The sequence below is a fragment of the Carassius auratus genome, unplaced genomic scaffold, assembly GCF_003368295.1.
Source record: "Carassius auratus strain Wakin unplaced genomic scaffold, ASM336829v1 scaf_tig00215406, whole genome shotgun sequence".
Taxonomy (NCBI): Eukaryota; Metazoa; Chordata; class Actinopteri; order Cypriniformes; family Cyprinidae; genus Carassius; species Carassius auratus.
In genome coordinates this window covers 60,030-204,208 of record NW_020528072.1, presented here as the reverse complement: position 1 = coordinate 204,208, position 144,179 = coordinate 60,030, and the positions used below count along the sequence as shown (strand labels likewise).

At 35.9% G+C, this 144,179-nt stretch overlaps 1 long non-coding RNA gene and 1 pseudogene across 2 annotated transcripts in view; both read left to right on the top strand.

The window, feature by feature from the left end:
* The window catches only part of LOC113094530 (uncharacterized), a 25,228-nt gene extending 7,134 nt beyond the window's left edge, over positions 1-18,094 (top strand). Inside the window, exons 3-5 of one of the 2 annotated variants that reach the window (XR_003288115.1) lie at positions 11,128-11,321; positions 16,266-16,467; positions 17,526-18,094. This is a non-coding gene — a long non-coding RNA (uncharacterized LOC113094530). Of the gene's footprint in view, positions 1-11,127; positions 11,322-16,265; positions 16,807-17,525 lie in introns of those variants that run through there. The other variant, XR_003288114.1, reaches the window with a different exon arrangement.
* A 15,795-nt stretch (positions 18,095-33,889) lies between these two features.
* On the top strand, positions 33,890-129,502 carry LOC113094541 (neurexin-3a-like; annotated as a pseudogene).
* The last annotated feature ends 14,677 nt before the right edge of the window (positions 129,503-144,179 follow it).

Below are 144,179 nucleotides of genomic sequence, written 5' to 3'. Positions count from 1 at the left end.
ACTCTGTGTCCAGTGCAGTGTGTTTCCTATCCACAGCTAGCCTGCTTTGTACAGGACTATCAATATTAATGCTGTTGTCTCTGCAGAAACCAGCAGTAGCATCAGAGAAGCTCCTGACTGTCATTCTAACACTGAAAAGAGATGGACTTGCATTAAATTTCCAATCAGCATTCAGCTTTACACATGGTCATTAAACGCTGAAATATGAATGCACTAGGAATATTTTTGCTTAAGAATCCAGCTTGCTGTCAATTAATCAAATTCATTGCGCTGATGCATACAGTACATGCAGTTTGTGTACCTTTCTTGTTACAATTCTTTGTCCAATTCTAGTTCATTTTGACGAATTAGATTTGGTGTGCCTTAGCATTTTCTTGTTTATTTTTATATTTATTTGTTAAACGCATTTTTTAATAATATTCTATAATAAATATATTATTAGTAGTACAATTATTGTTATTACTTTTAGTTTTATAGATGGATAGATCTTCTTTTTAATTCTATATATTAATTCTATAATATATATATATTATTCTAATGTATTATATTTTATTTTAATATTCATAATATAATTAAAATAAATTTATATTTCAGCACAAACTTGTTGGCTGTTTTATTTAAAAAATAAATTTATGTGTAGGCGCTATTTATATTTGACAGCAATGCTAATTTCAAGCTTTTAAGTATTAAATTCTTCAGATAGAAGAGTTTTTAAGATCACGAGAAACTTAAATTCAGCCAAGTATGTCTAGGCTTTTTTGTATATGAGCGCAAAAATAAGATCAATATCAAAATCATCCCTTCTGTTGTTCAGCTTTGTTGTTTCCCTCTTGACAACAACATTCATTCCGACAGTCCACATGAAAAAGAGAGAGAAAGAAAAAAAACACCACACACAAATGCACAAAAACTCAACTGGAGCTACAGGTTTCTGTATTTGAAGTGCAGTAAAGGCAAAACCACTCAAACATTTTGATAAAAACACACCATTAGTGTTGCGAGTGAAGTGGAGTGCTGGTCAATATGAACCTGCCCCCTCATTAGAGAACACGCACTCCTTGTCTACCAGACCTACACAGATAAAAAGCTTCTCTCTCTCTGTCTCTCCATCAGCCTCTCATAGGTCTGCCTCAGCAATTACCTGCCACCCAGCACCGCCACTGCCCACAGAAACCACAGCCCTATTAGCTCTCTGTACAACTACAGATATGTGGTACCTACAATATGTGGTTATCCATTCACCATCTTTATTTGACTGCCTGTAAGTCCTTGTTTATATATGGACATTTCAGCTTTTGCACCTCAGGGCACTACTTCCCCAGTGTTACCATTCTACCTTTTTTTCTCAGAGTGTAAATAGGGTGGTTTTTGAAATATGCAATGGTTTTAGATATTGATGTGATCTTGCGGTTATATAAACCCAAATGTCTGGACACATTTGACTGAATTTAAGTTTCACATGATCTTGAAACCTTTTGATTTGAAGACTAATCCTTAAATTCTTGAAATGAGTATTGTTGACGAAAACAACTTGAGCCTACATATGAATTCATTTCTAAAACTAAATAGTTATTTAGTAATTTGTTATTATTATTATATTACATTATGATTATTATATGATCTGTATGAACAGATTTTATATTCTTCTATGAAGACACTTTTATGAACATTATCAACATGAACAGCTTCTTAAACTTAAAATTATATATGGACTACTTTACAGATGTACAGTTGTTTACAAATCAACTGTAATTGTTCCTAGAATATTACATTCTTAGATTTTATTGTATTTTTAATATAATGTATAAAATGGCTACCAAAATGTGACCCTGGACCACAAAACCAGTCATAAGTAGCGCAATTTTTATTTGTAAAAATAGCTAAAAATACATTTTATGGGTCAAAATGATAGAATTTTCTATAGTAAAGATCATGTTCCATGATTACGGTAACCTCTGAGTCAGGTGGGAGGGTAACATTCTATGAAGGGCTGTTGTAATCTCTTTGAAAGAGATTTTATGTTCCATGAAGATATTTTGTTTTTTGTAATTTCCTACCATAAAGATATCAAAAATCTATTATCATTAGTAAAATACATTACTAAGGACTTCATGTGGACAACTTTAAAGTCGATTTTCTCTATTTTCTATTTACTTTTCTGTTTTTTTTTTTTTTTTTTTTTTTGCATCCTCTGATTCCAGATTTTCAAATAGTTGTATCTCGGCCAAATATTGTCAGATCCTAATAAACCATACTTCTATGGAAAGCTTATTATTATCTAAATTGATTACCTATCAAAATTTTGGGGTTTTATTTTTATTTATTTATTTATTTATTTTTTTGTGTGCTCCAGGGTCACAAATCATTTAATTTATAGCAACTAATTTCTTAATTTAACTTTACAACTGCCTCTGATCTTTTTAATTTATGAACAAAGTGTTCGTATATAGAGATTTTACTTATCAATGTCTATACAAAGATAAAGAAATGTGTGGGTGCTAGAATTGATGTGTGATATACAGCAATGCAAAGAACTTTTTAAGAATACATCTCAGCTAAAAACAGAAAGTTAAACAGAATATAGCATAACACTATTTTAATGCTGGGATCATGTTCATATATGACACTGACATGCATTTTTTTTATGTCATTCTTTTCATCATTTTTTATAATTTTTTTACTTGTTGCTGTCTAATTACATGCCTGATTAGACAGAACATAATCATATATCAGACCGCAGCCAAATGAACTAGAGTTTCTCTCAGGGATGGCAGAGTGACTTGGCTGCAAAATATGCTCTAAATCCTAATTTTGCAATCCACCAAACGGAACTGTATTCCATTTGGTTTGTTTTGCTGTGAAACAGGAACAAACATCAAGAACATTAGTGCTGAAATTGAAATGAGTGCAATTTACATTCATTGTGCTGGAGAAAAGCTCGCTTTGTGGATGAATTGAGAGCTGCAATCATTTCTGTAAAAAGGCGATGAGGAGGGGGCGATGAGACGGCAAAGACTGGGAGGAAGTGAGAGCTAGAGACGTAACCTGTCTGTAGATCATAGATATGGGTAGAATAGAGCCTAAGGAAGATGGATGAGTGAGAGGAAACTGAGAGTTAAGCCAAGGTAGATCAAGTGAAACAGAGTTTCTATAGTCCACCAAAACAGACGATCAATACCATGCAAAACATGAGCAGGGAATGACTTTTTACATAGACACTTTGTGACAAGTCAAGCATTTGTCTGTACGTAAACATGAAGTTTATCGCGTGAATGCAGTAGGGATGACTTACGGTATTACTTGGTGAGGCGAAACAAAGAAAATCTCCTTTGGATCGATCTCCTCCAACAGATGAGGAGAGGCCTCCTTTGCAAACACCACCGTCTCCAGAGGTTTCTCCTCAGTCCTAATCAAAGTTTTTTGTTGGCTTTGGGTCCGTTATCTGAAATTGGGTTTATGCTAAAAAGAAAAAGTTACTACTGAGCTTTGAACCAGAGCATGCTAAGTGAAAACAGAGACCCAGGGGGTGTCTAGAGCAGTGAATGTGAGTGCACTACCTGTCTGCCTGGCATTACACTACTTGCCTGTCTGTATTACTCTAATGGGAGTTTATTATTACTACACATTTAGATTTTCAATTATAATGATGATAATAATAATTTGGTAACACTTTATTTTGATAGTCCACTTTAGACATTCTACTAGCAGTAAGTAACTTTGCAACTACATGTCAACTAGCAGTTAGTAGTGTATTAGTAGACTGTCTGCTTAATATCTTCTAACACTTTCTTTGTAAACTTATTGTCAACTTATACTAAGCCCAAACCTACCCCTAACAGTAACTCTAAACCTACCCTAACCGTCTACTCTGAGAGATGGTAGGCATGTAGTTGCAAATGTCTGAGATTTAGTTGATATGTAGTTGACATATAGTTACAAAGTTACTTATAGTCAGTAGAATGTCTAAAGTGGACTAATGAAATAAAGTGTAACCAATAATTTAAATAATAATTTATTATAGTAATAATTAACATCATTACCTCTTTTCTAATATCCAAGACAGGGATTTTATTCTATTTATTTCATTATTTTTTTGCCAGTCATTTTGTAGAATGAGCGATGAGTTCTGCGTGATGGAAAATGTGTCTGACAAAGCTGACCCTCTTAGATGTTGCTGAGAACATGGAATTGAACATAATAGCTTTGCCCTTTAAACTTCCCAGAAATTATACGACGGCCTAAATGCAAGTTCCTAGAGCACTGCATTGTTCATACAGTATGTGCTAAAGTCTTTTCTGTCATTCTTTCCAATCTTTAAATGGATTGTTTTGTCTGACTGTGTTTTTTTTAGTCCTTGACGGTGGAGAAAAGTGCCATTTTCTTGCAAAATAAAGCTGTTTCCTTGAAATCTGCAGGTAGAAGTGTGTGACTGAGTCTAGAATATATACAAATGTATAACTTTATTGAGCCATAGTCTTGTGGAGCGAATATTTATGCATATATAGAAAAATATATATACTAAACAATTTCTAAAAAATGTAATAAAAAATGACATTATGTATGAGTGTGCGTGTGTGTTTTTGTATTTATTAGTAGTTAGTTAGGTAGCTCTTTTGGTAAGCGTGGCCTCTTACCCCCTGCTAAGCTTACTCGGTTAACACAGAGCCCTGAAAAGCCTACGTATTTGTGAATAATGAATTGTGGTGTCAGGCATGACGAATAGCCTCGCTCCTGTGTAATTGCTTTTGTGTTTGTCCCAGGGGAGAGCTTTTTTTGGCTGTTCATGGCGTTGTCCTTGCTGATCAGCCCCATGTTTCATAATGTCTGCCCCGCAGCGGCATATAGTTAAGGGAGAGACTGTCCGACCTGTCTGCTATATAAACCTATATGCTAGCATGTCTAGGTCTCCTGTGGTCAGCAGTTTTTGTCTGTCCATCAGAGAAGAGCCGATTCAGAGATTCAGTATGTTTACAGAAGGCTGAGTTTTGAAAGCCTATCCCTACATGACTTCACACCTGTCAGACTCACCTTTCTTTCCCTGCTTGAGAAGGAGCAGGGAAAAAAATAACAACCAAAAATAACAAAACAAAAACCGAGTGTGTTTGTTTCATTCTGGGCCTCGATTTTTGAAGTACCATTCAGTATCTAATGTTGAGCCTCCGGCTTTGTGACAGGGCACACACTCAGCTGAAAGAAAGAACTTAAGCTCTCTTCTGAGTGGCTCTGGCCTTTTTATTTGGCGGAGAGCTGTAAAAAGTTGGGTTGTCCTGGTGTGGCTTACTGTCAGAAAGCTGAGCTCTAAATATTCCTCCGTCCAGTGAGCTTGAATTAAGCAGTTAAACCAATTTCTGTGTGCAAAGAATTTAATAGTTACTGTCCCAGTCCCCTCCCATCACTTACGCAGTCTCATAAATCTCGATTATTACTAAACCAGCTGACGTTATTACCAACCGCAGCTCTCGTAAACATCCATTAAAAGCCCCGTGCTTGCATGCTTTCTCAGTGGATGAGTAAAGACATGACATTTTAATTCCGTTTACAGTAGATGTTTCGTCTTGCGTCTGTGCAGTCGGATGGCCACAGTAAAATCGAATCATAACCCAGACATTTTCTATAGTGCTTTCCTTGGTGTTAACGCTTGAAATGTCTCAGGCATATTGTCTTAATGTGGAACAAATTCAATTCAAGGTCTGATGGTTTAGCCAAGTCAAGTTAGCTTTTGTTTTGATATTCGTTTGCTCTTATCAACATTTGGCCACAAGAAACCAGTGTCACATTTGCCAAGTCAGCTTGATATTTATGGTACCTCCAGGGCCATTTTTCAAAACATAGAAAAGTACCTCCACCTCATCTCTCTTCAAACTTTCAAGTTATTTCAGATTTTTTCAATCCTGTAAAGCATTCAGAAAAAAAAATGCTTTTGTTTGCATCATCCAGTTCTTTTAGAATATGTTTAATGGCCCATTATTTATGTAGTTTTGCATTTTGCCCTTTTCACTTGTAAATGTCTCAAGGTGTATTGTCTTAATGTGGAATAAATTCACACTAAACAAATTCACATTTTTATATAATATATATCCATGAAATATATATTTCATAAGTAAAGTTTTTTTTTCTTTCTTTTTTTTTTGTGTGGCATATTTGTTACATTTGTTCAATAAACAGTTCTGGTACTATGTTGATTTAGTTGATGTAAACACATTAGTGTATAAAATATATGCAAAAGTTCTGACTTTTAAGATTTTCTCCATGCTCTAAAATAGTTTTGATGCCTAGATCAATTAACTAATAATCCTAATATCACATTATTCTCATTATAAAGACCCACAGAGATACATTCTTTTAAAGTTTTTTTAGTTTTTTTTTTTTTTTTAGTTTCTTGCTTATTTGTACCACATATAGGCCTTTACTCAGATCAGAAGGTGGCTTCTACTATGCTTCTCCAAATCTCCCAGCGGACCTCCACTCGTTTGATCAGATCGACCCATTTGCTTAGTGCCTTGATACAGAAAGCTGCAGAGCAGAGAGCGTTAAGCGGTTAATCCTTTTATGTAGTGACTTTGACTCCTCACGGGGATGAAATGGAATGTCTATTTGGAGCATTTATGAATATGCAGAAGGACTGTCACATTGTTATTTAAACGTCCTCTTCCTTATTTTTTTCCTAGGGCAAGCTGTGCATTTTTCTTCATTAAGTATTCGACTAAGGACTGACTATCAATCTCAATGCTCCTGAATGCTGACTGATTTGATGGGTAACACTCTGTTGGCCGGTTAGTTATGTGCAGTCCTGGCCTTCTCTGGCTGTTCACCAAGATCCCCAGAGGGAGGGCCGCTAGGACATGACCATATTCTCATCTTCGGCTGTACCGAACAGGCAGAGATAAGAGAGAGGCATGGCTAATCAGGACTGTCTCTCTCTCCAGCTGTCGGAGCTGGTAGCACGACCCAGTCAGTCTGTCTCTGATTTTGTCCAATTCACATCCACACAGAGCGATTGACCCTTTTATGCAGCGCACCGCGTCCACCCAAGAGTCATCAGGGCACAATGGCGTATGAACGGAGCAGCGGGGTGACTTACCTCATGATTACCCCTCGTCTTTAAAGTGGAGAGATGCCTTGTAGTTGAACTTTGAAGTGCCGGCTAACTTCAAAAGCAGAAGGCGAAAGCTGAGAGTTGGGGCTCGGTTGCTGAAAGGCAGAATGCATCATGAGGCATGTAAAAAAAATAGCATATAACGAAGAGAAATAATAACGTGCAAAGTTAATTAAACCTATAAAAATAAAAACTGAAGATTAGCCTGGATGACAAACTTTTTTAGGTGTTTTCCAGGCATGCAGAAGTAAAAAGAAAAAAAACAAAGTTTATATATATATATATATATATATATATATATATATATATATATATATATATATTCATTCTACATGTTTATTTGGCTAGATATTGCTTTTGCATAGAGTAAAAATTACTTGCAAGCCAGTATGTTAAACATAAATAAATAAATTATTACTTAACCTTCTGGAGTCTAAGGGTATTTTGGGGGCCTGGAGAAGTTTTGTCATGCCCTGACATTTGTGCTTTTTTCAGTTTCTTAAAAATATCTAAATTAATTAATTACTCAATAAATTTTGCATGCGTGTATATAGTCCATAGAACTCTCTAGGGTCTGGGCTTACATTCGTCCAAAAAATGAGAGGTGGAAATCTCTTAGTGGGCTTTTAATCCAGACAGACTCAGTCCAGAGATGGGGGACATTGGAACAAGCCCAAAGTCAGTTTTGGACTATAACCAGCTATGCAGCACCACAGGAAACAAGGCAGTGAGCCTGTCAAGTTAGTCTTTCTTTAAAGAGAACGTGTGCACATAGATGGAGCGCATGTGTCACTGTCTTACTGTTGCTGCAAGTGGCAGGATATATATGCAAAGAGATGTGAGGGCATATGAGTTGGATGTTGGAGCAGTAGCTTGTGGTCATAGACCAAGTGTTCAGTGTCCTATTTTAATCCGAACCCCTCACTTTTGCTCGCTGCTGCTGCCGGCGCCTGTAAATCCCACCCAAGCGATAGCAAATTTAAATCCACTTAATTTAGCACCTTATCCCCCCACCCACCCACCCCCCGACGGAATTTTAGAGATTGAGATTTAAGGATTAGCAGATAAATGGACAGGAAAATAGAGCTTGCACAAGTTTTTCAAGCTCAAGTCACAGCAGAGCAATCAGTTATTAAAAACTGTTGCTGCTGGAGTGCACTTCAATGACCAGACGTGTTATCCTGCCATTCTGCAATTTCTGGGACCTCACTTTTGGGATATTGTCTTTGCATTGTATTCCCTTTTATAACAGAACCTGTTTGGGATTTTGACATCCTGACCCGCTTTGCTGCTTACTTTAGGTGATTAGCAATGTTTGACCAATGACCAATGGCTGTATATCTAGTCAGTGTCTAGCCGATACTGAATCTACAACATGTAGATTAAACATGTTGCCTAGTGTAGTCAGACTTTCTGAAGTCTTTGGACTCTTTTGAGATTGCATTTGGTAAATCAAAACCATAAAGTACATGTAATGTTATCAAAATGATTCCAAAACGAATGACTTCTATAGGAACCTGTTCTTTTTAGTGTGACCAGTGCATTTCTATTCCTAAACAAGTGACTGTTTGTGCACTGTACTGTATGTGTTATCTGTTATTTAATATATCTGGATCATTCTGTTCCTCTGGGCCTGTTTTCTCATCTCGGTGGTACAAATTGTATGGCCAGCCTTATTCCAGAGACATGTGTTTGGCATTGAGGCAGCTCTACACCTATACTGGCTGTTGCAGCAGCTTGTGGTGGGCCCTGGGCTGCTGGGGGTCTTCATGGGTCTCTGCAGGCCCCAGACATGTCTCTTGGCTCCAGGCCCTCTCAGGATAGATTAGCCCTGGGGTAATATTGAGCCAGACACAACCAGGATGATGCCAACTGTTGGAGCCATGCCCAAGTGATACCATCAGGGGCTGTTTGCATGAACAGTCGGACCTTAATATAATACTATTATCATTTTATTTTGGTAGTAAGATCTAATTTTGAAGACAGGCTGTGTATATAGAAAGATTTCATAAGAAGAGATTCCACTCTGGTTGCCGGCCCCCCGTCCTAATGTTTCTTCTGAGGATGTACATACCCTGTAAAATTGGGTTATTTCAGGACAGGACACAGGGTGTCTGTAATGTTCGGCAGAATCCACCTACTGTCACATTCACCTCACCTGCTCTTCGCACCACAATCCAGCATAGCCAAGAGCTGATAATACTGCAGTGCCATCACAGCTCATATGTATGTGTAAACCTATCATTATGGTTTATAGAGACTTAAAACATGTTTCAAAAGAACATTATCCAGAACAACCCCAGGTTCTTGTGGAGTTTTTACATGCAGCCTTTTAGTTACTAGTCCAGATCTTTAACCACTAGGCTACTTTTTCATACAATGTAGGATCTCTTTAGATTTTTACACATAGGCTCTTAAAGTTAATTGGAATGTATAGCAGTGGTTAAAATTGAATCACATTTTGTATTCTGAGTAAATAAGTCAAAATGTGCAGTTGTACAGCTCTTTGTACCTTGTCTCCTACAATGTTGTCATTTTATGGTACTATCGGCTTATGTTTTTGCAAGGACTACATTAAGTTTAATTACCTTAATCGAGGTTTGTGATTGTTAATTGTGAACTGTGATTTTAATCACTTGGTCTACTGGTCAGTGGAATTAATAGCTGTTGAATCAAATTGCTGCTGTTGTCAAACCGAGACCACAAAATTTCATAACGGTAAGTGTTTTTGTCTGTACTGTCAGTGTCTGTGTTGAGTTGTTCATTATTGTCTATTTTATTCAGATAAATAAATACAGTAAAAACAACAATATTGTTAAATATTATTATATATAATAAAAAACAGTTTTCATAGCTTTATATTAATTATATTTAATTAGATACAATATAATTATAACCCATTCCTCTGGTGTTCAAGAAACATTTATTATTATTATTATTATTAATTTTAAAATTATTATAGTTGAAAACAGTGTGCTGCTTTATATTTTTGTGAAAGCAGTTATACAGGATTCTTTTTACAGAATATTTAAAAACAACATTTGTATTGAAATGGAAATCTAGATAACATCAATTGTTCATAAACAGTGGTTAAAGTGCTTTACATTTAGAGATTGATCTGAGATGTGAATACAGAATTAAAATGGTTATACATAGTAAGGAATTAACATGCTTATGAACTGCTTCCCATATGTTTTTGTTGTTGATGTCAGTCAAACCCAAAGCTGAATATATAGACGTTAAAAAATGAATAAATAAGAAGTAAATCTTAAGTAATAAATCTAATGAATAGAATAAAGAATGAATGAAGGAATAATATATAAGGAAAAAAAAGTGAAATAATTCGGCAAATAAGGTAAGTTAGAGCATACTGCTTAGTGAAAGAATGCACAGGTATAAAGATCTGCTTATAGCCTGGACTTGAATGTGCCCAGTGAAACCACGATTTTTTTTTTTTTTTTTTTCAGTCAGGCAGGGGGAGGAATGGAGGTTTTCATGCATGGTTATTAATAAAAAATTAGCTGGGAGTATCAACTCGGGAGGCTGATGTTGCTGAAGTGACTGAGCCAAAACAGCTAATCTTCACAGTCGCAGTTTCAAGCACTTAGTTTTTCAGTTGTCTGTGAAATAAGCTATTCCATTTCCCTGCACCCTGCTCTCTCTCTTTCTCTCTCTCTCTCTCTCTCTCTCTCTCTCTCTCTCTCTCTCTCTTTCCTCTCTTCTCTCTCTCTCATGCACACTCTTCTCTGCACTCTGCCCCCTAATTCTGAATATTTTAATAACTTATTTAGGTGGATGTGCCTTTAGAAAGGCAAGGCTATCATCTCTAATGTAGTCTACTTAAAAGAGTAGCCCCAAAATTACATTTCTCTCATTATATATTTAAACCCATATGAATGACTTTCCTTTATCTGTGTAACACAAAAGGCACATTTTTGAAGAATATACCAATTATTCTGTTCATTATAATCATATTAATATACGCTTAATAATGCAATCTTCTAGCAGCACTGTTTTGTTTTACCCCTCAGGATGTGGAGATCTGAACGAATGCGACGCTGTACATCCCTCAGATCAGTGAGCTGCTGAACCGGGTTCCCTGACAGATGCTGCTGCTTCTGAAAACCAACGACCTGCTGAGAGGCGTCGAGACTATCCTGCAGACTAGAGCCAGCTCCAGCTCCTTCATCAGGATGTCCCGCTGCTGTACTCATGCCATCGCCAGGTGAGACATCAGCCACAGCAAAGTGGTTGCATTTTAATATCTTTTTTTTGGTCCATAAGTTTATTTGTTTGGCAAGGGTTGTAAATGGATAAATAGAGTAAAAGAGTAAAGACTATACTGTTAAACAAAAACAAAAACAAAAAAATCTGTCACGTAAATGTGTTTCATTAAAGAATCCTGAAAAACTATTTTAATGGTTTCCACTAAAATGTTAAGCGGCACAACTGTTTGCAACATTTTTAAAAATAAGAAATGTTTCTTGAGAACCCAAATCAGCATATTATAATGATTTCTGAATTATCATGTGACACAGAAGACTGGAGTAATGATACTGAAAATTCAGCTTTTGGATCACAGGAATAAATTCTATTTCTCAAATATAATTTTAAAATTAATAATATTTCCCAATACTGCTGTTTTTACTGCGCCCCCCAACATCACCCCCGAACCCCCACCCCAATGGCACCTTGGTGAGCATAAGAGGCTTTTTTTCAGAAACATTTCAAAATCTTACTGACCTCAAACTTTTGAACGGAACTGTATATTTAATTTATTTATTAAAAATATGTATTTCTATTTAATAATATTTAATACTGACTTAAAGTAGCAGTAAAATCAATTTATTTTACACAGATTTAGTCTTTATTTTTTTCAGAATTTCTTTCTTTTAAATCTCTTCTCTCTATAATAGTGAGGTTCTGCGATATTCACTGCCACATTACTTGAAAAGTCACAAGGTTAGAGTTTTAGCAGCACTCAAACGAACCGGTTCCCACACATTAAGAGTGTGTCTGCTCTGATGTCCCTGATGTCATCTCAGTGTTAAAAAAATTACAGTTTCATTCCTCTCACACCAGTAACCCACAGACACGCTCCATAAGATCTCTCGTTCATTAACGTGGACATTTAAATGCACTCAGACACACAGGCACACAACTTACCCGCCCCCCAGCCTCCCCCACCCTGAAATGAATGCCACTATATTCTACTATATTGTACTTTCCACAGCAGTGAGCAGTGATCATATTGATTTATTCTCACCATTATAATGAAGAACACGATGATTTGGAGGAAAAAATCGTTCGGATTTGAAGGAGGGCCTCTGACAGTTGTCAGCGCAGAGACTCTCACTTCTGCTTGTAAAGGATTTCACGGCGATACAGAAAGAAAGAAGCACCCAGACATGAAACTCAATGTCGTCTGCCTCAGCGCTTCTTTATTAAAACCAAATGGCAGCAAAGTGCAGAATGCAGAATCTAAAATCCATTAGCAATTGCTGTGCTCGCAGAAACAGCAGAAAGAGAAAGACAGACCTAGAGAAGTAACCGGACCATCACCAACTGATTTAGTTAGATGTGAGCTGAAATGTTTGCGTTATCATCTATTATGGTGGTTGGGGTTTTTAATACAAGCTGTAGCAATCTAGCACAAAAAGCCTGACTCACTGAAACCATTCATCCAAAAACTTAAATTCTGCCATCATTTACTTACACTCAGACCAGTAAGGTTTCTTTCTTTTTTTTGGTTTGGATGACAAAAGTTGACATTTTTAAAGAATTGTTATGTAAGACGATAAAATATAACATAAAAAAACTCATAAAAGAGTTCATAGAGTGCTTTAGTCACATAGACCACTTTTATGGTGCCATTACAGTGTTTTTGTTTGGAACGATATGAAGGTGAGTAAATAATGACAGAATTTTCCTTTTTGAGTGAACCATTCCTTTAAAATACAGAAATATGGGTCTTGTTCTTTCTTTGTGGACTATACAGCCCACTCACTTTTCTTTGAAACACACACTCTGTGAAGCAACGTCATGAAGAAATTAGGTTATTTTTCTTAGTCTCCCCATGAAAGCAAAGTGACATTAGCATTCATTCTGTAGCCTCACACTGTTAAGTGTTATTTTCAGCCTCACTGTACAAGCGATCTGTGATCACGGTTCTGGAGGTGCCCCTGCACTTTTCAAAATACTTAATGGTGGCTGGAGAAAATTAGAAGAAAAGAGCATCTTTTCTGATCCATTTATATGTTTGCCTAGCTTTTTTTAATCAAATTTAGATTTCACACTTTGCAGTTTATGCATATGCAAATATGCAGTGAGCCACTGTCCACCAACTTCAGTACAGATTTGACAATTGCTTGAATGTGGTTTAATCATTGTAATACACAGCCTATAAAGTTAATTAAGTGGTTATTTTCATTAAAACATAGTTGTCAGCAGCTCCTTAAGTATGAACCATCAATGCTAGTTACACACTTCAGCATTTAAAGAGGTCTGAGTAATTAATCAGACTAATCACGAGTCCCATGTTTAGCGTTTTGTAATACCTTTCATTAATAATTCTAAAGATTAGCCTGTATAGTGATTAACAGATCTGTAGTGCATGTCCATTAAAATATAAATATAAATTAAGTTTAATGACATATCTGAGTGTATTAATGTACTTTAAAATCTCTTAAATATGTGATGCAAAGATCCGTGGTGTTATTAACGTTATTATAAGTTCAACATATGTGTTCACTTGATGCCATTTTTTTTTAAGTAACCACTAATTTAAAAAAAAACTTTTTTCATCTATTTATGATGTACTCAATCTATTGTCTGAAGAGTTCTGCCATTGTGGCCACTTCCCAAGAAATAAATACTTTCCAATAAAGAGTACGTGAACAGGATTAAAGTTTCTGAGTTGCCATTTTGTAAATGCAATAATTCAGATATAGAAATGTTAGGAAACTTGAAGTGAGCTTTAGTCTTAACCAAGTAAATAATTCAGGACTACAAGACTTATTTGTTGGTTTAGGTAAGTGACATTAAGTTTTTTCCACCCCTCCATCAGACTCCATTTTTTTTTCTGCCAACCACTGAGCTGCCCACATAGAATTGTTGGATATCATAACACAGCAAAGATGCATTTATGCGCCCCTAAACATTCTACCAGATTAAGAATGTTGTGACATATTGGTTTCAAATGTGCTTTAATGCCTCAGCTTCCTGTAAAGTTAGTCGTTTTCAGGTTTCTAACATATGCAAGGTGATGAGAAACGAGGAGTGGGGGTGTATGCTGCGTTCACTCTTTCTGTCATTCTCTGTCCGCTCACAGACAGACAGTAATTAATCTCCTGCTCAGCTGTGATGAAAATCTCTATCTTATTTTTATTTGTTATATATGGATTATTCACAAAATCCACAAAGTTATACCCTTAAATATATACATGCAGGATCCAAAGTTAACTCTAGTGTCACATGTAAAAATCCGCTTTGGCTGTAATGGAATCACTTACACACACACACACACACACACACACACACACACACACACACACACACACACACACGCACACACAGACACACACACACACAAACACACACACACACACAGAGACGTTTGTTTTTGGGAAAAGTGGGGACATCCCATAGGCGTAATGGTTTTTATACTGTAGAAACTGCATATTATATCGCCCTACACCAACCCTACACCTAATCCTAACCCTCAAAGGAAACTTTGTGCATTTTTACTTTCTCAAAAAACTCATTCTGTATGGTTGTAAGTGTTTAAAAAAATGGTGACATGGGTTATGTCCTCATAAGTCACCCTCTCCTTGAAATACCTGTGTCATACCCTGTGTCCTGATATGTCACAACAACAGGCCCACACACTACACTATTACACTACTGTTCAAAAGTTTGGGGTCAGTAAGATATTTTTTCAATAACTTAATACTTATATTCAGCAAGTATTGATCAAATTGATCAAAAGTAACACTAGAGACACTAGAGAGTATAATGTAGCAAAATATTTATTTTGCACATAAATGCAGTTTGTATTCTTTATTCTTTTTTTTTTTTTATTAAATAAATTAAAATCAGCTTGGCCATCACAGGAATGAGTTATGTTATTAAAGATGGTAAGAATAGAAAACACGTTAAATTGTAATAATATTTAAAATTAAGAGGGGAAAAGTTAGAATTGTCAGATATAAACTGCAGTTACCTTTAAGTTTTTATCCCATGGTTAAAACAAGGTTTTCATAGTTTTAATGTATTTTTGATCAAATACATGCAGCATTTTGCAGCAAAACATCGACCTTTGAATAGCTGTGTAATTCATAATTTTTGTGTATATATTTTTACATGTATATTATATGCAAAATCTACTTCCGTGACTTCTGTGTTATTCTGTAAGAATAAATATATAAGATTATATATATATATATATATATATATATATATATATATATATATATATATATATATATATATATATATATATATATATATATATATTTGACAATTGCTATATTTATAACTTTTGGACTGTGCTGAGCATGCAACAAATTACTGTTGACATTTCTGCAAGGTTTTTGGCAAAGTAGGATGAGTGACAATTGGTGACCACCAGTCCCTGCTTTCGGTTTTCAGCCTGTGTTGTGTTCATGCGGTCACTGTGCTCCTGTCAGATGGTAGATATGATCCCACAGTGTGACATCTCCAGTCTGACACAGCAGCTATGGCCTGAGAAGTCAAACTTGTCCACCTCAAAAAGCTTTCAACAGTTTGAATACTCAGAAATTAGAGTGAATTTCCTCTCCTCTCATTTCTCACTCCTCTCATCTCTCTTTTCCCCAAGGGAACGTGTAAGGAAATGAACGTGATTTCACTTACTGTTTGTCAGTTCAAAGCTGTTAGCTGTGACAATGTGAGACGCGTTTCACCCCAAGGACTTACAGTACTACGGCCTCGACACTGCTCTCTCTCTCTCTCACACTGTTAATATTACATGACCTAGTGTGGTTTGTCTAAAGTCCTCACTTACTGTACACCATGGAGCCAGAGCCAACACAATCTAAATCATTTACAGCCAGCTTACTTTAACCAGTGTAATATCACCTCTCCTCTAGTGGATCTTTGTCTTAATTATCTTTCTCTGTCTCTCTCTTAGAAACCAAGTCTCGGACCAGGTTACTGTAGATCTCTCTGTTAGAGCGTTGGTCTCTCTGTATGAACTTATGGTGTGACTCCACAGCTTCACACTGGCCAGATGGGTCTGTTACTTCCTCAACTTCCTGTCCTATTCAAACTGAAAGCCTTGAACCAGGGCATTACACCCTCTTCACTGAACTCAGGACACTGCCAAGTGCAATGTGGGTTGATCAAGAACTCTTTTTAATGAGAGTCTTTTTTGTTGTTTGTTTTGTTGTCTACTGACAGCCATAGTCATGAAAGGTGACTGATCATGTGATTGATAAATCGTGATCTGTCCGTGTGAGCAAATGCTCCATGTATGCTTGCTTCTTTTTCTTTCTTTTTTTTACGTGTCCAAATGATAATTTTCACAATATTGTAAGTTAGTTTGCATTGTTCAGTATCTCAGACTTGTGAAATCACTGCTGGAATCAATATTGAGCTGCAATGTGCACATCACAGAAATTCATGGAAATTCAATATTCAATTTAATGTAACAGTTACAGAATAATATTAAAACAGACTTTATTTTGTAACTTCTAGTAGATTTTCTTTGAGTGAACCAGTGGATTTTATATTTTTTGTTTTCATTTTAGTTAGTCATTTTGTTGTGTTTTTGTTATTTTTTAAGTTTATTGTGTTTTTGTTGATTTCGTTTTAGTTATTTTAATCCTTAACTTTAAACTAAATGAAAATGAGAAGTCACTTAATGTTTTTATTTCAAGGGATGTTTTATGGTTTTAGGTCTAGTGAAAGGATAATAATATCCCTGATTCTAGTCTAGATCATGATGAACTTTGAATATGTGGGAAAGTAAATTAAATGTAAAATGGAGCTTCAAAAAAATAAAAAAATAAAAATAAAAATAATATTAATAATAATAATAATAATAATAATAATAATAATAATAATAATAATAATAATAATATAAATTTTTAAATGACATGAGGGTGTTATTTTTTTGGACAAACTACTACTTTAATGGGTTCTTTCTTTCTTTCTTTCTTTCTTTCTTTCTTTCTTTCTTTCTTTCTTTCTTTCTTTCTTTCTTTTTCTTTAATAACTTTAGACCTCCATTACATTTAACAGGTATAGAATGCATTGTATCCAGTAGAATCAGGAGCTTATAACTGCATAAATGCTGTTAAACTAGACCTGTATCAGATGTTAAAGAGTACAACACTGTCTTTTTTATGCAGAAGTTTTGGATCAATTGCACCCTGTTCTTCCTTCCCAGGTTAGCTTTTTTTAAGGTTGAGGGGCTACAGTGGCATGCATCACAGAAAACCCCTCACTTCCCCCAGCCTGAAGGCAACAGCCAGCAGTCAGGAAGTCCAACCCTGCCATACTAATGCCCTGAGGCTAGAGAGAAGATTTTAGCTGCCAAGCATCGGATGATGGACGCAGTTATCTGCTCAACAAGTCTCTTCCACACTCTCTGCTCAGCTGCACAGCTGAAACCAAATTGCTGAATCCCAGCTTCACCATCCACCATAATGTGTCATTTACTGTGTCCACAGTTAATCCTGTCAGGCACGAATTGCAGCTATAGTGTGTTTCCAGGAGCTGTGCAAACTTGTAGTTAATAATTTCTGTGGATGGGATGCACTCGTAAGTGCACTATTAAATTTTTCTGTCCCCTTGATATTAGCTCTTTACAATTTCTGTTGTAAACTATTTCTCACGTGTTGTTGTTGTTTGTCATGTCAGGAAAATTTCCTTGGTTTGCAATAGCTGAGCTTATAGCCCAGAAAGATGGAGATAGCGCTTAAAAAAAAAAGAAGGAAAGATTAATTGATTGATCTGTGTTGGTCTTGAATGAACCAATAGTGTATTTTTATTATATTAGAATGATTTCTGAAGGAAGACTGGAGTAATGGCTGTTAAAAAAATAAGCTTTATCATTTTATTTCATTTATTTACTTTTTTATTATTATTTAATTATTTTATTTATTTTTACCATTTTTAATGAGACAATACAATTCTTTAATATGCCTTTGTGCTTTTATTAAAATAGTATTTTCTCCTTTCAGAGCTCTAAATGAGACAAACTGTCTTTTCTAGCTATGGTAATTTTTTATATCTATTTTTAATCATTATTTTGTCTGATAAAAAATATTTAGTCAATATTGCCTGTGCATTCTATTTTATTCATTAATTGTAATGTCATTATCTCATTTTATACAACACACACTCAAACACACACACTGGTATATAATGTGTGTGGTAATATTCATATTTCTAATGCAAGACACTTCAATGATGTTCTGTTGTCTCAATCCCTCTTCCACTGTTTAGAATTTCTTTCTCCTGAAGAGTCAGAAATGGAAAATCTCTCCCCATCTCTCTCTCTCTTCTGAGTCAGAAAAGGACAATGGCTGCTTTTTCCTTATCACTTTATTTCCATCTCTTAATTAGACTCGACCTCTGTAGGCAAACCCAGAGCCAACGTTAAGCCAGTGTCTGCCCAGAATAAAAAATCCATCCATCTTGATCAAAACGCTGAGGCTGGAGCTGCCAAATGTAATCACCCTGGTAATAGGTCTGAAGCCTACCTTGGGTACAAAAAGGTGACCAGAGAAGTAGAACTTCAGCTTCAGGTGTGTTCTTTGGTTTAGTTTCAGTAAGGTTTGCAAAGATGTGCTTTAACTGTGCATGGAAAACACTGGCATTCTAACTATAAACATATTTATTTATTTTTTATCATTAGTCATATTTTACTCAGTGTTGCTCATTGTGTTAGCTGTATATAATAATAATATTGTAATAATGCGTTTCTTTAAAAAAAAAAATAGATATGGTGTATATGTATATCATTTGTCCAGCTATTATATTATCAGGTTTTGTTGCTGCAGTTAAGTGAGGAGAAGAAATAAGGCATAAGAAGTAAATTAAATGTTGTAATCAATTGCCCCACATCATAGAATGTAATTTCTTTAATTCACTACGGATGAATGAAAGGGGAGTACACCATCATCACCACTCTACTATACCTGTTGTATGCTGCTATCCAGTTTTATAATAACATTTGAACATGTGTTTCATGGTGAACTGTATTTGTGACTGTAATTACAAATCTTTTATTATACAAATATTTGACCTTGACCTTACTTTTACATAAGGCAGAATACATACTGCTACTAGATGAGGACATCCATAACTGTTCTCAAATGGAGAAATTTGCTGACCAATGGATCCTCTGCAGTGAATGGGTGCCATCAGATTGAGAATCTAAATAGCTGATAAAAGCATCACAATAATCCACAAGTAATTTACTTAAATTCATCAATATGACATTATAATTTTAATATTTTAAAGTTTTTAGCTAAAATATGAGCCATTGATCCATAATAACACTCCAGTGAAAAAGTCCATCCCCTGTTGTCTTCTCACATTAAAATTCATATATATAATTTACTTCACAACACGTTAATTGACAGACTGGAGTTGTGTGGACTGCTTGTGGATTATTGTGATGTTTTTATCAGCTGTTTGGATTCTCATTCTGACGGCACCCATTCACTGCAGAGGATCCATTGGTCAGCAAATTTCTCCAAATCTGTTGTGATGAACAAGCACACTTATACATCTTGGATGGCTTGAGGGTGAGTACATTTTCCAGCATTTTGGGGTGAACTATTCCTTGAAATCCATTGTGTAGTTTTGTTCTAAATTCATTTATGAGAAAGCATTCATGTATATTTGGTAATATTTTATCATATTCATTTTCAAATCACTCTCACAATTTGGAAACGAACATTCTGTGTTTCAGAGAGGGTGGTGTTTACATGTGAAGATCACTTTTAAACCATCTGCATCACAAGACAAGGAAACCACACATGCATGGCCGTTTCCTGACGTTTTTAGGTTGGGTTGATACGCCGTGGTTTAAGCGTGGCGATAGATTTAAGAGCAGCGGCAGCCATGAAAGACATTTTAATCTGCTAATGGAAAATCACATTACGTGTTTTCCCTCCAATTTGGCTCTTCTGTTAGTGCAGTATCATAGATTCTGGATTGCAGTGCAGGGTTGGATTGAGCCACTTTTCTTCTGGCTGTCCGCATGGTAAAACCCAGCATTTGAGATGGAGATTACTGCTCTCCCAAAGAATAATTTTCCCCTAGGATTATCTTCATTTGCTCTTATGCAGCTGCGACTTTTCTCATTGCAACCTATTATTCCAACAGGTAAGGTTGGTGTGTTACCCGAGGGCTTCCAGAGTCCCTCTGAATATTTCAGATATCTGATATCTTTGTATGGAGTTCTCAAGGAAACTCTAGGAGCAAGGTATTCATGTAATCCTGCCAATCATAATGCTCCAGGTAAAGAAAAAAACTGCTTAACTCACATATATATATATATATATATATATATATATATATATATATATATATATATATATATATATATATATATATATATATATATATATATGCGTTCTCAAGCTGCACTGAGAGAGAAATTAGTTCATTTAATACTGCAAAATTACATTCCATTTTCCATTTCCATTTACATATTCGCAAATATATTAATTATTGATTATTTATAATAAATAATATTTATGGAATAAAGCACACACAGTTATATATTATTTATTTATTTATTGCAACAAATCAAATATAGACACCCACCCTGTGTATATTATTAATTTATCGAGGTTTGAACCTTCAACGTTTGATTTCCAGACCTTGAGCCCCATGAAACAAACCTTCTTTTTTTTCACACGATAAGAGGAAGAGTTACAACAACTCAGTCATCCAGGCTCACAAGTGTCTGTAGATATAGTTCATGGAAGACAGAAAATACTTCATATGAAGAGATGGGATAAAAAAGCCCAAAGAGAGCAGAAAGAAGTGTGCATGACCAAGGAACAATAAATCCGTGGGTATGCATGCTGCTCCTCTGCGCTCTCAGGCTGCAGTGGGAAATGAGTTCATTTAATACTGTGAAATTCCATTAGAAGAGAACATGATGATTTAGAAACAGCAAGCATGCGGTTTGCAGGCCCTCTTAGACACTCATAATTCCCCCCAAGACCAACTCTGATGAAACGGCCAAAACATATTTATTCAGAGATTTAATCTCTGTAATCATAAAAATGGCTTTACTGTTGCTTTGGAAACAGACCAGAAGTGAATGACCTTACAGCGTGTGTGTGTTCATCTCCTGTTTAAATGTGTAAAGTTCAAACCAATTTTCGAGCATTTAGCAGTGAAACTAATATTAGGGCAGTGAAAACAGTATCACATGTTTAGCACCTTTCTGACACTGTTAAATGATACTGTGTAGAAATCAAGTATTATTTATTTTATAGAAAGTTAGTACTGACACAGGGTATAATAGCTTTCCAAAATAATAATAATCTTTTTTTTTTTTTTAAGTCTACAAAACATTGCTTTTAAACTTCTAGCTATAATACTGTATATATTAGATTCAATCTTTTTATCAACTTTTTTTCTTTCAATTAGCAAAGGCTTTGCCATTCTTTTTGGAACTGATTGAACTTAGCATATGCCTTGGGCCCAAAAATGTAATTCCTTTATAAATACTTATTAAGTGCAAAGTATTAATATTCATATATATATTCATGTACAAAATATAGTCTAGAGAATACAGCGAGCAGCTTGACATGACAATCGTTAGCAGGTGCTGGTCACGTCATGCCTCTTCTCGTTTTTGCAATGATCCTTTGGTGTAATTAAAGAAGAGCTTGCTTATGCAGAGCCCTGTAAATGAAGCCCACGATCATTAATTAGGCTCAGATGAAATGCATTGTCTGTGAGTTTCTCTTGAGATTTGTCCAGCGATAACAAAAGTGCAGTAAGTCTCGAGGCAGGTCAGACCACTCTTAGTTAACTGCCACTCTGCCTCGCAAAAATCAATACTAATCTTACTGATTCAGGCTAAGCTCAGACCGTTTCAATAAACAGGCGGTGAAGAATTGTGCCCTGCTTCAAAAACATGCCAATGTTGTCTTATGTAAGAGAATTTGTGCTTTCTTGAGGGAAAGACAATTTTCCACTGGTTTAGCCATTTTGAATTAACTTTTTTGAATCATTTTGAATCATTTGAATTAACTTCCAGATGTACAGTTGTAAAGTTGTATGAGTTGTAAACTCAGGATTGGGAGGGAAAACATGTATATCTCAGAATGTTGAGTGTATATCTTGCATTTAACAAAGATCCACCCATCTTTGTTACTACTGCTACGTCTGAGAAGCCATGCTGCTCTCACGTCACACATCATGTTCTCACACAGTGAAAAATACATAGTGATGCAGAGGACACTGACAGTGTACCAAAAGACAAGACAGAGAAGTTTACTTTTGGTATGAAACAAAGTCTCAGCTTTACAATTTCTTTTCAAACAATAAAGACCATGTTGTGGCTCTTTAATATCACAGATCGCTGTAGCGGCTCAGTTCAAGTGGCATCATGTGAACGGATCATCTCTAGTTATGGCACAAAATAAACATGAAAGAACATCAGAAGTTATCTTGTTTCAGCCATGGGAAGACATCAATACATTTTTCAAGTTCAAGTCCAACGACATTATTCTACTCTCCTGTAGTTTGTTTGTTTGTCGGAGCAGATTCAGTGTTATGAGTGGTCAGATCATCAGTAAATTAAACTCCCAGCGAAGTGTGAATTGTGATTCTAGATGTGATTCTCAAATTTTCATTTTCAGGAAAACTACCATTTTTATAGTATTTAACCCTTTTAAGAGCTCTGATCGTTTTAACATTCTTTGTTTACAGTGTTGATCAGTTTTGCACTGGGAATTCTGTCATGCTCAGCACATACAGAAACTACTTCTTTCTTTTGAGTGTGTTGTCAGTGTTGTTATTACAGCTGTTTACTGCACCAAAAGAGTATAGTTTTCAGAGTCACACCAGTATCTCTATGGTACAGTTTAAGCTGGACAATGTTTCACACCTTTCTAAAAGCTCTGACTTCACACCTTGATGCTGGCAGCACGCCTGCTTCAGCCTACATTTAGTTTATATTTGCTAAACAGTCTCTTGGGAATCCTTGCCATTGTAAAACATACTGTGGAGTGAGTGGCTCTCTATGAGACTTTAACTAAATACTGAATCTGATTTTGAATCTGATTAGCTTAGTCCAGTGGGAGATACTAAAAGTGTTCTTGGACAAAAAGGAAGATGGAAAAATATATTAACTTTAAAACACACCTCAGAATATTCAAGATTCTCAAAGATCATAGATAAATGAGGATTCAAATAAGTTTTATAAATTATAAAAAAATAATAATAATGATAAATTTAGTTTTGTGTGTGTGTGTGTGTGTGTGCATATATACTCAAAGGACTGTTTTAAAAGTATTTATCATTTATACTGACTTATAACGTATAACTGACTTAAATGTTATGAGCATTTAAAAGATTGCTTTTAAAGATAAATGCTTTGCATTTTTTTAATAATCAATACCGTTAATACTGTGAAAAATTATTACAATTTAAAATAACTGTTCTCTATTTTAATATATTTTAGAATGTAATTTATTCCAGTAATGATAAAGCCATTACTCTAGTATCCAGTGTCAAACGATTCTTCAGAAATCATTCTAATATGCTAATTTGGTGCTCAAGAAACATTTCTTGTTGTTATGTTGAAAACAGTTGTGCTGCTTAATCATTTTGTGGAAACCAGGATTTAGTTTAATGAATAAAACGTTCAAAAGAATAGCATTTATTTGAATTAGAAATCTTTTGTGACATTAAAAAGTCTTTACTGTCACTTAGCAAAGATTTTTTGAAAAGTATTTGTTTGCTTATCTATACCTTTTTGTCTGTATCGAGTATTCAAAGGACTGTTTTAGAATTATGTTTTGTCTTCAAATTAAAGTGTTTTAAAAATGTAAAATACTTTTAAAAAAAGTATTTGTTTATCTGTATACTTTTTAATGTTCTGAGAAACAACATTAATTTTTATACACTCATATGGCTATTGATAAACATACTTTTAAAAAAGTATTTGAGTACTCAAAATACTCATGTGTATGGCCTCCTATGATATCTTGAACATTGTTGTCCATTATTTCTTCCAAAGTACAGAGTGAATGATTCATTGTGCAGTGATCCTTTATAAAGGAGGAAGTAGGGAGAGTATGCACAATCAATTTATAGAGACAAAACCGAGCAACGATGAGTGATGGAGGAAGATGAGAGGAAAATGATCCCTCATTGATCTCTGTCTTAATATGCTTTATTGCTCCAGAGGTGTCGGGTTAGATGGCAAAGACAGTGAACCAAAGTATTATTTATTCTGAATCTCTAGAGAAGTGGCGTGTGTCTGCGCCTATCTCCAGCAGTTGGACATCGATTAACTCACATCCCAATTTTTACCAGAAGCCCATTATGAACTTGATTCAATCATGTATCGAACCTGACATTTCATTTAACTCGTCCTAAAGTCCCATCATGCACTGTTCAAATAATGTTTCTTTTATTAGTGTTGCAATAGGTAGTTTGTTTCTGAATGGGAGGTTGTGGAGGTACTGAGCCCGAGAGGACCAGAGGTAGAATTTCAGATGTAGTTTTCATCAAGTTACAAACTGCTCAAGGGGAGTTTTAAGGCTCACAAGACTTTCATTGTCCTGCTTAAACAGAGCTGTCAGTTGCACTGTACATTTAGATCTCACTAGTTGTGTACAAACATTAGACATAAACTGTATATCTGATGAAAGAGCCATTTCTAGAGTGTATCGCTTTGCTTTCTTGAAGGAAATTTAGAACTGGATTATGAATTAGTCTTTCATAAATCAATAATGCATTTAAAATATATTACGGTAACTTCATACAGTGATGTCTTTTTTTTTTTCATGTGATCTTGCAACCTGATAGCTCAGCTAACAGTGAATGTTCTCTCAAATACCAAGGTAACACTTTACAGGAAGGTTTCATTTGTTAAATAGTTCAGTTAACATAAACTAACAATGAACAATTCTTATTAGTCAGGGATAATTTCTACATTTACTAATAGGCCTACATTTCAAAATCAAAAGTTGTATCTGTTAACATTAGTTAATTCAGTGTGAACTGACTAAAAAAAAACAAACAACTGTATTTTTTACTGTTTTAACCTTTTAACTAACATTTTAATGTTAAGGTTAACACGCTGTAAACATATGTTATGATGTTAGCTAGTGCATGTTAACAAATGAAATCTTAATAGAATGTTAAAGTTATTTGGTCTTTAAATTAAAATAATGTGTTCCCATAATGTCCCCTTGGCTTTGCATAACCAAGAAAACATGTCTTTAAAAAACTGTATGCTTTAAATGTTCAGAGAACATACCAAAAAAATATTCAAACTTAATGGGAATATTTGTTATCTTATAATATCTGTGGTTGACAGAAACTTACCGTAAAAAATATGGTAGCAACATTTTAATTATTACAGACTAAACTTAAATTTACATTATATATATATGGAACAATTAAAGAAAAAATATAATAATCAACCTATTTAAGTAGTAATATATGTTTTGTGCTACTGAAATGCACTGACAACAACAAGTCACATGATGAATCAAAGCTCATCATAAACAGATCTTCCACAACCTGAGGAGAGGAATACTTAAATGTAGAAGGTGGACAGTGTCATTCTCACAAATACTAGTTAATGAATTTTTTTTTCCCCTTTCCTATGACTCAAAGTAACATGAACCTACAATAAAAAAAAATAATAATTATATAAAAAAAAAAATCACTGAGGATTGAGTAGGTTTCTATTTCAAAGCAGGTGACTCATCAGCGATGTAAAAGTGAGAATTGAAAACTGAATATTATTTTGAACTTCTAGAACTTTCAATTGACATTATAACAGCTTCCATTCATATGAAAATGACTGCCCATAATGTAATTTCACATAACATCAGTGTGATGTCACGGTCCTAATTTGTCATTTTTATTGTTGCTGTGTACTGAAAAGTGGTATATTCATTTCGCAGCATATTTCACTTTCCATCTCTGGCACAGACAACAGCCGCCATCAGGTATTCTAGTTGCATAACGTTGCCATGTATTATTGATGTGGATATTCCTCTCTTAAACACACCAGCCAAGATACAGAGACACATTATACCTCTGCTATATCACTACGTATAGCTGCTCTTCTGTTGCCAGAAGGAATGTTAAATCAATATAGAACTGTATTTAATATTGCACATGCCAATCTGAATTTAAAATATGAGATTGTGAATTCATTAAAAAAGTTCACAATAGATCCAGTATTACTGACTTGAGCCCATAATTAATCTTACTGATATGTATATTTGGATTTAAAGATGCAATATCTTTCTTTCTTGTCAGTAAAAGTCTTTGTTGGTGGACCGACAGGTGGAGATGTGTGTGTATGTGTGCGTGACCTGTTCTGCCGTCATCAGTTTACATGTGAGATAAGGAGTCTCTGGGGAAAGCTAGCCTGTTCTGACAGCTACAAAACCACATAGATCACTATCCCCGATGGGATTCAGGCTTTGTCATATTCTGGGTAACCCCTAAACTTACAAATAAAGTCAAAACAGATACTTTTGAATAGATTTTGTAGTATGCATAGTCGCTTAAACATATAGTTTCATTCCTACCAGTCATATGCAAAGTTAGACTATATGGATTTGTGAATGGTACAATGTGGATGAAAGAAAACTAAGGACAACCCCCACCGCCATCACCACCACTGTTCAAATAACATTTACAAATGAACAATACCGTCCTTTGTTGGTTCTGCAGCTGCTGAACTTAAGTCAATAAAAAGTGCTATTTACCCAACCTCTGTACTGTATGTCATTTCCTGGCTGTTAATCTGCTTACATTATCTCGCTTTGCTAAAATTTTCATAAGCTAGAAGCACATTTTTTAATAATGCTTTCTCATATGGTTATATCCTGAGATAAGCCTGACTAAATCCTGATCCTAGTCGGCACTTAAAACCTGATTTTATTTCCAAAACTCGCAAGATTTTCCATTTACTCCAAGGAGTTAATACTTCAGTGCTGTTTGGGATGCCTTCCTTGTGTGTATTTACGTATTGTGGAGTATTTTCGTGTTAAACACTTGTGTGATTTTACCATGATTGTGCACTTATCTGGCGGTGGGCTCAAGCTGCTCACCACTCTTAGTCAACATCGTGACGCATTGGATGGGAAAATGTCCCGACCTGTTTTTGTGTAGGCTGCTATCTCTGCGTATCCACTCTGCATCATTTATTTTGTAACAGAGTTTTGTGTATGGGATGTGCTTTTAAAGCTCTTACAGTAGAGTTAAGTTTACTGACCCAAATGTCATGGTAACATCATGTTCAATTATGTGTTGCATGCTACTCTCAAACATTATGGGATAAAAGATGGCAGGAAATCACCCAAGTTAGTCTGTATCTTGCCATTGAAACTGTGTTAGTATATTTCAATAAAATCTTGCACAAAACAGCCTATGATTATAAAAATGTCTCTCTCCATACAATAATACAATGGATTGTGAAATAGATGGACTATAAGAAATAAAAAAAATAAATGTTTTAACCAGAAGAGCGGGAAGTGATGTATTTATTAAGTTCTTCCTGGATCAAAAATAGATGTTCATGTTGAGGAATGATCCAAAATCTTTGTATTTTTTAATTTATTTTATTAATTTATAGAATTGTATTGTAAAGACCATTATTAAATCACGATAATTTTTACTTGAAATGAAAAATGAAATAGACTAAAAAGTATTTTCAGAGAAATCTAACAAAATGAAGAAGTGAAACAAAACAAAAAAAAAATACATAGAATATGAAATAGGCAAACTACAATAAGTAAAAAAAATAAATAAAAAAAATAAACCAGAATGGCATATTCAACATTTTACAAGAAGATAAAGCACTAGGCTCAGATGAAGTATAAATGGCAATGTAAGTGCAGGCAGTGATGTATTTCCTGTGCTGTTCCTTTACCCTTGTGCCTCTACACTTCTATTTAAAGCAAGCAGAATTGGCTTGACATAGATAAGTTCTTCTTTGCTCGAAAATAAATGGTCATGTTGAGTCAATGAAGACTTTTAAAGATGGCAGTGTAATCACAGTAATTAGAGTCGAGGTGGGAGGATGGAGCACTCAGGAGCCAAGATGAAAGATCCACCGCTGCTGTAGAACAACGTGAAACTGTGTGCATTATGCTCACTTTTTACAGAGAAATAATAATTCCAAACCAACTCATCCATTTCCCAGAAATGCATTTTGACAGAAGGTTAAATCTTGAACTTGACTTTGAGGAGAGAGTGAGATGAAGAAGGAGAGACTGGCAGACAGGAGGAGGATAGGGGGAGGAAGTCAATGAAATCAGATAACAGATTCAGAGAGACAGAAGTAGCTAGAGTGAGATAATCTCTATAGAATCAGCTCTGGGAAATGTAATGGAAGTTGGACTGATCTAGGGACAGGACGTGTCTAGTGTAATGCACTTATGATGTCAGGGCGAGTAATGAGCCACCCGACATCAAGGAAATGAGGCTTTGATAATGTCTGCATTCCCAGAACTCAGGCAATGCCTTTACTTCTTTGGAAAGAAAAGAAGCATAGGAAAGAAATGAGAGAGAGAGAACTTCCCGCAATACTTCCGCAATACTTGGTTCAATCTTTGTGAAAGAATGCTTTCAGAGGAGAAGTGCTTTCTGCACTGTGGATAGAAAAAAATAAGCTTTTAGACCAAGGATTTTGTGTGTGGTTTTTGTTATTTATTGTGTTTATTTATTTATTTTTGTTGTTGTTGTTTTTTTTGTAAAAAAAAAAAAAAAAAAATATTGGTTTCCGGAAAAAAAAAAAAACTTTTTACAAGTTACATTTACTTTAGAAGAAAATAAATATATGAAGTTTAAGTGAAAACATGAAAGCGGCTTACATATTTATTTTTCTTTCCAAATTAAAAACACTTTTGAAGATTTTAAACAAACCTTTTGTAAATATAGTTGAAGTTTTCTAAAAATAAAACTTGATATCCTGATCTTGTTAAAAATATTGTGTGTTACACAGAGGCAAATTAAACAGTACTGGAACAACAAACAACATGGTATTGTTTGGCTAAGATAATTAATTATGTAATATTAAGGTTATAAATTTAAAAAAAAAGAAGAGAATTTACAGTCTGTTACTTATCTGACTGTTGGAATTGACTGTGTTTGTGCCTGTTTGTGGGTAGGGGGAAAACAGAAACGAAAGAGTCACTAAGAAATACAATAGTGAATTCTCAGGTATTAAAAAAAATTGAACAGGTGGGGCTGTACTCTGAGATAACAAGAGTTGAGTAAGCTAGACAGGCTGTGAATGTGAGACACGGATATCCTGCACACAGCTTCAGCATGGGGTGCTCGAGCAGATGCTCACAGAAATGTGATCACAGTGAGAGAAATAGAGAGATGTGAGAGATGGAGATCTTGCTTGATGAATGTGAGAATCTCAGAGGAAATGTCAGTGAATGCTCCAGTGACTCAGTATGTTATTGCTCTCTTTTTTCTCTAGTTTTCTATCTGTCTCTTTGTTTCTATCTGTCAGATTGTCTCTCTCTACAATGTTTCTCCTTTTTCTTAATGCCATTCTGGCTCTTCTGTCTCATACACACAAAACTGATAGAACATATTTTTTTAGCTCCTTACTCATTCAAAACCTCCTCCTCTCTGAAATATTTTGAATGCTCATCTATGGGCATTTTTATTTTATTTTCATCGTAGATGCAATTTTCTCTGAAAACTAAAGTGTCTTTTCTTCTCAAACTTAAACATGTTTAGTAATAAAAATGTAATATTCTAGGTCTTTGGGCTTTGCTTCATGAATAGACCTTGTTGACTTTCACAATTTGGACAAGATCTTTTGTGTTCTGCAGAAGAATGAAAATCTTACAAATTTGGAATGACATGAGAGTGAATAAATGATGACAGAATGAGAAGCCCAGTAGTATATATTAGAAATCCTAAATAATGGGCAAACTATCCCTATAGCTGATTATTTGTAGTGTATATTCACCTTGAAGGTGGTGTATACAGTCTATTATTGTACCCCCAGCAGGAAGCTCTTGTCTATTTTATCCGATTTTATGAAATGGTGGTTTTAGATTTGCTCAGACTAAGACTTAAAACCATGCAGCAGAAACCTGATTTTCTTATGCGCTTTGCGAACAGAGGTCTTTCACAGTAAAGCCAGCCATTATGCAGTGACTGAACTTATCCTTTTTTCCCTTATCATCCTTTTACAACAAAGCTTGTGTTGCTTGTCTGATTTCCTTCTGACACTAGACTTTAATAAGAGTGTGTGAGAGAGAAAGATGCATTGGCTGGTGCCTCAGCTCTATGGAAACTAAGGACATCAAGGAAAGATACTTATTACAACAAGAAATACTAGGTTGAAAGTAAATCCTGGAACTGATAAATCCATAGGTCAGTCTTCCAGAGCAAAGTTAAACAGAATATGAGAACAGAGCTGTCAGTCTCTACCAGCATGCTCTCTTTTCAGCTTGTGTCATCAGCTGCAACACAGGAAGCCCAAGACTGTGAGTATGTCATTCAATATGTTGTTTACTTAGTCAGTCTAAGTAAATCTGCTTTGAACTTATACCTGCGGGCACAACATTGATCCACTTGACCCAGGCGGCTTCCAGGTTTAATTGAAAAAGAATAGCTGAGACCTTTATGCATTAACTGAAGAAATCAATATCTGCAGAATGCCACCCTGCAAACTCTCTCCTTAGATGCCAGAGCAGCTAGCAGGCAGGTTGTTTGCAATGCTTAGGAGAGTAAACAGATGGTTTCCTCTGTTGTCTGTTTTATTGTGTACCGTACAGGTGTACTGTGCTGTTTTATGTACTCAGATTGTTAGTGAGTGCAAAGGCAGTCATCTATTCCTCTCTTTTGTTTTATGTTATGATATGTTGAATGACAACAGGTGGCAAACATCCCACTGTAAAGCTTCAACATAAATTTCCTGCAGATAACCATTTTAAACTTCAAACTGCCACTTCCAGCTAAAATACACATAATCTATCCATAATATTGCTTTCTCCAGTGATAGAGTCATATCATCTGAATCAGGAGAGAGATATGCACAGATTGTTTACAAGAGAAAAAGTCAAAAACTGCTGTGGATCCATTGGTGAGCTAGCAATTAAAGGAGAATAAAAGGGTTTTGTGCACACAAATGATTGATCGATTGATTGATTTAGATTAATCAGCAGATCAAGTTGTTATTTTCATTAAAAATTATGAGGTAAAAAATGAAACATGGATGAATTGTTCACAATAAGAAAATATATAGGGTCACAGGCACCAGTCACAGAATTCATGGAATGCACATTATTTACAATACATGTTTATGATAGTTTTACACATTTTACAATGTTTAGTCCAATTCCACTTAAAGGGTTAGTTCACCCGAGAATGAAAATTTGTCCATCTTCTACTCATCCTCGAAGCAGTTCGGAGGATTTCGAAATGAGCCAAGAGGAGACTGGTTTTCCTTTGCTAAAGTAAGGAAACGCCTAAATTTCCCAGAGGCGTTAGCGATGCATATCTTCCGCCTGCAAGTCTTCCGGTTCCCAACACTCAGCAGATGTTAGAAAAAAAAAGTGTTTATTGCGTTTGAAATCTGAATATTTATCTTACAAAAATGCATGGATTCGCTACAGGGGACCTTTATTCACACCAGAGCCAGAGAGTGAGGGACGTTTTATTACTGATGTGTGCACTTTATTTCATATCTTCTGAACTATTGACAACAAACACCCACTGCCCCCCATTGAAAGGCTTGGAAGAGCATGGACAATTTTTTTTAACTTTATTATTCTTTATTATAATTATTCTGAAAGAAGAAAGTCACATACTCCTTGGATGCTTCAAGGGTGAGTAGAACATAGACAAATTTAAATTTGGGTGAACTAACCCTTTAATTAACAATATGATGTATATTTTTACATCTATCAATATCTTCATATACAATAGTCAAAATTTGAAATGGATTAAACCTTTCATCAAAGTTGTCCTAAAACCTAAAACCAAATAGCATTCTTGTCTTAGGACAACTTTGATGAAAGGTTTAATCCACTTCAAATGTTGACTACTGCATATCTGTACAACAGAGTGTTAGTATCTTTTATAGTGCAGTAGATAAAACGACATGGAGTTTGCATGAAAACAACAATTGTGATATGCCACCTAACCTGGTACTAGTAATTAGTGGGATGTGAGTGAATGAGAAAGATGTCAAGTTTTCAGGTGAAGAGATTGTTTCTTAAAGGGTGGATTGGAAAGCTTGTGTAGTGTCTGAAAAGTCCTGAAGGGGATAAAGAGAGCCAGTCTGTCACTGTGGCCTGTAGATTCATCAAGGCCTATTAGTCTTTGGTGAATACTGGAATAGACAAACGCACAAAAGAGTGGAAGCCTAAATTTCATTAATAAAACATAGTTATCTCACCGGCACTGCATGCGATAAAGCACTACTAGAGAATTCCAACACTGCAACATGCTTAACCTCTGATCTAGCTTCTCTGCCTCGAACACATATCATACAACTTCAGATGAGCAGAACTCTGCAGGCCAGAGATGTTCGATCTATTCAACTTGGAGACACGCTCGATATTCTAGGATCTATGATGGATCATTTGTGCTGCAAATCAATGACATGGCCAACACCTATTGATCACAATATTAGTTTTTGAGCATGCAGATTTCACTTACGTCCCAAGTTGCAACGTATCTGGAAAATAGCTTTATACTCTTTTGGAACTCCAAAGGCATTGCCACTAAACATGTAGCTGTTGCACAACAGTGTTTGTGTTGAAGTTCAGCACCATGGACAGCAGATTCTCTCAAGCCTTTCTTGTAAGTGCGCCCACAAGTAAAACATGAAGTAAATAAATAAATAAATAAAATAAAAATAAACTTTTAACCTATTGACCATGTTACAATGGATCCCCCTTGAGGAAAATGTTTTACTTGGTCCCAAAGTGCATTATTATTGAGAAGAAAAATTAAGTATTATTTTTTAGATTTAGTTGCACACTATCATAGAGGATATTATATTTATTTGAAGGAATAATTGTGAGAAAATTAATTTGGTCATATTATATTAATAGATGTACAAAACTATTTAAAGCTAAAATGTTGAATGGTCAAAGAGCAAAAAGTTATTCTGGTGAGGTTTTTCGAAAAAGTGTCCAGATATCTAACACTTTGTGAAATGAGAGTATTTTTTTTTAAATGAAAAACTATGAAATAGCTAAATAAATAAAAACGAATAAATAAAAACTAAGATTTTATTGTTTCTTAGATACTCTTGACAATGCCACAAAGCCTATTTCTACTACTAAAGACATTTAGCGATTTTTTTTTTTTTTTTACTGAAAACTGGCCAAAAAACAGGTCTACAAATATAAGGAGACACAACCATCTCGTAGACATTTCGAGAACCTTTTCCACAAAGAAATGTTTCTCTCACTTCAAAAATAAACTCGTTTGTTTTTAGCTAAGTTTTCTCTCAGATTTCACTAACTTACACCTTTAAATGGCGCGAGCCTCGCAGAAGAGGAAGGCGGGGTCGAGCGGCGCGTGTGTGAAAATCTGTAGTCTCTTAGCGCGCGGCTCTGTCTAACTGCAAGAGAGCACAGAACGGGGAAAGAGCACGCGGGTAAAACATCCTGACAGGACCGCGAAAAAACGTTATTTAGCGGCGTGGACCAAACATATAGAGCCTGTTGGGAATGTAATGTGGATTATTTCGCTTTGGGATATTTTTACGAAAACTGAGGTTAGTCTGTTTCTTTTTTTTTGGTACGGAATGAATGAATGCTCAAAGTTCATCGCTTACTTCGAGTATTTACACCTAGTTTGCTTGTTTTTACATTAAATATCACAGTTGTTTTTGAATTTGACTTTTATTTCTTTAAATGAGGCGTGTTGCACTCAATCGAAATAAATGGCATTCGCGTTGTTTTGCGGAGAAGCGCGATGGAAATACTAAACTACATCATCTTTCAGGCCCACAATAAACTAAAAGACGCGTTGTCTAACTTTAAAAAATACGTTTAACGTTAATAGTATTTATTCTTCTCGGATAGACGGTCGTCTTCCTTAGCCTACAAGGCACAGTGTGGAAAACAGTGGAATTTCTGTCAAGAGTTCACCGGTTTTCGAGACAAAATCTGATGAGACACAAAAGTGTGTATTCCGTTTTATTTTTTTATTTATTTTTTTGTCCGCTGCTTGAACTATCACAGGATATTTCGTTTATCTTTAATAAGTTATACCAAGGTTGGTTAGACAACATAGGCCTGTGTTCTAGTAGTAACCGTTAATCAAGAAAAAAGCACGCCCTTTCCCCCATAAACATGCAACAAACAATTTCGACGCAGGAGACCTGCTATTCTTAATCTGTAACAGAAACTGTGAATAATGAATAAGAGTTCTCAGGTGTCTGTGGAGCCCATGATCAACTGTCACTCAGGATAAACAACACGCATGCCCACTGCAGGTCCATCCTCATGAATGCACCTAAACAGCCTACACAGGAGCGCATATCCATGTTCCTTTTTCTTTTTAGAGCATCTATAAAAAATATTATACATTTAATATGAATTTATTTAGAGAAAATATATATTTTTTAGGATGCACACATGTGGTGTGCCTAATACATTTTACTATTATGATCCGTTGGTTTACCACTAACGGATTATTCTGGGGTTTATGTACAGTGAAATTTGAGCAGTAATTTTTTTATATACATGTGAATGTATTGTTGGCTATGAATACGTTGCAGTGGTTTAAAAATATGTACGTACCCTTATAAATTATTCGATGTAAATATCTGTCTTGATATAAAAAAATCGAAATGTTTTTAACTGATTTTTGGCACGTTTGCACAACGTGCACAATAACCTTTGTCGTTGTTGTTGTCTCGCTTTGAAGTGCTCGAGTGAGTACAGTGCATTATTAGAATATCTTAATTCGTTCTCATCGATTTGTAGTGGGTCATTTAGATCTCCTGGAATTTAACAGACTTCGGTAATCCACTATAACACACACTCGTGCGCTCACACACTCATTTTAAAGGTAGGTTTTTCATGCTTGTGCTTTTTATTACATTTTAATGTTTTACATTTTTGCTGAAATTAACAACACATCCACCAAGGCAGCATCGTACGTCCTAAAAGTGTCGGGGTAGATCATATTTCATGTGCGCGGCCTTGTCACACACGCTTTCATCAACGATTTTTTCCCCACAGCTGACAGAATTGGAAATGAACCCGTATGTCTGAATTAAAATAATGTATCATATATTTATCCGAGCGTTTTAATTTTTCCATGACGCTGAAGTATAATTCCTCCCTGTAGTGTTTTGTGACCTCTTTTGTGTCCATCAGTAATGCAGTGTTCTCTCACCAAAATGTAAATATTGTTGGCGTGTGTGTACAAGTGCACATTTATTTGTAAAACTGACGTGTCTTATTTTGAGAGATTGAATTGTGCACTAATTATTTGGATGAAAAGCCAGATTTCATTGTATCAGATCACATTTTGTGTGTGTATTGTTCACCCTTTTAAAGGGCTGAAACGAAGCAAAATGCTGTTTTAAAAACGAAATTGGTGGACAAAAACCTTTCAAATGTAATCATCCATTTTAACGATATATTTTTTATTTTTATTTTTTTTCAATAAAATATAACTGGCAGTGATAATATCGAACATCTATTTAAAAAGTATTAAATAGCATTAAACGTTGGCTATTATTAAAAGAAACGAACGTTTACATCTATATAGTTTCGTTTCCCTGTATTTTTTGTTCTCATGGGTGTTGGTTATATTCTCCATTTACGTATCAAGCCAAGACATGAAATGATCTTAATGTAACCGAGGTATATTTCCATAGAAATATACGAATTAGAATAATTAAAACTGATAATTCTAAAACGGAAAATACACACATATATGCATATATATTGTATTATGTTAAATGAACGTTATGTAAAATTTGAAATATATCTTTTTGTTTACCGATTATAATGTTTTTTCAAGCAACATAGGTACATATCTTACTTTTTTTTAACACACATCGTTCTTCCGCGTTTTTTTTTTTTTTTCATTAAGATCGCCCTTTTTCTCTGTCGCATTGAAGAATATTTCCTGTTGGGATTGTGTAATGCTCCGTTCCAAAACACTCATCGAATGTGCTCTGCCTTTCTAATACACCGCAGTGTGACGTGATCTTGATCAGAGCCCCATATAATGCACACACTCCACACCTTTACCACAGTGAAATTTGGTCATAAATCATTACTAATCCTATGGTTCTGATTATGATGAGTATTACAGTATAATGAATAATTCCACAAGGATTGTGTGTTTTGGCAAGGTGAAATGATGCCTTAAACAGCTTCAGCAGAGCCTCTCCTGCTTTAATCTGCTCATAATTGCTGTTCCTCTGCAGTGGGTTGTTAAGGGGGTTGCTAGTGGTACCCGTGCCCACTCTGGGTCACGGGGGGAGGCTATATATGTGGCCAAGTAGGAGCCTCACGCCTCCCATTTGCCGGCTGGCAGCCCAGGAGGAGAGCACCGGATGCTGATGTCATTCATTTTGGCTCAGCTCTACCTCGCCCACACCTCCGCTCCACCATGTGGATACTTGATGGCAACCATGTCACGTACGGAGCCGAGCTCGCTGAAATAGTGCGCGCCTCCTCCCAAAGCCTCCATGATATCATCGGGGCGCACTGGAGGACATTTTGTCGCAGCTCTTCTGGTGTAATGGCAGAGCGTAATTGAGGCACCTGTGGTAAAACCCAGCTTTGTGTGTCTGATGAATGGTTGGACCTGCTGTCATTATCATGCCCCCCTTCCTCCATTGCACCTCCTCCTCCTACTTGCCAACTTAAGCGGGATCCAAATGCAGGGGTTTTATTTTGTTGTGTCGTGTGCCATTCCCAGTGGGGTGTGTCAATCACATATCAATGAGGACTATGATGTGCTCAGTTTAGCCTTTTCACCTCTCTCCTCCTCTTCACAAGCGCTCGCTTGACAAAAAAAGAAAAAGAGAAAGCACATGCATATTTCGAGGTGTGGGCGTGTGCCAACGTGGAGTATCTGTTACAAGCAGTCTCTTGCTCTTTTTTTTTCTTCCCTTCTTCAGCTGCAGCAAGCAGAGCTTTGACGGGATGCATTGTGTTTCGGCTCGGCTGAATCGTGTGGGCTGGTAGCACTATTGTCCTGCTGTACCTGCTGCCTACGCCTCTGGCAAGGACACTGGCAATATTAGATGTCTAATAGGTTACACCTTGCCATGTAATTGGAGCCTATTCATTTATGCACTTAGAGGACACATGTTAAGAGGAGCCGGAGCTGTGTTTTGCCATCACAAAATCTATGCTGGTTCAAGGCCAAACGGCAGCACAGCATGGGAACCTTCTCTCTCAAATTAAAAAAAGATTTTAATACGTAAAGAATTCCATTGCATTTTTACTGCATCTTGTTATGCAGCACCAGCATTCCTTTAAAAATAAAATATTATAGATTGCACGATTTTAGGTTTTAATATTATATTCATGCATCACATTTTTTTATGTTTCAAAATAAAGGACCACACCTAAATTAAATGTTTTTAAAGCAAAATATTATAGGTATTTATACTTAGTGTTTAGATGACTGTGGTGTTGGAAATGTGGAGTATATGTCATTGGAATGTGTCGGCATGCATATTATTATTTTCATGCATTGTGCATCCCGCAGAAAACCTTAATTTTCCACATCATCAGATAAACATGGACTCACTGCTACTGAATGATAGTTGGAGCTGCCATGTGAATAATGCTGGTAATTCATACACTAGATGACCGATAACACAAGAATCTTTTGGGTAAAATGCCTCAAAAATAGAAACTTTTAATTAGGTTTTTTCTAGGAGTTGCATGAGACCTATTCAAATTAAGCTTTTCATGATTGTAATTGTGAAAGTGTACTGAATAGTTTTGTTAAATTATATATTTATATGCTTTGTGTTTTATATATATATAAAAATATCACATACTAGATAGACTGAGACATCTGTGGATTCATTTGTAATTTGATGCTCTTCTATTTTGACAGCTATTGTGCGCTAGACAGGGCAGAGTAACCCTATAGACAACATTACCAACAAGGCATCATGCAGTCTGTGCTGGTTTCCCTAAATACAGAAAGAGTCCGACCTGGAGGACCTGACTGGACAATTGAGGTCTGAGGAGATACCAGAACAAAACGACACCTCAGCAGACACGTCTTCTCAAGTCGATTCATTCCAACGTGGAAGAAGTACTTTTATAGTCGCTTGACAGAGATTGGATTGTTGTGCAATGTCATTGGCCTTATGACTGTTATTTAAGACTGTTCTCCTCCTAACTCCCTCTCCTCTTTTAGGATATTTTTTGTTTGTCACTGCGTTGACGATCTCACCTCTTCTCTGGTATCTCTGGGCATATACTGTGGGATGTACTTTGGATATACTGACCTTTGAACCAAAGCAAATTCAATGATTTCCTTCTGTTCAGGATAATAACCCCTAATCATCAGCACTTTTACAATGAATTTCTTCAGATTCCCAGTCCAGTTGCAGCTGCTGATCAGTACTATGCTTGCGCCCTGCTTGGGCCTGGAGTTTACAGGGTTGCAAGGCCAATGGGCACGCTATCTCCGCTGGGACGCCAGTGCCAGAAGTGACCTCAGCTTCCAGTTCAAAACAGACGTGTCCACTGCCTTAATTCTGTACTTTGACGATGGTGGCTTCTGCGACTTTCTGCAACTCATGGTGGTCGAAGGGAAGCTCCAGTTGCAGTTCAGCATTGATTGCGCAGAGACCACAGTTGTATCGGACAAGCAAGTCAATGATAGCAGCTGGCATTCTGCCACCCTGAGCAGGTACAACCTGAGAACTGTGATGGTTCTGGATGGAGTGAGCAAATCGGGTGAGGTGCGGCCACAGAGGCAGTACATGAAGATCGATAGTGACCTCTTCCTGGGCGGAGTCCCTCAAGATATTCGTATTTCTGTGCTCACTCTCCCAACGGTGAAGGATCTTCCGGCATTTAAGGGAATTATCAGGGAAATGAAGTACAATAACAAGGAACCTATCCTACTAAGCAGTCAGAGGGTTCGTATGGACATAGAGGGGATCTGCATGGAGAACCTATGCGAGAACGGAGGAACGTGCTCCGTTGTGGATGGGGAACAACTTTGTGATTGTTCTAAGACGGAATATGTGGGCCGATTCTGCAATGAAGGTAAAACTGTTTATCCCAAACATTTATTGGCTAATTTATCTAATTCTATTTGAAATGGTCAGTCTTAACTGCTGAAATGTGAATAATGTTTCCCAAAATCCTTCTTGCCACTGAAGTTTGACTCTAAGGTCCAGGTTAATGGCGTCTCTTAGCTTGTCTACAGAAGCTAAGTTTTGTGCATTGGCAGGTGTTTTTTGCTGGAAATTTCTCAATCAGCTTCATAAAATCCTCCTCTATTCCCCCATCGCTTCTTACGGTCAATTGAAAGTGAATACACTACTAGCAAAGCCTGCATTTTACCTCTGTAAAGCATAAAAGCTGTTTGTCTCTGGCAAGCGTTTGTGTGTGTGTGTGTTAATCGTACCAGGCTGAGGAGGTGGGGAGTTAGGATGCCTTTTCAGGTGCCTTTTCAGATCCCTTGGTTGTTTTTCTGAAGTGGCCATTTTAGTTTCTCTGGGGATTTGAGGAGGCCATTTCACAGCTCTGGGTTTTGTTGTTGGACCTCTTCAACAGAGAATGAATCATAGACAGGGGATATAATTGGCCATTTCAAACATGTCAATTGCAATTCTTTATGGCAACATTACTGGTTTCTCTAGAAAGAAAATTTTCTGACCTTGGTTATTGAATGTGCTCATTTATATACAGATTTCATGGTTTGCTCACATTTATTTAGTAAGTATAATCATAACTATAATCATTTTGTTACACATATAGAAGAAAATCACAACTTTGAGTTCTTTCCCATGAAACATGTTTTAGATCCTGGTAGATGATCCTGATGAATGAAAGGTACAACAAACCATTTATTTTCTTTCTTTTTTTTTATGCTTCTCTGCTTTTTTTAAATATTTTTTGCTTTCAGTATATCCTCTTAAATGCTTTATTGTAAGAATAACATTAATTTACAAGAAAACAATTACAGAAAGTAATGTGTACAGTATATATTCTGGCTTGATAAGGCCTGAGTTTTTCTCCCTTTTGACTGGAGTGTTTAAGCTCTGTGATTGATCAGTGCTCGGAGTCCTATGAGTTTATACTCTCATTGTAGACACAACCTCTGCTGTGATTCATTACACAATTACTGAATGTGATTTAAAATGTTAAAGCCAGGATGCTATCTGTGTACTCATGTATTTTAAACAGAAGTGAATGTGTATGCACGTACAGCCTGTTTCAGAGTGCAAGAAAGTGAAAATGAGAGAAAGAGGGATGTTTAGAAGACTGGGCACTAGGGTTAGATTTATTGGTTGTAAAGTGAACAGAGTTTTGGGCTTGATCTACAGCCATTGTTCCTCTCCATCTAGTTTGGCTCACTGAGTCCTGCATTCCACTGATAGCGGCTAAAGCCAGACGTAAAAGCAGCGTTGATGGCTTTGAATGCTGGGAATCAGTTTAACCAATCATAAAATAATAAATAAAAACCTTTTTGGAGGCCATTTATACTGGTGCACAGGGGCAGCCTGAATTTAAAGGCACTGTAAAACTACAGCTGAACTTTCTCCATTGGCATCTCTTAGAAATCCAAATCGAAACCAGTATTGGGAAATGACACAGTGGGTGACATCAGTATTTGATAACATTACAAAAATCCACTGAGCAATCTTAATTCCATCTTAATCTTGTGTCTTCAGGCTTTTGGAACATCTGTACGTGGGTAATAAATATTGGGTCGGAGCCATATGGCAAGCTGGTCTGAAGTGTTAAGCATTAGCCTTATGTACGTTTGACTGAATCCAATTGCCATAGCAGCAGCAACAACAATCTGACACTCCTCTCAATGGCCAGATGGCCTCAGAACTGTTTTGCGCTACCGTGGCGTATGTTCCTCACTCTGTGAAAGTCGTGATAGCAATGGCGCTACATCATTTGCGAAAGCACGTAATCTTTTGGCGGATTAGAATAATAAACATTTGGCAGCCAAACAAACATTCAGTCTGTCTTCCCATGTGCATGGTCTCTGAATTGGTATGCTGATTTTTATGTTTGAGCCAGCCACTCTTTACAAATCTGCTCTTGTTTTTAAAAGTAAACAAAGCAAATTCAAATTAAGAGGATATGTAGAACTTAGAGTTGTTTTTAAGGATAAGACACTAAACATTTTCTAGTTATGTTAACGCTTGGAATTTTTGCATATAAGAGACCCGATCTAAGTAATTGAATTTAATATTTTGACTTTTTGAACAAAATTGTTCAGAAAATGCCATTTAGTATTATGGTTTATAATTTCAAAGATTCTAGAAAATTTCTAATGTGTCTAGAAACAGATTCAATTTACTTGACTCCTTATTGCAGGGATCATTGCAATTTGTTTTTGTTGTAGATTCAATTAGTCAAACACTCTTCCCTTGTTGCAGTTGAGAAATCAAGGAAAATATATTTTGATGTGCCACAAGTAAACATTCTTTTCTGATTCACCACTGTTTCTGAGAAACTAGGTCACCGTAGAAGACTGATATTCATATTCCAGCCAGAACTTCAGTACAGGTCAACTCAAGAGCTGAACACATCAATCAAGTCACCATGGCTCTCACATCCCGAGTGTAACTCCGCATTCCCCACTCTCCAATCACATCCTAATACTTTCCCCACCAGGTTAATGCATCTCATCAGAGGACTTAATGTCCTGTACCAGCCTTTAACAAGCACGGCAGACAGACACACACTTACACATTGGAACATGTCCCGAAAATGAGTGACCACGAGATACAACATATTGCATTTTCAGCCAGTAAAGATATCAACGCATACAGGACTAAATTAATGTCTAATGTAGCTATAATTGCTCTGCACTAAAAGCATTTCATGGAGGCAGACCCCATCAGGCTTCCCTTAATTTCCTGTATTAGATGCAGTTTATGTGCACTGGCAACAGGTTCATTCGCCCTGTCGGTGTCTGGTACTAAATCTATAATAAAATCTTCAATTCTTTAGAGTGTTTTTTTTTGTTGTTTGTCAAATAAATTACTTTTTTAAAGCCTAAATGCTTCATAATGGCTGTATTTTAAGATATGTTTGTCATGTTTAACAGCTTAAGTTTTGAACACAAAAATACCACTTCTAAAAATATCTAAGCTCAAGAATTGCTGACCTCAAAAATCGAGTAGTTGTTCATGTTCAGATGATCATAAACCATCCCTAGCCAAAACAGATTAGAAAAATAGTAGAGCAGTATTTGTCACAGAGCATTGCAATGCCCGTTTATCAGTGTTGGATGCCCTTTGGTTTGGGTGATAACCAGAGTGCATTAATGAAATGACTCAGCCCAGTGCTTCAGTGCCAAAGGCAGCCTGTGACACAAAGAGAGAGATCGAGAGAGAATATGTGTCTACAGTGAGAGTAAATGCTACCAGGGGCCGAGTATGGAACAGTGCTTTAGACAAACATCAACCCCCATAAATCCACAACCCTCTCTGAAGGGAGCAGGTTCTGTTGCCTGTTTGGATTTATGATCCAGGCGTGGATGTGGGCTCTGGGAGTGTATGTAAGTCTTTGAAGATGAACTAAACTTCTTAGATGTTGTTGTGTCATGGTGATTCATACACCACAGATGTGATCCTCCCCTCCTCATTCTTCAAGGAGAAGAGGGAGTGGATGCAAGGGGCATTTTAAGGTTTTTCTGTGTACATGCACAGGGCAGATGTCTGCTCTGTGCATGCTGGCAGGTGTGTCAGAGTTTGCATGATAGTTTTCATGCAAAGGTATTATGAGTGGGCTCTAATGGCTGCAATGTATCTCTCCTTTTTTTCTCATTGTGTCATCTTTGCTGCAATACCATCAGAGGCCAACAGCATCCCAGGTGAGTTGATAATATCCTTAAGACTGTATTGAGCTGTCTTTACAGGCAATGAATCAGAAGTAGTGATAGATATATAAAAAAGAAAGAACCATTCACAATAAGATCTGTAATATGCATTTGACTTTAATAACTACATTAGCAGGGCTCCAGACTCATTTTTCCCACTGATCGCTCTTTTGCGACTAACTTTCTGAGATGGTTGCAAGAACACATGATTTGGTCACACACATGTATATATATACGAAATATAGACGCGTATATGAAACGCGAAAGCTGTTTGAATCTGGCAGTTCTGTGATGCCACTGAACATTATAAATCATACTCTCAGTGGCACAGAAATAAGAATCCAATATATGGTGCAATAATACTAAATTTTTTCAAATGTAATTTACATTTTAAATTATTTTTGTTAAAATGTATCAGCCGACATTCGGACTGCTAACCAATCAGCAAACAGCAGCTGACTGTGACCCCAGCAGTCTATGATATAAACAGATAATTTTTGATTGCACATTGCTAGCTAGCGATATGTCGAAGAGCTCCTTTCTTAATTTTTTTTGGAAAAGAACCTTGGCTTGATGGACAGCCGGACACAAAGCCTAAAGTTACACCTGATGAGGATGTTTCTCCCTCCCAGGGCCGAACATCAACAGACAGTGTTGCCAGATTGGAAATGTCCAAGTGTCGTACCAGAAGTTAAAAATTATCGTATTTGGATGAAAATTATTACATTAAACAATTAACTACATTTTGACACGACCTGCAAATTACCACTAGGAGTATGGTTGGATGGAAGCAGTGCGACAAAAATACTATCCCATAATTTTGCACAGTAATCTGACAATAAATGTGGCACACCCAGATTTTCATATGCACCCCCAGAGTCTCTTTTCTGGCTACGCTACTGCTCTCTACAACTAACAATGTGTTAAGCTGTCACGTTAGATAAAAAAATAAAATAAACTAACCAATAATTTCCATAGAAATGCAAAATTAGTCACTTAATTACCACTTTCTGTCAACTTTTAAAAACTTAAATTAAGATGTTCATAAACCTTTTCTTCTACAAATATATGATGTCATTGAATGCTCTGAGACATACCTTATTTTTGTCACTCTCTGTTTCTCAAAGGATTTGCACACATGATGGCAGATCAAGGTATGCCGCACCCCTTCAATTGTATTCACTCTGTTGATACTGATTATATATTGCATGCCTGATTTGACTGTATTGCTGTGCTCTGACTGGGCTAAACTGTAACTCTAAACCTTGAATGCATAGATGTGAACTGTGCTCTGATCGTTTCTTCATATCTCTCCATGCATACCTTCTGTGGATACTATTTATTTCTCTGTTGCCTTTCATCACCTTTCTCAAGCCAAGGGCAAAGGTACAGAAACTTTTTCTTCAAGTTCTTCTCTCTTATGTTTGCATTCTTTTTTTTAAGTCAATTTTTGCTAATAGCTGCTTGCTATGTGTGATTGGATCAAAAGTATAATTAAATGAGAGTTAATTGAAGACAAATACACAAAGGTATTTTGATTGCAGCCTAAATGGTCTGAACTGTGATGTCTGCCTCCCCGGTGGTCTTTTACCCAGTAGATATTTGTCTCAGCTGCTAAAATGCTTAAACGGCACAGTATGACTCTCTCATTTTCATGAGGGTTTGTCTAGTTTAAGACCATGAATGATGCTTTATTTGCCATGCAGTGTTTTTTTGCAGTTGTAGGTTGGATCTTGCATGTGGAGCTTTGAGAGATGTTGTGGTTGTATTCAGTCAGGTGCCACAATGACTTCCTCTTCATTTTTTTTTTTTAAGAAAGAAAGAAGAAAGGACTGTGATATTTCAGTTTGTCAGTACATGTGTGTCATGTCATTTCATAGCTGGCTTCTCTAGTGGGGCTTGTAGATGGGCCCGATTTAGCATTGACTTGCTGCTGGGCTGAACATCCCTGTGGAACGCTGTTGTGCCACATGTCATCCTGCCGTCTCACCCGATCCAATATTTCAGCATGTCTCCCAGTGGCCAAATAACTTCATTCTTCAATAGACAAGGCCTGTAATTGGTTTGATTCTTTGCAGGACTTCAGTGCATGAACCAAAGCACAATCACACACAGTATACAGTTACTGTATTTTTTAAGTTCCCAGGTTTTCAGCGTGATTGCCTAATGTTTATCTTTTGTTGGAGAGTCACCCCCCCCCCCCCAGTACTTAGCTTCAGATTTTTTTTAAATACTGATTTCATTTGAATACTAACAACCATATAGTGTATTATCATTCTAACTTAATGTATTGATCAAATGTAAGAATTTGACGTAAATGGTGACACGTAAATTTAATCAGGTTAGGAAAATATAAGTAAAAAAGTGTAACAGTAATCAATTTAAGGGAAAAATGCACAAATATGATGATTAAAGTAATACCCGATAGAGCATTGATAAGACTATTGCTTCAGTTTGGGTTTTTTTTACCTTTTTTTCCCCCGGACAAGTAACTTTTTTACTCAGACACGTAAATGACTGATTTACATGTTCGAAGGACAAGCACATGTCAAAGCTTAATGTCAAGCCCTGTCCTGTGTGTTTTGTTGGCTCTAGGACAATTTTTTTGTAATATTCCTCATTTGTAAGTCGCTTGGGGTAAAAGTCTCTTTTAAATAAATGAATGTGAATTGAGACTTGTGGGTTCGCTTAGAAGGAATACAGAATTGATCAATCAAACCAGGTGTGAAAACATGCAAAGTCATTGGACATAAGAAGTGCATAGTATAGTATAAAGGGTGTGGCTTTCTGTTGCATGAATGCTGATATGAACTAAAATGAATCCTGGCATATGCTGCCAATTTCACGTGCCAAACTAGTTTCTTCCCTCAACCCAATTTAAGTGCTAAGTCAGAGCCCAGTCAGCGACAACCTGGCAGACCGACAATACAGTATAGGCGGTCAGATGCATTAGCACGTATTTGCCTGCGTTGCATCAAAAGCACTTGTATTGTATCCCTGTCTCCAACACTGTTTGTCTCTCCCGCTACCACCCTGCATTAAATCCTTCTGCTAGATGGAGGGACATTATTACAAATCAGCCTGGCTGTACGCCCAAGTGAAGACAACAAGGGCTTCCATTTAGGAGCCTATTTGCATCTCTGTGGTGCTGAACGATACTACAAAATTTTTCTTTATCTGCATTTTTTTTTCCATTGCCACATCTCTTCCCTTACCTGTCATTGCAGCTTGAATTGTACAGCACATAAATCTCTAAATGTTTCTCAAATTTTTAAACCTTTCTTCAGAAACCTCTTGCAGTTATACCTTAGGAAGCTTTCTAATTGTAGTGATTTGTTATATTTGACAGTGTTGTTTCTGCACTACTATAAAGGGAGGAAGTGAGAGGCAGCAGCTGTTTTTGGGTATCCCAGGGCTTGTCACTCATGTCTGCTTTTGGACGCCATTCCTCGGCACCTAGTCTGAAGTCAATCATATCAGTCAGCACCCTGTTCTCCTCTCTGGCACAGGCATATGTCAACAAACAACAGAAAGTCAGAAGACAAAGATGGAGAAGGGTCTATGGGGACTTTCTGTTTCTCATTGCTTTTGATTCTGTTCTCTTTCTTTTCATCTGTTAGTTTATCTGTGATGCAACTTCATACTGCCAATAAGAGTCCCAATCGAATACTTTTATGTTTGGTGAAGTAAGCTGAAGTAAAAATATTGTGTATTGCATAGCATAGAATATCGAATGAAGTATTTCATGAGTTCATATTAAGTTTCTGATATTGTTGAGACCTTGTGTAACTTCAGAGGAGACCGATATGATATTACTAGGGTCTTCAAAATAGGTCCGTTTGATCAGAGGTTGCTTTTTTATAGCCATAGACATAAGATATAAAGAGTTCTCGTTTATGGCTCATTGAGCTATCAGTAGGGTTGGGTACCTGAAATTTGGTACCAGTACCCAATGGAACCTTTTTTTTTTTTACACACTGTAAAAAAAATAAACCCAGAAGTCTCAATTTCAACATTTTGAACAATAGAGCCCTTCAATTTTTTTTATTTTTTTTTTATTGTATAAAGGAATTAAATATTTATTTTAAATCAAATGCAAATTACATTCTTTTGTTTTTTTGCCAAACAAACTGAGGTTTACTGTTGAAAATAATACATGGAAGAAATATTTTGTGGAGATTCCTTTAAAAAAAGCGAATAATTGTTTTTCTTTCTTCTAAAATTAAATGATTAATGTGATTGTAATATTTATTTTTATCATTTAATACAAGCTTGTTCCTATTTATCATATTATATAATTTGCACACAAAAAAAAAAAAAAAGTACAGTACAAGTCTGCAAATATTGTTTAATTCACAAAGTGGTTAGATTGGTTACTGTGGCTCTGGTTCAGACCACCCAGAGATTTCGTAAGGCATCCTGCAAGTGTGCGAGACTTTGATAGATATTAGTTGGTACAGGAGGCAGTAAATGAGTTGACCTTTTCAGACTGCAATGGAGAGTATGAGCTTTGTTACAGGACCGAGGGGAGTAGAAACACTGTAGCTCACGCTATGATGATGAACTCACATGCAAGGTAATGAATTGCAGTGCCATTATGCAAATACTATGCTAATTATCTAATCAGATTTGATTCCATTAAGGATGTACCCAGCTTCCCTTCCCTTCCCTTCAGATTTGTTTAAACTATTCTTTTTGCTTTTCCTTATTTTTCTATTGTTTTCAAACCTTTTCTTTTTTACTGCATTTTATATTCTTTTTCTTATCCCTTTCCTACCTTTTTTTTCTTCTTTCATTTGTTTTAATTATTTTCTACTTTTTCCTGTCTACTGGTGATACGAAATAAATCAACTTTTTGATGATATTCTAAATATATGACCAGCACCTGTATTTCAGACTTTTAATTGCTTTTATGTTTCTGTGTCATACTGAACTGAAACTTTCCAAACTAAACTGAACTAACATTTCTGACTGCTTAAAATTTGAAATGAAGAATCCTGTTGTGATTTGATTTGATTTTTTTCATATTTACACCCCACTCGCTGTAGTACAAAAGGCTTTGCCAGTCTATTCCTCTGATTGGGGTGTTTTTATGGCACCGTTTAGTATTATTTCTCCATTACCACACATCTGAAGGCAGGTCTGCCCTACAGTGAGTCGGTGTGTGTGAGAGCTAGATAATGAAATCTTTATCACATGTTTGGGAGGCCTGTAATTCCATTTGCTCTACTAATCCCTCAGTCACTCTGTCTCTATGTCACTCATTGAACAAACCTGTCTAGCCAGAATTCCCCTTCCATTCATCTACAGTTTACACTCTTTAATGGCACAAATGTAATGAGCCTAAATAAGCCTACTTTCAAAATAGACCCTAATTACTCTCTTAATAAAAGTAGGTTACAAATGTTGTCTCTAAGCAAATATGTTTTTGAAGGATAGATGAAGCATGCGTCCTCTGTTTGGTAAGAATATTTTAGGAAACATGCCAGTTTGATGTAACTAGCAGAGTTGTGTTTTGTATTACATGCTGTCCATAATTTGTATTTGTATTTTTTTTTTTATGCCATGCACTGAAGATTCCTCGGGCCTCATCAGTGCTGGAAGAGCTCTTAGGAAAGCATGATTGAGCCACCTTGCTGGCTGTCTGCTGATCAGAGAGCGATGGCCTCTCTTGTATAATCAGGACCTGCCACACAGGGCGTCCTTTAACAAAATAGCCTCATCACCTCCCCCTCCGTGATCTCCCCCCTCTCCATACAGTGTAACCGAGACAACAGAACTCCTCACCGTCCCCCTCCCCACGGCACTCTATTTCCAAATCCCAAAGGCTCTTTTCAGCGTAACTCAGAAAAGAACATCAATCACACCTGATACGCACACATGTAAACACAAACAAACAAAAAAATGAAGCCTTACTCTTCCACACCCCGGTCCACCCATCTGAATGCAGTTATGCACATAATTGCCTCCAATTTTCCTGAGTCACACCTGACATATTAAGCTACTGTACACAATGATTTCCTATCTGGTCCCCAGAGGGAACAAGTGCCATTTCATTATGGCTAAATGTGATTATTGTCCTCCTGTCCAACTGGCTTGTGGCAGTCTTTTGTCCCTGACAAAGCAGGAGAACAAGGCTACCATTCTGATTTTGATAGACTAGTCTGGATGTTGCAAGGTGAACAAAAGACTGTTAATTATGTGTTGAAATAGGCATTCATGACAATGAAATGAACAAAAAGATAGAAATCAGATGCACTGAAAACTGGGGGTAAAATGGGTGAAAACTACTCTCACAAACTGGTTTGCAGAATAGGGTTTTACATGTAAGAGCAAGGGCTATATTTATTTTTTGTTTTAATAATATATATTTTTTTAATAATATTATGTAATAATTTGTTGGTAATAATAATAATTATCAAAAAAAATGTCATTATAGTAGGGGCACATTTGCAAAAGGGACTGCTTCTAAACCACTTCAATTAGTAAAATGTATCTGTTTTGGTTAGGGGAGGGTTTAGAGAAAATGGTGGTCTTCACGTACAAAATTTGAAAGTGTAACACAAGTTAATGGCATTTTTTGTGTGCTACTGTATCTTCTTAAAAGGGGCCATCGGATGTTACATGCACTTTTACAAGTTGTTTGAACTGAAATGTGTGTTGTTGTTGTTGTTTTTTTTTCTACTAAAAGCTCATTAACATTTAAAGGAAAATGGTACAAAATGGCTTTTTCTGAAAAGAGCTGTTTTTGACGGGGTAAAAAATGTTTTTTTTTTTTTTACACTACCATTGAGAATTTTTAACCAAGCTACTGTATGTTACAGACTTTTCATTAAGACCCTAAAGAATCATATTAACTTGTGGAATATGGGCATCCGATGACCCCTTTAAGATACTACCTCTCATTATTTTTTTAAGACATCTCAATCACTTGGTTACATCTTTTTGAAAATGTTCTGCTTCAAACAGTAAAACGATTTTTTTCACATTCTGAGTGAATAGCATCGTTCTGTTATGTCATTTAAAAATGTCATGTTTCAGTAATGGAAATTGATTCAGAAATGACACAACTTGTCTTTATGACACTGATGAAAATAAGACTCTGTCCATACCTAATGGAGTTCTCTAGTTTCTACAGAGCAAAACAACGGAGAGATATAACCATATATGTTTTCAGGATGCTTTTGTCATATGAAATTAAAAGCATACTTTTTGATGAAATATTTTTTCCAAATATTTTCTAAAGGTTGTGCTGGCTGTTATTCAAAAAAGGCTTAAATAGGCCAGAGACATTTTTATACATGTATTTTGGTGGCTACTCCAAGGGTCAAGACAATATTTTTCTTTCATTATCCTTGATAAAACATGTTTCTTGTGGTAATGAGAGTTTACATGCAAGTCACTGAGTGTAGATATCTGGTTCTGGACAGAGGTCATACAGTGCCAAGCTGTAATTGCATAATTAAAGTGAGCAGATCTGAACATCTGGTGTCCAGCAATGCTCCTATTGATCCTCATTACTTTGTGTACTTGGAGACAGCAAAAGGCTTTTATTCCCACAATCACTTTTAATTGTGTCAAGCACGAAATGAGCATATTAAGCACTACTAGCCATCATTGATTGAGAGTTATTTGAATTATTTATTCAGACCTGCAGTAGTATTGTGTAAATGCTGGAAATAGTAAGCATCTAATAATCATTAAGAGGATTGCTGATATAAATGAATATGGAATATAGCCAGTAGGATACTATTAAAGGAATTGCTCAGCCAAATAATAATAATAATAATAATAATAATAATAATAATAATAATAATAATAATAATAATAATACATAACAATATTGCTGAAATGTACTATGTACCAGCCACTCAGGCCATCCAAGATGTAGATACGTTTGTTGTTTCATTGGATCATATTTTTTGAAATTCTGCATTTCATCACTTGCTCACCAATGGATCTAATGCAGTGAATGGTTGCTGTTAGAATGAGTCTAAACAGCTGATAAAAACTAGAGTTGTTCTGATTCCAATACTAGTATCGTAAATATCACAGATACCACAACAAATTCGGGCATCGGCAAGTACATGAACACATATACCGATCCGATACCATTTTCTTAAACAGGACCTAGTCATGACTGAAAGCTTTGCCTAACCGCTGCATAGTTCTTCTTCGCTGCTCAGAATGCATTGCAAACACTGGAAGTTGTGCTGTGTTGCCACAAGCAACCCCTGTTTAGAGCAGCGAAGAAGAAATGAAAACGCGTTAGCAGTATGCCCGCTGTTTAGAAGTATTTCAGACTGGACCAACCAGACAGTAAAACGGCGACTAGGGATGCCACAAGTACTGGCACTTCACTACCAAGTCGGTGCTGAAAATGTAAAAATGTGATGATACCAGCGTCTATGTAGCACAGGTAGTAAGTTACCGACTCCCGAGTATATTCGTGCGTTCAGTCTCTTCCGTGTTAGTCTAAGCGCAGGGCTCCAGACTAAGCCGAATCTATACTAGTGTCTGTGAATATTAAACTGCAAAATACTATTTAAATATTACTCCTGCAAATTCTACATCTCTGTGGGAGATGGGAGCCGATGCGCGGGAGCTCGCTGTTTTGTAGTCTCTGCCGTGTGTCATTATATGAGGACACGAACGCATAAACCGTCATTTCATTAAAATTTACCATTTCATTTGAGAAAACTGTCATATCATAAACACAGACACTCAAAGATCTTCATGGCAACCCATCAAAATAAATGTTTGGTTTAACGTGAGTAAATTTACAATATATTAAGTTACTGTTGTAGCCTACAGTAGATTTAGCTATGTCTCTATGTAGTAATAATAATACGTCTCTATTAATAATAATAATTATGCCTAGACGGTTGCTTGTTTTTTTACTTGTTTTGTGTAAAGAGATTATCTGATTAATATATATATTTTTTATATTCCTAGACTTATTTGTTGCAATTTTTATACAATTATATTGTAAAACTAAAATACCTTTTTTTAGTTTGCGGTGTTAGATTTTTGGCTGCATTTGAAGTTCTTTTTCGCTTTAGAAAATAAATAATATTACTGTCAAATTCATGTCAAATAATAAAAATACTTTAATAAATACAGTAGTTCAAGTTTCATTAAGGGATAAGTCTGAAGCACACCATAAAATAATTCTAGCAATTTACACAGGGCTAGTAGTATATACAGCTGTATATATAGATACAAACCCAGGTATCGGATCAGTACTCTGTATCGGCCGATACCCTGAGCCCAGGTATCTTAATCGTTATCGGGAAGAGAAAAAGGGTATTGGAACATTTCTACTAAAAACATCACAATAATCCACCAGTAATACACACAACTCCAATCCATCAATGTCTTGTGAAGTAAAAAACTGTTTATAAGAAATAAATCCATTATTATGGTGTTTTAACTTTAAACTGTCGCTTCTGAAAAAAAAAAAAAAAAGACAACACTTGTCTGGAGTCTGATTCTGACAGCACCCATTCACTGGAGAGGATTCATTGGTGAGCAAGTAATGTAATGCTAAATTATTCTAAATCTGATGAAGAAACAAACATCTTAAAGGATGAGTAAATTTTAATTTATTTTCTAGGAATTGTTTCTAGTTTTGCTATGAGCTAAAAAAAAAAAAGAGAAACTTTTATGGTATGTCCTCATCTATATATCCAAGTAAATGTGTGCGTCTAGGTATGTATGAGACAAACTACACCTGCAAACTAATCAAAACAGACAATTTTTTGCATGATTGTGCATCAGTGGAAATCTTAGAGTAGCTCACACCACTATTCCTAATGCTAATGTGTGGACACGCTTAAGGGGTAAGAATAGCTTTGAGAACTATGCTGCATTCCTTTCAACTTCAAACTTCCTGCTTGAGAAAGTGTCATTTAATTTCAGACTTGGATGCAGGTGTTTTTTTAGTCCAACTGTAGCATTTTGTTTTCTCAAAATGTATATTTTTCAAAAAATTTAGACTGCCGGCAGAATCTCTGGGTGGATGTATTTGACCCAGTTCATTTTTTTAACTGAACCGGGCTAACCTGCCATGTGGGTATGTGCTGAGCACCGTTTGAATTGTGTGCATTGTGAAATATGCATGAGTCTTGCCTGGGCAAAGCGCCATGAGGAAGCAGGTCAGCCCTGGCCTGGACTTGAGAACCTGTTATGGGTGCACACACACACTCTCAAACTGGACTTCACTGACCTCATGCTCAACCGCAGGTTATACAGTCACTAAAAAGGAAGCAGAGAATAGCGAAGGCTTGATTTGTGTACCTGCACAGGTTTTAATTTTTGATTTTAATTTTCACAATTGATGCACAATACATACTGGAGTACGTTTTACAAGAAATTACTACTGCAGTTTCACATTTAATTCAATATTTTTTGTCATTTCAGTGTAATTGTTTAAATTTACTAGCAATTTCTGAGTGAAAATTGTTTTAAATTTATAAAAAATAATCACTACTTTTATTATTTTAAAGGCACAATATGTAAGATTTTTGTAATAAAATATCCAAAAACCTCTTGCACACTGTGATATAGTTCATGCAGTTGTGTGCTAACATTATCCCAAAAGTTACCAAGGATTTATAAATCCAGAGAAATTCCAGTTTTAAATTATGGCTTGTGACGGATCATTGTCGCCTATCAATGACGTATCTATACTAGGGATGCACCGAATCCAGGATTCGGATTCTGCCGAATACTGGGCTTTTTGACGGGGTTCGGTTTCGGCCGAAACTTAGTTTTTTTTTATAGACTGTGACCTCAATCCAGATGAGATGCCCTGCCAACCAGAGCGAGGCAATATGGTGATGAAGGATGATTGTCTGTTTCAAAGCAAGCAATATTTAATCAGAGGGCAATTACTGCGTCCCTACAGTGTAAGTGCTCAATATAGAACTTAATTGTTTTAGAACCTGAGTAACTGTAAGATGTTTTCGCTAATGTTTCACAAGACTTTGGAACAGTTTTATTAAAATATGATACTGGGAGCTGATGGCAAGTAAAAAAAGTATAGAATACGGTTTCTTTAATAGTGTCATGATATAATCAGTAGTTTCTGTAAATCAGTTGAAAAATTTTACCTCAGGCAAAGTCAGTAGCAGAGGGCAGAATGTAATTTATCTGGTGCACACATCGGTTGTGTTTAGAAAACATCTGGGGCCAGACACCAGCATATCTACTGTACAATACTGATTAATATATGTATATATATTCATGAAACATGAAACAACTTGTTACGTTATGATAGATTACAAACATAAATGTTTTTTTTTACACTGATGAATCATTTATAATAATAGTGTTTTTTTTTTGTTTTTTTTTTACAAAGTATTTCTAAAAACAAATGTATATTTTAGCTAGTGTTCGCTTTTTATTTCATGGTGACTTTAATGAAATGTAATTTGCTAGTTGACAAACACTTTCAGATATTAAAAAGCAAGCATTAGTATTAGAGCAAGCATTTCTTTTTAGCCACAACTTAAGCCACTGTTTCCGGTGTTCCAAATCAAACTGACACAAGCACCTCCATTCCTTTTAGGAGGCGGTTAATGTTTTAAGGTCTTTAGATCCACCATCTGGCATCACACCATCAAAAAAGCATTTTTATTTTTATTTTTTTATAAACACTGTGGGTCTTTGTCTCAGAAAGCTCTATTTAGGAATTGAAAGACTTCAAAGGCGGTGTTGTACCCTTTCATGTCCCAGATTAAACGGTACGCTTAGTCTGCACGAGTGGGTTCGCTCTACACACGGGGAAATCTGCGCTGATATGTTACGTACGTTTACATTTATAGGTGTTCCTCCGCATGATGGCTCGGTTTCATGCGATATGCAGATCCGCGCACGAGATGATAGAGCATAGAAATGAGAAGGTTACACATCAGATTATGACATCCTCTCTGCTGTATTAATATTCCTTTCTTATAGTAAAATAGCTTCTGTGTGGATTGATTTTTTTGTGTCTTTTTTGTGTCACAAATAATGTTTGCATGGACACATCTTTGGTTTGGCGGGTCGGGAATAGCTGGCAGCTTCATGCTAAAGGTGTAGACTTCCTGTCAAGAGGTCACTGCTTTGATTACCATTTGCCCTGTCACTTTCCTCCCATCTAAGCACGGTGGAAGTGATGGGTAACATAACTGAGAGCGAGACCACCAGACATTCATGCTTCTGGGCTAATCACAAGCTGTTGTTTGGATGTCATCATGTGCTCATGTGTCAAGATTGCTGCCAGGGTTTTGCAAGTATTGCTTGTATGTAGAGTTGTTCCGATTCCGATACTAGTATCGGAAATATCTCCGATACCACAACAAATTCTGGCATCGGCATCGGCGAGTACATGAACCCATATACCGATCCGATACCATTTTCTTAAAAAAGACCTAGTTATGACCGCAAGCTTTGCCTAACCGCTGCACGGTTCTTCTTCGCTGCTCAAAATGCATTGAAAACACAGGAAGTTGTGCTGTGTTGCCACAAGCAACCCCTGTTTAGAGCAGCGAAGAAGAAATGAAAACGCGTTAGCAGCCCTTATCTATATATGACTGGATCACTCATCACATTCTAAACTGCCAAAACACAGTGAAGCCGCTACTATATTATAGATCAGTGGTTAGCAGTATGTCTCTGTAGTACCGGTAGTTACAGACTCTCGAGTATATTCAGTACCGGCAGCTGCGTTCAGTCGCTTCCGTGTAAGTCAAAGCGCAGGGCTCCAGACAGTAGCCGAATATATACTAGTGTCTGTGAATATTAAACTGCAAAATACTATTTAAATATTACTCCCGCAAAATCTACATCTCTGTGGGTGACTGGCACAGATGCGCGAGAGCTCGCTGTTTTGTAGTCTCTGCTGTGTGTCATGAGGACACGAACGCATAAACCGTCACTTCATGAGAATTTACCGTTTCATTTGAGAATACTGTCATATCATAAACACAGACACTCAAAGATCTTCATGGCAGCCCATTAAAATAAATGTTTGGTTTACATGAGTAAATTGACAATATATAAAGCTACTGTTGTAGCCTACAGTAATAATAATACGTCTCTATAATAATAATAATTATGCCTAGATGGTTGCTTGTTTTTTACTTGTTTTGTTGTAAAGAGATTATCTGATTAATAGATCTTTTTTGTTGCAGTTTTTTTATACAGTTATATTGTAAAACTTAAATACCTTTTTTAGTTTGCGGTGTTAGATTTTTGGCTGCATTTGAAGTTCTTTTTTGCATAAGAAAATAAATAATACTGTCAAATTCATGTTAGATAATAAAAATACTGTAATAAATACAGTAGTTCACCATGTATTTGTTCATGTTTTATTGAGGGATCTGTCTGAAGCACACCATAAAAAAATTCTAGCAATTTACACAGGGCTAGTAGTATATACAGCTGTATATACAGATATACACCCAGGTATCGGATCAGTACTCGGTATCGGCCGATACCCTGAGCCCAGGTATCGGAATCGGTATCGGGAAGAGAAAAAGGGTATCGGAACATCTCTACTTGTATGTGCCAGGAGCATTACGCTAGCAGAGGACTTCCTCTGTTTACACCCCCTGGCATCCGACATGGCTTATGAATTTAACATAGCCGACCTTTAGTATGAGAGTGTTTGCTATTTTGGGTAAGTTGACTGTATTGAATAAAATATTTAGCGATTTTAGTTCAGCTCTACTGCAAGAGCAGCTGTTTACCTGAAATTTCTTCTGATGGCAGAATAGTTTTATTGGTTTACTGCCTCCATTTAAGGAAATAACTGATCTATTCAGCCATATTTGTGTATTCTAGAGCACAACGTCCCGTTATGTTAACAACAGAACTTATTTGACTCATAAATAATAATAAAAATAAAAATATAAAATGTTAGACACCTTGAGCAAACCCATGGTAAACTTTTGGATTTTGACAACATGAAAAGAAAACAAAGTAAACTTTTCTGAAAACAGTCGGTTCTCCTCAGAAACATCCATATAAAATTCAATATATTGGATTTTCTTCCTGTATTTTGCATATCATGAACAGATCTTGCGCTGCCTGCTACAGTAGGCTGTTTTCTCCTCTTTGTAGTGATGGAAGTTGTTGCATTTGGATGAAAGGAATTTGTTGTTGTTGTAATGCACACTTATGTATCCATTATAGTAAAACCAGGAATGTGTACTTAGAACGTAATGGGGTCCATTTTGATTTTATGTTGACTTATCAAACAGAGATGAAAAATGATCACTTTTAACAGGAAAATATTCAGTTTAATTTAGGGGTGGATGATATGGCAAAAATATCACACCACAATTTTTTCAGGAGAATCACCATTTTTTTTGTCATGTTAGTTTTAATATTTTGCAAGTTATCTGAGCAGTACAGCCTAATTTCCCTATTTTAACAAAATATAAAATAAAAAAAGAATGACAGATCTTTAAGTCAATGTGGGCGAAGATTAAAATTTTTGTCATTATTTTATATTTGTTATTAACCCCTTACTAGTCACCCCACATTTTTTTCAGCATGGAAACAGAAATGAAATACCCAAAATAAAAAGGTTTCTGCTCATGATTCTTTCTGCGTAGCTACATAATCAACAAATGTTCACAAAGCTGACACTTCAAAGTTTACTGTTCAACAATTACCCAGACTGTTATGATAATAGAGATATATAAGCTCAAACATAAAAACAAAAATAAACATATTAAAAACATATTGTTTAAATGTATTAAAAAAAAAACATTCATGTAGGATATGATTTTAAAAACATTGTGTAGCTAAAGCCATAAATCTACCAAAGCTTCAATTGAAATTTCCTAATATAATCTGTAAAACTGTGAATTTTATAAAATATTTTCTAATTCACAGTTTTACAGATTAGATTATGAAATTTCAATCGAAGCTTTGGTAGACTTGTGGCTTTAGCTACACTATGAATTTGTTCATTCAATTTCTTGAATGATACTTCTAAATACACCAACTGTACCTGAGAAATAAAGAACTGTGTGGTTTAGGCCATCCTTAATAATATTATTGTTTGCCGTAACCCGACCGACCCTGTCAATTTAGGAATGACTTTCAGTCCGACCGACTTGCCGGTTGTAAATTTGCGTTATGGTCTACCAAACTCTTCAAACATCTAATACAAAAGCAATAAAATAATATTAATTATATTTTAGTAAGTATTGTAAATATATAAATTGCCTAGGCCTACATAAAAAACGAAGGCTACGTTCTTTCTTTTAAATAAAAACCCATGACGTTCGCTTCGTCTCATATTCTCATTCACTGTCAGAGTCAACGGTTCGCGCTTGTTAATGATGGCTGCGGCTGCAGTAAACAAAATGTTCACGGTCACTGTTCAAAGTCATATGGGTTCAGGCTCTATAATGGATCTAAAACAATCATTAAACGTTAACATTTTTTAAAACTTTTTTTTTTTTTTTTTTTGTATGTTTAGCACTATTAGTCTGCTGTCACTGAATGCATAAGACCTGCCAAAATTACAACTAATGCAACATATGCTGTGGCGCGCAATACTACAATATTTCTTCAAACCCAGATTGTGGAGACATTTTAATCATCCATGGTCAGAAATTGTGATATCGCACACCCTAATTTAATTAAATATTAAGTTCTAAACTTGGATTTAATTGGTTGAGTTGTGAACTAAGTTGCCCTCCGTCATTTCCTGATATGCTGATTCAACTGACATGCTAAAATCCCCTTTTTCAAATTTGGCAAAAGTAAAAAATCCTCCTGGGAATGGCTTTATTATAGTTAGTTTTCCTGGTATAGTGCATATAGCCTATGTTGCATTTAATTCTCCTCTTTGTCATTTAGATTTCTGTCACTTTAGACATAGCTGACATTCTGTTGCACTTAAAGCAGTTTGTTACACACTAGTGTCAATGAATAATGTGAGCTTGTGGAACATTTTGAAGCTTAAAATAATGAATACTCCAGAGGTGTTATTTTCACATTCATCCAGCATTTGGTGAGTTTAACGTGTCATTCCTCATGTCTGCCACTGACAGAAAGCACTGAGGGGCAGAGGCATGACAAATAACCCACCCATGTATTACAGACATTTTTTTATAGACATTTTGGTTATATTTAAAAGGAAAAAAGAAAAATGTAGGACAATTTTACAGGAAGGGGCAGAAGCGCTGAAATTTGGTCAAATACTGTATATGTATATGGTGATGATGACACATGATTGCAGTGGAGCTGACAATACTGTACGTAATTCTACTATTATTGTTCTGTGGAAATCCCAGCAAAGGAAGTATCAGTTTAATGACCTTAAATAAACAGACATTGGGACAAAAGTATCCCAAATGACATTAGCATGAAGAAGAAGGGTTTTGAGAAGCCTGTTGAGAAATTTGAAAGAATGATTGAAGCTCATGGGACACTTCAGCTGGAAGAATGACTTAATGTAAATAAATATTGAATAACAGTACTGTATAGTGTATCTTCATAGGCACTGTTGTTGGCTCCACAAACTCTGATGTCCCACTGGATGATTCAGGGCTTGGTTAGCTATGCCAAATTGTTAAGGCTATTCTTCCACATTTCTATTTTTAGCTTCCAGCTAATATTTTGTCAACTCTACTGCGCCTGTGGCAGAAGCGCTTAAGTGTATCTTTTGCAATTTAAGTGACCTGCTTTCCGGCTTTGACTTTTCCCATTACTGGGAGTGACATTTCATTTAGGGCCCATCATTCATCTTTCTTGTGCCTGGGCCATGAGCATCTGTGCCCTCTCTCTCTTGCAGCTAAATCTATTTTTACATTTCCTATTTATTTATTTATCCCCCCCCCCCCCCCCCCTTTAAGGAAGAGACTAGCTCCTCTTTGTGCAGTTTTGTGGAGGAAAATAAAAAACATTTCAAAACATGCATTTCAGCTAACTTAGGAAAACATATTTTCTCTGTGAATCATATGTCAGGTAGAAAAAGTTAAGAAAAAGTTATTATTATTAACATTTGGAAAAATCAAAATGACACACTGTGGAAGAGACTAGCTTCTCTTTTTGCAGTTTTGTAAAAAAAAAAAAAAAAAAAAAACAGTTTTATCAAATCATGCATTTTGTCTGTAATCATAACCATGTCAGTTTAATTTATGTTATGTTTAATAGAGGGGGGGGGGGCAAATGCACTGTATTCATCACATTTAAGAAACTCTCTCTACTGCTTTGTAGAATTCAAGGACAATCTTTATCAGAGGCAAACTAAAAAGGGCAATTTGATGATGCAGGAAGAGTCACTGTGATTTGTTTGTGAAAAAAAAAAAAAAAAAAAAAAAAACCTGTAAGACATGGTAGATGTGGCCCTTGTGGAGTAAATCAGTGGAAAATAAACTACACCGACTGCTTCCCATGCAAACTCAGCTCTTTGTTATGGAACTGATATTTATGCATTTAATTTGTTAAACTATTTTACTCATTGATAAGAGGAAGAGTGTTCAAAATGACATTAGCTCCTGTACTTTGGTTTGTATGAACAAAGATTTATATTTTTCTGACAAGTCTGCCTTTGTTCCCTTATGAAACAAAAATATATTGCAATATATTGGAAAACATCATGTAATATATTAGGCATATATTCTTATATATATTTATTTTTTCCAATATATTGCAATATATTGAAAGCGGCAATCATTTGTATATTTTGCAATATATTATATAATATATGTATCATCAATATATTATTAAATGTATTCAAATATATAAAATATTAGAAAATAAAAAGGGAAAATAATATATTACAATATATCACAATATATTTTAAGAAATATTTTGGTAAATATATTTTCCTTTCGTATGGGTTACCTAAACCTAATTTTAGTAAATAGTCTTTACGAAAAATATAGACTAAGCATATTTTAAGCTTATTCTATGTATGATCAATGGTATTCATTGTTTGTTTGTTTTTTGTCACTGTAAAGTTGACATTCACTAAACTTTAAATTCTGTCATGACTTAAAATTTGTGTCAGCTTAATAGAATGCAAAATGTTTCCTTTATTAACCTTTTGTTTTAAAATTTCAGGATTGTTTTCATAAGAAATGTAGATAAATTGCAGTCCTTAAAAATCAATACGTTAATCCTTTTATCTTTAATATTATTATTTAATCACGTGGATAATTATAATACCAATACATGATTTTATGGTTGGCTAATTTGCACATTGTAATATGGTTGTGGCTGGGACTTCCACATGCATATGCTCAGTTATTGCCTTTATGAAAGTGACCTTATTATTACTGGAAAACTATTTCGTTTCCAAAATCACAAGGATCAAAGAGAATGGCCTACATGGATTTGGAAACCAGTGAGGGTGACGTATCTGATTGCATGTTATGCAAGGTGAGAATATGAGTGACCTTTTTATTTTAATCAGCACCAATTATTCCATGTAATAATTTCCACCATAGTTTAATTATGGAAATGTTTCTTTCTGTTATCAGATAGTGATCTTTTCATATGTGGGTTCCCCGACTGGTTTGTGCTTAGATTATATTGTAAAAGAATAACAAGCAGTGCATAATGGGTTGTAGCTTCAGTCCAGCATGACAAGATTATCTGTCAGAGGACAGCACAAGTGAGTGAGCATGTACAGTATGTGTTTGATTCCAATATTTGTCTTCCCTTATAAGTGTCCTTGTTTGTTTTATCTATACTGGAAGCCCTATCTGATTGAGCCAGAGACTGCGGGGTGTAGTGCATTCTGGGAAAATGGCCACCCCTTTAGGGAGCTGGTAAGGGCCATTGTTAATTGGTTATAGAGGCAATCTTGATGTATTTTGCATGCAGTGTAACCTTCCTAACATCTTATCTTATTGTTGAGGATCTACACTAAGAAATCATTGTAGTTACTTCATTCACTCTAGTAGTATTGCAACATTAAATGGCATTAAAAAGCCATTTACAAGTAATAAATGATCTCAGAATTTCAATAGCTAGTCTAGTGTTTATGACTTCAAGCCTTTTACATATTGTTTTGGTACAACAGTATACATTTCTGGCCAATCCTTGACCCAGTACTTGATAGTGAAGTTTACCCTGTGCTATTGTTGTTAAATTATCTTGACACTCTTGAGCAGTCTGCCCTCATGTTCATGTAGGAGGGTCGAGGTGATACGGTTATCATTTTGAATTTGCGTTTCGCATCACTGACAGTGTTTTGAATATTTTTGGGGGGTGTACCAGAAGCTCCTGCCCTGCCTCTGGCTTTCGATTAGGTTTGACAAACAAAATGGCTCATCGAAGACCACCTCCATTTTCTTCAGACACACTGGTTAGAATGGCAACCAGTTTTTTTTTCTGTTTTTTTTTCTCCTGATTCTTCGCAGTAAAAAAGCATTTTTAATGGGTAAACATTTCTAACCAGCTCTGCTTTAACAAAAAAAAAAACATTAACATGCACAAACACAGCATTAAAAATATAAGTGCTTTGTTCTTTAAAACGAAAATTTTGTAGAATGTTTTTTTTTTAATGCATTTTAAAAATAGTTAATGAATATATTATATGTTATTTAGGTTTTTACAATAAACATTTAATATTTTATTTGCAGAATTTTTTTTATTTATTTTTAAGCTATGTATCTACTTATTTCGTATTATATATACATTAATCTATGAGAGCATACTAAATTCCATATAAGTAGAGGCCAAAGCACTGACTTTTTCTCTTTTCTTCTATATGGTATACAGAACAATCAATATATGCTTGCTACATATATACATATACATACATATCGGCTTTAAATCGGCTATAAGCCCCCTGCTTACCAAAATATCAGCATTGGCTGTCAAAAAAAATATATATATATATATCGGTCGACCACTAATTAAAACACAATATGGTCTAGTGTCTGTGAAAATTAAGCCACAAAAAATACTATTTAAATATGAATTCTGCATGTTCTGTCCGTCTCTGTGTGAATGAATGGAGCAGACGCGCATTTTCGTTTACTACACACACGGAAGCGCGCGTGATGCTCGCTGTATTTTCAGGCTCTGCCGCCTAAATATACAGTATGAGTACATAAACGCATGGACATTATCTCTACAACTGCTTTGAGTCACTTCACTTAATAATAATTTTACCAGGGATTTTATTTTTGTTCATTTGAATTTTAGTTCAGGTTTGACAAATAAATGCTGCTTACAAATTTCTCAGAATACACAATAACTACACATATTAAAATAACAGCTTACCCTGTCAAAAGAGGATGCAGGGAGAAAAAGTGACAATTTGATTGGTTTAATTGTGATTGGTTGGCACATGGTAGACTACACTCCCTCGCAGCACGTCTGATTGGTTTAGCTCTCCGTGGTGCTGAACTCAAGAACAATAGTGCTGTAGTAGAGTGTCTGGTGCCCCCAAGGACAGATTATCAGGCCATCTTCACTCTTTCTCATAATTTGTCCTGAAAAAATGGGGCTTCCACCAATGGCATTGCCTGAGACTCTTGCGATTTCATGGAGAGATGATTTTGATGATTTCAGTGAATTGGTTTGTGTTAATCCTCTTTTGTTTGACCCCCTTCCACATGCCCACTGACACAAAACTGTGCTCTTTGAGTCAGGTAATTTTGTCGATGCTTTGTCTGCATGAGTACAAAATTCGTTATTAGTAAGTATTGGTGAAAGAATAGTTTTAATGTTAATACTGTATATAGTTCCCTTAAACAAGATTGTCAGCACTGTAAAAATGGTATTTAGTTTTAGAATGTATAGTTTTATTAGCCACATGTCACAGAACAATCTATTAAATTTGAACAGAAACCACTATTTTCATTATCTTAGTAACTCATTTACACCGTATACACACAAGGTGTTATTGACATTCGGATTCTACACATAAATCCAGACAGCTGTACAATCTGCCTCGGGCTGTTTATATAAAGCAAGTCAATTCAAGCACATGTACTGAGAGAAAATTAGCCCAAATTATGCCCCTTAATCAGTACCCTGCTCCCATCCAAACGAGAGTAATTGTAGGCCGTGTTCAGTGCTATGAAATTGAGGGCGGAAGAGGCCTCTGTCATTTTTGGGGGTCTAAGACGTCATACAAAGGTTCAGCCAATTACTGTAATCAGCCCCAGACAGCACAGTGTGCTCCAGTCATGGAAGAAACGAGAAAAGAAACAGACTGCTTTTCCTCTTTGTTTGATCATCTGTCCTCTCCTGCATTGATATTACTGAATGTTTCCATCCATTTGAAACATTAAGACTGCAATTATATATTGTGTTATATTAAATATTGATGTTCCAAAATTCTTAATTATATTTCCAAAATAATGAATGTATACATGTTAAAATGTACACACACACACACACACACATACATAATGCACAGTAAAGCAAATTGAATGTTTTCTGACAATTCAGCAATTCAGTGTGGATGAGAAACCTTTGGAAAATGCTAATGTGGACAGAGTGTTTTAAAACAGAAATGCCATTTTCAAGTGTATCCGGATTAATGTAGATGTAGCCTATAATGATCTAATCCTTTATTATGTAGGTGTCCATAAAACAAATGAAACACATTAAGTCAGAACATTCAAATAAATATGGTAATAGTAATGTGAATAAACGTACGTGTGTGTGTGTGTGTGTGTTTATGTGAACTGGGAGGTTTGTTGTTGTCTGCATGTGCTATGTTGGATGTTGCTCTTAATGAGAATGGAAACATATCTGGTAGTGGGTGTATTTGTATAGTTATGGTTCACAGCTTCTGTCTTTTCCTTTAATGCATTCAGTGTTATTTTCATAGCTTTTTTTTCTGAAATTTATTTTTTCTTTACGCAGAACTCACACGTTAGAGTGTTAGAGGTTTAACGTATTAAAGGGAGATTTCTAAAAAAAAACACATTAAACGAAATGTCTTGTGTTCTTTCTGCCGATGACTGCATTCTCTAGGAGATCGTCTTTTGAAGCGAGGAACAGGAAGGAGGAGAGGAGAGAGTGATGCCTTCTGGGGCTAATGAGTGGAATCATAGCCGTTTGTGTAGCGAGTTTTGTTGATTAGCTAATATTTGATTTCTCCACCTCTTGTGCCTCGCAGGAATGTAGCTCACTGAGTTTGTTCAGGGAAAAAAGCAATGACTTTTGAAAGCTCGGATTACAGGACCTTGCAAAATGAAAATTAACCTAAAGCTTTTTTGAAAGAGAAGCCTTTTTTTTTTTTTTTATAAAGCCTTATCATTACAAAGTTGTCATTGAGTTACATTTTAGGTTTACGCTCAGCAGAAACAGCAACACAGTTGATAAAAGCTCTGGATTGATTGACATATACTGTCTCGCCACTGTCTCATACAGAAAAACAGGACAGTATATCTGACTCTTGAAGGCCATTATTGAAATAGAATTTCTACTTATGTGGTTTACGCATTTTGTGTATTGTAGAAGCCCTGTGTTTTTGTTGTTGTTTTTTTGATTATTCTTAAAAGCTTGAAATCACCAAGTAACAAAATATAGATTTTCCAATTTTGTTTTGTTTTGCAAAGAAAGCACCTGGTTGAATGCTGTGACTGTGTTAGCAATGTGAGATAAGGCTATGAAAATCTAAGCTTGGAATGGGAATGGTCTGTGGAGAAAGAACAGGAGAGAGAAACACTCCTCCTTTTGTTTCACTTGGTTTCTTACAGTCTCTTTGCCACTGAAGCTGTCCTTTTGTGTCTGTGACAGCTGAACATACTCAGATAAACAAAAAGGCGGCATCTGCACTGTACTATAACTTTGACTGCGGGTCCACTGGGAGATTCCAATCCTTCTCTGATTTTCTTTCCTGATTTGAGGCTTCTGATGAACTATGCAGCCTCAAGATTTACTTGATCTAAATATATTTAGGAATCTGAACATTGTGTCCCTTTGATAATGGAGATTGAATGTGAAATTGAAAGGTCATTGGGTGTAGAATAAACCTAATCATGTGAATCTCTTTGACCTGATAATCTGATGTTCATTTGTTATTTTTTTAAAGACAGTTCACCAAAAATTGTATTTTCTTTACTCACCCCTGTCTTGCCTTCTACCTCGACTCTACTTTAGCATATTTACATTTGGCACATTACAACTACATGACCATTTCTCCCCCTTAATAATTAATTTAATTCAGTAAGGATGCATAAAATTGATCAAAGAAGACAGTCAAAGTTGTACATAAAAATATATATTTTTTTATTCATCAAAGAATCCAATATATCATGGTTTTCCACAAAATGTTAATCAGCACAGCTGTTTTCGATGCAGATAAAAATAAGAAATGTTTCTTGAACACAAAATCAGCATATTTCATACTGAAGACTGGAGTAAAGATGCTGAAAATTCAGCTTTGCCATCATGGAAATAAATTACATTTTAGAATATTAAAATAGAAAAATATTATTTTAAATTGTAATAATATTTCACAATATTATCAAATTTGATAATTCTGATCCTAAATATAGCCTTTCTGAGCATAAGAGACTTCTTAAAAAAAAATTGTACTGAACCTAAACTTGACAGCAAGAAAAATGGCCTGTGTGTGTGTTTGTGTGTGTGTGTGTGTGTGTGTGTGTGTGTGTGTATATACACATGCCATTATGCCATTTGTCATGCCATTTTACATATGTGTGTGTGTGTGTGTGTGTGTGTGTGTGTGTGTGTGTGTGTGTGTGTGTGTGTGTGTGTGTGTGTGTGTGTGTGTGTGTGTGTGTGTGTGTGTGTAGAGAGAGAGAGAAAGCAACTACATCTCTTGTTCTATGGAAAAGACCCTCCAGAATATTCTTAATGTTTGGAATTACATGAGAGTGAGTAAATACAGATATTTTATTTTTAGAGGAAATATTCTTTGAAATAGTAAATGTATAAAAATATGCATATCAACTGCATGAAAGTAAATGCACCCACTAAGTAAAAGTGTTTGAACAGAATTTAAAGGGGACTTATTATGCACCTTTTCAGAAGATGAAAAACAAGTCTCTGATGTCCACAGAGTGTGTATGTGAAGTTTTAACTCAAAATATCTTACAGATAATTTTTTTTTATAGCTTGTTAAAACTGCCACTTTCAGGGTATGAGCCAAAATGCAATTTTTGTGTCTTTTTTTTATGCAAATGAGCTGGTGCTCAGGGAAAGAGGGCGGAGCTTCAAGAGCGCAAGCACAATACCTGTGCTAGACTTTCAAAATAAACACTCCACTATTAGAACAAGCCTGTTATCTTTACATAAAATGGTTTAAAAGTCAGTCATCTGATTGTACTTTGCATAAAAAAATGCACTTTATGAATTCCACAGACGGGACGGCGCGATTAAAAAAACTACTCATGGGGCCATTGCATGAGTTGTAATGTGCAATTTTAACTCCCACTTTCATATTTAAGATCATTCTGGTAGCATGTGAAGGCAGCATCAGTGAAAACAGACAGACAGACAATGGTAGCTTTAGCAACATTAGCCTTAGAGAGTGCCAAAAAGCTCTTTCAGAAAGACAATTTGGAAAACTAACACGTAATACTTACTATTTGTGGAGATGAAGCTGGATGACGAACAGTTGGCACTACTTCATCCTTCAGGAGCAACCTTCATGCAAAACCTGCTTTATACTGACCCTCATTCACAAAGCAGTATGTGTTAAAATGATTGGCGCAGACATAAATGAATTTCGGTAGAGTTGAGGGAGAATTCTCTACAAAAACAAAATTAATACGGCTCGTCTTCAGATTTCAAAAGTAAGTGGACAGAGCTATGTGGATTAATACATCCAACTACAGAACACCTAAAGTGCTTGGGAGACATTGTCGTCAGTGGAGCAATAGTGAACTGTGTACAACTCGATGCTCAGGGCGGTTCTCTGTTAAAATAGTAGTGTCTGTTAACTTTCGTGGGTGGGGGACTGGGGCTAATGTGACATCACATTGACAGCAATGCAGAAAACAGGTTGTTTGGAGACACTGCTTATGATTTATGGGGATTAAAAAAAAGGAGTGGGGGATTTTTATCATTATAGGGTGGTTGTGTACACACACTACAAACACACATTTATGTATAAACAACATGTGAAAGTGAATTTTGCATAATAGGTCTCTTTTAAATGGCCACAGACTTTTGAGCAAAGTGAACTTTACAAAACTGTCTGTAAATGTACATCAGTGTAAATGTGTTGACCTCAATGCTAAGCAAACAATGTTTTCTGCCATCTGATGAATAACTCATACAGTCTGTGACTGGAAAAGGTCAGCACGAAAGCCCTACATGCTCTCCACCGATACTCTGAGCAGATAAACAATCCTTTCATCTCGTACCAGTGTAGCTTCAACAGGCTGGTCTGCTGTCATCCAGAACATTGAGCAAACATGGCTACTGTTCCTGTCTCTGCGCTCATCCTGCTTTAAAGTGAGTGTTATGTAAATCAGACTTAATTAAGTCGCAGATCACCTTTGAGCAGACCTGCAGAATCCAGTCTGGTCTAGTTCTTACTGCTGCCTGCCACACAAAAATGGATGTAACAATTATAGATTGTGGTCATGCAGCTGGGAACTTTATTTCATGACCTAAATGATGATAATTAATTACGCAGTCATTATAAGGCAAAATAATGCATCAGACTGTAAACCATTTAGATCATTTGAGTCTGTACGCATTGTTCAATTATGTCATGTATTTTCATATTGGTTCCTTCACCTTTCAGCCTCAAAGATCCTAGTGATGTAGCAGACAAAAAGCTGAAATTAAATGAAAAGCAGATAAAACAAAAAATCCTCTACAGATCCTCACCTAGTTCACTTTAGTCAGAGTAAATTCAATTTGACAGGAACATTTTGATATTGTACCATGGTAGATCTTTTGGTACTACTGTGCTTTTTTTTTTTTTTACTACCGTTTTACCATAATTTTGCTGGAAAATCCGGTTTATGAAAATTAAATGTGATCAAAACCTTCACAGTATGAGACACACTAGATGTTTGAAGTCTGTATTTTATTATTTTTTATTTTTTCAAGCTCACCAAGGCTGCGTTTATTTTTTAAAAATACAGAAAAAAACAGTATTGTGAAATATTTTTGAAGTTTTCTGTTTCTGTTTCATATATTAATGTAATTTATTCGTATGATGCAAAGCTGAATTTTCAGCAGTCAATGCTTTGGTCTTCTTTCAGAAGTCATTTTAATATGCTGATTTGGTGGTCAAAAAGTATTTCTTATTATCAATGTAGAATATCTTTGTGGAAAAAATACATTTTTTCAGGATTCTTTGGTGAATAGTTCAAAAGAACAACATTTATATGAAATGTATATCTCTTTACTGCATCTTGTCATATATTTAATGCTTCCTTGCAAAAAAAAAAAAGTATTAATTTATTTAGAAAATAAAAAAAAGAACATTTGAATTGTAGTGTATTTAGTAGTCTCTATTTTCTAACGTCAGTCTTGCCTTTGAAAGTGATTTTAATGTCATCTACTCTGAAATATCCCCACAAACTTACAAGCTGTTCCTTTATTCACCCAATTTTTGATAATATAAACCAAGGTATAAACAAACCTCTAAACAGCCTCTTGTGGCCTGGACTCTGTATACAGGTTCACTGAGCGGTAGAGGAAGTAGGGGATGGCAACACACAACACTGTCAGTCTTCTTTAAAAAAAACAAACAAAAAAAAATCTACATGCACAGAAGCAGGCAATCAGATCGACGTGTGGAGCTTCACACACGAGTAGTTTCCTCTTACCCTCCCTGACCATCTCCACACAGAGCCAACCCACACGCACTGCTTGCTTTATCCATCAGCTTTTAACCTTAAGGGATCTGGTTGTGGTAGCCATCCTTTGTTTGGTGGCTGTTGGCCCAGATTGAAGGAAAATAATGATTTAGACTCAGGTCATGGAATAATATCATTCGTTTTATGCCTGCATTCCCCCATCATTCGTCTCCACTGAGCAGCAGTCTCAAACTCTACCCCCACAACAAGCCCTGCAGCTTTTTACCGAATAAGACTACATATAGACTGCATTACAGTGTATATATATATTATATATAAAGCATGATACAAGAGCATTTATGTAACTTTTATGCAAGTGTTGTTTTGTTATCTTTTTTATTTTATTTTTCTATTATAATTTTTTTTTCACAGTTTTAGCAGCGTTAACCATGCCAGTACATCAGAGGGAATTTGGACAGATTTACACAATGCATTTTGAGGAATTTCAGGCAATTGGCTACTGAAGAAAGATTGAGAGTGAGTGAGCGAGACAGGGAGGAGGGGGAGGTGATTATGGGACGCCTGGGGACTCCTTCTGTTTGGTACCCATGAGAGAACGGGTTAAGAACACTTAGCCCAGGGGGGAGTTTGGAAAGGGGGGGGGGGTATATGAGAAATAGGCCTTCCTCCCTCTTCTCTTGAGTCAGGTCCCTTATGGATAATATGGACTTCTGAGAGTCTTTGCAGGGTCATTGTGTTTGACACTGGTTTGCCTGAAGGCCTTGCGCACTGTTGCTGGCCTGGTGCCATGTCCTGTGAAAAAGACCCCAGCAGTGGATCTGTCAAATGCATCTGTCTTGTGTGTGTGTGTGTGTGTGTGTATGCACATATGTGTATATATGTATATCTTTAAAAAATATTTCTAATAACATTTCTAGTAAGTAGTAATTTATTTATTTGTATTATTTTCAAATACTACTGATTACTTATATTGCTATACATATTTATTTTTAAAAGCAAATAATATGTGCGTGTGTGTATGTATGCATGTTTTTGTGTGTGTACTACCTCTCATTCCATCCTGATGATCAGACGGTACCTACTCGCATCACAGCTTTTCTAAGAGACATTTCTTGCTGGATAAAGGACCATCACCTTCAACTCAACCTTGCCAAGAGAGAACTGATTGTGGTTCCAGCAAACCCATCGTTTCATCACAACTTTACCATCAAGTTGGGTACATCAACCATAACTCCTTCAAAAACATCCAGAAATCTTGGAGTTATGATTGATGATCAGCTGACTTTCTCAGATCACACTGCTAAAAAAAATTCGGTCCTGCAGATTTACTTCATTCAACATCAAGAAGATCAAGCCCTTTCTTTCGGAACATGCCGCACAACTCCTTGTTCAAGCTCTTGTTTTGTCCAGGCTGGACTATTGCAATGCCTTCTTGGCAGGTCTTCCAACCAGTTGTATAAAACCTTTATAATTAATCCAGAACGCGGCAGCAAGATTAATTTTTAATGAGCCGAAAATAATACACGTCACACCTGTTTATCAATTTGCACCGGCTTCCAATAACTGCTCACATAAAATTCAAGGCATTGATGTTTGCCTACAAAACCACCGCTGACTCTGCAACCATTTATCTAAATTTATTACTTCAGACTTATGCCCTCTAGAAGCTTGCGTTCTGCAAGTGAACGTTGCTTGATTGTGCCATCCCAAAGAAGCACAAAGTCACTTTTACGGACTTTTAAATTAAATGTTCCCTCCCGGTGGAATGTCCTCCTTAGCCATCTTCAAGAATCGTCTTAAAACACATCTCTTCCATCTTTATCAGACCCTCTTACTTTAGTACTCACTATTCTACACTATTCTATTCTTAAAAAAAAAAAAATCTAACTACCTTTCTAATCTTTTTGTATTCTATTTTTTTCATACAATTATAAATAAATAAAAACTCTTAACACTAGCTTGCTTCTGTTCTATGTTTTCTTTTTATTTACTATATTACTTAAAAGTCCTTGCTACATGTACTGCGTTTAAGCTAACTGAGACTTGTATAGCACTTATATATCATTGCTCTTTTATGTATGTGTGTGTGTGTGTTATAAATATACTGTATAATACACACACTATATATGTATATGTATGTCTCATATTAAATTCATTTAATGGGTAGTAGTTTATTTTTCTTATTTTCAAACATTACTGATATTATTACTAATATTATTAACAAAGTTAATAGCAGTGTATAATTTATGTTTGTTTTTTTATGCTAGGCTTATATCAAAATATTGATGTTGACAAGCATATAAATTGCCCATCATTGTCATTACAATTAAAGTACCTGAAATGAGGAAACACATTTCCCAGTGCCACAGGGCATAATTGTGACCCAATTCCTGAGGTATGAGATCTAGGCTGTTTATACAGACTGATTGACTAAAGCAGCAAATTCCACTTTGTTAGATCTTTTGAAGAGCCTGTGTTCGAATGCTAACCTAAAAGGTTGGTTAATAGTATCTTTCTGTACATTTATATCCATTCTGTACTGCGAGTACAAATAAAATTCATGGGTATTTTGTCATTCTCGTCCCATGAGTGCATTGCCTGTTTTTGTGTTTCATTTAGGGATGCAACGGTTGACCGGCCATAAATCGGAACCGGCTGGTTTTTGCTTAAAATATGCGATCGGCTGTTGGCATGTTTTTGGTCTTTTTTTCGGCTGATTTTTCCGGAAGTGCACCCGGATGCATTACATACACATTACAATGCATACATTGTAATCATTCGCTGTCATGACATTTGTGTGGAAGTATTTCAAAATCTGTGCACAAGACATGGGCAGCCGTTAAGCACTGGAAGAATAGCAGGAAGCGAACAGCTGTTGGTGTGCTGGCGCACAACTAAAAGCCCCTTTCCTGCGCTCACTGAAACTGCGCACACGTACTGTAGCCTACCTGTCCGACCCCTCCACAAGTGGAGACAGTGAAGGGATGTTCAACTCAACTTCTCGCGTGTTGGATGAGAAACGAAACCGACTAAACTGTGAAAAAACTGAAATGCTTTTTTACATTGATTTTTTCATGAATTTTTTTTTTTTTTACCATAAAAATTACCTTCTGTGACACACTGAAAAAGTGTTTCATTCATCCAAATAACAAAATTTAGGTTTAATGATTCACATCTATATTTTTTTTTAACTTGAGCCAATAGTTATTTATTTTTCATTGGCTCAAGTAAAAAAATATAGATGTGAATCATTATCCATTTTTAAAAAAAAAAAAATTATTGGACGAATGAAACACTTTGCGTCTTTGTTTTATTTGCACCAACATTATTTGATTTTAACATTTTGGAATAATTTATTTATATAGCATAATTTCATTTTCATAATTTCATAATTTCAGTCTCACTGGTAAAGACCCTTTTTTTAAAACAAATTTAAAACTAAAACAGATACTGAAAGCTGATTAAGAAACATCTTATTGAATGTGTGTTGATTGTGTTGTTTGGATTGTAGAACTATGCAGTTGTTGCCTTTAAATATCACATGGTTACAGTTAACGTTTTCATTAGAGGCCAGTTCTCTGTAGTTTCAACCCAATTCAAATACAAAAGCTAAATGCTGATGTTTTTACCTTCTATGGTTGTATTGAATGTAGGCTTCTTACTGTGCAGTTACTGCCGTTCATTTCAGAGGGTTACGGTTATTGTTTTCAATAGCCAAAAGCCAGTTTGACCTATTAAATACCAAATAAACATCTTGTTTATGCATACTTTCCTTCTTTCTTGTTTGTTGCTTAAAAAAAAAAAATGGAAATCGGTATCTGAATCGGCCAGTTTGCCTGTAAAAAAAAATCGGTATCGGAATCAGCCATGAAAATCATGATCGGTGCATCCCTAGTCTCATTGCTTTCTGTTTGCAACATATGCAGCATTTCTGAAGCATAATGTATTCTGGAGTTTAATGTAGGCAGAACAAATAGAGGCAAAAGGATGAGTTTACTATTCTGAAGCCTTGATTTGTATTCTTCTGTTCTTTGGAGAACATTCAGCAAAGCCCTCTTTTGCTTTAAAGGAGGGCAGCTCTCTGTTTTTTGCCGCTGATTACAAGTGGACAACCAATCGCAGCCTAGTGTCCTGCACATAGAAGAAGCAGGTTTTGTGTTTTTGTTTGATGTGTTAAGTGACTGTAGGTCTGTTTGCTGACTGGGGGAGGTTTTATTTTAGATATTTAGATAATTCTGTGTGGCTTACATTTGACAAAGAGAAGAGTAAATGAAGCTTAGGTCTGCAGCAGCCTGTCAGTTTAAACTGAAATGACCTTTCCTCTGCCCTGTTAATTGTTCTTACGCAACATTTTTTTGCCTCTCCAAGGAAGAAAACACATTGACTTTAATATGTGTAATTTATCACAAACACTCTGAATGCCTCTGTAAATTCGTTTAACATTTTGATTAATCTCAGCTTGTTTTATCTTTCATGTCAAAGCGTCAATTATTTCCTCTAACTGGGGAAATGTGGTACAGCATTTATGAGGAGTTATGGAAAGCCAAGCAGGCAGCTGTCTTTAACACTTATGAATCTTGCGCACACATACATGGCCTTTTAGACTCTATAATCACTAATCATTCATGACCAATAATGTCAAACCTGATTCATTAGAATCTTCATAATGTTTTACGACCTTTCATTGATTCCCAAGCAGGAAAGATGAGATTCACGATATGCGGTTTCAAGATTCAGCTGTTCCTTTTTCACACGCAGATGATTTTCAATTCAATTCAATTCAATTCTGTATGAATGGAGATATATCAAGGGAATAGATGCCCTTGATGCTGGGGTTGTATCCTTTATCAGAGTCTCCTGCTCTTTCTCTCTGAGAGTGAATGGGCTGTTACTTGGTGTTTCTTGGGTCGTGGGTTTATTGACAGGTACGAGCAATGGATATACCCCTGTGGAGGGTAAAGGTCATCCTGTTTATGTTTTTTAAGCAGGGCTAATGTGTTTTTGTAGTCTCTGCTCGTAGGAGACAAAGGCCCAATCCCAATTATATTTTATACCCCTTCCCCTGCCCCTCCGCTTACTCCTTGTCCCTAACTCTCTGCTTACCCCTTCCCCTTGTCCCTTAAGTGATAAGGGAAAGGGGTGAAAATATTCCCCTGAGAATTTGGAAACCACTTCCTCACACGATGTCATACGTCGTCTGGCTCCTACAATACACACACCTGTACAGGTGCTCTGGTGTGCATTTCAGCCTTTAATTACCATTTTATGATAATGCGCTGCTGACTGATGCACATACACACATAAACACACATCAGATATTGCGCAGCTCACACATCCAGGAGAAAATAAACTTGTCAGCACTACCCTACGACTTTTATTAAAAGCAGTATAAATACTCAATGGCTACATTTATATTTTCCAGCAACTAGAGGATGAAATTGCTGTTTTTAAAGTAAACTCACTCTAAAAAGAGAAACGCAAGCATGCGCATAAATGCAACTTTCATCTCTCTCTCTTTCTCTCTTTCTATCTCTCTCTCTCAAATTGGCAATATTTGAAAAAAGAGTTTAGCAATTTATTAGGGGTACTAGCCCTTTTCAATATCTATGGTGGTTATCACCCTGATCAAAACATGAAAATATGTTTTGGCACTATCGTGCATTCTGTAATTATATGACGGTAGCAAATTTTAGCGATTTTTTTTTTGCAAACATGTCTTTGAGTAACATTATTGTAAATATGAACTCATGACTGAATGTAAACATAAAACAAATTATTACTTTTTTCTCAAAAAAAAAATCTTACATTTATGTGTCTTTTTGTTCGCTCGGACAGCCATGTTCCCGCTGAAGCTGATTTATGCTGAGATAATTCATATCCCTTCATTTGAAGGACTATCTGGCCCCTCCCATTACCCCTACCCCTCCATCCAAAAGAGAATCGAGACACCCCTACCCCTTCATGTGAACGCGCGAAACAGAGGGGAAGGGGAAGGGGAAGGGGAAGGGGAAGGGGAAGGGGAAGGGGAAGGGGAAGGGGAAGGGGAAGGGGAAGGGGAAGGGCTAAGGGGTAGAATTGGGATTGGGTTTGTCCTGTTTGTCTGTAGTTATACACAGTAAATGTACTTTACGCAAATACTCTGATGCAAATACTTGGCTAAGCTTGTGCTCCTGCAGTACATACTTAGCATGTGTTCTTGCTTTACTGTGGTGCTAACAAACCTCCATACTTTAGCAGTTGATAGTTACCTTCAGGTAACTAACTATGTACATGTTGATAGTTAACAGACTTTAATTTCATCAGGATTTCAAACAGTACACGTTAATTATCATTATGAAGAAAATTAACCATTGTAAAAGACCACTATAGCGGCCAACAATCATGCATGCTTGCATTCTGATACGTTTTTTAAATGAAACCATATTATATAAATTGCTATTGTTATAGTGCTATTATTTTCACCTGTGCTGTAGACTCTTTTTACTGGGTTTGTACTGGCCTTTTATTTATTTTTCTTTTTTTTGGAAAATGATGCTCTTTGTTGTTTGTGGAAATACAGTTTGCATTAGGAATATAAATGCACATGGAAATCAGGTGGCTTTATTAGACCTCACTAAGTGCACTCAGTTGTCAACAATAAAGTACAGTTATGATGACCTGTTATTGTATATCACAGTGGAATCATGTTGCAATGTATGGTTCCTCTATCCCTTAATATAACCTTACAATGTATTTTATAAAACCGTAATCCTACTAACAAGCTATCTCTCCCACACACTTTCTCTCTCTCTCTCTCTCTCTCTCTCTCTCTGTGTGTGCAACATCGTACAAATATGAGATGCAAATGAAGGGGGTTGGGAAATAAATACTGAATTTGGGCTCTGGCACTAAATGCCTGTCTTATCTGGTTCAAAAGGGAAATGATGGGCCAAGCCCCACTGCCCTCCACCAGCATGTCTCCACGGCAACACCAAGGCAGCTGAAAAATGGCACCGAGACATAGATGCCCCTTCATTAAATATCAACACAGCAGCTGACAGCAGAGATAATTACCAATAACACTGTATTATGTTGAAAGCAAATAAAATACTCATGGGACTGGCTGTCATGCCTCAGGTAAGAAAACATACTGACCCAAAGAACAAGTATACTGCATATGAATAACGCTGGCTTTTGCATACCTCACAAGCTGCTTACAAATAGAGAGTAATAGGGCACGATTTATGGCTATATGCTTTAATACATTGATATAATACAGTGTTATATCATGAATATTTTAGATCAAGCTGGTAATGCCCATTTTCCCCATAATTTTGGTTTTGATTATATGTTTTTTTTTTTGTGTTATTTGAAATAACAGTGGCCATCATGAGCTGTTCGTTGTAGTGGAAATGGCTGCCAGCATTTTCCAGCTTTTCAGTGTGATCAGAGGTAACTGACATCCGGGCTTTTCATTGGTTTTGGAGAGGAGAGTAACAAATGAGTTCTCTTGTGTGTGAAGACATTTCTGATGATTATCTGTCTTCTATTCTATTGGAGGAATCTGTCCTTTTCTCTTTGGCTCGTCGGCTCTCATTTTGAAGAGTATTTTAGCTCAACCACCCATCTTACTCCTGAGATGGCAGTATCTTTCTCCTTTAGTTTTTCTGTGCTTTTCCTTAGCCTTTTTCAGGATTACATCAACCACTACATGCCATTACCCCAAATTACAGTGGCAGAAACGAAGCCTTTCAGAGGGAAATGTCACTGTAGCTCTGGATTGTAGATACTGTGAAACGTGACATTTTCAGGGAATGCAGATCCTAGAGAAGAACTCATGTGAAAGAATCTGTATTTCTCTACTCTAGTGCATATTGAATCCTTGTGCTTAATAAATGTGTGTGTGTGTTATGTATCATTAGTGGCATCATTACTCCTAAAGACAACAACATCTCCAGTCATGCAAAAAAAAAGAAAAAAAAAAAAAGCACCTTCAGTGCTGCATCTTGAGTTTTTGTTCTGTAGGACATAGATTAAAATTATGCAGAGGTTTATGATCTTATTTTTGTATTGTATAGTATTATTTCTTTATATAAAACTTTATGAATTTTAAAGTTTGTGTATATATGTGTATATATATATATATATATATATATATATATATATATATATATATATATATATATATATATATATATATATATATATATATAATAAAAAGAAATTCATACTTTTATTCAGCAAGGAGAGGTACAATACACTGATCAAGCGACAGTAAAGACATTTATAATGTTATAAAATAAGCCATTGGATGAATACATTAGATTGTAAAATTTCTTTTTTGGTTGGAAGTCGTGGCCATGCTTAGAGAGTTTGACTCCTTACTCTAGGGTTGTGGGTTGAATCTCGGGCCGGCAATAGCTCCCCGGGCAGCGCGGCATGAATGGCTGCCCACTGCTCCCGCAGTGTGTGTGTGTGTGTTCACTGCTCTGTGTGTGTGCACTTTGGATGGGTTAAATGCAGAGCATGGATTCTGAGTGTGGGTCACCATACTTGGCTGAATTTTTTGTTCGTCTGAATTTTGAATTGTAATACTATTTACATTTTTTTCTGCTTTTTGTGTTTTTGATCAAATAAATGCAGCCTTGGTAAGCAGACTTACAGAAAAAAAGCTGGAAAAAAAACATTACCCTTCTAGCCAACCCTAAACATCATATATATTTGTACATCTTTATCAATTGGAGTATTAATTGTAATGACAGCTGTTCTTTTATTAGTGTACGTAAAGTCAAATCAATTCTAGATTGTAGAAATTACTTTTTCTAGAAACCATGAACCCTTAATGGCTTAACACATCAGCTGTAGTTAACACGATCATTGAATACCTTTACTGCTGTTTTCTTCTTCTTTTTTAGATTGTCCCTCAATCCTTGAGCGTCATACCTATAATTGAAATAATGAAGAAAAAAATTATGAAATACTTTTAATGCCAGAGATCAAAAAGAACTGGCAAATTTAAATTAGCTGAGTATGAAATAGCTTTCTCTGGATTGTGAAAGCAAATGCTTAAACAGTATCCCGAAGCTTTTCAAAAGCGGAATAACAATTTCAGTAGAATGGGGCACAGCAATGCTTGTCATTTTAAGAGGTGATCAGCTTGATGGTTCACTTTTTTGCTTCACTAAATCGAGGTAGGTGAGGAGAAAATTATCTCATCGCTGACAGACGGGCTGATAGAACATGGCTTTTAACAGGGACTAAGATTGCATATGGTTATCTTTTCATTTCTCATCTCTCATTCTCAGGAAGAAAGGCTTTGCTGGTATGGGGAAGTCTGTTTAATCTACCACTCAGCATTTGAAAAAAATCTCATCCTACCAGGAAAGTTGCTTAAATAAACAGTTCACACACCCTCAGGCCATCCAAGATGTAGATGAGTTTGTTTCTTCAACAGAATAGATTTGGAGAAATTTAGCATTACATCTGACTCTTACCAATTGATCCTCTGCATTACATCGCTCGGCAGTGAATCCTCTACAGTAAATGGGTGCCATCAGAATAAGAGTCCAAACAGCTAAAAAAATAATAATAATAATCCACAAGTAATCTACACGATTCCAATCCATCAACTGATATATTGTATAGTGAAAAGCTACATGGTTTAGTCCTCTGTCTATAATATTGCTTTCTTCAGTGAAAATGTTTTGTCTTGTCTGAATCAGTAGAGAAATATGTACAGAACATGCACTGTTTACAAATGAAAACAGTCCAAAAACGTTACGAAAGAAATATGTCTGTGTGTTTGGATGTGAGGGGCCAAAAGAGGAAGTGTTATTGTGGATTATTGACTTGTATTTTGGCCCGAAACAACATTTTCAAGTTCAAGTATCTTAATGATGGATTTGTTTCTTACAAACACACAGCTTTTTGCTTCAAATAATGTTAATTGATGGACTGGAGTTGTGTGGATTACTTGTGGATTATTGTGACGTTTTTAATCAGCTGTTTGGATTCATTCTGACGGCACCCATTCACTGCAGAAGATACATTGGTGAGCAAGTGATGTAATGCCACATTTTCTTTAAATCTGTTACAATGAAGAAACAAACTCATCTACATCTTAAATTACCTGAGGATACATTTTCAGCAAATTCTTTTGGGTGAACTATCCCACTAAAATGCTCAAGCTAGTGCTGCATATAACAGTTTTGTATTTTTTTATATTTTTTATATTTTTTTATATTTATACGTTTTATATTGATTGTGTTTTTTAATGCATTTTTTATTTAAAGATTTTAATGTAAGCACAATGTGTTTCAGAACTTAAGATTGTATGTTTTCTTGCTCTGAGAAAGACCAACAGATGGTCCGATCTGGAATTCCTGTCTTGTTGCACCTGGTCTGAGTCCAGAAGTCCCTGCTGATTTCACTCCTACTCCTGTCCTAGCTAGGCACGTCACACACCCACAATCAGACATGACCACACACACTTGCTCCATATACCACAATCAAAACGTTACGTTATTCTTACACCGGGCTCGATATGACCATCTGTACATCTGATCCAATCTTTACAATCACTGATTATATCATCATTAACATAATCTATACATGTGGAGTTGAAGGTTCAAGGGATAAAACAGATTTGGATGTTCGAGATTTTAATCTTGTGCAGTTTAATTGTGTTTGGACTTCCTGATAACTTGTAATCACTGTAAGAAATGACAAATAATAACACGTCAAGCTTTTTGTTTCACACAGTGTATACATGTTAATTCTTCTACCCAGTGGTTGTAACAGGCAGACTGGCACCCAGACACCAGCGGGGAGGCAGACAGACTGAGAGACATGGAGAAATAGAGGGAGAGAACGCTAATAGTAGCAGATAAAAGCTGCAAAAGGAAGGAGCAAGCCATTTAATTTCTTTTTGAGTTTCTCTGCAATTTTGAATAATCGATTAATTTGACCAAAAGTACTGTACAATGTAAGTCTAATATTATAGCTGTGGGTGGGTTTGATTGCAGTTTTGTGTGAGTTTGACAATTGGAGGTTGTAATATATGGTTGCTAGAGGCTGGTGAGTCAGCAACTGTCCGGGATGGAAGTTGGGCCTGCACAACAGGGTCTCTCTAGGTCAGCCTGAGGGAGATGGGCCCTGTTTTTTTTTTCTTCCCTCTTTATTGATTTTCTCCGTCACCACTGCATGACGGATGCTCGGTCTGCACCGTCTGGAAGCTCCCTTTGGATCTGCAGGGAAAGATTAGCCTTAACACTGCCCTCAGATGACAGACGAAGAGAGAGAGAGAGACTGAGAGAGAGACTGAGAGAGAGACTGAGAGAGATTGATTAGCTCTAATTATGTACTCTATTGCAAGAATGTGCTCATCTTTTGGTCACTTTTAAGATGAAGTTTGATGTTAGAATGAACATCTTCCTTTGAGTGTTTTTTCATGCATAACATGATGGAATAAAAAATCTTTTTTTCTTTTTCATGTGTGTTTTGTGTTTGCATATTTTTTTCATTTTCATTAGATTTTTTTTCTGATCAAGGTTAAGCAAATTCTTTGAAACAAAATAAAGGTGATTAAAAAAAAGGTGTAGAAAAATTTTCTCTAAGAAATTGCTACAGTAGTACATTTTACTATAAAGAAATGACAAGTAGCATTAAATTAGGAAGACTGAAATAGTATTCTCTTGTAAAGAATGCTCTAATAATATTTTTTTAGAAAAATCATATTAGCATTGTTGCAATTATTTTTTTCTTCAGTTTGACCTTTAACTGAAAGGTGGTTGATTGTTTTGTTTTGTTTTTTGTAAAAAAAAATTAGTTATACATAATTCATCTGTAATTATATATATATAATCTTTCATCAAAATGTAAACTTTTCTGCTGATGCAAACAAAGCAGGAGAAATATATATATACATTTTTCACAAAACTATCAAATCCTCAATGGGTAATATTAAGTCTTGTTCTGCTTTATTTCCCACTGAATGTTCATCTACCACTTAACTACTCCTTGTCCTAGCTAGGCATCTCACACACCCACAATCAGGCACGATCACACACACTTGCTCCATATACCACAATCAAAACATTACGTCAATCTTAAACTGGGTTTGATACATCCATCTGTATGTCTGAATATTCAGTTTCACTTGAAGATGTCATTATTTGATATAATGTCAGCACTTCTGATACAGGCATTATCATTTCCATTCGGTCTGTCTTCGGAGGCTATATTTCTGTGGAGGGCACTATGTGGCAAATGCCAGTTTTGTTCTTGTTGAGAGGCCAATTGGTCAGAAAGTTGCCTGCATCCTCTCACATGTGATTGACAGGTTGAGAGCTCTCACCCTGTAATGGTCTCCTCTCCAAAGCATGCTGGATTTAATGGCTTCTCTGACGACACTTCTTTTCTCCACTCATGTGCCTCTGATACGTTTACACATGAGCACATCTCTGACCAAACCACGCCATCCGTCTCTGTGTAGTGGAGGGAAAAACTTTAGTGGACCATTGCAATTATGACTCGATAAGAATCTCTGTCCCTGGTGCTGATTTGACTAATAAGGATGTTTTCATTAAGATTTCATAATTCAGCACGTTTACTATCTCGCCCACAGCCATAACCTCACCCCTCCATTCTGTCGTGTTCTCCATTATAGAGGAGATTAAGTACCTTTGCCCCCTTGAGGATTTTCATTAAAAATCTATACAGATAAGGTTTGTTTTGAAAAGAGTGTTGCGGTGAGACAGAAACTGAGAAATGTGCTTCTGTGCTGGGGTTTTTGTTCACAGTAGTCTGTGTGATAAAGTTTTAGATTACAGGCTGGGAACTTTATAAAGGATGAAGTATAAAAACAAATACAAAGGAATTAATAAATGAAATGAAAAAAAAAAAAAAAAACATGTATTAAATATCAAATTAAAAAAAATTATTAAATAAAAGAACACATAGTTTTTGGAAGCAGATCATTTCATTCTGTTGGCCAAATGTCTCTTTCTGTCTCTTTACGTATATCAGAGCTTGGAAAAATAGAACTGTTTGAGGGGTCTTAGGCATGGACTGTTAAAAATAATGAATGCTGTCAATACAAAATTGATCATGTTTTCTTAAATAATAAACAAAACCATAGTCTGATAATTTGGACATATTTGAGCCAACCTATCCTCAAACTAATACGCTCGTACAGGTCGTTTGTCCAAATCCCTGAAATACGACCCGTCAGAGCGTATACTACAATTGCGCCCCTATCGGCAAAAGGTCGTTTTGAAATTAATGTTTTGTACTCTTTTATTTGCAGTCTGATTTGTGTTTCGTGTAGCTCAGTTGGTAGATTATTGCGTTATACCTTGATATGTAATCATGTTATCAAGGGTTCAATCCCAGGGAACGGACGTGCACGAAAATGTATATGCTCAATAAATCACAATTTAGCATGATTTCTGTGAGGGTTAGGTTTAGGGGTGGGGTTAGGTGTGGTCATTCGAACGAATAAGCCACCTAGTAAAATATGTAGGAAATACTGTTAGATCGGTGTAAAAAGCCCATATATTGCATTCAAATAAACGTGCGTTTTGATTGGTAATGACGTTATACGTAATTTCATGACGCAATGCGATACTGTTATTATTTTTACGCCTGCTAGAGGGCGCTTAACTTTAAAACGTCGTAATAAATGCTTGCACAATAGACCTATATGGTCATTTTTTTTGGAGGACACTGACAGGCTCATTTGAGCCTATTGCGTGTTAAAATGTCTTTAAGATATAAGGTTAAATGGCTGTAATCCACAAAAATATTAACACAACACAGATAATAAGAAATGTTTCTTGAGTACCAAATCAAGATCACTTGACACTAGAGACTGGAGTTATGGCACAGGAATACATTTCACTTTGAAATATGTTAAAATGGAACATAGTTGTTTTGCTTACACTTTAAAATAAGGTTCTATTTGTTAACATTAGTTAACATGACCTTACATCAAAAGCATTTATACATTTTAGTTCATGCATTAAATACAGTTAACAAGTGTAATTTTATTGTAAAGTGTTACTGTTATTTTAAATTGTAATAATATATATATATATATATATATATATATATATATATATATATATATATATATATATATATATATATATATAATTTATTTTTTTAAATTACAGCCCTAATGTATCATCTTCAACTTTCCTCTCTTTGTGTTTCAACATCATATCAGCGTGGGAAGGTGACTCTTATTAAGTATTCAAAGCTTAAGATGATTGTGTAAGGTAACATCTGGCAGTAATGTAGACGTGTCTTCAGTAAAAACGACACTCTGTTTAGTTAATAATTGATCAGTTCAGTACTCTCTCTAGGTACTTTAATGGTGTGGCAGGATCTCAGGGATGCGGTTACCACTCCAAGTCAGATAGAAGTAGGGAGATAAGGTGTCGGGGAACTATTTGCCCTATTAGAAAATTATTGCTATTAAAATTATTTATATTACTTTTATATTGAATTGTGAATGTCATGAATGCTAAGTGGACTAGCAATGCAGAGTCGGTCTTAATTTGAATAGAAGATCTGGGAAGACCTGTTTTGTTAAACGTCTGTGAGTTTCTGTTGTTGTGATTTTTTTATCGTTGGTAGGGAACTCCTTGACCCTCTTTGGCATGGTCCAGTAATCTCCAGAGGCTGAACATTAAGCTCTCTTTATTTTTCCTATACAGTCTAGCCAAATATTAATGGATTGAAAGTCTCTTCAGCAGTGGGTAGCCAAGTACATATAACTGCCAGTTTTTGACACATGGATGATACACCACCCTCTTCTGCTGGACCAAAGTCTTTCCTGCTATCCATCCAGTAATCTTTCATTTATCTGTTTCGTTCAGCTTTGTAATGAGCTATACAATATAAATAATTTCTCTGACTGCACAGAAGTAGTGGATTTTTGTTTTGGTGTTCACCAGCTGCATCAGGGTCCCATGTGTTTCCAATATGTTCCGCCGTCAGTCAGTTTGCTCCATTCTTAACCATGTGTTTATTACAATGTGAAGTGTATCACAGCTGGGCACCAGCACCAGCCCTAGCCCTGATGAGAAAATCTACTTTGCAACCCTGCAGTCTGCTCAGGCTCCCTTAGTCCAGTGAAAAAAACAGGTCAGGATGTCTTTACCCGGTCAGTTAAAACACATGCTACATCCACTAATGCTGATCGCTGAGGTGGAGCATAGACTGGATTGTTTTGTCAACATTTAGCTGGAGAATATATCGACCCAATGGTGGCCCAAGTGAAGCACTGATAAATCAATGATGCCATAAGTGCTGAGGTCCTTTTCTGGCTGCCTGATATAAATGATGTCCAGTGTTGGATTTGAGGAAATTTCCATTAGTTATGTGAATTTTTGCACCCCTCTGAGCCACACCAGCATAGCTTGATGATTAATGACCTGGGGACTGCAGGGAACAGGAGTAAACTTATTTCCATAAGTGTGGATGCTGTAGATTATCTACTCTGAATTACAATGACCAATGGGGATCTTGGCTTGCAATCACTAAAACTACATTTTTAGTTAACTTGATATCAAAATTGCTGTTTTCAAAGTTTCTCCCCGTGATCTTTCATCTTCCACCTCTGACATAAAGAGACCATTTTTCTTAATTCTGGATTTTTTTTCTCTGATTATGACTAAGATGTGCAACAAAAATACTGAACATTAGTGCATACAGTATATGCTTCAGCGAGAGAAATGATCTCACTGATGATCTTACCAGATCTTTGGCTTTAAATGCACAGCCTTTTTATGTGTTTTGCTGCCCACACTCTGCCATGTGTCATCTCATCTCATTTTGTGTCATCTGGCCTGAAGTTAACTGCACTCCTTCAGTGGTCAATCTCAGGAAACTCGCAGAACTTGTATATTTGGGTTTGTTTCATTTCAAGAAGTCCTAACCCTATTTTTTCCTCTCTTATAGCACGAGAAGAGAACGTAGCCACTTTCCGTGGTTCTGAGTACTTCTGCTACGACTTGTCTCAGAATCCCATCCAGAGCAGCAGTGATGAGATCACATTGTCCTTCAAGACCTGGCAAAGAAATGGCCTTATCCTTCACACCGGCAAGTCAGCAGACTATGTCAACCTGGCCCTGAAAGATGGGGCCGTTTCATTGGTCATCAATTTGGGTTCCGGAGCTTTCGAGGCCATTGTCGAGCCTGTCAACGGCAAGTTCAACGACAACAACTGGCATGAAGTGAAGGTCACACGCAACCTCAGACAGGTAATGCTAAAGCTGCTGAAATTTCATGTTTTATGATCTAATTCATTTTCAGTTATTTTAGGTTCTTTGAGATGCTAAGGCAACTATGTTTTCTCTGAGTTCTTCTACGCTGCCTCATTTTTGCCTCCTCAGGCATTTACCTCTGTCTGAAGGAGTGCGATGGCTTCAAGAAGCTGTCTCTCTCACCCCTCTAGATGTTCACCTCTCTTTTCCAAACAGTCCGTCTTATCAGGGCAGTGGGAGAGGCTCCAACCAACCTCAACCGTTCCATTTACCCACAGCCAATCTTTGTTGAACTGTTAAATCTCTCCGCTGCTGCATTTTAAAATATGTAAATATTTAGGTGGTTTTGCACCTCAGAAGTGAAAGGATGTCGCTTTTTGCGCAGGCGTCTGTGGAGGCGTTGAGTGCCCACAAGCACAAGCTATTTCAGCTCTGATCCACTAGGACTGTGACTTATTTCTTCACTTTGTTTAACAGCTGTTTTACTATCATGCCAAGAACATGCATTAGAATTACCCTAAGCAATTGCCCAGGGAAAGTCAAAAACCAAATGAATCACAACAAAGAGGCAACCAGAGAGAGGTCAGCGTTCACTGACCTAGCTGAAAACCCACGTTATGAAACATTATGTTTGAAAGGACTTAAAAATCAAAACAGAATGTGTTTTTACAGAAGAAAAAAAATATTGGTGAAAAACATATTCTGGAAGTGAGTATGAAGATTTTGCCAACAAGAGACATGACTTTACAAATGCCACAGGCTCTTTGGAGAATCCGCGGTTTCTTTTTCTTTTCCTCCTTTTCTTAGTCTCACTCATATGCTTGGCTTGGATGACATTTATTCAGACCCAGGCTAACCACTCATGAACCATTGACGATTGTCTTTAATTTACTAACCGGAACCTAAATTAATGTGCTACTCATCATGACTTCATTTGAGTTTTTCATTTTATTAACAAACCCTTTTGTTCATTGTTTAATTTCCTTTCTTCACCCTTTTCTCAAAGCATTCAGGTATTGGACACGCTATGGTAAACAAACTACATTGTCTGGTAGATATCATCCTTATTGACCTTTTTTGGGTTTACCGTGTGTTTTCCCAGGCCCTCTTTCTTTCTTTCTCTTTTTTGGGGTCTCATGGCCTCATAAAAAAAAAAAACAGACTGGGGTTTGTATTTCGGGTATTTATTCCTTTATTTCAAATGTCCTCATCCCATTTTTCACCACAGCTTTACTGCAATTTCTCTCTTTCTTTCTTTTTTTCTTTCAACTTCCTTTTTGGCCTTTTTTAGTTTTAGGAAAAAACTTTTAAGACCCCCCCCCCCCCCCCCCCCCCCACTTTTTTTTTATCAAATACTGTCAAAAACTGGCAGAAGCTTTCCATAACAAAAAAGTGACGAAAACAACTGTATGAAAATAAAAGAATAATACTATATTAAAAAAGACTTTAGCACTGGAGCTCTGACAGTTGATTTCATTTGTTTGCATGCGCATGCCATGCCAACCCATTCATGCCGGATCAGCCCTTATGTTACTAACACCAAAACTCTTGTCTGAGCAACCCGCCATCTGCTAAGTATCCTGTCCTGTCTGTACTGTGGTGTAGGTCATGACTTCCTGTGTCCTCCTTCATTAGCCTTCATACTGTAGCTTTTGCTTTGGTCTACTTGTGTGCTGTTTCCTCTTGCATGATGTCTTGGCTTGAAGAAGATGCATGATTCCATGTTTCCAGTGGTTGTATGTCACTATTAACTTTTTTTTTAGACCATCTGACCTCATTAATGCTCATTCGTGGTAGTATTAGCTCATTTTGGATGCATGCATTTGTATATAAACTAACCCATTGTGCACAGAATTTGAACTAAAAATAAGCGATTTGTCTATAGTTTGTTACATAACACTAACCCCCTCAAACTAATGTCCAAAACCGGAAAACCATTTCTAACACCATCAAAGATAAAGAAAATATGCCGGCAAATATTTTCTTTACCTGTCCTTTGTAAGTCTATGAATACTAGACAAGAACGGCCTACCAAAAGTCTCGAAGTGCAGGCCTTTGGTACACAATCAAAGACCGTCAGCAAACCAGCAAGATCGAAGCTAAACTATTCCTGGTCGAACAGCCATCACAGCCATGGTGTCGATAAATAAATTTTCCCCTCTCCTTTTGTCGTTCCTTTTAATCAGGTGACAATATCTGTGGATGGCATCTTGACCACAACAGGCTATACACAGGAGGATTACACAATGCTGGGATCAGATGATTTCTTCTACGTCGGAGGAAGTCCAAGCACAGCAGACTTACCTGGGTCGCCTGTCAGCAACAACTTCATGGGTTGCCTGAAAGAGGTAGGTAGTGGACGAACCTCGCTATTTCGACAACATGCATCATATCACCATGTCCTTGTCTGGACTGAGAGGGAACAAGTTTGAATAGACCGCCCAAGCCAAAAAATAGATTCAGTACAGCTTATCTTGTGAAAAAGATAGAGTAGACATCATAACCTGTGGTGTGTTTCTCTAATGAAATTCGCTGGAGTTATAGGCTTTTGCCCAGATGCAAAATCATTTCAGGCCTATTTAATTAGACTTTTCAATTGTGGCGAATCATTTGATTAAGGTTCCACAGGCCAGAGAAGAAGCTTGTGTGATTGGATGAGATGAGACTTTGCATAATGATATGCATCATTCTCAAAAAGGGAACACCAAAGAGATTCTGGTGAACAGCTGGACACGGAGACATCTGTAAATGTGAAATTAAAATGTAAAAAAAAAAATGCTTGTTTATATAATGCTTATAAGGAAATTATGTTTTATTTGTTTTATTGTTATTTATCTATTGTAATTTGTAATTTAGTTATAATAAACTAAAAACCTAATTTAAGGATGGTAAAATTGACTGTGGTTAATGTAATATAAATGAAGTTATAATTTTGAAAAACCTTTTCATGAAAATTTTGTCACACTACAAGCCATCTTAGTCCTAAAAAGTAAAATCTTCTCTTTTCGCTTTCAATTCACCTTTTAATAGCCATCATACTGTTTGCAGAAGTTAGACGTTGTTCTCTTCGATCAGCTGTTCATTTCCACATTCCTCAGCTGTCAGGTTTGGATAACATTATCAGTAAATTGACTGATCTTTAATTTAGCTGGAAATAGGCAATTACTCTGTTTTGGGGGCTGCTGGCGAGATCTTCCATTAATTCATGCTGAACAAACAGCAGACAACAGATCCTCCTTTTTTCACAGTGAGCGCTACAACAGCCTGCTATCTTTTAATGACCCACCATCAAGCTATCGCTGCCGTTTCCATCTCTCAGATCGGCCGTCCTATCGCAGGGCTAAAAACCTGCAACAATGGCGTTTGCATAAAAAACTGCCTCGCATGTCAAAGATTACAGTAATCAGGCTCATGTGTGCTGCGATATAGCGAATGCTTACATAACACTGCTCTGCTAGATAGGTGAACTGGATGCTAAGAGCTGCTCAAGACGAGATAGCAGAACTTATACATCCTTCACCCACCCAAGAGTGGCCATAATGACAGACCTCCTCCTCACAATCTTTTTCATAGCCTTAGCCCAAATATGAAGAGTCATTTTATATGCTTCTCAGCTTTTAAAACCATACATTTGATGTGGAAGCTAAAAAATTATGTACTGTAGTTGTTATGGGTCATGTGTGACCGCTTGGACACATGGGGTTTGTAATATGGCATGAGACTATCGACGATCTGGTCAGGGTGGCATGGCCTCAAGAGTGCCATATTGCATTTTTAGATGGGTTCAGTTCAACCTAAAATGTCCAGACTTTGTTGTGTTTGCAATTAACTATTTTCTCAGTAGCTTACTAATGCGGTGCTCTTACTTTTTGTGTAAAAAATTGAAATGACAAAAAATGTGTAATGCATTCATCTGTTGTCTTTATTCTGATATCGTTATTGTATATTCTACTCCTTTTAATTAGAATCCTAGTTGCAGTATACATAGAGCATGCAAAAAATATATATTTTATATGTATTGTTTTATATAGTTTCCTTTTGTTTTACTTTTATTCACTACACATTTAGTCTGCTCTAGGGTATTTTTGTTCTGTTAAACTTATGTGATAGTAACTACAGTAGTAGACAGTGCTGTTGTAGCAGCCACCCTGTGGCACAAGATGCTTACTGCAGTCATGTTGTAGAAAGGGTAATGCACAGACACATTTAAAACTGCTTTTACTTATTTAATGTATATACTGTAGGACAGAGGATGCAAAATATTGTCTTAACACCAGAATTAAAAAAAAAAAAAAATTGCACTGAATTAAAAGTTTATGTAAGACCACAGCTTTTTTCAAAATAAAATGATGGATAACCTTTTTTGTGCAAATATCAAAAACAGTAACACAATAGCACAGATAACAACGACTTCCTTTATTTTTATTTAAATGAAGCAGAGTATTGTATAGATGGTTGCAGGTTTCCTCAGAGCCGCCTTGTGTCCGTCTTTCAAGCTGAGCATGAAGGGCAGTAATCAGGGTATGGCGGGGCGTGTGGCTGCACGGGGGTCTGCCAGCACTAATGACAGGATACAGGGCTGGACTTTGGCTCCCTTGTTTTGTGCTCCGCTATCATGATCAGTTTCCAGAATGTGCGCATGGTGACTGTCATTTGTCACTTTGCTGTTCCAGCTGGATGAAACTGTCCCTACTCTCTGGACACATGCTCCAGAGCCAGCACCGCTCTATGGATGTGAGAGTTCTGATAGATAGTTCTGATAGATAGGTTAACATTCGCTCTCTTTCTCACACAAAACATCAGTTACAGTCATCGTATCATTCAGAAATTGAAAACTTAAACTTAATGTAAAAATAAAAGCCAATTAAAAATTTGAATAAATTGTACAATAGCATATAAATAATATAAATAATTATATGGAGGTCAATGGTAACCAAACCTGGAGTGACATGTAAATTATGACAGAATTGTAACTTTTTTTTTTTCATCTCTTTAAGACGACTTTTTTAGTTAGTCTGTTTTAAGCTGTCAAGTCAGGTCACCTTTATTTATATAGCGCTTTTAACCATACAGATTGTGACAAAGCAACTGAACGGCATTAAATAGGAAAACAGTGTGTCAGTAATGCAAAATGGCAGTTCATCATTGAATTCAGTGATGTCATCATTCAGCACAGTTCAGTTTAAATAGTATCTGTGCAATCAAGTCGACGATATCTATGGAATTGAAGTGTCCCAAACTAAGCAATCCAGAGGCGACAGCAGCAAGGAACCAAAACTCCATCGGTGACAGAATGGAGAAAAAACCTTCTGCAGCAAAGTCAGACTGTGCAGAAGAATCATCTGACTCCCGTGGTCTTGTCCTGGTGGCCGTAAGCTGTTATTGAAGATGGTAGGCTTCTCATTTTAGCATGCGCATTAGCATTTGGTTCAAGACTTTTGTGCATATTAGGAAAATTTTATTTTAATACAGTGAATGCAAATGAGCTGTGATCTAGCAGAGGCTTGAGCAAAACAAAACAAACTCTGACAGAATAAGTTAAATAAGTTGCAAACCAGACCAGTTGCCATTATGCGGATAGTCAAACGTTTGGCTGTGCAAGCCCTGACTCGTTATACCATGTCCAACCAGGCCATCTAGACCCTTCTGCACCTCATTGCCCCGAGCTCCCATGCAAAACATCCACAAAGGGTCACCTGGCATTCTCGACTAGTGAATTTTCTATATTGATTTCCAAGTTTTCTCCAGTTTGACCTGGGGGCTATTAATTCCTTGAGAGTGGTGGGTAGGCACTGTAGGCAGAGATTTATAGTAGAAGCAGACAGCTGTGGATGATGAATGTGGGTGTCACTACAGGCCCAGCACTGGCAGAGTGGAGGCCGCGGGCACGGGGAGGACCCTGAAAATGTGCATTGCCGTTCTTCCATTTCTCAGATCAACAGCATGGGCACTACAACAGAACCTTAGCTTCAAATTCAAGCAAAATATGCCTTCTCGTGCTCATAGCAGTCTCACACACTGAAAAATGCACAATATACAGTTTTACAGCCTATGGAATGCATTGGAATGCATTCATGTGAACAGCTGGATATAAACTAATGCAACTAGAATCGTGACATTAAGGATTTGGGTTAGACTTGTGTGTGTTTTGGTCACAATGTTTAACCATTTGAGGTGCTGTTGATGTTCGCATCCTCCCAGCCTTGTTAGCAAACATACTGCTGTTCTTTCTTCACTAATGCAGCTGATTAATCAGCAAAACGATACATCAATTGACCTCTATTTTCCTATTAGTTTGTGTGTATTTTATGTACAGTGCATTCTGAGATTGGCTTTAGCATGCAATGCTTTGCCGTGGGTTTTTATAAAACTTTTTTTCATTTTTTTTTTTTTTTTTAACAAAAGCTTTAGGAAGTACATATAGCCTCTTTGGTTGTAAATTGTCTAGCTGAAAAATAAAGACTTCGTAGGAAAGTTTCTTTTTCCAGTTTATTTCAGAATCTGTAAGGCAAGATAACAACCTGATGAAATTTTTAGGCCATCCACACTCTCAAACAAATTTATTTCTGTGTCTGGAACCAGTCAATGCTGAGATAGCTCTACACAAACAGATCCTTGGAGTTTTCTCATGCCTATCTATATTATGTCTCCGTTACTCTCGCTGGTCTTTACTGCAAACTACATACCAGGTTTTGTTAGATAAAGCCATGGCATTATATTCAAATGTCAGATTTCTATGTGAACAATATTCAAGTAAACCTTCTTTTCATCTAGGGAAACTAATAGTTGTTCTCCCTTGAAATGCTTTTGTTTGAATGACATATGATGCTTTTCTGCTACGGCTTGCACCAAGCTCCGAAATGCAATTAATGCAATTAAAGAATATTTCAGAAACAAGATATAACAGTTTGGACAACTGAAATATGATTTGCAAGCTCAGAATCAAGACTGGGGGAAGGTTACAGATATTTCGCAGCTCTGAGCGGCTCATCAGCTGAATTAACCGGCTGACATTTCATGGGCCGTCTGAGAGCATCACAATGACAATGCCATAGAACAGACCAAATTGCACAGTATCAATTTGTGTCAGACACTGAGGCTGCCCCTGGTGTTGGGGACAATTTGCAAGATGAAACTTGATTTAGGTGATGAAAAATGCACCAGACAGGATAAATAGAAATGATAATGTTACAACTAACAGCAATCATCGTCTAATCAATGTCTGGCAGTTTTCAGTCATGCTGAAGTCCTCAAGGTCATATTAGGGACTTTGAGATGCTTGCGGGGATTCTGTGTGTAATAATAATCTCTTTATCCCTTTTTTCTTTCTCCATTCATTATTTATTTTATGAGTATGGGTGTGTGTATGAAAGTATTCAGGTACTGGACAGCAGAAATTTCGTTGCACTTCTTTTACACTGACAATAAACTTAAACAACAAACAAATTCTCAGAATCCTCTGTTCAGAGATGACCTGATGTTTCAATGTATTCTACTTGATGTACAGCATAATGGAACAACTTGGCTGCTGAAAATTCAGCTTTACAATCATAGAAATAAATTACAAATATTAAAATATATTCAAACAGAAATTTGTTATTTTAAATTATAATATTTTTGAATATTAATATGTTTACTGTATTCTTAGTAAAATAAATGCAGCTTTGGTGAGCATAATCTTACTTTCCTCAGACATTTGAATGGTAGTGCATTAGTTATTTACATGATTTCATATACATTCATATACATGTCATCTGAAAGCTGAATAAACAAGCTATCCATTAATGTATGGTTTATTAGGATCTGACAATATTTGGCTGAGATACAACTATTTGAAAATCTGGAATCTGAGGGTGCAAAAAAAATCTAAATACTGAGAAAAATTGTCCAAATGAATTCTTAGCAATGCATATTGCCAATCAAAAATTAAGTTTTGATATATTTATGGTAGGAAATTTATAAAACCGTCTATACATGCTCTACCATCATGCCAGTTTTTCAGACATGGAAATTTTCTAGACAACAGCTGCAATACGTGCATTACATTTCTCTGATTCTGCAGCTGAAGTAATCTTTCCTTCATGATATTAGAGTTTTAAAAGAGCCAGTGTACATCAGTTTATCTGACAGCACCATGACGGTTTAAAGAGAAGAAATACTGTTTTTGGAAGAACAATAAAAGACTGAAGTTAACAGTTTTAGTCTTGTGGAGAAAAATGACGATGTTTGTATGAGATGTGAGGAACCAACGTATGGCTTAGTCTGAGAAATGTATCCCCCTCAGGGAGAATGATATTTATGATCTATCAGATAAGACACACAACAGAGGAGAACAGGCTGGATATCTCAGTGGCTTTTCTGCAGAAACAGGACAATCTTTCCATTCCGCTTTGCCCTTCTTTTACACTTCCTGCACCTGAGAGGATGTTTGATTTACACCCCGCAATGTCCAGGATTAACTGTAATATCAGGGCTGGAGCGTTTGTGTCGATTGCTTGCACTCACAAAACAGCCTAATGTTCTAACTGTAAAATGTATTTAGGAGCATGTGTGTAAATAAATAAAAAAAATGTCCCGGTGGAGTTTTATTAAATCTAAGTCCATAAAAAGGCTTAAATTTCTTTAACTGTATAACTTATAATTTTAAGAATTTAAATTTGAGGATGGAAAAAAGGAATCATAAACAGCCTAGTGTAACTATTTTACTTCAGAAGACTATAATTTCATTTCAAATTAAATTTGTGGTGCTGGTGCATGTTCTACAGGTTCACGATTTCATAATACTGCACATTTACAGTATACCAATAAATTGCTTATCATCTACTGTTGATGAATTATCACACTATTTGCTTTATTATTATTATTATTATTATTTTGCATATTGCAGTATGTTTTATATGGTTGTAAGAGTCCCAGAATCCTCCATTTTATCTCCCCATCTTTTTGAAAAGCTGTCAATATTGGCAAAAAAAAAAACAAAGAAAAAAAAAGCCTGCTGTATTTCGGTCCTGTTTATAATTAAAAGTCCCACATTTTGCATAAAGGTTATGTAATTACATAATTATTCAATATAGTTTGATGCAGAAATATTTAAAAACTATTTCGAAAATGTTAAATAATTTTGCTTTTAAGTATCTCTTTGTATCCCTTGATTTTAAAAAATAAATACAAATAATAATACTAAAAAACTAAAATTTGTATACATCTTTCATTGTGCCCCTAATTTTTTTAATGTGCATCTAAATATTTAAATCTAAGAGCATGTGTGCTTTGGGGGAAAAAAGTAAGTGTCAAGCTCTGATAAAACTAAGCAATTGCTCAGAGCACATGGCCAGGTGTCTTTGCCTTAACTGACAGGCACTAGGACCCAGAGCACAATGTTAGATTTGGGAAACAGGCAGGGGGCAGGACTTGCTTCCTAAGAGCTTTTGTGGTAGAAAGTACCATTGCAGATTTGTAACCCTATTACCATAGTTATCAAGAAAACCAGACCCACATGCTTGTGCCAGCACAGCCCGAGACAATTACCGCTGAGAGGCAGTAGCCTGGCCTATTGGTATTATCACAGGTCATATTTGAATAGAGTCACCTTTCCTGGACTCTCTATTTAGAATCCAGCTTTTAAAAAAAAAAAAAATCTTATTCATTATTTTCAAAAGCCAGATAAAGATATCATAGAAATCATCATCATTCAGTGATTCTTTGCTTACATCCACACAGGTTGTTTACAAAAACAATGACATCCGGCTGGAACTCTCCCGGCTCGCCCGCATTGTGGATCCCAAAATGAAGATTCAGGGAGATGTGGTGTTCAAGTGCGAGAATGTGGCCACTCTGGACCCCATCTCATTCGAGACGCCCGAGGCCTACATCAGCCTACCCAAGTGGAACACCAAACGCATGGGCTCCATCTCCTTCGACTTCCGTACCACAGAACCAAACGGCCTTATTCTCTTCACCCACGGGAAGCCGCAGGAAAGAAAGGATGCCCGTAGCCAAAAGAACACAAAAGTGGATTTTTTTGCAGTTGAGCTTCTGGATGGAAGCTTGTACCTGCTGCTGGACATGGGCTCTGGGACTATCAAAGTGAAAGCCACACAGAACAAGGTGAACGACGGGGCCTGGTATCATGTGGACATCCAACGAGATGGGAGATCAGGTCAGTGTGTGGATTCTCAGACAAATACTCTCACAAACACTTAAGTGTATTCTTTATTCCTATTACTATTAATGCTGAACACATTTAATAAATGCCTTTATTTTTTTTTAAATCCAGTAGACTCTTTATTGTATATAATATGTACTTTATTTTAATAAATTCATTCATTAATATTTTTTTAAACTAGCGTTTGCACTATTCTGTTGCAGTATAGCTATTATTGTTGTCATTATTGATTTTTCTCATTTGTTTCTTTGTATAAATGTGAATTTGATCTTCAATAGATACAGTACAATTAGAAATATAATAATAATAATTATTATTATTGTTGTTGTTGTTTTTTAGTGTTGTCAAATCAATCGCAATTAATTGTATAAAAAATAAAAGTTTGTGTTTATATAATATATGTGTGTGTACAAACACATGTATACATATACATGTATAAAATAAATATTTGCATGTTAAAAAAAAATAAAAGTAAAAAAAAATATATATATATATAAATATTAAAAATATTTCTTAAATATATACATGGATGTGTATATTTATTTATACAAACACAATGTTATGTAAACACAAACTTTTATTTTCGATGTAATTAATTGATTTGATTATTCTAATATTTATTTATTCATTTATTTGTAATGGTTTTTAGCTTTTTTGTTACTTATGTTAACAGGTTACAGTATTACTACTGTAGTGTAGGCGAAATAGGTACAATGGGTGTTTTTATGCAAAGCCTATTTTTTGCTCTGTGTACATTGCTGAATATTATATTACTGTTAATAAAGGAAATATTCAGTTTAGTAACCCAAAATAAATCCATAGTATTTGTGGTAGAAAAACCATTTGTTAGAAACACAAAGCAAACCCGCTGTTGTGGTTGTGCTATTGTTTCATTCGCCTTATGAAATAGACCGAAAGGTAGAAGACGAGGTAGACCTAAAGGTAGAAGACCTTTAGTACTGGCCTTGTACATCTAAAAATGACCTTGTAAATCTAATCTGTGAAAGAAATGACTAACAAATGACTAAAAAATCTTTAAAATTGATACCCATGTGGGAAATATGCTCTTAGAAATAAAGACATTACACATAAATTGTATCTTATTTTAAAAAGAACTCCCACTTTATTGCATTATTAAATCGGTTGGATACTGCAATTGCTTGTGTTTCCATAGGCGTTAAGCTCTGCAGCCCAAAGATAACAGCTTTAAACAAAAAGCACAGTGGTTAGTCGCCGATAATGTCCAAAGCAGGACATTTAGTCCAAAGCAGGCTGACATTTCCATTTCATTTCACATCTACTTTGACATAACTTTCTATTAGGTTTTATCCCCTCTATCTTTCTCTGTGTCCTCCTTCAGCTCTTTCTTTCTTTCATTGCCCTTGACTCGCTGGCACTCTGTTTCTGAATCGATCGACGACTGCTCCATATCACTTCATAGCACAGGGCCCTTGGGAGGTCTTGTAGGATATCGATATTGCGAGGTTTTAGACAGAGCCATGTGGGTGACTGGAACAGTTTCAGTTCTGAAGAGATTATTCCCATTGATCCCTGGTTCCTCACATGGGATGCCTTGTTTACATCAGTGCGTCTGTACAAGATTCACACACTCCCCATGAGGTCATAAATAAAAAAATATTTCCCTATTTTTCTCTCTTGTGGACAGGATAGACACTTGACAAACTGAACCCGCAGTGCATTAATTAACACTAATTTAGTTTTTAGTTTATCGTCTCTTCACATTAAACATTAATTCATTTAATTAAATTGTTTTATTCATTAAATTTTTATTTTAACATCACCTTCACTTAAGAAATTATATATATATATATATATATATATATATATATATATATATATATTTATTTATTTATTTAACAACTTTTTAGCATTATGTATATTCTGTTATTTTAGTTTTACACTTCCAGTTTTAATTTAAATTTAAATTTAAAAACAATTGCTCTTAAAATCCTGATTTATTTACATTTTCCCTTTTTTATCAGACAAATTTACCCCCACCCCCTCCCAAAAAAATATCATACATTTGGCAACAATATTAGCTTTACTGCAATAAAGAATAGAGCAGTTAAATAAGCTTTTTTATTATTATTATAATTTATTTTATTTTTTTATTGCAGCTTTATTTTAGTGAACAAATATCTTTTTAAGCTTTGTCATTAAAATTACTTTTGGGGACATTTTTTATGGGTTAAAAGCACAAACCTAAACTGCTAAAAAACTAATTGTAACATTACTGAAACACTAACAATAACTTTGTGAATGTGTTTTATGTATTTTATGGCTCATATAATCTCTTTTTTTTTTCAGGCACCATATCTGTTAACAGCCGTCGCACTCCGTTCACCGCCAGCGGCGAAAATGAGATCCTGGACCTGGAGGGGGACATGTACCTGGGCGGCCTCCCCGATAACAGGGGCGGCCTGATCCTTCCCACCGAATTATGGACAGCTATGCTAAACTACGGCTATGTGGGATGCATTCGGGACTTGTTCATTGACGGTCGCAGTAAGGACATCAGGCAAATCGCTGAGGCCCAGAACGGTGCAGGCATCAAACCTTCCTGCAACAAGATGCCAGGCAAACAGTGCGACAGCTATCCGTGCAAGAACAAAGGCGTGTGCAAAGAAGGATGGAATCGCTTTATCTGCGACTGCACAGGCACCGGTTACTGGTCCCGCACGTGTGAGAGGGGTGAGTTAGCTGCCTTTACATTTCCCTTTCCTTTATTAGTTCATAAAAAACCTAGCAGCCCTGGTTTCCTAGAATATTATTTTTTTTTGCTTTGTTTTAGAATAAACCCGAGAGGCAGGTTTAATTTCAATTGCCACATTTAAATAATAAAAAGGACTGTTTAGAATAACCGTCACGCCAGTTTGTTTAGCTTCTCACCTGTAAAATCCCATCTGCTGCTGTTTGTTAGACAGCAGATTAGCTCTCACATAATCAGTTAAACTATAAGCTCATTAATATCTCAGCATGTTGCTGTATGGAAGCTGATGTTTTCTGGGATTTGGGGTGTGCTTTGTCTGAACCAAACCTCTGATGATGCCATACCAGCTGCTAATACAGTACAGATCTTCAGATGTCATGTCAGATGAAAAATTTTGTAAAAAACGAAGTGGAATGGTTTTGGTAGATGACAGGAGATGGCTGTGTTTTTGAGTGGTTGTTCTTCTTTTGCTTGTGGCTGCATGGTTGAAGGGCTCCATATGGGCCGGAACACAGGGGTTCCAGGTTACCAGGTAATAGAGGGACTTCCAGCTTGTCTGTGAACACTGAACAAAGCATCATGTTGGCATGAGAACTGGTTACTCTGTTGGGCTTCATTTATTTGTGTAATATTAGATTTTTGCAGTGGTGCCTTAAATAATTATTTTGGGTTTCCCAGAGAACATTTCTGAGAATACTTTTTTTATTTAAATAACCATTTTTTTTTCTTAGTGTGAAGAATATTTTATTAACCTGAAGAATCTTTTCCCACTATAAAGAACCTTTGTGCAATGGAAAGTTTCCATGGGTGTTAAAGGTTCTTCGTGAAACCAGCAAAAGCATTAGAGAACCTGTATTTTTTAAAGTGTAGGCTGCTGTTTACAGTAACTGTTTGTCAGGATAATGTTTCAATAACATATCTCAAATCGCCAATAAAATCTGACTATTACTTCTTTATCCCTTCTTATTTATTGATTTATTTTTAAAAACTATCTTATGTATACTCTCTACTACCTGTATAACAGAGCTAATATTTTTGGCAGCTTTATGATAAACTGCTTGTGATTTTTGTCATTTGGGACTTTGGGGTAAAAATATCGGACGATTAAAATAACAATAATAATAACATAAAACAAAGTTTAGACTTTAGCCTCCCTATCAAGAACAAAAATGAGTCTCAAGAGGATACAAAGGGTCAGACGTAGCAAACATTGACATGGATTGTTGTTTTTTGTATTGTCAGACGACATCATGGAAACATGATATAGTTTTCTGTACGTGTGCAGTGTTTTTAGAAAAATGTAAAAGTCATAAACAGCTGTTTAACACTCCATTGGCAGAGATACAGATTGTAAATTGACCTTCTGCACGTTCATTTGCTGTGAATGTCAGTCATCATCATCTGCCTGGGCATTAGACTGAGTGTCACCTCGTGTTATAGTAAGTTTGTGAGAAGAGCGAGTATGAGAAGCATTCTGATTCTGACTAGAGATGCGTCTAAACATTGTCATTCGACTGCACTTATGCCACAAGGCAAAATATTCAGCTTTCAAAATGTCAGTCACCCACATACAGTACTCATGCACATCTGTGTGGACCTGGACATCACATTTACATGGCTCATGTCTGAACTAATACGCAAACATTAGACAACCCTTTCACTTAATAGCACATTATAATTTTTAGTGATGCTTGCTAAGCGGCCTAGCTAGAAAACACAGAAGACATTTCTAGTAAAGTCTGTGTACCTTGACTCTTGACGTTCTAGTGTACAGTATGCATCACACAGCCAGTAAACAGACTTTGTGTCGTTGTGTACACCGGCTGAGATTTTATGATGAGAGTCAGGTGTCCAATAGTTCTGCTAAACTACACAGTCAAGTTCTTTGTGTGTGTGTGTGTGTGTGTGTGTGTGTGTGTGTGTGTGTGTGTGTGTGTGTGTTATGATTCCAAACCAACACCCTTTCAAGAGTGCACACCCGACTACCTGATATTTGTCCAGATCTATTATCTGCTCCACAGAAGCCTGTAGCTGCTGCTCGGGCCAGACAACTGGCTGCTGTCACACACCACACTGTCCTCCTGTCAGTACACATACACTTCAGATTTTCTCTAATGCACACTCAGCATTTCAACCCTGACAAAAACACCTCATTTTTTCTTTCCAGATTGATGAATTGTGACTGTGTGCATCGCAATTTTAGGCCCAGAAGATTCATTGTCTGCTGAAATTCAAAACATTTAATACACAGGTCATATAATAAGAAAATGTACATATATTTTTATATTAAAATACTTTTAAATTACTGTTCTGTTTAAAAGTTAAAAAAAAATAATAATAATTCATGACTATATATTTTTTTTTTAATTTAAAATGATTTCTTATGATATGACCCCTTCATTAAATGTTTAGCATTTCTACAAGCTGATCAGTATGATACAATTCTATCTAAGCAGTAAACATCTAACCATGTTATATCACATCATTTTATATTATACAAAAGCCTACATATATGTATAAAAATGTGCATGAATGCGTTTTTTCCTCTCTCACTTTTGTGAGTTTGATTGGCATGAATTATCTTCTAAACAAAGAAAACGTCCCTCACAGAACAGCTTGCCAGAATATAAAACAAGCGCAAGCTGTAGTGTCTAAAATAACAATTTTAATAGTTATTAAATTCATTATGCAGCTGGGATCTCTCAAGTCATTTCATATCTTATTCTTAAAATTACACACAACACCATTGCATATGAGTTCATAAAACACTTTTGAGGAGTGCTTTATTCTTTATAGAGCCAGAATTCTAATTGAACTCTGGGCAGTTTTACATATTACAGTATTATATTTACTGTATGTAATTAATTGACTATAACATTGACAGTATATTCACAATATAGAGCACAGTGCCATTTACTAATTATTATTTATAGTCTATTATTTTACTTAATAAAAATTGAATGAAAACAAACTAATTTCGAGTGCCATCTTTGCACAGAAGGAAAGCATAATACCAAGCCAGTAACATAACAATCTGTTTTGTGTTGAGATTGAGATTTTAATATTTCGTTTAAATCTGTTATATCTGAATGATGGTTTAAAAAAATTCCTTTAGCTTCCCAACAAGATGCAATACTGTTTTAGCTTACAGTAGAATAAAGTAAATACTGTGTAAAAATGGTAAAACCTATTTTCATGCGGTAATTGAACTCACTTTAATGCACCGTCTGATGTGCCTTGCCAATTTAGTGCTGAGATTTAGTTTTGCGCTTTAATTCCTTCAGCCATTAATGTAGAAAATGAGTTTGTTTGGTTAATAAATGCAAAACCTAATTTCCGTGCCAACGGCCCTGATCATTACAAAAGTACCTCGACAGGTCATGCCTCAGTGATGTAAAATTAAATAACGAGATTAGACGATTGTGGGATGAGCTGATATGTTGATAATTGGTTCGCATATTTTGTTCATATGCATGGTTTGCGATGTGGGTTATTAACATAAGTGTCTAAACACTGTTTTATTGTGTTTTTGTGTTTGCAAACAGGCTAAGTTGTACTGGGAACTTTGGTTTTCTACTAAGCACCACTGGCTATAGTGTTCGAGTTAATTGCTATTGATTCAGGCAGTATGAAGGTCACCTATGCCGGCCTGGGGGCCCCAGAGAGCCAAAGTGGACCCCAGAGCCACGGCCCTTAAATCACCTGAGGGTGCACTGAATGCTAGTGCTATGGTCCCTTAACAACACTCAGATATAATCACAAATGTGTTTACTCACATTCTTTTTCTATCTATTTTTTTTTCTATCTTTGTCAATACTATATTTCCCTGAGGCTTGACCCTAGTGAAAAGCCCATGTGGCACGGAGGCCTGGGCGATTTCTGCAAAACTTTACAACACAAACTGCAGGTTGGTTCACTCAGTAGTGCTCTGCACTTCTGTTTTACTTTCCTGTTTTAGCACAAACTGCTTTACTGCCGAAGGCTTTTAGCATATATTGATTTGATACTATAGTTTCTGATTAAGCCACAAAGAGCACATACAGATGACATCCATGAGGGTTTATCTTGCAATTACTCTTTCCAGCCTAATCTGGGTAATTATGTCAGTGATTTTACTCTTTCCTCAGGTTGTCTTTTCTTTTGATTGCCTTCATTTCTCTCTCTGTCTCTCTGTTTCATTCTCTTTGGAGAGATGATGAGGGGGAGGAACCTTTGTAAAATGTACAATGATTGGAGTATAGCATTTCATGGCAAAATTCACTAGACAAAACGCACAGAATTTAAAAAAAATAGATCAGTGTGATTTATTCTTGCAGCTACAAATGTGTGTATCCACAAACAAAAATACAGACACGTACATATTTTATTCATTTAGAAAAATGTCTAATGTGGCATTGAGGAAGATGTGAATTATGTTGGTCTGTTTTCCAATGTGGCATTGAGATAGATTTGAATTATCTTAGTCTCTTTTATTTTTTTATTTTTTTAAATTGTAAAAACGTAGACATTTTTGTCCATTCCATAATATGCAAGTGTATTTTTAGGGTCTAGTGCTCTTCGAGTTTTGCATTTTTATATGATATATCAAGTTAAAAATAGTGGTTTGTTGATTATATTTATTTTTTATTTAGAGTTATCTCTTGTGGCAATTTATTTAAATATATATATATATATATATAAAAATTATATAAACAGTGTTACGAAATTAAAGATTATTTTCTTTACATATATATATATATATATATATATATATATATATATATATTGCATTTACTGTTTTTATGTATTACATTATTACTTGCTTGCTTACAATATAAATAAGCTATTATTATATGTATAACAGTAAGTTCTGATTCTCAAATCTAACTGAACAAGAGGCTTAGTGCTGATATTTCACCAGTATCAGCTTTCTGTGCTTTGAACAACTGATGTCATACTGATTTTTTTTTTTCCATTAATATATGACTTGACCTGAAAAGGGACAGACGCAGGTATTCGCACACGCTTAGCTAATCTCTCTCTCTCCCGTTTCCTGTTCAGTGCAAATTTACAATCCTCTATACAAATCACAAGTGCACACTGAGGGTTAATGTAAATAAAAAGAACCAGTTGGCATAAAAAAAAAAACAGTATTTAACATTCTTACCACATGCATTAAGTGTAAAACACATAGACTCACGGTTGCTTGTTATACTCTGCAGTTGGCTTGTCATTATTGTGGTATTACACGTGGTTATCACGATAGCCCTAGTCCACACTCACATATACATACATACCCACAAGTTCAGACATATCAGACTACGGGTATGGATCAACACTCAAGTCAGGTCTTGGGGGTAAACATGTCAGTATAAAATTTCACAGCAGTCGATCAAAACGTGGCCTTGTTATCTTCCCTCATCCCTTCCTCTCCATCCCCAGCAGTCTTCCTGATTTCACAGCTTCAGGAAATCAGCTCACATTCTGCAGATTTTCCCTCCCTATCATTCACCTCTCTTTGAAAAGTCTCTAATCATTCTGAATAGCCAATCAGTGCAGCACTAACAACAGCATTCATTTGGCCACGGTACACAAGCTCATCCAGACAGAAGTGAAAGGGAACTTTGTGTCTGCCATTGTGTAGCTCTTTATTTAGAACCGGGTAAAAATGATTTGTTCATTTACGAGATGCATCAGTGTGTTGACATATCAGACCCCATCAACAGAAAGTGTTTTGCCATTCCATCATGAGTGGGAAGAGGTGGTCTCTGCCGCTTGCCTGAGGAAATGGGAGATAGCATTGCTTTGCTTGACAGTTGTGGATATTGGATATTTCGAGAGTTTCCACATTCTCTTGTACTCTTTTTTTCCCCCTTTCTCACTCTGTTCTTGCATTCTGTCTTTGCTAGAATATATTCCTGTTTTATACTATAAATGGGCCACATTCATAGCTTTTTATTGTTACCGTTTAAGTCTGCTTACGTCAGTAAAAGGCTGTTCTTAATTATGATTCTTCTAAAATAAATTATTTCTTAGTCTAGGGCAGAAAAAGCTAATCCCATAATGCATTGCAACAGCTGACCCAAGATGACTGATGGAGCCATATGAATCTCCTTGAGCAAAGAGTGATAAAGCTCATTGGGTTCTAAAGTGTTTTTTTTTTTTTTTTTTTGCATTGGGCAACATTTTATAATCAGACCTGGATATTTAACATGAGGATTTAAATCAAGGTTCCAGAAGCCATTTCAGGTTTTAAAAGCATTTTGATGAATTATTCAGCAGATTTCCTCTGGAACTGATCAGGATTAAAACTCATTTCTGAGAGTTCGCGACTAATCAAAATGAACTGGAATTAATTAATTTGAATAAAGTCTGTCATGAGCCTACTCTGGCCATTTTGACTTTAATAAAGTCCATCAGATAGTTAGGCTATGATATATTGTACCTTTTATCATTTTATGCTGAAAATTATCATTTGTTTGCTAATGCGTTAGCACTGAAGGTACCTGTACTGTACAGGCTATACAAACAGAGAATGGCTTCATATATACATAAACACTTTTTAATGAAGAGTGTCAGAGTAGAAACGTTGAATTATTATGAGTAGTATTTTTTTTTCACTTTATCTCAGTCTGCCCTCTTGTGTAATACTTGTTTGGTGAAGTAACATGAATTTCTGTAGCTCAGAGTCTGAGCTAATGGCAGTGCTCTTAGTAAGATAATGCTTTTGTTTTTGAGTCTGTGATTTAAAGAAAAATTTGAAAGTGTATTTTTTTTTTGTTGTGGCATGCACATTACTTTCAATATTCATAGGAAGTGCAAGCATTTTTCTTTTCAAAGTCTTTTTTTTTGCTTTTCGTTTGTCTTTGAGCACTTATCTGTCATGCACACTTGAATTATTGAAATGAACATACTGTGGAACAGAATATCTGCATTTTTAATTGACTTCAGGAAGCAAACAGCTGAAAGAGAGAGAGAATATATATATATATATATATATATATATATATATATATATATATATATACATATATATATATATATATATATATATATATATATATATATATATACATATATATATATATATATATATATACATATATATATATATATATATATATATATATATATATATATATATATATATATATATATACATATATATATATATATATATATATATATATACATATATATATATATATACATATATATATATATATATACATATATATATATATATATATATATATATATTAGGGGTGTAACGATACGCGTATTCGTATTGAACCGTTCGGTACGAGGCTTTCGGTTCGGTACGCGGTACGCATTATGTACCGAACGGTTCGTTGGACTAATTAATTAAATTTGGAAAATAAAAAAGGTGTGTGAAATATAATGTTATGCGTTCAACAAGGTAGCCCAATAACCCAAACGACGTAACAGGCAACGCCCCTGACACCCCCGAAGAAAAAAAAAACACACTTATATGTTAATGTTAGGCTACTCAGTCAGGCGCTCGCTCACTCAGTACGCGCTGAAGGCTCGGTACCACGGAGCCCCGCACGTCACCTGTAGGAGAGAAAAAAAATCAATCCGTGGCGACGGTTTTGCAATCCGTCCCCTCAGTTTATAAACCATCCTCATGAATTAATAAACTGTTCACTCGGTTTAACAAATCGTACCCACGGATTAACAAACCGTGCCCACGAATTCCCAGTGCGTGCGCTCAGATTGTGTAAACCGTACCCTCGGTTTTTGAATCCGTACCCACGAATTCATAATCCGTGCGCACGCTTTCGCAATCCGTTCCCTCGGATTTGAAAACTGACACGCATTTTACACTTAACAGTGAAACATGCATCTAACTCCGGCAGGTGGGGTAAGGTGGGTGGAGCTTAGTATAATAAAATCACAAAAATAAGTCTTCATGTTAAGAAAGAATTGTACACAAGCATTTCCAAAACTGGCAAAGGTTATTTAAAAATAAAGCAATTCACAAATTATTTTATGACAAACATTTTTACTGTCTTGTACTCATTTATTTAGCCTACAAATTAAAATTATAAAAAATAACTTTATTTTTATTTGTATCATTATTATATATTATTAAACAGGTTATGCATAAGAATCTTTTATCCAAAATAACTTACAAAAGAGGAAAAAATTACTCCAGAGTCAGTCACAATGCCAGGTTTATTGCACAATAATAATCAAGTGCTATTATAGATTATCAGCAATTGAACAAGATTTTAATGCGCATCTTTCTTATTAAATCTTTGTATTCCACCTCGTACTACACTTGATAGAGAATCACTTAAGGCACTTTGCTGTAAACCTATTCCACATAATAATATTCAATAAAACTGTATGTTAACACGTAGGAGTTTGCTGCATGAATCCGTGAGTACGGTTTACAAATCCGAGGGAACGGATTGCGAAAGCGTGCGCACGGATTATGAATTCGTGAGTACGGATTCAAAAACCGAGGGTACGGTTTACAAAATCTGAGTGCACGGATTGGAAATTCGTGGGCACGATTTGTTAAATCGAGTGAACAGTTTATGAATTCGTGAGTACGGTTTATAAACTGAGGGGACGGATTGCAAAACCGTCGCCACGGATTGATTTTTTTTCTCCTACAGGTGACGTCCTGGGCTCCGTATACGGACATCACCGCAGCGAATGGTGCATTTACGTTATAGCCGCGGATATGAGACCTTACTCTGTAGTGGAAAACGCAGGTTTTAAGAACATGCTTAATGTAATTGAGCCCCATTACAATATTCCTTCACGAGCCCATTTCAGCCAGACCGTAATTCCTGCTTTGTTCCAAAAAACATAAGCCCAAATAGAGAACCAACTGAGTAAAAACACACTAAATATAAAGAGTTATAGAGTTCAATATAAAAAGAGTTACATCTTTGTATTTGTTCATAACTACTACAACAATATTACATTTAATTTGTAAAAAAAATTTATAAGGAGCTGTTTTTGTTTTATACAGCATGCTGCTAAGAAAACACCATAGAAGATGGGTAAAGAATAGCTCCATCATTGTTCAATGTAAAAAAAAAACAAACAAAAAAAACACATACTTTGTTAGTTTTAATAAATAAAACATTTAAATAAAAATCAAGGAAATTTATCTGCCAATTTTTTCTTTTTGCTGTATCTAAAACGTACCGAACCGTACCGAACCGAACCGTGACATCAGTGTATCGAACCGAACCGAACCGTGAATTTTGTGAACCGTTACACCCCTAATATATATATATATATATATATATATATACATATATATATATATATATATATATATATATATATATATATATATATATATATATATTTACTTTTTTTTCTTCATTTTTTTCTCAGACAACCTCACAAGTTAGAGAAAAAAGGTCAGAACTGCGAGATATAACCTTAGAATTATTCTTTACTTGCAGTTCTGATTTTGTATCTCACAGTTATGAGTTTATATATATAAACTAGTAATTTTGTGTTTTTTGGGGGGGGGGAGGGGGGGCTGACTCTCGGGTCCCTGAATAGTACTGAGCATTTAAATAGTGTTTTGTCACACTGCAAATCCAAGCTGACACCAAGTAAATTAGTCATCATTGAGCATTCACATTCCATAGTACCTCATTTTACATCAGTGTGGCTTTTTTTCTCTCCCTCCTCTCCGTGCATGGAGGCACACCGGAGCCGAGGTCTCTGTCTGCCCCTCTGTCACAGCTGGTTAGAGGAGCAAGAGGTGACATCCCTCGATAATCCACCTAACTTGCTCTTAGTAGTCAGTCACAGGCCTGCTGAAATTTTCAGATCGCAGGTGTTGGCAGCCTCAAAAACCTTCATAAATTACTGTGAGCTGAGGACCTTCATCAGGTGAAACCAGGCTATTACATCGTTTCTGTAATCTATGCCAGTCACTAACATTTTTGCTTTCTTCCCTTAGAAAAATTTAAATGAGCCATGAAAGGACAAGGAAGGAGAGCACAGTAGGGAACCACAGAGCGAGAGAGAGTCAGCATGAGAAAGACAAGAAATATGGGAACTCTAGCAGTTAGCATATGTGGCCATAATCTACAGCTATGATGCCCATGATGCTCATTCTATGATAAACACAACTAACCAAAACCATAGCTCTCCATGTCATTGCTATCTGGGAGAAATAATAATTATTAAAGAGATTTGTGATTGGTATTTGGCCCTCTCCCTATTCTCTACTATCTATCTACAATAAAATAAGAAACCTAAGAAGAGAAGGATTCATGGAGGGCTTGTGGGTTTGCTGTAAGTGGTGCAGCTCTGCGGTTGAAAACAGTTTGTTTTCAGTGGCAGGAGAGTTATTGAACTGTTTCTAATCCAGCTCTGAAGCTAAATGAGTGCAGACAAGAGCGGTCTGCAAGCTGCTTCCACAATCGCAGCTGAAACAGAACAAAGTAAATCCTTTTGTGTTGGCGTTGGGAGGAGCACATGGAGGAGGATGTGCCTACTGTATTTGGTCGCCCTCTTCTCTTTTTAAGCGTGCCTCTAAATGATTTGATTTGTTGGTGCATAGCTACAATCCGCTGTTTATGGCAAGTGCAGGTGTCAGAAGCCTCCTTCAGGGTTTCACTATAAACCAGTCCAGTGCCCACACCAGTCATCTCTTAGAACACACCAGAAGGTGGGAACTGATTAACACTTTTAAGTGATTTTTGGAGCATGCATAAGAAACTTGTACATTGTCTATTCGCAGGCGGCACGGGTTCTTTACATTTGTGCCTTGTGTGCAGTGTCCATGCAGTAGTGCTTTTTATTACCTGTTTTTAACATGGGTTTTCATTGTGTTGGACAACCATTAAAAAAAAAAAAACTTCAATATATTGTTTTACATGCATCGTCATCAAAAGCCATCTGCTGCCATCTAGTGGCACGGGAAGGAAATATTAAAGTCTCTGATTGCCTACCAAAGGAGATAGAGGACATTTTAAAGGACAGATGCTGGGTATTTTTTGTTTGATGCTATGCATAATAATGTGCTTCATTTCTAAGACAAATCAGATTTAAATGTAAAAGTATAATCAATACAATATTTTTCTATTTAAGTGAATTAATAGATTCAGTGTGTTACTCAGTTGTTATCACTTGATACTTGTTCCAAAGCCCTCTACATGACATTTAAGGCAAATCACCTTATGTAAAATAACACTGCTTCAAATCAACGGCCTGTAAGTCATTATAGTCACATTTAGGCCAGATGCTCTTTTAGATTTTTGACTGTTTATGATAGTCGAGCAGTTGTGCTTAGGAAAACCCTTTATTTTCTCCTTTATGACAAAATAATGCTCATTGAAAGTGACTGTTTTATGTATACTGTGTGATTGTGGCAGTGAGCCAAAATCACATGTCTCTTTTGCTCTTGTTAGAGACTGCCATTTGCATCATCCGGGGATTTTCTTCTCTAAAAAAGAGAGCACACACCTGTGACCATTCTTTAACATGCAGATGTGACTGTTTGTGGGGCTGTGACCACCTGCAAGTCTGTTTAACTACAAACATGTGCTGAACAATTTCCTGAATGATTTGGCTTAAGTAAAAGGTTTTAGTTTAGTTTTCACATCATTATTTGTCCACAGAAGCAGAGAATACTAGGACATGGTGTCCTTCCTGCAATCAGGACAACTATATGTTTCTCAATACCAAGTACACATAGTTCAGACTTGAGTCCTTGGTAGTAACTCGGGAGTGTGAATTCTGCTAATTTAACAGCAGCGTACTTGATAACGTCACTCGGCTCGCCTTGGATACTCTGGTCATCCTCACTGTATGTATATTATTTACAATAAAATGAAAAGTTATTTCATACACCACTTCCTCTTATAAAACACAACCCTCTTTTCATTTTCATTTTAAAGATATAAAACATTAATATTTGGTTCAGACAATATGATTATGTTTCACCACTACAGAGACATCAGAAGGACTAGTCAAGGTAAGGCTGCTTTCAGTTGGACACATAAGTGCCCAGTGATTGTCTGGTTCTCCAAACTCAAAGCAATTTTTTTTAATGGGTGCTATCTTCATAAATAAACCACATATTTAATTTTAAATAACTGCATTCTTGACGTATTTGTTTAGAATCATTTTGGACTGTTTACGCTAGTAAACAGTGCTTGATCTTTGCATATTTCTCTTGTCAGATGAGACAACTTGGATAGAGGACTTGTATTTTAGTCAGCAGCAATGGTTTGAAGTTTCCAGAAAAAGCATCTTGATGATGCATTTGTTTCTTATAAACATGTAGCTTACAATTACAATTATACATTACTTGTTGATTATTGTGGTATTTTATCAGCTGTTTGAACTCTCATTCTGACGGCACCCATTCATTGCAGAGATCCATCGGTGAGGAAATGATGTAATGCTAAATTTCTCCAAATGTCATCAGGAATTACCTTAAATCTAAACTGGGCAGTTGGACGCTTCACTGCAATGGCAGACGTAATAAAAATCTCTCTTTCCATCTTAATTCCCAGCATGTGGCACCACAGGAGCTGATAAAGGTTAAGAGTCTAACCAGACAGCTAAAGACAATGGCAACAGCTGCTCTGTTTTGAGCAACTGCTTACCAAATGGTCTGTGCACGTGTGTCTCATAGGAGAGATTGAAGATTGAATTGCTGCCTGCAATAATGTCCTTGACATCTTCAGTTTAGAGATTGTTGTCTGCTGATGAGCAGCAGGAAGACTGACAATTTAATGAACATTGATTGCCTTTTATGCCTGATGTTTCTCTCGTTATGTCATTGAGACACAGCTCAGTACAGGTCAGTCTGATCCCTCTGTGCCGCACAGATGATGATGATAGATCATATCACAGATACACCTTAATTAAGCAGCCTGCACTCACTCAATATTAGAAGCTAAATCAATACATTTGTATTCCAGAGCGCTAGCCATCTGGGTTAATCGAAACCTTGTGACACAAATGTATTACGGGTGCCTCAAGCATTATTTTAATCGAAAATATGTACCAGTAAAAAAAAAAAAAAAAAAAAAAAAAATCCAGAGTTGACAGAAATAGAAATTAATATATATTTTTTTTAATTACTATATTATGCTTGGCAAGTGTCTTTTTGGACCTTATAGTAGATGTATGTTTCTAAATTATTGTTGTGTAATACATTTAATATTTTCTTATATATAAACTGTGTGTATTTTACACCCCACCCCCCCCCCCCACACACACACTAACAAATTTTTTAACTCTCAAAAAATATGAAGTAAAAACAGCATCCATAAATAATTACAAAAATGTTGAGTATAGCATGTCACACTGCAGGACACTTCTTAAAATCTGACGTGCATGAGTGCTCAAATGCATAAATGCATGAAAAATCTGTTTGTGAAAGATAATACATTTACGAAAGTTCAGATGTAACATGGAGGGGAAAAAAAATTCTGATTAAACATTCCACCCATCCATTCAGTCGTCAGTTAGTCAGATGGAATGTCAGTTAAAGCCCTTTATTTATTGAATTAGTCTTTCCCATGAGTAATGCTTTTTGCAGCTCATTTGACTTTCATGAACTGTGTTGCATTCAGGCATGTGATTGAAGTAGTTCTTTGTTCATTATTTACATAGGAAAACAAAAGCAGGGCTTAATTAATATACCGAAATGTCAGATGTGCACTGCATTTTTATACAGCCACATGATCTGCATTAATTATCCCAGCTTACAAGTCTAAAAGAAAAAGATGGACACGTTTTACAGGTTAATACAGTGAGTGAGTATTAACATGTAAAACATGAGTGCTCTCATGTGTCTTGAGAAGGATTTATGAGATGCTTCGAGAGGAAACAGCAGTGTATCAAATTTCTTAAGTGAGTCTCTCAAGATGGCTGCATGATGCTGTTGGGTAACATCGGCCCCTTATTGAGAATCACTGCCACCCTGTGAGGATCTCTGATGCCTCATTCCCTCCACGGTTTCTGTCTACCCGCATCAGCCCGCTGCTCAATAGCATTAATACGAAATATTTTTTTTATTTGCTTTCACTTGGAGTTATCTGTCTCTTTCCTCACTGCCTTCACTGAAGTTGCCTTTTATACTCACCAAGGAAGCATATACTTAATCAAAAAAAAAAAAGAAAAAAAAATTCTAAATGGTAGTATACATTATTTTATCTGAAGCAACTTTTATCAAAATAATATTTTAACTAGGATATTTTAATTAAAGCTTGACAGGTTTTTTCACATATGCTTATCCAGAAGGTCTTGATTGATGTGGCCTCTTTAATTTCTTATAATAAATCCCAGCCCAGACACGCAAGCCTAGCTGTGATTCCTGCCTTGCTTTCACCCGGACATCTACATACTGTGGAGTCAAAGCAGAGATTTTATGCGTGGCTGGCTTTTCTAATGCTTTCATATGGAGCGTGAATGGCAGTCAGAGGCTGAGGATGTGGAGAAAGGGCATCCTAGCGGTGTGCCTGATCGGCCATCTGTGTGGCAGCTTGTCTTGAACATTTCCCATGGCAGGAGAGATCTGTTCGTTTACCTGTTGAGTCAGTTAATAGAGACTTGTAGGAGGCTTGTGCAGATTGTGTTTACTCAGTGTGCTGTTTTAGTCATGCATTTCCTCACGAAGATGACTTGAATATTTGGAGGCCATCACCTTGACCTTGCATTATTTTAATATTGTAATACATTGTCAACTCCAAGAAACTTCAGGACATTTTTTCTCCCAGAAGCAAAGTTTGTGTTTACTTCTAACTTGTCTGAAACAGATCTTATGTTGTTTTGTCTACAGAGGCATCCATCTTGAGCTATGATGGGAGCATGTATATGAAAGTGGTGATGCCTAGCGTTATGCACACTGAAGCGGAGGACGTGTCCCTTCGCTTCAAGTCTCAGCGGGCATACGGTCTGCTCATGGCCACCACCTCACGTGACTCCGCCGATACTCTTCGGCTAGAGCTGGACGGCAGTCGCGTCAAACTCACGGTCAACTTAGGTATTGTATAAAACCCCCTCTTTTGGGATGCAGTGCTTCTTCTTTTTCTCCCTCTTCCTATCTGTCCATCATTCCAGCCCCACTCTCCCCAGCCTCCATATTCATTTCATTCATTAGTAAGGTATATTAAGATGTTGTTTTGTTGTTTTTATTTATTTGCATGGTTCACCAGACATTTGATTGAGTTCAGTTTGAATTGATTGTTTTCTTAATAAAGTAATTGACAGTAAATTCAAATTTTAGCTACTAATTGATGTTAGGGATGGGTGGTATGATATTATATCACTGTTCAAGTAATATCATAAATACAACATAGTTATATATACAGAAAATTCCAAAATGGTACTTTATACTTTTATTCTGAACTTTTTGGATACAAATCAAGTTTATTCATAACAAACAAAGGAGTTCAGCATTAGCTGCAAAAGATTTCAGGTAAAAACATGTAATATTTTAATGAAATCTAATAAAATTAGAATAATATATAACATATTCTTTCAATATAACATATTCTTTCAACTGGTGTAAGCCACCATTATAATTCTTTATTGATTTAGCCATCAACAACTAATCTGTACAATTTTATGTTGTTTTGCACATTTTGGGACACGTCCTGCTCTATATTTCCGCTGTGCAAATTACAACTGTAAATAACACACAGCAGTCTTGCCCACTTATTTCATTGTGGATGTGTCTATTGGGTGTAAAGTTATTGCAAAATTTCTGACGCATAAATAGTACCACCATACTGCCCAAACCTAACAAACACAATGTTTGGTGCATTTTTGTAATATATTAACCATGACCATTGTCATAGTGAAGAGAATAACTCCTTTGAGACAGTCACAGCACTACACAACAGCATAGCAATTTATTTTTTTTTTTTTATGTCAGCTTTTGAAATGATAGGTAATTCTTTATGATTGTAAAACCTTTTCAAGTGGTGTGACTTTCTGATCGTCAGCTTAACACGAATTCCTGTCATCTTTTCTACTTGACAATATCTCCAGTAACTCTTTTCTGACAAACCTCACGTTCTGTCTCAATTGGTTCCATTCGTATCACGTTTGTGCTTTGGTTGGTATTTCCTTTGTTACATCACTTCCTTTTAACCCCCATCACCTATCCCTCCCTCCCTCGTTCTCTGACACACATTCTCCATGCTTTGTCAAAAGATGGTATTCACCCCTTCAAAGGCCCTTAGCCTGCGGCCCGGTCGGCAAACAGCCCGAGAACAGAGCTCTCAGCTTCACCTGCAGATGGTAGCACCTCTCAACCCTCAACCTGACACCGTTAGATGAGAGATGAGAGACCCTAACTGGTCATTAAGTCACTGTGTCATCATTAAAGGAAGTGACATAACTCACACCTCACCGCAGGAAACAGCCTGAGGTCTGACAGTAGGTCTGATTATCTGTGACAGCTCAGACATAGTAGAGACAAACATAGCTCACACACTGTAAACATACTGAAAGAGACAAGAATGTCTTATGACTGCATACACAGAGAATTCATCTGGAATGATTTGACAGACTGTCAGCCATGGAAACACAACCGAATACATATGTATATCATCAGATTTACGCTCAAGACTGCCCTAGGTTATTTTACTTTTAGTACAATGCAGGCCTCTACAACTATACTTTTACAACCAAGACCACCACAATTATTAATATGTTAGAGATTGTAGTATATTAAGGGCTCATCTGAATGGTCAGATCTCAGGAAGATCTAGCTGGAGGTACAGAGGCCACTGCATGGTGCTGGTGCTTATTGGATCGAGGCTGTTTGCTCCCACTTTTCTGTTGCGGTTGACGACACATGGTAAATCCAGCCACACAGAGCCCAACCCAGAGCATGATGCCGTCAAAATGAGATGGCTTGAAATCATAATGCTGCAGAACAATATTCAAGAAAAATGCCCTAACACCTACTTCTTGCTAAATGTATTTAAGATTATTTAGCTAATGAGTTGGTGTACTTTCTATGGGGCAGGACCTCAGATAGGTCTGAGAATGAAAAGCATAATTGTAATAAAATAAAATAAAACAAAGCTCTGGGATGAATAGTCTTTGTGGTTGGTGAGCTCCAAGTGGCCATTTTATAATTTTACAAACTAAATATTGCTTATAAGGCAATTATCTGTTTTCTGATGTTTAAAATCTATTTAGCAAAGTAATTTATTCATAGACATTATCTCTAATTCTTTGTCAATTGCAGCTAATCCAGTGATTTTTGTGCACAGTCTTTTCATTAAATTATAATGCTTTCATTAATAATAAAAAATGGCCGCCTCTTCGCATGTGGACGTCCCCGGAAGGGTGGAATTATTGTTTTTGGATGTCTGCAGCTGTAACCTTGAAGGATGCAATTTCATCTGTCACTTATTTTCCCCCATCTAGACTGTATCAGGATAAACTGTAACTCCAGTAAGTTAACACTCAAGTTTCATTTTGCTGCTTATGTTTCTCTTGTTAAAACGAATGTCTTAAGTCTTGTACCTTTTCCTCCGAAGGAGAGTTTGCATCTAGTCTAAGGGTCAGTCGATGCCATCTCTCCAATCACGATTACCACAATTATAAATGGTGGTGACTTAATAATCATGGCTTGTTTTTGATGGCCTGTTATTTAGCTGTCATGTAAATTTATTTCCTACCCTATTACACTTTTATAGAAAGATGATGGTATCGTCTAAACTACTTTGTTCTTACTGTCTTTAGTAAGGAATGCAGTATCTGAGTTTAAAGTAGTGCATGCATTAATATGAGATAGTATTGTTAATGCAGAAATATATGTTTAATTATTGTATTTAAAGACAAGTTTGCCATATTTTCATGTTGCAATAACTACAGTTTGTACAGCTTTCAAAGTCACATTATAGAGTCATCACATATCAACCTTTTTTCCTAAAAATAAAATCAAATAAAAGTAAATTGTAATACATTTGCATACAGAGAATGTAAAAACACTAATGTTCATTTTTTATAATGTCATCTAACTTCAGCATATTCTTATGATATGATGCAATATGGGTTTGTTTCTGTTTGTTGATTAATATGATGTTAATAGGCTGTATTGTATGTCAAACTACTGCAATTTATTTTAAGCTTATTAATATATGGCTTAATACACGACTCTTAAAACAAAACAAAAAAAATATGCTAAAAAAGTGCATTCAATTCAGTTGTTACCTGAAGTTCTTGGAATACAGACATTTCTTTGTTTAATGCTTTACATATTTTAGCCATGATATATTGTTACACTTTCTTTGCACTATTATGCCATTAGTAAAGATACACATTTCTAGTTTTAGCAACAACAACAACAAAAAACCTGCTTTTACTCAAAAATAGGTCTTGAATTCTCTCAATGACAATGTTTTCATATAAACTATTAAGGTGATGTGTTACAGTAATATTATATATAATATGAACCAATATACCCACTCTGAATAACTGTGAACTAACTATGATTTTCCCACTTTGAAAGGTAAGAATGTTTATGTATGTGTATGTATCATGACTCTATAAATGGCTTGCATGTTTTATGGATCTTGATATCTGCATGTAACAGTTGATTGCTCTAGAGCGGTTTTGTGTGTTGTTTCATATGACTGTTTAAATACTAACCATACAGTGGTGTGATAATAGAAAGGTTACAGGCTGGATTCTGTGTGACTGTCCTTAAAATGACTGTACAGTAAGCTACTTTAGATAAAAAAGTGTTTGTGGTGCCAAATGATGAGTTTTGTTGATATATTAGAGAGCCTGGCCCGGCTGGAAATGTACCAAGTAAACCAGTAATGCACAACTATGCCTCCATCAGTCATTCTGATCAAGTAGTGAACACTCACATCATGCTAGATTAGTCTCATATCCCTTTACCTGCACCAGTTCACACTTTCCATCACTCAGATTAATCTAATGCCGCTAATTATACTGATGTGCATATCAGAGCTGTTAGTTCTGAAGCTCTCGTAACGAGACCTGCATTTTTACAAGCTCTAAAATTATTATCTGCATCATTATCTGCATGAATCTGGTCAGAAAGTGTCTGATATTGTTTTTGTGCTTTCAGAATATGATAATTGCTTGTATGACCTTCAATAGCTTTCCTGCTTAGTTATTATTATGTTTTGAAATCATGAAATGGACAATATTTCCCAGAATCATATCCAAGTTGCAATTATATTCAGTAGGTTACAGTACATTAGGTATGGTTTTTAGCATGGTGTAGGAATGATCTAATAGGCATGATACATCGTCTGAAAAATGTCAGTGATGGCAGATTGTGAGCCATCTCTGACCATTCATGTCGGTTAAAACACATTTGTGTCAGTGTTGAAGTGTAATTTAATGTCAGGGTGGAAGGTTAATATACTTTCTCAGGAACTACTGATAACTGCATGCAGGTAGGTACATAACACAAGAGATTTTGAGGGATGTGGAGTGTGATTTTTATAGCACGCTCTGAGCTGAATCTAAGACATCTCACTGCTCTTCCCTGTGACTACTTAACTCCTCAAATGTATTGCATCATAAAGAATATATTGCTTGCTTATAAATTAACTCCGATTCTGACTTTAAAGTTGAAGCATTTGATTTCTGTATCACTCGTGTTAACAAACGAAACTGCAAAAAGATGGGCTTTTGAAGTTTCTCATAAACGCTGTTGGATTGGACAAACATATAGGTTTGTCCCAAACTCGTGCTATTATTTGAGCCAGTGTTGCCAACTTACAGTTTCACACTCACACTGGGATACAAAGTACATTTTTATATAATTTACATTATCAAACCAAATGTGAGAACTTTGTCTTTGAGTTGTGTATCAGGACCTTTTATGAGTAAAAGCCATTTTATAATCTCAGGATTATGTTTTAAAGTGATTATTGTGGAAAACAAAGGAAACAAAATTAGCTAACATTTTACATTTTTAGTTTTTTTAAGATTATGTTTTTGTGCAATATTCAAAAACATCTGCACCAAACCTTTGCTTTCTCTTTTGTGTTAATCTCAACTAGAAAATAAGCAATTTAAGCTGATTTGCCATAACATAGCATCAAATTTAAAGCAACAAAAAGAGTTTGCACTTTTTCTCATTAAAAGCAAAGGTTTGGTCAGAGACATTTCAGGTTGACATTAACGTTTCATGACCGTCGTTCTCAGGCAAAGGACCAGAGACACTGTATGCTGGACAAAAACTCAATGATAATGAATGGCATACTGTGCGTGTGATCCGGAGAGGCAAAAGCTACAAGCTAACGGTTGACGATGACGTAGCAGAAGGTACTATCCTTAGTCCTCAATATGAAAGACAACACAAATTCTTGATGGATTCTTTTTTGTGAGAAGCTATAGATGATTCAAGCCTATCAATAAAGCACTTTTGTTGCAAGAAACTGCAGAAATAAGTATGTGAAAGGTTTTGAGAATTACTAGTTCTTGCTATTCTTTAGATACAGATTGAGGGATTTTGATAAATTGTGGAAAACAGTAGTTTCCAGTTTGTAGGCAAACTGCGTAATAGTCTTGAATGAAATTTGTTTCAGTTGTTGTCATTCCAACACTACTTAAGTGTTCCACAGCAATAAAATACCTATCTTTGGTTCAGGTTCATTGCTACACTGACATAGTAGCAAACAAACTCGCTTTGTGTAACAAGTAGTTGGAGAGTGACTCAGGGTTTTAGGGTATGATAGCAGGTTTATGCCTGTGCAGCAGTTTAATATTGTTTGAGGGTGTAGTATAGCAGCATCTTTTGTCTTGGTATTTCTTTCTAACCTGCTGTGGTTTATAGGTCAGATGGTGGGCGATCACACCCGGTTAGAGTTTCACAACATTGAGACGGGTGTGATGACCGAGCGCCGTTTCGTCTCCATGATCCCCTCCAGTTTCATCGGTCACCTGCAGAGCCTCAAGTTCAATGGCATGCTCTACATCGACCTGTGCAAGAACGGCGATATCGACTACTGCGAGCTCAACGCTCGCTTCGGCATGCGCTCCATCATCGCAGACCCCGTGACGTTCAAGTCAAAGAGCAGTTACCTGAGTCTAGCAACCTTGCAGGCTTACACATCCATGCACCTTTTCTTCCAGTTCAAGACAACCTCTCCAGATGGATTCATCCTCTTCAACAGTGGGGGATGGAAGCGATTTCATCGCTGTAGAGCTGGTGAAAGGGTAAGCCTCTAGTAGGCATGGAGAAATGGCCACTTTATTATTTTTCTTTTCACCTTGCCAGTAAAACTACTTCAATTAACACTTGATGAGGAAGAACTAGATTTTAAAAAGTGTTATCTGGCATTTTAGGCACAAAACCTTTTCAGCATACAGTCATTGAGGCAAGTAAACTAGAAGTCCATAAGCAAAACCATATATAATGCCTTGTTTTGTAAGAAAGTTTGGAAGGATAGAACATTTCATGAAAATTTTCATCTTTTTTTATTTGTATTCTTTTTACATAATCAATATTTGGTTCTTTGATATTTAAGTCAGTAAACAGTATTCACAAGCACGGCTGGGTTTTGACACAAATTGCACGATTCTATTCCATTTACAAAGTACAGTAGGTTATTTTGTATGTGTGTTTATAATCAGGAACAGTACATGTCAAATTTTCTCAAGAAAAAAAAAACTCAAATAATGCTGTAAAATAAACGTATGTTAGTACTACATTACTATAACATTGGTTAAAATTAACAGATTTATATACAAATAACAATATTTGTAATGATATTCATAATGCATCTGTTGTTGTAGTAAAAAAAAAAAGAAAAAAATGGGTCAAATTTTTTATTTTTATTTTATAACATGCACTTAATCATAAAGAAATCATATAAATAAATGTATAGGTATTTCAGTCTCTTGTAGTATAATCTAAGATTTATTCACCCCCTCGTAAAAAGCATAAAAATGTAAAAGATTTTAAATCAGATTGCTTTGTTATAAAAAAAGAGAAGTGGAGAGTAAAACATGTAGATACCCACAATGAGCATTTCTCAAATTGACATGTTTATAGACGGTTTCATTGGGCGCACGCACCTGGACCTAAGTTAACTTCTGGTCTGTGTTATGTATATCGGTCTGGCTGCGGTGCCGTCTACAAACGCAGTTAAAGTTAAGGTGATGAGTAGACTGAAGTTGGGCTCAGGTGGTTGTGCTGTGGGATGTGTTTCCCATACATTTATTTATAGACTCGCCAGGATTTTAAAACTGAGCGATTTTCAAAAAAGGCTTCGCTGAATAAACATGAGTAACGTTACGTCATGCACGTTTACTACTACTAATAATAATTCCTTACATTTATATGTTTAAATATCAAAACGAGGCACGGGGGTTTAATATCACTATTTCTGAAGGAAGACTTGGATGTTATATGCCTGATAACGCAGCGTTTGTGAGCATAGCTCTGCTTTGTTTACAGCTGTTACTGTGGAAACCTCTATTTCTCGGCGCTTAAAAGCATCTCCTGCTGGCAAAGGTTTAATTAGCATTTTCATAAAGTCCACCAGATTTACGCAGCAAACATATTTTGTTTTTTATCAAAAAAATATCTACTCTAGAGGGACTTGGCTGTTGTTATTAAAGTCTACCGGAAGTTAAGTTAGAGCCACAAAAGCGCGCATGCGCAGTAACGTTTATTTGTGTTGTTGCCATTGAAACCGTCTATAAAACTGAAAGTTGGAATGGGATATGATATTGCCTTTCTACTCTTCCTGTAAACTGAACCTTCAATTTTCTGTCTTTTAGGTACATACATTATGTGTTTGATCTTGGTAACGGGCCCAATGTAATCAAGGGCAACAGTGATCGAGCTCTGCATGACAACCAGTGGCATAACGTTGTCATCACTAGAGACAACAGTAACGTCCACACGCTCAAAGTCGATGCCAAGGCAGTGAGTCAAGTCGTCAACGGCGCTAAAAATCTGGACCTTAAAGGTACGCAGTCAGCTGAAATTCATATATCGTCATGCCCCCGATCACAGTCTAATCACTACTTTGTTTACATGGGTATCTTTTGTATCTGGGGTCTGCTCAGGTGACCTCTACATCGCCGGATTGGGGACCAACATGTATAACAGCCTGCCCAAACTTGTGGCCTCTAGGGAAGGTTTTAAGGGTTGCCTTGCATCTGTGGACCTGAACGGACGCCTTCCCGACCTCATAAACGATGCCTTGTTCCGGAGCGGTCAGATTGAGCGAGGATGTGAAGGTACAACCTCTTACAACTCTAGCTCGAGGAGCCCATACTTTCTCATGAATGCAAACAGTAGTTCCACCTCCACTTCACTGAGCCATCACTCCATCTTTCTCACCTTGGTTCTCTCATCTCTCATCCAGTCAGCTCTCTGTTGAGCCCACTGGCTTATTAATTTTCATATTGGCCACATTGGTCATGCTAGGATCAGCCATTTGTTTGAATGAATTAGTGACATTTTTACAAAACTACCTACAGAGGGAATCTTTACATTACAGTATTTTGAGTCAAGACGGAAGTTTATGCATTTGGGCTGATGTGTTTTGACCTTAAACCATTAAAAATAATATCAAAATATATAATTATTCTCAGCTATTAAGTAATTATGACAAATATGTTGTAATATATATAAAGTACCAATCAAAAATTTGGGTTCAATAAGTTTATACGGTAGGGATGCATAAATTGATCAAGAGTGATAGTAAAAATGTATAATGTTACGAAAGATTTTAAATAAATACTGGGCTTTTCGACTTTTCAAAAATGTATAATGTTTTACAAAAGTTGAGCAGAACAGCTTTTTTCAATATTGGTAGAATAATGTGACATTGAAGACTAAGAGTAATGGATGCAGAAAATTCAGTTTTGCCGTACCAGGAATAAAATATTTAAAAAGTTATTTTTATTTTATTTTAATTTTTTATTATTTTTGATCTAACAGCTTCAAAAACATAAAATATCTTAATGAACCCAAGCTTTTAAATGGTAGTGTAAATATAAAATTATTTTGTAATATTTAAAAAAAAAAGTTTATTTGAAAAATGTGAAATCAACATAATATAAAATATTGTGTGAAATGATTACATAAAGTGTGTTCATTTTACTACTTGTTATTTCATTTTATATATGCCATCCTATATCAAAAAAAAAAAAGACAAAGAAAATAAAATACATTTAAAAAATATTTAGAAATTCAGATTTTGTAAGAATTTGAGATTTTAATTCAAAAAAAAAAAAAAAAAAAATTGAAAATAAACATACATTGACATAGGTCCTTGAAAGGGCTTGAATTCATATTGTGCAATAAGTTTTCTGGAAAAAAATCCATATTATTCCCTCTGGTCCGCTAATGTGTAATCTCGCCAACACTTTGTGTCCTGTGTGTACTAGCTTGTTTGATTTACATTAGTTACGCTCATTAACACGTTACGCTAAGTGTTTCCAACGTTAGGTTCTTTGTGTTGTACGTTGCCATGATGTTAGAGTGACCATATTTCCTATTTTTCCCAGACATGTCCTCTTTTTGGACCTAAATAAATGCTGTTTTCTTAATCCTGCTCCCATTGAATTTCTGACCATTATTGCCCGCTGCCGTGATTTTTGTGTCCAGTCCCGCCTGCTCCCACAAACATTCTAATATTACTTTTGACTAAAATGCTTGTATTGAAACATTTTGCATTCTGCCTATGATAAAACTGTTGCTAGATGCCCCGACCCACACCCACTGTCTCTTTTTGGAAAACTAAAAGATGGTCACGCTACATGACATTCCTGCACGCACAAAACTATTACGATGGTACCTCAGCGTTTCACAGACAATCAGTGAAATTAATATTGAATAGCTTTGCTTGTTAAGATTATGTAAACCAAAAAATAAACACATATTCTTAAATATGCTTTCAATCTTAAAACCTATTTTGTAGGTGTGTTTGAGACATGAAAACTGTAGCAATGTATCTTAAAAGCTAACACAATGTAACCTCGCTCTCACTTTAAATGTGTCTCCACATCAAGTTCTTGAGGGTTTGAGGGTATTGGACCTGGAAACTCCTTGAAGTTAATCAAGGTGTGGGAACCCTGTCATAGCAAATGATTGTATGTTAAATGGCCAGAAGATCAGAACACAGATCACTTAAGATCTATGCAAGAATATTTCTTCACTTCACTCATTGCTAATATCCATTTCTGTATGTATATGAGATCTCTGCCATATTTCAATGCATGTTAATGTCTTTGTTTTCTTGACTTTGTTTGGTTGGTTACTTTATTGTTTTTTAATTATTATTATTTTGCCTTTCACTTTTTGGTTCTAAGTGTTGTCTTATTCGTTATTTGATTTATTATAGCCATGTTTGCGTTAAAACTTTATGCATAAGCATTTATATGACATGTCCGTCAATCACAAAATTAATTGTCCATCTCAATTCCATCATTCATCTCAATGTTGTCTTGAACAGAATGCCTCCCTTTATGTTGAGTATCCTAAATGGTACGTTTACATGTTGTTGAACCAAGAATAAAATTGTATCAATCTAAATCGTTTGGTCTTTTGTTGTATCATCTTCATGTTTTGTTGCTTAAATCCATTGCGTGAGTGTGAAATGTCAATGTCACCATGCCTGATAATCAAATACAGAAGTTTGGGATTGTTTTCTTAAGACAAATGGCTACTAGTTTATGAACACAACAGGTCTTAACAGATATGAAAATGTATGTTTTTCTCTAAACTAATGCACATTTAATGGTTTAATGTCAAGCGTACACAATTTAAAACATGCAAGCCTAGTTTTTTCTTTAATATCCTTTTCTTTAATAGCCCTTCTTGCAAAGTGTGCAAACTATAAATTTATGATTTCTCTTCTTATACCTGCTATTAAACTATGCTATTAAACTGCCATTACTATTACAACTTTCAGAGCTTAAGGGCTTTTCACACTGCTCTTAACCCTGGGTTATATCGTTCTAAGCCTCGCTTCTAACCCCGGATAAAGGTACATTTCACGGGCTTAGCGCCGCTTTTTACCCGCTGTTATATATTCACATGATGTTTGACGGAAAACATATATTAGTTAGTATGAAGAAGAGTTTTAATCTTACCTTTTATAGCCCAAAAAATTCAAATCCATTAATGAAAAACTTGATAGCACTGTCGGCAATAACAAGAGAATGAGCCAAGGCAGGGTTGCCAGGTTTACACAACAAAACTTGCCCAATTACTACTGAAAACTAGCGCAAAAATAGCCCAATCTGTTTTAGGAATCAGGGTTGCCATGAGGTGATCTCCCCATGAAGGGATTTTGGTGAAGTGGAAAACTGCAGAAAACGATTGGGTTAGTTTTGATTAGCAATTGGGATGTTCTTGTTCCACAGACCTGAAAACCCTGAACGTCAGCTTATGAATTATTGTTAACCCAGGGTAAATAATGAGTAGTGTGAATGGTAAATCAGAATATGACCTATTTCAAGTGTGAAAAGCCCTATTGTGAGATCAGAAGAAAAGAACATAGTTAACATTTAATTCCACATATTGTCAGGACCACCAGATCGTCTGATATAGCTGTTGTGCTAGACATCTTTAAGATGTATAGGCTATTTGTAATAGTTTATAAACAGAGACATACCCAACATCATTTGAATTCAGTTCTTCATTTCATACATGAATAGAGCAACCTGTGTGTGTGTGTATGTGTGTTTCACGTTTATCTCTCCCGCACAGCATCCAAAAGTGAACGTGAGTAGGTTTTAATGTTCACAGCCCAGCATGAAAGAAACATCACTCTGTACTGTACTGTTTGTGCACAGTAAAACTGTAAGCCGTGTATGGAATGACTCCACAATGGCAGCAGAATCCTTTGTCGATTCATATGGCATTGAATGCGCCATTTTTTTTATTTATTTTTTTAATGTAATGAAGCTTTTCATCCACCAGATGGCAATGATGCACCTGTGCTTAGGAAGGCGAGGGCTCGATTCCATGCTGCAGTAATGCAGGGGAACATTTTGTTTTCACAGAACGCAACATCATTAAAATGTCCCCTCTCTAACAGCTTGCTTTATATAGTCGTAGCAGTTGATTTACGTTAGCATTAGAAAATTATCATGCCCATACTCTGCATTTGAAAGTCATTTTTAACATTTTTGCCTTCAGAACAGTGGATTAGAATAGAATATGCAAATTAAGCCTAATTTTTCTGCATGTTTATTGGCTGAATATATTTAAACTATAAATATTTTTCAGGCACAATTTCATAGTGAACTTAATTTGCTTTACCTTTTATTTATGTATTTATTTTTATTTTTTGCAACTAAATACTTTCATTGAGTGCCATTAATCCTTTTTTTTCAACCCAGCCATGCTGAATCAGCCCATCAGCTTCATAACTATCATTATAATTTCTAACTCATGGTGTAGTAACTAGGAGTGCAAACCCTTCCTAAGAATGGTATAGCATACCCTGTTAGTAAAGCCTTTGCTTTATTAACAGAAGCCATCGGCCACTTTCTTACCTGTTTGATTGTTTTCGCTTTTCTGTTTCTTGCTTTACAAAGTTGGTTTCACCAAAGCAGATCTACAAGGTATATAAGGTTCAATTCCATTCTGAGTTCGGCTGAAAGCTGCTGTTTTGTCTTGTGCCGTTTTGTTATGTACTCTTCCCAATACCCAGACATAAAGCGGACACTAGCTGGTTCACTGTAACAATGTCTTGGTATAAAATGGTTCACTTCTTTCTAAAAGAAAATGCCCTTGTGTTTTTCCTGAAGGTCGTGAGACTTGCAAAATAGGAAGAGAAAAGTAATGATTGCAACTGAGAGTCTACATTAATAAAACATGAGCTCTCCTGTATAATTAAGTCCCCAAGTCCTGTTTTGCTGTATCTTGTCTTGTTTCTTTTTTATTTTATTTATTTATTTATTTTTCGCTAACGACGTTCAGCTGAGAGAGGAATTTAGCTTAGGAGAATCCACTAAGTATCTCACCATGGGTTACTTCTCGCTTGTCTTTAGATGCACTGAACAGCAATATGATTAGCAAAATAATTAATAGAATTAGCATGAAAATCCATCTGGAAATTTCGGCACGCACCGTAGACTTTAAGCTCAGATAGCTTCCCACAGAGGCAGAAACTCAAACAGATGTGATTTCCACTTTATTATTTAGGCAACATCACAAATAAGAGTGCTTACTGTTGAAGTGAACATCATTACAGCTGAGGGTAAATCATTTATATGAAGTCACAGGCATTTAAGACCCAATGTGACCCAGTATTTTTGCTCCTTAATGTTGCTGGTCATTCCTGTTATACAGTACATTAATAATAATAATAATAATTAATAATTGCAGTTTCAGCACTTTAACTATTTATACAATGGCAAAGAAATTACAGAAACTGGTTTAGGAAAAAGAGTTAAGGTAATGGATGTCAACTTTTTGTGTTCGCATATAAATGGGCAGATTATTTTATTTTCTAATGTATTTTATCTGGGGTTCACTTCACTGTGAAATTGTGGTAAAAGACAATACATTATGATTTACAGTTTGAATCATTCTGAGTGTTCAGTGTATTAATATGTACACTGCCATTTAAAGTTAGTTTATTAATAATATTTTCTTAAAGAAATAAATACTTTTATTCAGAAAGCATGCATTAAATTGACCAAAAGTCTCAGTAAATACTGTACATTTACACTGTGACAAAATATTTAGCTTTCAATTTAATGTTATTCCTTTGAACTTTCTATTAATCAAAGAATCTTGAGAAAATGATAGCGCTGCCGCTGTTTCACCAAACCTGCATAACTGTTTTCCACATTGATAATAAATCACCAAATCAGCATATTGATGATAATTATTTCTGAAGCATCATGTGACACTGAAGACGGGAGTAATGATGCTGAAAATGCAGATTTGCATCACAGGAATAAATTAAATTTTAAAATAAATTTAAATAGAAAACTTTTCTTTCGAATAGTAATAATATTTAACACTACTGTATATATTTTACTTCCTTCAAAACAGTAAAAAAAAAAAAAAAAAAAAAAAATCGTATTGTATTGTATAATGGGAACATGACAATGTACTGCATAATATGAATGACCTTTATCAGCACTCTTGAAATGGTTATTATCTAATCAAATCTTGGTACTAAGTTGATTGATATGAAAATTTGTATAGAAACTTTAACCAAAAATAATATTGTCGGAATAAGGCCAGTTTACATAATATAATGTAATTTTGTAATTTGACCGTTTTCCATGTAAATATGTGAATGTGCTACTGAAATAATGCTGAACGATGTGAATGGAAAAATCAGAGAGAACTATCTTGAAGTATAGGCTCACTGTGATTTTCCATTCGAAATCCTATCTGCAGTTTTGATAGTCAGCAAACTGGGGTGAATCATTTTATGTTGAACGTTTACATAGTACTGAAGTACTGCACTTTGCGTTGCACAGTAAATGCGCTTTTAGTCTTCTTTTCTCCCCCTTTTTTTGCACTAAAGTTTATGTTTGTGGTTAACTATTGTTGTATTTCACAAGAAAAATGCACTCAAAGCCAGTTTATTTGCAGTTCTCTTGTTTACACGGTTAATTCAGGGGGAATGCATCCACCCTCTTGCTCTGAATTGGGTAATGAGCTCTATTGTTCTTGCTGCATTCCCTCAAATTGAGCCCAAGTGTGCCAAAACACAAGATGTGTTTTGAACACACTCAACTCGATTGCACGTGGCTGGTGTGCACACTATTGTTCTTAACATGTGTAACAATAGTACATACAGTGCTGGACTGTGTACACATCTCGCTATTAAATGTTGTCATTGACCTTTGTTCCTCTGTGCAGATGTGAGAAAGTTCATGCTTGGCCCCGTGTCTGAATCTACTTTTGTAACAAGCTGTGTTGAATATGTATAGAGTATGATGTTGATTACTAAAATCCAGTCGTTAGGGAATGCCACGTTTGTTTGACAGCTTTCGGGATTCTTTTTGATAACCTCTACTAACCCAAACTGCATGTATATTGTTACACTCACCTGCATGGCACCTTAACAGCATGATGGGACGTTTGCCCCCAGTATTACATTGCTGTGCTTTGCCACCATAGGTCCTAGCACGACATGCCAAGAAGACTCCTGTGCTAACATGGGAATTTGCATCCAGCAGTGGGAGAACTACACCTGCGACTGTTCAATGACCTCCTACACGGGGATACAGTGTAATGACCGTAAGTCACCCTCCGTCCCATGCAAGTTCCACATCCTCTCTCTTTCTTGTGTTTAGTTCACTCTTCGGGTTCACTTGTTTACACAATTTTAATGATCACAAGGACTCTCTCTATGAAAGATTAATTGAGCAAGCTGTAATATACATAGCAAATGTTACACAAACACCAACAGTATTTGGTTGCTGAGAAGCTACAATAAGTGTAGTGTACATAAGTGTACACACACACACACACACACACACAAACACACTCTGCATTCGTGTTCTGAAGGCTGTTTGAAGACGACAAAGGTACGTGTTGTTCTCTACTTTCTGATGCTGGTCAAATATGCTGTTTATATATTTTTTATACATTTTGCATATATATTTTTGGTATTTTATATTTAATTATTAGATATTTAGTGTTCTTTTAGTAATTTAATAAATTGTTATTTATAAAATATATATATATATATATATATATATATATATATATATATATATATATATATATATATATATATATATATATATATATATATATATATATATATATATATACAATCTAAAAGAAACAAACTATTAAAAGAAGATTAAAATATGAAATTGCATTATTTAATATTAGATTTTTTTACTTTATATATTTTTTTTAATTTAGGAATTATACAAAATGTGGTAAAATACTACATATATATGAGAGAGAGGCAAAAGTGGCCCAGAAAAAGTTTTAACAGTTAAAACACATAAGTTAAGCTAGTCGCATCCAAGGCCATATCTAAGGCCATCACATTCTTACTATTCTCAATTAATGTTCGGATGCGTGTCTCTAGTTCTGAAATCTTCCCTGCCTAACTATTTCCCTGCATTTATCACACACAAGTGACCATAACAGGAGAAGAAACCATGACTTGTCAGGATTGTTGAATGATTCCGTGCTAGTTTGGTAGATAATATCAGGAGAATGACGATAATGAATTTGAGCAGTTTTAACAACAGACAGTGACAGTAAGATAGAGTTTCAAAAATCAAAATCAAAAAGCCACTAAACAGCAGCACAGCAGACAGGAACCAGTCACTTCAAGGTTCAAGTCTACAATCACTTCACAGAGCTCTTTATGGACTTAATCAGATCTGATTATATAAAACGTGGAACAAAAAATAAAACACTACATAGGCATATCACAAGATACCATCACAACATGCTTGATCTATTCTGATGCCCCTATTGCACGAGGTCATCATGCATCAAATCTTTCCAAACCCCCCGAGAACCAGAATCAATCAACAACAGAGCACTTCTACCACAAGCAGTCGGTCTTGATTCTATAGTCATAATGATGCCATTCTTTTGACATCACTGCCACAATAAAAGGTGTTATCTTGAGTCAGGGGAGATAAACACCATCCCTATAGACGCAGAAAGCGCCTCGGTGAGAATGTGATATGACTGTGATTGCCTTCCTACCCTCTGCCGCAAGAACAACACAGTTGACCTTCCAGAGATTGAAGACTGACATGCATAATAGTACGCTAGCCTGCTGCTCTGACAACTCCTATTTTTGTGAGAGGCAGCGGTGAATCAAAAGCATGTTAGTGAAGATAGGGACAGACTTAATTGAATAATGCAGAGAGAGTGATGTTTGTGTGTCTGCTTTGTCAGTCTGGAAGAATTTCTGCCGTAGAGGAATTGTTGCTGCTATTGTTATTGATATGAATGCTTAACGGTGTAGTGTTCAGTGCTATAATCAGAAATGTGACAGTCCATTTTGTTACACAGACTGAATACAGAGCCTTAATAATAACTCCTATCCAAGTTAGTAGATAAAAGACTGTTCCTCATGTATGTCGAGACTGAACGTCTCTAGTCACTCTTTAACACTAGGTGGCAGTGATGTTTTATTTGGAAACGAAAACGGCCACAGAAGTCAGTCGTGAGCCAGAACAGCTCATAAAATTTGAATATTTGAATAATGCATTATTATATAGCACCCTCCTTTCCGAGTAAATATTTTAGGATAATGCATTCTCACATGTTCCTTACTCATAATTTTGCTGAGATTTTTATGATTGGAGACTGCAAGACAACTATAGAGATTGTGTCATAAATTTATCATATAATATGTCATATGTGCATGTGTGTGTGTGTGTGTGTGTGTGTGTGTGCGTGCGTGCGTGTATATAGAATCGAAATGTTCAGATTAATAAATGTTAATGCAAATAGGATAGAATAGAAATGTTGAGAAAAGAAATGTTCAGATTAATAAAGCTGTGAAGTATGAGCCCTGTTCAGTGTTCAGGTATTTTATATTTATTTTTATATTTATAAAAACTAGAGCTAGTGAAATTGTTAAAAAAAAAAAAAAAAAGGTATGATATATAGTTTTGTGGAGAGCTTTAATTTTCATGCTGCATAAATTAGCTGATTTTTTAAACAGCTGTGATTTAATGACACAATTGTACTTTAATTATTCCATTGCAATCACTTGCCCTTTGAAAGGTCAGATCATATTATTTATAAACACGCTTCCACACAGCAAATTGTAATGCTTTATTTATCTGTCATGCTTCTTGTTACAACTGGTTTTGCGGTATTTTGGTTTGTAGGGTATAATAGATAACTTTGAATTTGTTTTCCAATGCATCTCTGAGATCATAATTTGTATTTGCATTAATTTAACTATTCCTACTTTACATTAGAGAGGTTAGACCAGTGGTTCTCATCTGGCTTTGCCTTGAGATTTTACATTTGTATATCATGTGGTCACCCAACAGAGCACCAAAATTATTATTATTATTATTATTATTATTATTATTATTATTATTATTATTATTATTATTATTATTATTATTATTATTATTATTCAAAAGTATTAAAATTTTCTTTAAAAAAAAAAAACTTTTTCTCTTCTGAATACGAGATTATATGGTTAGTTGCCTTTGAATGATTTATTTTAAAGTGTATTTGAGCATCATGAAAAGTACTCTATAAATAAAATATTTCATTCTGCATATTCTCTGAATCTAGCAGAATCATCCATTAATTTGGTTGTTCCAGTGAAGAAGGCCTGTGATCATCAAAATGCTTTTAGTCATAGTAGACTGTATTCAGCAATGGCAGATGTTTTTGCCCTTGGCCCCTAAATTAAGATTAAAACTGACTGCAGTGTTGTTGCATTGGACAAGAGCTTATGTATGAATGAGATGCATTTGTTGCCTCTTTGAAGCAGCTACAGCTAAACAAACACCAAATTGCAAGTTGCCCCTCACATTCCAAGTCTTTGCTTATTAATTTGGACACACTGTGCAATCACGTTGATTGAGCTGCGGTAATAAATGACTGGTTAGAAGCTTCATTGGCTGTTAAATGAACTTGTGGCAAACGGATATTGCTTAAAGAAATTTGCCAGTATGCGCTAGACGAGTGTGAGTGACTGTCTGAGTAAGAAGCTGTTTATTCAGAATTTTAAACGGCCTCGTTTCATGCAGGATTCTTTTATTTCCTGAAAGCAAAGCAGTTGGCGCTCAAATTCCATGAGACGTTCACAAATGGCGTTTGAAGGAGCTGCGCTGCATGCTTCCTAATGAATTCCCTCAGGATTTACTGAAGGTGCCTGTCATTTTCTTGGCTGAGGGCTCTTGATGGCCAGCACACTATATCATCTCCATATAGCTTCATACTTTAGTTGAGTTTTAGACACTGGGACACCATATGATGCTGTTTTATATGCTAAAACTTCTGAAGGGGTTTTACAAATTGCCTAGTTGCACTACAAAGCGATTCTTTTCCTTTTCTGTTTTCCCACAACATTAATTACCCGGGTTAACATAAAATATTGCTTTGCATAATTTAAATGATACCCAACGGCATTCTTCCTTTTTTTCCTCCATGTCCAACATTTGTTTCATAAATATATAAATTAAATGACAGATACACAAATAACATGCTGCAGGGATGGATTTGTTTTCCCTCATGTGTGTCTGACATGAACAGAGTCTCTGTAATTAAGGGGCATCTTCTTCTCTGTCTTTGTTGGAGAGGAGAGAGGAGGAGGAGGAGGACGCTTCACGTCCCTGGTAGTGAGACTTCACCAAAGCTGTGTTCTCCTCACTCCATTAGAAACAGGAGAACCCGTATGAGCCACACCATCAATTAAGATGGCAACAAAAGCAAAGGCCTGCCTTCAGCTATCTCGTGTCCAATGTAGTGTTACTCAGACAAAACATCTTGGCAGGGAGAGAGAAACGCATTAGAGATGGATAGAAGGCCAAGTGTTGGCTTAAGTAGAAGGAAATGTTCTGTGATTTAATTAAGCAAGGTGTAAATGCTATGACTAGAATTGTGAAATGACTTATGGCAAATGATTTTCAATTTCTGTAGTCTTCACTATAATATTGCATGTAGTTTTTTTTTTTTTTTTTTTTTACTACAGTGTGTATGAGTTGAACGAACATCAATGCCATCACAAAATCAGATTAGGAGTGGGAAACTAGGAAACTGAATTTCCTTTGAGTCCAGCGTTTCAGTGTTGAGGGCATGTCAGTGAGAAAATGACGGTACTCAATTCACGCAGCGATAACTGTTAAAAATGAATGAAATTTGTTTTTCATTTACAATAAAAGTACAAAATAAAACTATTTTGTAAAATTATAATATAAATAGCTTACACTGCCTTCATGAATTGAATAGAAACACATTTCACAACAGATGCAAATTTACTTTTCATCATTTTGTAGAAGCAGAGTTAAAAAAATCATTTTTTTTAGTAGAAAAGGTCCAAGAATCTCCATCTTGCTCCAACCAAAGTGACTTTAACTTTTAACACACCTGATGTTGTAATCTCCAATAACTCATGTACATACCCCTTGAAGAATATGCAAAATGTTAATCATTTTCACAAAATATGAGTGATTTATATCTACAAAAAAAATAAAATAAATAAATAAATAAATAAATAAATAAATAAATATATATATATATATATATATATATATATATATATATATATATATATATATATTTATTTATTTATTTATTTATTTATTTATTTATTTATTTATTTTATTTTTTTTGTAGTCTTGAATAACCTATTTAACATAACAGATCTTAATACTCCAGAAGACAAAATAATAACTGAATTTGTAAAAAAAAAATATATATTGTGTGTCATTTCCTGGATGATCCACGACAGTTTTTATGTTTTGTGATTGTTGTTCATTAGTCCTTTGTTTGTCCTGGACAGTTCTGTCCTGGAAAATCCTCCAGCTCCTGCACATTCTTTGGTTTTCCAGCATCTTCTGGATTTCTGAAAACTTTCCAACAATGACTGTATGATTTTGAGATCTGTCTTTTCAAATTGAGGACATCTGAGAGACCCATACATAACAGTTGCAAAAGGTAAAAACATATATTTGAACTACAGGAGAAATCAGCATACCATAATAAAAGTGAACAGAAGATATAAGAGCTAGCAGCAACATCTGCATTATCTTTCCATTTCCTTGTTTAGGTTTTGACACTGATTTCAGAGATGGACTTTTAGGCTGTCAAACACTGCTTCAGAAGAGCTTGGTGTTTGTTTTGTGCAGTTCATAAGAATCGCTCATCAGATTTCTTGGACGGTTTGTGGAGGCCATAGCTCATGCTGTGCTATCTGGGTGGGGCTGTTTCTGTGACTGCGAGTTAAAAATGCTGTCGTTGATGAAAAACCTGAGGTGGCGGGAAGATGAATCGTTCGTGTGAGTCCATATTCATCACCCAGGTGTCTCGCACTTCCGATGGCCCCTGACACAAGATAAAGAGCTGTGAGACAGGGGAAATGACCTCATCTGACAGCTCTCAAAGAGAACCAACGGCACAATGGAAATGGATTGGCGCGTTCACAGGAAATATTACCGCACGCTATATTCATGGTGACTGGTGCGAAATGCTCTGGCCTCTTCAGCCCACTGATTGAATTGGCAGCGGTTTATTATTTTATTTTAGTTTATGATGAAGCACGAAATGATGGCGCACTGAAGGAGCTGTCTTAAAAAAATACAGCCAGATCGATCGGTGAAGGTTTAATATCCTTCATTTCTTTCAATCGACCTGGTGGCCCTTTTCTGTCAACAGAATTCTATACTGTATGAGATAGAGCTGTGTGTGCTTTGTTTGTTGGCTTTTTTTAATTGCTTTTGTTTATAATAACTTACCCAGTGTTCACAAGAGCACACTTTTTCCAAACTCTCGTGAGCTGCTTCTTGCAAATTATTATATGTTACAGGACAAAACACTGAAAATAAACTGTTAATGGAATTTACTTTAAAATAAAATGTAATTCATAAAAAAATATTATAAAGAAACCGCATGTGAAGATTTTAATTAAACATAAAATTTTAGAGCAGAATTTATATACAGTATATATTTTTACTTTTATTTAAAAAAAATACGTAGCCTATAGTCCATTAAACTTTAATTTACAACTTTGAAAAATATAGCGTACTCCAATAAGCATAATAATAATAATAATAATAATAATAAATAAATAAATAAAATACATAACACACACAAACACACACACACACACACACACACACACACACACACACATATTTTGGGGAAATAATCTGTTTTGAGCACAATTTAAGTTTATTTATTTTAAAATAATTTTGAATGGCAATTTGATTTTTAATAGGCCTTTTGCCATATATTCTGGAATTGTCTTTTACTTGAATGATTAATAAAAATAAAAAATAAAATAAAAAATGAGGTGAATTATGTATAATAAACATTCACTGTGTCTGAAATCACATACTTCCCTACTATATAGTTTAGATTCTTGAGCATTCGATGGACAATTTACTACCATGAATCCACGAGAAAGGATTTATAGATGGCAGCGAAGCGACACAACTGACACTGGTAGGTATGTGACAGTAACAACATGGCAGATAGTACATCTGAACTTCATTCATACTACCCATATTCATACTTTAAAGAACATACTTTTTTTAATGGTCGTGATGTAAATTCTAATTCAAATGTACTATCTATTCAGACAGTATACGCGCCGATTAACTACCTTTTGGAACACTCTTTTGATTCCTTAAAATGCTTCCTATGTAGGCACATCAATAGGTTTTGTTGAAAAATGTGTACAAAAACTCTTGAGCTATTAGTTTCTGAGCTTGAATCCTCTGGCCATTCAGTACTCAAACCTTGCCGATAACATTGAAAAGTAATGTTGGTATTACTGTAATGATTGAGACTTTATGTGTTTAGCACTAGACATCTTCAAGGACACCAGAAGCTTTTAAACCGGGATGACGTATGGTCGTATTTAGAGGAACGGACAGGAACCGCTTCAGTTGAAGCAAGTTTATTTGATCTCTCACACTTCCGCCCGAGAAAACCATGAAACACAATAAAGCATCTCAACATAATCTATTTATTTATCTTTCCTTTTTTTCTCCTAGACCTCAGTATATTCTTTGAACTCCTCTGCGTCTCAGCTAGAGGTTGCGAAATCCATCCGGAATCAATACTGTCGTCTGATACCTTTATTTGACGATCTCTGTGCGGGCTGCTTGGGATTGTGTGCAACCAAGAGACGCGCCTGACACGACCATCAAACATGATTTCCAGCGACTGACTTCATTCAATATGGCTCATAAAGAAATAGTAGTGTGCAAAAATCCATTTTTGGTCAGGCAAGGTGACCTTGTGGGAGGGGAAGTGGTCTTTGCTTTAAGGCTTAGTCACTCAAGTGAAGCCATCCATCACTGCGCATTTCCAGGAAAAACAAATTATGCCCTGTACCAGCACATAAACGTGGCCAATCAATATCTCTGCCCTGCCTCAAATGCCACACATTTTATACCATTTCTAATCATCTTGTTGTCTTGCCACCTTTGCCAATTCAATGGAGTGTATCATAGCCATTTATTTTTTCCTTATTATATATATATATATATATATATATATATATATATATATATATATATATATATATATATATATATATATATATATATATATACTGTATATATATATATTTTTTTTTTTTTTCAAAAAAACGCACCAGGGGCGGCGCTAGGGCTGGGCTAAGGGGGCATAAGCCCCGAATATTTTGTTACCTTGTCTTTCTCATAGAGCAAAACAATTAATCAGAAAAACAAATGTAGCTGCCGCGATTACCCAATCATGAGAAGTGCATATTACATATATATATATATATATATATATATATATATATATATATATATATATATACAGTACAGACCAAAAGTTTGGACACCTTCTCATTCAAAGAGTTTTCTTTATTTTCATGACTATGAAAATTGTAGAGTCACACTGAAGGCATCAAGGGCTATTTGAGCAAGAAGGAGAGTGATGGGGTGCTGCGCCAGATGACCTGGCCTCCACAGTCACTTTTTTATGTATATAATTCCATATATAATTCCACATGTGTTAATTCATAGTTGTGATGCATTCAGTGTGAATCTACAATGTTCATAGAGAGAAGAAATGTAACAGTTTAATGTTGTATGTAAACTGTGTTTGAGAGAGAGAGAGAGAGAGAGAGAGAGAGAGAGGTGTTCAGAGAGGAGTCTGTATGATGTTTAGTTTTATGGACTCAATGTTGAAAATGTAAAACATTTCAAACACTGTTGGCAGAAGTGAAAAATAAATAATTTTAGGAAGTTACAATTTTGTTTGATTCCATGATGTATTTTACTGAACATGAGTATTTACAATGCAAATCTAAATTATTTTAATTTACTGACAGTTACTTATATTTGGTCTTTTAACTTTATTAAGATCAGATTCTGCAGGTAAAATAACAATATTAATGTGACTTGACTTGGACTTGACTTGACATAGCTTGTGACTTGACTTGACTTGACTTGCCCAAGAAAAAAATACTTGGGACTTACTTGAGACTTGAAGGTTAAGACTTGAGACTTACTTGAGACTTGCACATGTGTGACTTGGTCCCATCTCTGCCAACCACCACCTCTCTACTATGGGGACAGCAATCTTTTTGACAATATAAATTGTAAACACATTTTTAGCAATGTAGATACAAATTATGCTGTTTTTAGATGTAATTTTAAATTTTTAGATGACCTCTGAAACACCTTGTCAAGATCTAAAATGGTATGTCATTGGGCATCTAAATTCAATCTTCAATACCACTTAATACAAAAAATAAAGTAAAGTAAAAATAGAAATAGTGATGAAGGATTTAAAGAGAAAAACCTGATAAAGGCCCTGATAAAAGCAGTATATTTTTTTTCTTCAGGATTAAAAATCAACCCATGGTTTTTTCTAGAAGTCATCCGTTTCATGTCGCCAGAGAATCGTTATGGGGGACGTGGTCAAAGCTCTTGTCTCCTCCTCTCCTCTCTGTACAATCCTGCTCTGATTGAAGCGGTAACTCTCAACTGCCTTTGATCAGGTCATGTGTCACTTAAGACTGCTCTGAATGGAGTCTCGTCTTCCTCATCCTGCAGAGTTCCAGATCGACTTGGGCTCTCAATCAAAAACACAATTAGAACAGCATTAAAAAAAAGACAGGGTTGCTCCGTCTTATCCTTACAATCAGCTGCCTTTACCTTTCTCCATCCATCCTTCTTTTTTTCATTTTCTCTTTTTTATTTCACACCACGTCAGTTTTTTTTTTTTTTTGAAGTATTAACCATTGATCACCTCCTATCCTTGTAATGAATGAAAGCAGGAAAAGCAGATAGATGTGCTGTTACAGTCCAGCAATCAGGTTTTATTAATTTTTTTTTAAAACTATGATATATATTTTTTGGGCTACATATCTGCATTCACCTAATGGAAGAGATTGATGATGCATTTGGTTGTTATGTGATGCAATTTCATAAACTCCATCCCTTTGGCTGCTCACACTGACATGGCTGTGTGGAAGATTGTTCCCGGCAAGAGGGGCAGCACTTCTGGAAAGCATTAATTACCACAGAATGGGACCATTAATCAGAGCTGTCTATGCCAGACAGAGCAGAAGGCAGCAGAAAAGGACTCCTCTCTGCTTCTGTGCTGAATGACTGGAGGTGTTCTTATGCACAGTAACCTAGTGCACAGGAAGACTGCAACCAAACTAGGACACTGACATAATGAAGACAGATTTACTTTGGGGATCTTACCATTTCATACATTTTAACAACAAGAGACAATGAGGACCTCACAGTGCTCCTGAAATTCCACTAAATTATCCTTACATTACAGATGGAAAAATTTCTAAATGCATGAAAAACAACTAAGATGACATCGTATCTCTATTTTAAAGCATATATCGGTATTTGTGTGTGTGTGTGTGTATACACACAGTATTTGTTTATAATAATTAACTGTTGTAAAATTAGTGTATTTTAATGCATCTTTTGTGAATATGCAGTACCACTCCAGGCACCTGAATCAGGGAATCAATGCTTAAGTGCTGCAAATGTTAAGTTAACTTAACTAAACAGAAGTGTATGCTAATTTTGTCAATATTGTGCGAATGGAAACAGACTTGTAATGAACTTAATGCATTTGATCCAGTGGAGATAATTTAGTTCAAACAACCTTAAGGACCCCGTGGAATAGAAATTGACGAATGCAGTTTTCTTTCTTTCCCTGACCTATACAGAAGGGAGACCAGTATTTCCTAACTGGTTTTGTATATGTGTATGCATTGCATTCATGCAAAAATTTATTATCATATGGACAGTCGCCAAGTAATTATGCCAGTAAAAGATTCTTCAGACTGATTGAACTCATTTTGAAAATTCGGCTCATAATAGTCATTGGTGATTTCAAAAGGCTATTGTGTCAATGGTAACCATTCCAGCCAATCAGCATTCAGTAATCTGCTTTGCCGTTGCAACATGTACACAGAAACTTTTGCATGTCGCCAAAATATCTATGAAATTTGGATTGAAGAAGGATCTGAAAACAAGTATAGGACGTATACTGTACATTTGCCATAATGAGGGTTATGGAGGATGGAGTACTTTTTTACGCATATGTGAGCAAATAGTTATATGGAATGGGTCGGCTTTGTTCGGTGATTTACTGTGCAGGTGATCAGAGAGATTAAAACATGTCATTATCAAGACTTTCAAGTGATCCCATGAACCAGCATTAATGTGTGGTTGCCATTTATCTTAAGTATTTTTTTATATATATAATTTAGGTTCATAAAACAAGTAATCATTGCTGGTCCAAACAGATAGTTAATCTTTAATGGCATTTACCAGTATAAATAGGTTCACTTTTGTGATTAATCTTTAACAAAACCATTATTAGTTGTTTTGTAGATCAGTGGTATTTTGCTGTTGTTGTTGTAGCTCGTAGGAAGTCTGAGGCGTTTCAAAACTCAGTGGATTGTGTGTTTTTGATTCACTAAAAAAAAACCTGTCATTTGTTGTCGAATCGGACTATGAGTTATGATTTTGGGTATGCTAAATATAAATACTTGCAAGAATGATTTGTTAATTGTGTTACACTGGCCGCTACTGTAAAGCCGTACTTGACTGTAGGACGCATACATACTGTATTTACTGTATTTTAGGGATAAATACTGTATATGACTCTTACCATTAGCGCTAAATCATGATTTGATATTTGCTTTGGTTATTCAGGTGACTTTAGTACATATATTCACTGTAATTGCATTTATTTGGACGAAGACTGGATATGCAGATATATAGGAGGTTAATGAGTGTACATTTCTATATGAGACAATTTTATCAATGTTTAGTTGTATAGTAGTTTAGATGACCTCAAGGCTTATGGTAATCTACCAAAACTCACATTTGAACTCTTAACAGTGTTGTTAGTGGGCTAATTTCAACGAAACATTGCTATAATTCACTTTAGATATTATTGAGTCATTTGCAGTTATGCTTATGAATATAATCATTCTCCATCTAGGCAAGGCAAGTTTATTTATATAGCACATTTCATACACAATGGTAATTCAAAGTGCTTTACATCAAAGAAAGTAAAATAATCATGAAAAAAAAAAAAATATATATAAAACAAGCAATTTTAAAACTTTTAAAATGATTAAAACTACCTTCTACTTTCTGCCAGTTATGGCAGAGAAAAGACAGTTACCCGTCTTGATCTCCTTTCACAGATTTGCAGTTCCTTCTAGCTAAACATTCATCTTTATAAAGCACCGATGTTCTAACCCTAAGCCAATCCACTGGCCATTTTTAGAGCATTTTAGGTTATTACTCTCAATGATTCCTTTCAGCTCTAGATCGCCTGTTCTTATGAATTTGTCTATAACTGGCATCCAAGTACCTTTTTAGTTTCCCATTGTTGCGAAGCTGAATAAAGCTTCCCCCTGCCAGAATGTATTTTTTGCTCAGCCTAATGTTTTCAGAGATAATAAAACAGATGCTTTGTTGTTTTTTAGCATTACTGCGGCACACATTCAAAAGGAATTTGGCGAATCGCATCGATCTCTCACATCAGCCGCTTTAAATACTCTGTTTAATGTTGCATCACATCCCTGCCTCTAATTATCGGAAACCTCTCAGCTAGGATAAAATGGATAATGCTTATTTGAACTTCTTCAAGGCCTTTTCTCAAGCAGTTTAGGCTTGGCTCTGTAAGTAAGCGCTAGCTGGTGGAATCTATGTGATTTCACAATCTCACCAGATCCTGTTAAGGTTTTTTTTTCTCTCTCTCTCTCTCTTTCTGCTGTTTTACTGTTCCATCAAAGCTCTTGCTCACCGCTGATGTCATCATGATGTCATTTTTTCCCCCAGAAGGATGATTGCACATTCAGTTCATCTTCAAAGTATCTGTGCAAGTGTATATCCAGCAGTCTGAATTCTCGTCTCTATCCCACAGATATTCTTCAGCAGAGAACTGATTTAACAGCAGCATTTTAATAGCCATTCACTTTGCAGCCAAAACCGGCTAATGAGTCCACAATAATTAGTTGAGGTATGTTGAGCACCGCCAGTAAAAGTCCAGGTGGTGTGACTAATTACAAAGGTGTTCAAGGCCTTACTTACACCAGAACAAGAGAGGCTTAGCTCTCACTCACAGGCAAGGAGTCCTTTTTTAGAACCCAAGCAATCATTCCCATATTAATGTTTCTTCTAAAGTGTTATTTTCTTTAACAAGATGACTGAATGTTTGTTTCCTGTCAGTAAGCATTGTTGGCAAAGTCAGTCTGTCACTTTTCTGAAGGCATAGTAAGCGTCATGCATTGAATGTCTTTATGAACAATCAAAAGCAGTCAGTTGACAGGTACTGTAGGCATTGCTTTTACAGCATTAACATTTTCATGTCTTTAACAACAACAACAAATAAATTGCTAAATATACTGCTGCATATTTTAAGGTCTCACATTCTGTCAGTTTGGCTTTGGTTACCTCTCAGATGCCTTTGCGCAGGTTTTTTTTTTTTTTTGTGGAGTCTCTTAGGCACTTTTTAAAGAGAGGACAGCTTAAGATGAAAGAGGTGGTTCCCCTGCAGGATTATGTACAGTGAATAATTTAAAGTGGAAAAAGAAAGCTTGATTCCGTTAACCTTGTAAGTTATTTATTGTTTTTAGATGGCTGTCATGTTTGCTAATATCCTCCACAGTCAGCCACAACTGAAAATGGAAATTCGTTGGAGTCATTTTAGGGACGTCATCTCCAGAATGCATGCAGACTCTGACGGATAGCCAGAATTTTTCTGCTTGGGCGGAGGTACAGAAACCAGAGCCTTGAATATTTATGCTTGAGGAGTGACCACTAAAAATGAAATGACCACTGAGGAGTCCTTGTGACCTGAAAAACAATAGGAATTTGAATCATAACATTTTGTCTCTTTCTGTCTCCAAAACGTAATCCATAGTGTGGATAACTTTAAGTAACCTCTCCTCAACGTTATAGTTGAAGGTGATCACTTTAATGCTCAAGAACCTTTTTTTTTTTATTACTCCTCCCAAGATAATAAAGTTCCTTCACAGACATTTAGATGAATTTCCAAAGCTCTTCACTGACAGATGGCTTCTTTTAGAGAGTGCTGTGATAAATAGATTGTGATATAAAAGGTGAAACACAGGCCAGCATTTTATGGTTTGAAGGCACAAGCTGCTGCAGGTGCAGATGCGCAGAAGAAAAGGTGTCTGGGTACTAAAACTATTTCTAGGCTATGGGGGACATCTGCCAAAAACCGGTTGATGAGGAGGAAAGATAATACTGATGAGAGCCAGTGTGAGGATTGAGAAAATGGAGGGTGATTTGTACGGACATTAAAGGTCAACTGGGAGCAATTTTCATGCCTTGGCTTTCCTCCCAGGAAAGGACGAGGTCTGGCTGACTTGTTCTGCTTTATTTAATTTGTATTTTTTTTTTCTTTCAGTTTTCTTAAGCATTCGATCAAGGTCAGCTAGAGCTAGTGATGTCAACACCACTACCGCAATGCTGTTCATTTCCACATACCTTTGAGAATGTCACCGTAGGTAAAAAAATGCACTTTGAATTTGTACATTTATCTTTTTCAAATTCTTGACTTTGTCTTTCTCTCTACAATTCTTTTAGTCATTATTTAGAGTTTTGGACTGTCCATCCGCACAAACAGATCAGAGGGGCAGATGTTTCATTACATAAAGTATAGTTCCTCAGAAGTCCCTGGTATCCACATGTCCTTTTTGTGTCCTCTCCCATGTTCAGTTGATAAATCACACTGCCTTTGGTTTATGTGGCGGGCTGATGCCTTTGAAGCCTTTGGAGCTACTTTTGGCACAGCATC